Source organism: Setaria viridis, chromosome 7 (assembly GCF_005286985.2).
Source record: "Setaria viridis chromosome 7, Setaria_viridis_v4.0, whole genome shotgun sequence".
Lineage (NCBI taxonomy): Eukaryota > Viridiplantae > Streptophyta > Magnoliopsida > Poales > Poaceae > Setaria > Setaria viridis.
In genome coordinates, this window is record NC_048269.2 from 30321516 (window position 1) to 30446223 (window position 124708).

The following is a 124708-nucleotide window of genomic DNA, read 5'->3' on the forward strand; positions in this document are numbered from 1 at the left end:
TAGACAGAACTGTAGGAAAACTTCCTGGTTGGAAAGGGAAGCTCATGGATAAAGCTGGAAGAATTACACTTGTCCGATCAGTGTTGACAGCAATGCCTTTATACTTCCTCACAATTTTCTCTATAAAGAAATGGGCAGCAAAGAGAATAGATAAAATCAGGAGAAACTTTCTATGGAAAGGATCTGAGGAGGTAAGTAGTGGACACTGCCTGGTGAAATGGAAAAGAGCTGCACTGCCAAAAGAGCTGCGGGACTTGGTATTCTTGAACTACAAACATTCAGTAGAGCACTGCATCTGAGATGGCTGTGGTTTGAATGGACAGAAATTGATAGACCATGGGTGGGAATTTCGCCCCCATGTGATGAAATTGACAAGCAATTATTCAGACAAGCACAACTATAACAATTGGGAATGGAAATAGAGCAAAGTTTTGGCGGTGCTCATGGCTGCAAGGAAGAGCCCAAGAGACATAGCACCACAACTTTACAAGTTAGCCTGGAGGAAGAACAAAATAGTAAGAGAAGACATAACAACATAACAGATCACAACTGGACCAGAGGCCTGTGGAGAATGAGTACAGGAGAGGAAATGGTAGAATTTGTCATGCTCTGGGATTTGGTGCAGAATGTGCAACTCAATGACCAAGATGACAAGATAATCTGAAAATTGATTGGGAATGGTTCCTACACTTCTAAATCAGCATATATGGCACAACTACAAGGAACATACAACTCCTTTGACAGCAAAGCTATTTGGTATGCTCATGCAGAGGAGTGGTGGACAAAGTCCTTGAACAAGGTCATCGAGAAACAAAGAAAATCAGTGGCAGCTTACCTCATGTACACTACATGAAATATATGGAAGGAAAGAAACATAAGAGTTTTTGAAGGCAAAAGTTTACGCCCTGACCAGGGTGGTATGCAGGATCCAGGAAGATATCAATATGAAGAGGATGGCATGTGGTAACCTAGAATTGGGTTAGAGATATCTTTAGTCTTTAATGTCATTAGTCAAGTCATTTTGAGTTTGAGATCATCAATTTACGTAATATCGAACTTATTGTAAACCGCACTTTCTATCTCCTTAAATGAATCAGCAGTGCTCCTTCCTTTCTTCTTCTTCAAAAAAAAAAGAGAAACTCTTATTGATACACAAGCTGACTGTATGATCAAGCTAACAACGTAGATCCACGCTTAATATACACTTCCTCTCTCAAAAAGTGGTGTTAGCAGCTCTTTAGGTGAATCTTGCACATATGAGCTTAGTGCTTTAGGAATAGCAACTAATAAAGTATCTCCTGATATAAAATTACTAGTGCTAGTATATCAACTCATGATATGGTTATGTACACGCTGGCAATTTTAAGAGATAAGTATTTTAAAAAGGCATAAATATTAGAATCTCTCTATATTTAATAATATAATAGTATGATGCATGGTGCGCTGTTGGCTTAGTTTCTAATTAATATGTGAGTTGGGAGATGTTCAGTCCATCGTTCTCACACATTGGAGCTCTGATAGTTCAAAAACCTACAAAAAGGCAGAGTGCTACATTTTTGCACTAGCATCTTTGAAGCTTTGTAACTAATCGTGAAAAGTAACGCGCTACAAAAAATAGGCATTGTGGTAGCGTGTTAAGGGCCTGTTTGGTTCTTTAGTCTAAAGTTTAGATCTTGTCACATCGAATGTTTAGATACTAATTACGAGTTTTAAATATATGTTAATTATAAAACCAATTGCATAGATGGAGGCTAATTCACGATACGAATTTATTAAGACTAATTAGTCCATGATTTGACAATGTGATGCTACAGTAAATGTGTGCTAATCATGTATTAATTAGGCTTAATAGATTCGTCTCGCGAATTAGCCTCCATCTATGCAATTAGTTTTGTAATTAGTCTATATTTAATACTTCTAATTAGTACATAAACATTCGATGTGATACGGACTAAACTTTAGTCCGTGGAACCAAACACCCCCTAAGTTTGTGTGAGGTATGTGCACAAAATCAGTTATAAAATTGGAGTTGATGAGTCGTAGCTAGACTCTGCGAACGGGACTTTGGTTTTTCTCCATTTTTGGCCAGCCTCAGATCAGCAATGGTACGATGGCCAAAGTGGTGTACCCACAGTTTTTTTTTTCTGGTTCCAAAGTTCATTTAGTCCACGTACTGATAGCAGCTTTTCTATTTTATTTTTTACGAATGAAAGAATGCAGCAGATACTGGCCAGCAATGGTATAAATTATAATATAGCAGTGCTAGTACTGCAGCTGATCAGCCTTATTATTACTTGAATAAGAAAAGATGATGCGATTGAGAGCCTAATTGAGGTGCTGTCCAGTCGCTGACCATATGATACACATGCGGGCCGGGGTACCACCGACACGATCCGATTCGATCCGATGCGACAAATGCAACGCACGATCGAAGCACCTCCGATTCTGAATATCCTCCCACACGCGACGTCGCGTGGGCATATTGCTGGTGCGGCAAGCCTGACGTGCTTCGTGACCTTCTCCTTGGCCGTGTATAAATCGGGTACTCGCTGATGGAACGAGCACTCACCAGTCGCCACTAAAACCATCAAGCCAGCCAAGAAGCTTGGAGAGCTCGATCAGAGTCTCAGACCCGGTGCGCGGCGCAACTACTGTGCAATAGCAAGCGCTTAGCGCAACTCCACACAGCTCGCAGAAGCTCCCATGGCCAGCTTCGCCTCGCAGCTCAAGGACATGTTCTTTGGCCTCGTCGAGCGCGTCACGGGCTACGGCGCCTCCCGCGCCGAGGCGGATAGGGTTTCCCGGACTGAGGAACGAGTGCCTGTGGTGCAGCCCCACGAGATCAGGCCAAGAAGCTCCGTCGATCCCCCCGTGTCAGGAGGCTCACAGGTTCCGGTTAATTGATTGATGTCGAGGGCTACCTGGCTGAAACATCGCCTTCGCTACACACGGTTCCCGGGCTGGCGCTGCTGGGAGGATGACGCCTGCCGGCAGGTGCTTTTGCTCCTCGTTGTGTGCGTCCCAGCCGTGTGCAATCCTTTTGATTTGCTTGCATGCATTGTGATCAACTTAGCGTGTTCGTCTTGTAATTGCATTGTATCCCCTCTGAGCGTGTGGGCTTGCTATATCTTCTTGGCGTCTGCCGTGCATGTTTCTCGCTTGGGCTACTTGTAATGATAATAAATGTTCATGGAGTTAGTAATTTGAATATTTGATAGACCCTTTCTCAAGCTTCCAGCAGTGTATCAATGAGGCTGAGCTCTAAGCAGAGGGCGGGCTTCAATCTTCTTATTGTCGGATTTTGTTCAGTCACAAGCAGGTCCGTCATCAGCTTAGTGTCTATGGGCCTTGGACGTTTTTCAGTCAGTGCGTATCTATATATAGTCTCATTTTACAGTGAGTCTGCCTGATGGTTCTTAGTCCAAGTTGGCATCGTGCTAAGTTTTTCTGTAATATCTGTTTCTTGATGAAATATGCCAAGAACTCAACGTAGAAAAAGAAATGAGCTTATGTGGGCCTTTGAAAATTTTGGTTGGTAGTCCCAAGTAAGCATCGTGAGGAAGCACCGTGAGCCCAAAGGGGACGCAACGGAACGAACGGGAGCTAGAAAACTTGCATCTAAATGCAGCTTCTCAGCAGACTGCAGAAACCTCAAATGTACCGGAATCTCCACAAGTTTGAAATCTCCATAAAAAATCTTCACAATATCAAAATAACCCCGTAACAAGACTTTGATGCGGAGTCTATTTGCAGCCTTTTAGGCTACAAACTTGGATGATGCCACTTTTGCTTAAATTTCCATTTCTTTGTAATTAAATGAAAAGTACGTGGAATTATTTGAAACATAAAAGTATTTTCTAGGTATAATTTAAATAACGATAGGTTATAAAATAAATGGAGTGACCACACAAGATGAAACATGCAACCACAAGAACTAGATGGGCAATGGTCTTAGCTGATTAAAGTAGGGTACTCCAGCGGCCTGTACTGTTAGGTTGAACTGATGAGGGGCTTGGTCCACTGGAAAGTTTGGCATGGCTCGATGAGGGGTCTTCGGACCTAGAGCATGGTTAATCGCACGGGAGAACCTATATAAAGGCTTTATAGTGTACCTAGCCCATATACATCTCAGCAATGTATGAAGGGATTTGCAATCCCTGACATTATTAATGGGCAATATGACTCATTGGTAAAATTGTGCAACCTTTGCGTAGTGTTAAAAACTGTTATAACAACGAATCAATGATGCTCATGATCAAGTTGGTGTAGTTATAAGTGGGTTAACCTTAAGTTGATTTTGATTGTGAAGTCTCGCAACAGTAATAATATATTTAATTACTTAATTAAAATAAAATCTTCCTTGTGATTAAGCCGTACATATCATATATAGTTTTCCACACTTATGGAGGTCATCTACGCGTGTTCACTCTTCCTAGGGATATGAAGAAGAAGAAGCCATATCATGAAGATTTGGAATACTAGGCTAGCGTACCCTAATAAGTTGACTGCCTTCCGCTGAAATAGACTACTATGTGTAATCTATTATTTTAGACCTTATGATCGTTTTGTAAATAATTATATGCTTCATAATGGGTATTGTTATGTTATTAACTGAGAAAGTCACTATATGCATGAAAATTTAATCATGGATATGTATATATATGGACATCACTCGGTTTTATCCTTAATAAAAAAGGGACTTGAAAAGGAGTTTTTAGGGCCCTGCCCCCTATGTTGGCGCTTGTTATAGGCACATTTTAAGTGTTGTTTTGGTGATAACTCCGTACTGATACGATCACGTTGTACTGATACGACTTGTTAGATCATTATTAGTCACGTCATCCGTTGCATCATACTGTCATCACACAGAGTGGATGAGTACACACTGGCACTATGGGCAATCACCAACCAACCATGATCAAGAGATTAGCGAGACATACACGATGTTTACAGGGGGAGCGCGCGCAAGAACTTTCGAGTCGGTCCTGGGCCGGAAAGCTAAGTTTTGTTTTTTGAGACCCGGCCGGAAAGCTAAGTGGTAGGTGCTGTGCAGGCACGCGCGCATGGGCCTTGGCGCCTTGCGGCCTCGCCAGACGGTAAAGGCAACGCCAGCAACAATCAGTTAAGCTCGGTAAGAAGTTTAGAGTTCAGACTTCATACCGGTGGCACGTAGTAGTGGCTTCACTCTTCACTGTACGTAGTAGCTGGTGATAACTCGAGCGCTCTTCCATGGCCAGCATTGCCGCGCAGCTGAAGGACATGCTCTTCGTCCTCGTCGAGCGCGTCACGGGCTATGGACGTGACGAAAACCAGAAGGATTGACTTATATGTTGACTATCCTCGTCGAGCGCGTCACAGGTAACGTATACATTGACTATGCATGAGGTGACACCCTGATGAATTTGAGAAAAGGTCTAGCTGAGATCGAAAACAGTAGGTTGAGTTAGCTGTTTGACGTCTCCTCTTTACCTACTGCAGGTGCAAAAGAGGCCACTCGGACTGAAGAAGTGGCTGCGGTAGAGCGCGTTGTGATCAGAGCATGAAGCGTGGATCCCACTGTGTCTGCAGTGTCACAGCCCGGGGTGGTTTAGGTCATTGTCTTTGCAGACTGCAGGGTGGTTCCCTGCCCTTGAGATGACATTGCTCTGTGTCCGTGTGCTTAAGCAATGACATTGCAAATGTGTGTCCCACTTGCTGTAATCCTTTTTATTTCGTTCATTGCAATTCTGACGCTGCTAGCGGTCTAAGTTCATTTCATTCTACCGCTAGCGATCCAAGTTGTGTGTCGTGTATGTTGACCGGACTTGTAATGTTCATAATAAGGCACTTCCAAACTTTCTCCAAGTTTAACCGTATTTCCCCTAGCATGACTCGCATACCTGTCCGCTAACATATGCCGCATGTATAACCGCGAGAGCGGCAGCTAATCATCGGGTGCCCGTTGGCAGACCTCCCCGTTGAGGAAGCTTAATTTTCTAGGACCATGACACCATGTCTAGGGTACTTGAGAATATAGATGGAAATAAGGCACGAGGCTCGTGGGCTAGCCCATGGCCCGAAAATTTGGCCCGGTACCAGCCTGGCCAGGCATGATCTTAGCCGTGCTCGGACTGACCCGGTCCATCCTTAGTGCCTGGCCTGGGCTGTTGCGTCAGCCCGTGGGGCGGGCTGGCCTGGCACAATTAACGGACGGCAGTTGTAATTTGTATATGTGTTTGTATGTGCATTACCTCTGAATATCTATGTTTGTATGTATAATACGTCTAAATTTTTGCCTTCGAAAATTTAATTTGATGAAGGATTTTTTTAGCTAAGCCGGGTTAGGATGGGCACGATGGGCCTTCATGGGCCTGATGGGCCATCAGGCCGGCCCAGCACGGCTAATAGCTCTTAGTGTCGGGCCTGGACCGCTGATTCGGCTGATGGGCCGGCACGGTTATTATCTGGGCGCACCATGGCGGGTCTAAACGGGCCAGGTCAAACCGTGCTCGGCCAGGCCAGGCCGGACCGCCCGTTTGACTATCTATACATGAGGATAGCTGCATGTGTGCATTATGACCACTTTGCTCTTAAAAAAAAAATAGAAAATTTAGCAACAAGTGTTACAAAATAAATTAATTCATATAATGTTTCTAAAAATTATATAGATAAAATTCTCATTTATAAATTATGTTCTGTAACAAGAAAATATATTAATTCCTTTTAGATTGAAGTTATTTAAATATATTTTTTTCAAAAATTTATAGTTATACCATTTTCTAAAAATGTGTATAAATAACAAAAGAGTTATGAAATACTCTCCCGTCCCAGAATATAGCTATGTTTAAACTTTTTCAAACTCAAACCTTTTCAATTTTGACTATACGAATAGTAAAATAATCATAGAAACTAATAACGTAGAAATGATGTTAGTAGACTTATCATGAAACCAACTATGTAACCTCTGCTATTTGAAATAAATTATTTTTAAAAATACTTTTAGTCACAGTTAGAAAGATTTGATTTGAAAAAAACTATACGTAGCTATATTTTTTGAAGGGAGTAAGTAAATTTTACCTTGCCACTTTAGATCACCATGACCAAGTGATGAACACATCATCGATGTGGAGTAACGAGCATGATGCCCTGTTTCGAGGTCGAGGACAGGTAGAGGGACAAATGACTCGATTTCTCATGTGGCGCCCGTGACTTGGTAAAGCAAAACAAATATATTAATGCAATTTGCTGGTTTCTCACTGACCACACTCTGCATCATTCCAGGAATATTTGCTCGATCTGCCAGCCATCGTATCATACCACAGAGATGTCTATTAATATACGCTGAAAAGTGCCAAGCAAGTGGGCAAAGTGCCAAGCAAGTGGATGAAGAATAACCGAGCTGCTCACCAACAATATGATACATGTGAGAATGTGAATGCGTACCGCGCGATCAGAAAACTCCGTCGTGGGTCTGAGAAATGACGCGGTTATTGAACAATGTCTCCTCGCCCGCGTGGGCCTCCAGTGACGCCGCGCCGTGTATAAATGGGGCGCTCGGGGATAGCGAGAGGACTCACCAGTCGCAGCTCAAACAGCAGAGCAGATCGTATAGCTCAGTAGCTCGTAGCATCAGCGGCTGCTACAGAGCGTTAAGCACACAGCTCCGCAACTCCCTCAACCAACTGTTACGATTAGCTAGCTCCCATATGGCCAGCTACTTCGCCGTGCAGCTCAAGGACATGTTCTTCGGGCTCGTCGATCGCGTCACGGGCTATGGCTGGAGCGAAAGCCAGGATGGTGCAGGTAAGTGTTCAAGCATTATTGCTGCTCTGAAAAAGGGTGGTTTTGAAGCAAGTAGTTGATTTCTTCTCACTACATGCAGGTGCACAAGATGAACCCACCAAGTTGGCATCTGCAGAGGTCTCTCCGACTGAAGAGGAGGTGACTGTGGTACAGAACATTCAGATCAGACCAAGGAGCAGCGCGGATCCCTTCGTGTCAGGTGGCACGAAGCCTCAGGTTAACTGACATGATGAAGCTAGGGACCTATAGAGATTAGTCGCAGTCGCAGACTGACTCTATACGGTGTGCTTGCATGCTTACATGGCCTTAGAAGGAGATGTCCGCTGGTGTTTTTAACTTTTCAAGCAAGGATGTGTATCACAGTCCTTTTTCCGTTATGTATTTTGATCAGAGCGTGTTCGACCTCTTAGTTTTTAATCCCTGTATGAGTGTGTGAGCTTGTTATCAACTTGTCATGTTTTGTTGGCTCATGGTCGAGCTTGGTATTAGGTTCTCATTGTCTGTATCATGCATGTTTGTTGATCAAACTTGCAGTGCTCGTTAATAAAGCATGCATTAATCAGTTCGGTCCTTCCTTCAGCTTAAACAGTGTATATTTAAATTTTCACAAAACTCCTGCCTTATTAGTTGTATGTGTTCTATTTACGTGATTAAACAAGCAAACTCATCTGTTCTATTGATACGAGACGCATCCAATCCAATACCCATTATAGTAGGATCACTAACAGAATCCAGAATTGCCTTTGCGGCCAAAAATCGCCAAGTAATATACCAAAACCGCCAAGAAAACAAATAAAAAAAAACTCATCTGTGTTCGATCTATTGAATGAGAACATGTTGTAGTCTATTTGCAAAACAAGTAAAAAAAATGTAGGCTACAGCCCCTTTACCACTCCACAAGAAATGAAAATAGTCACAAAGTTTCCAATAAAATGATTGAATATCATCCTTTCGAGAGAGAAAAATTCAACAACAATGATACAAACTCCAGTCTACCGTGATAACATTCTAATTTTGGGCACGGTATACGCATTGAGAATAGAAAAGATGGTAGTAGTGGAAAAGGATTCCTAAAATGAAAAGGGAAGCATAATAAAATAAAGTGCCACTATTCACTGAGATGTACACATTTTAGTGTCTCCCTAATCTCCATATATGCTGCATTTTAAGTAACTAACCATGCAGCTTCTCGGATGTTTTCAAGAAAATCTGTGTTACTCCTAGAGAAGTGATAGTGTATTAATATTGTAGCACAAGAAAAAGAAATCTGGTGACGTAGACTTTGAGAGTGGATAAGGAGAAATTTGGATTTTTCGCCACTCTAAAAAGCAGTGTCTTTCAGTTTCGACACTAATTTAAAGATTTTCGACTGTTAGGGCGCCTGATCATGCTGCGCCTGCCACTGACAAGCCAACGGAGAAGGTCAAAGCTGGGCCTCGCCGTTCCCTTCGGCCCATCATCCCCAATGTCCGAATCTCGGGTCTAGAGTGGAAAAGGCCCATGTAAGTGCTCGCGTGTGAGTTGCGTGCGTGATGCGCTCAGCTGGAGATAAAACAGCAGCGCGGCGCCGATGTGCGCATGTATGCAAGAACAAGATTAAAACTCATCTAAGCTTCGTCGTTCCTCCTACCTTCTTCTTCTTCCTCATTACCAATCCTTTCCACTACTCGGCTGCTAACATCCTGGTATCAGAGACACGATCCTGGATCCCCTTCCTCCCCACCACCACTTCACGCGTCTGCAGAAACGCGCAGGAGCGATGGATCCCAACACCAAAATCCTCCTCGACGAAATCCACAAGTGCTTCTCCGACGAACTCCACAAGCGTTTTGCGGAGAGCGACCTCAAGTGGGAGCATCGTTTCCTGGAAGCGGAGCGCCTCCATGGTGACCGCATCGTCAAGCTCGAGGCCGCAGCCAAGGTGTTCGAAGAATGGCGCCCCCAGGTCGACGCCGCCGTCGATGCCGTCAAGCTTGAACTCGGCAAGCTGACTCGCCATTGGGACCGTTCCGTACGCGACTCTGCGTCCGCGGAACCCGGTCTCTTCCCCACGCCTCAGTCGGCGTCCGAGCGCCCATCTGCTTCGGACCTCACCGCCGACGGCCCTCATGGGCACCGCGTCGATCACATACACCGGGATGATGGGTATGGGTCAGTATTCACCCATACCTCAATCCCGGTCAAGGGTGCGTCTCCCATCCCCAACCCTACTTTTCCTCGTTCGCATTCGCGTCCTTATGGCAATCATCAGGATGATTTCTATCAGGATAGTGTGCATCTTGGTAAATTACCCAAACTACAATTTCCTGTTTTTGAGGGCGACAATCCTAAATTGTGGCTATCTAGATGTGAGGACTACTTTGAGATGTACCGCGTCGATCCTAAAATTTGGGTTAAGGTTGCTGTCATGCAGTTTGAGGTATCTAGTGCCGCCGCTCGTTGGGCTTTATCAGTGGACAGACAGTTAAAACGGGTTCCCTGGACTGAATTCAGTGTTATGTTAATTGATAGATTCGGGCGAGACCAACAAGAGCTCCTAATCCGACCATTGTTTCACATCAAGCAAACGGGCACTGTTGCCGAATATGTTGCCAAGTTTACTGAATTAATAGATCAGCTCATAGCTTATGGCCACTCTACTGATCAACTGTATTACATCACTCGTTTTATTGATGGCTTACGTGATGATATCCGCTCCACTGTTCTAGTTCAGCGTCCTTCCACTCTCGATACTGCTTGCACTCTTGCTTTGCTGCAGGAAGAAGTGGCGGATCCTTACAAACGACGGGATTGGCGTCGTCCTGAACCAGGATTTCCTCCAAGACCTCCGCCAAGGGGACCATTACCTCTGCCAACCCCTCCCCGTCTTGACCATTACCTCCTTCCTCCCAGAACAGGTCGATGATTCCTTTTGCCGTTACCAATTTCCCAAAAAATGAGAAGAATTGCGACATACACCCAATACCACACTCACATCATGAGGTAGTACGTACGTTCCATCCCTAACGACAACACCACACACCAACAAGCACACGATGCGATCGATCTGTGATGAGGTCCATTTTGAATCATGCGTACTGGTCAGAGAGCGTGGACGTCACGCGTGCATGTCTCCCATGCACTTCTGCCTGTTTTGGGGCCAACTCATGTGTGGACCCGATGACTATAGTAGGACGGCAAACGAGACGATTTTCTCATGTGGCGCCAGAGACTTGGGACAGCAAAACAAGAAGATCATGTCATATTTTAACAAACATAACAGTGCAATTTGCCGGCTCATCTCCCGCTGATCTAAAGGCAGCCATCGCGTCGTAGGACAGTGGATATACTCGGAGCAGTTGATGGAGCTCCCTTTACATACACGAGAATGAAGAAAAAGATTAAAGTGATTAAGAATGCTATCGAAAGCATTATTGAGGTGCTCGCCAAGACGCCAACCATATGATAAACATGCAGGACGACGACGATCCATCCAGAGACTCTGATTACGGTCGCGGACATCCTCGCATGCACGCGCGTGATGAATCATGGTGAGTGGGTGACCCACAGTCCCACACCACACCTCGATCGGCAGTACCCACTAGTAAGGCTCTATTTGACCCTTGAAATTGAATCCATTCTAATAATTATAATTTAGACATAAATTAATTAAGCTAATATAATTGTACGTGAAATATATTTGTATATTATTGTTAGCCATATGAGAGATACTTATGGGCTGCATTTCTGCTACATTGAAGCGAGTCGAAGAGCGTGCTATAAGAATTGAATTCCATTCTAATAATCATAATCTATAGAATTAATTTCCATCTCCCACCCTATGAATTTAACATAGGCTTATATCTAAACTTTGGAAAGTTGTGGAATCCCACATTCCAAGATAAATTAGCCTATTCCATTAAATAGATTCCAATTTCTTCAAAATGAAGGGATCCAAACGGGTCTAAATGGTAAAAATTTGGTCTACCATTACTGACGGATGAGCCCTGTTCAAAATCAAGGAATTGCACAGAAGAAATTTAAAAATTGGATGGTTCAATTTTCCAAGTTTGCAACCCCACGTAGAACTTCAGTCCGTACGGGCCGATGCATAGCTAGCAAAAAACCAAACCCAGCAACTTTTACGGCATGGGCCAAGCTGCAAGGCCGGCCGAGTCTATCAAGTACGGCCCAGTATGGGGGCATTCCTAACTGTGTTTTTGGGCCATGTATCCATTACGGACAACCTCAGCCTAGCCCGTGCTGTATTTAATGCGTCACTTTGCACGCTGGAGTACTAATTAACTTAGGAAAAAGTCCTATTTGGCCCCCTTGAACCATCGGCCAAGTCCTCTTATCCACCCTTAACTTAAAAACCGTCCATTCGGGTACCTTAATCTCACAAAACCGGACACCCGACCTCCCAGGCCCGATTCCAACCCGGTTTTGTCTGAGTTGGATCCATGTCAGCTCCACGACCCTAATCCTACATGGCATGGACCCACCTGTCAATGTCTCTCTTCCTTGTTGACCCACACATCGTCCTTTTCTCCTCCGCGCAGAAGGCAGAACAGCACCTCCGCTGCCGTCTCGCACGAGCGACAAAGGACGCGCGCGATACCCTCACCCACCAGAACGAGCCATGGCCAGGATGGCCTCCATAGCCTCGCCACTGCCAAGTTTCTTCTGGACCACCTCGACTGCTGGACGATTGGAGTTGTGAGCTACGTGCTTGTGTTGGACGGATTGGGGAGAGGACATGTATGAGGCTTCGGTGGATGTAATTTGAAGGGGCTGGTGAATTTCTTGCTCACAGAGATGGACAGAGGAGGGTGTTGGAGATTGGTGTGTTGCTGACTCACTGAAAAGAAATTGGAGCTTGAGATGCTGGCGTGCTTGGCCATGGGAGAGGAGAAAGCAGGCATGGGAGACAGAAGATATGACGAAGCGTCTCGCTCAGGTGCGTGTGCCTCGGCCTTGACCCGAGGAAGATTGGCCAGCCTGGCCATGCCCACGGCGCACGCCTCCAGCTGCCATATCCTCGGATTCGGGTTCTCACCGTTCGTCGCTGGGGTCCACTTTTTTTTAATTGTTGACATGTCAGTGACAATACATAGACATATCGAAACAGCTGCCAGGTCACTGCCACATAGGATAAAACCATGGTGGAATCGGGTCAAGGAGGTAACGTATCCGGTTTTAATAGCACGAGGTGACAGAACGGACGGTTTTCGATTCTAGGGTGAAAACGTGGACTCAGCCTTTTAATCCAGGGAGGTAAATAAGACTTTTTCCATTAACTTACCATCTCACAACACAAGCATATCACATTGTGGATATACGGAGTATTATACAATATGTACTGGCATCACGAGCTACAAAATTGTATATATATCAACTATTTAATTTTCGCGTGTTTTCTTACATGCATATGCATGCTATATAGAAAACACACTAGAATTTTTTTTCATAGATAAAATATAGTTAAAGGGGTGGAATGGAACACAAGGTCGTTACATGTTATCCCAGAGACCCGGACGTGTGCACAGGACCTGTGAAGCTTTGGCTATCACACACACATACTAGCAATATCTACAATATATACGTTTTCTATTATATTTTTTCTCTGTTTGAGATGGGGATGGTTAGCCTCGTACTCTTTCTTCATTCATCCGTCGCCAGGTGTTGTACTGTATTGCTATCAATTATCGTGATAGATACTGAGCTAGCTTTATTCATTTTTTCCACAAAAAAAAAGAGAGTACCATTTGAACACGATCGATCTAGGAGCGTCCCTGATGCGTCAGGTCCCGTTCGTTTTTCTGGACCTGGAGCTCTGAAAGCTCACAAACATCAGAAAAAACGCGTGCTGCGCGCGTTTTGCTGCAGGCTGCAAAAAGGTCGCAAACTCACCGTGAATGCGTGAAGAGCTAGCAGCCTAGCAGGAGAGGCGACTTGGACAGCTTGACAACCAGTTGATGATTTCTGGACAGGAACCACAGCTCCTGTAAAAGCTATAGCTTTGCGGCCTCAAAGTTCCGTCTGGTCTCTGGTGCATCACGAAGCCTCGAAATTGCCCCTTGAACTTGAAGCTATGAACAGTTAATCTAAATAATATCGCGCATCTCGATCCAGAAATTTGCGTACAATCATAGTGATCAAACATGGAACAGTTCCAGATTCTCAGTCATAGTCCACACCTGATCACCAAACACGTATGCCGAATGGCCGCTCTCCCAGTACGCAGGACGAACGGTAGAAAGGTCAGAGGCAAAGCGAAAACCGTCGGATGGGGATCGGACGGCGCAGAAGTGTTCCGTGATCCTGCCGCGCCGATAGCAACGGCTGTGTCCGAGAACGCCGCCACGTTCGCGCGCCCCACCCACGGCCCCACGCCACCGCCTCGGCGAAGGAACGGTGGCGTGGGCCGCTGGAACACACGGGAACGCGACAATCTTGCGGCCGCGCGCGAAGCTGACGGGAGATGATTCCGGGCTCCAGCCTCCAGGGTCCATTCACCGCCAGCCGAGCGCACCGGCGCGACGTGTCGGCGTGCGGGCGTCTCGCCGCGGGCCCTCGGCGGCCTCACGAGGCGGGTGTTCACCTTCACCGGGCGGTGAATGGCCGCGTCGCCCGCCACTCGCTGTCCCAGACGGACATTCAAAAAGGGTGGCCAGTCGCCGATTGGTACTCACAGTCACAGAATCGCGATCGGATTCCAAGAAGCCGAGTGAATCGCAGCTCGTTCAAATCCGCGGTGCCGTCCAGAGAGAGAACGCACACGGACGAAGCCCGCCATGGCGGCTGCGGCGCGCGCGATCGTCTGCGAGATGGCGCCGCAGAAGGTGGCGGCGGCGGCGTCGGTGCCCGCGCCGCCGAAGAAGCGCGACGCCGGGAAGGTGGTGCTCCAGCCCCGGCTCTGCACGCTGCGGTCCTACGGCGCCGGCAGCGGCGTGGTGACGCGGAGGATCCTGGCCGGGGAGGAAGAGGGGAGCGGGGCCGCGGACTCGGCCGGCGGCTCCGGCGCCGCCTCCCCGTTCTTCGCGTCGCTGGCCGACTACATCGAGAGCTCCCGCAAGAGCCAGGACTTCGAGACCATCTCCGGCCGCCTCGCCATGGTGAGTGATGAGACCCCTCTGCTCCTTCCTCCCTTCTCCTTGTTCAGACGTGGCTCTCAGCTTGCACATGTTGGACTTGGATGCATGGTCTGATCCGGTGCTGGTGCTACTGCAGGTGGCGTTCGCGGCGGCGGTGGCGGTGGAGCTGACGACGGGCAGCTCGCTGTTCAAGAAGCTGGACGCGATGGAGATCGAGGAGGCGGCGGGGGTGTGCGTGGCCGTGGTGGCCTGCGCGGCGGCGTTCGCGTGGGCCTCCAGCGCGCGCAACAGGATCGGCCAGATGTTCACGCTGGGGTGCAACGCCTTCGTCGACTCCCTCATCGACAACATCGTGGAGGCGCTCTTCTCCGAGGGCGAGCTCCAGGACTGGTCCGACGACATATGAGTATGCACGTTTATACGCATAAAGACTAGGTAGAGAGTACTGTATATACGTAGAGTATGAGCAAGTATTTACAGATAGACCGAGCTGTTGAGATCCGCATATTTCGCAAGCTTCGTCGTTGCTGCACAACGGCAAGCAAGTTGATCTGAATTTTTGCTCAGATTCAGACATGGATCTGCATCCCAGATTGCCAGACGTGGATCATGTTCCTGTTGTTCTGTGATCAGAAACCTGCAGCCTGCGTAGGAACCCAAGCAGAGTGCCTTTCTGCAGTCAGGCAGTCCTGCAAGGTTGTCAAATATGTAGATCTCTTCAGAGAAATAGTATACCGGGGAGGATCAGCCTTCAGCCCCTTAAGTTAACTGTACCTACTATTAGACATACTGAGATTGTAATTAGTGACTAAAGCATGTAAGCAAGACCATGTGTTTTCTTCAGGAGTCAAATCTGGAGTGTTGACTCTTGAGATTATATTACGATGGAGTGGAGATAAATCTATACGCTGTGTTTCCTATTTGTCCTTCGCTCCATTACTGTGTGGTATGTGCACTGAATCTGAAGAAATATCGTCTGTAATTCTGTATCGACAGAGCTACAAATTGACTTTCATTGCATTTGCTTGGAGCCTTTTATCCATACCATACTATCACTGGTCAAACAAGAGCCTTTTATCTATATACAATATTATCAGTGGTCAAACAATGCACACCCAAACCTACTCTGCCGAACAGAATTGGAGTTTCAGATAAGAGAGCCCATTAGGCGTGTAGTTACAGTACAGAGCAAAAATCACACCAAATCAATAAACTGTTGGCATTAGTACATGGACTTGAAAGGCAACAAGATTGAGGTGCATATGGCTACTGGCTACAATCATGCAACATCACTCAGTCCAACCACTCAAGATCCCCAGCTCTCCCAGGACCAATGGTTAGTAGCTAGGATGCCCGATCTCCTTAATGGCCATGAGGCTTTGCTTGCAACAAGAAGCTGATAATTTGCTACGTCTGCGTCACAGCTACATTTGTCAACCAATCAAGCAAGCCAATAAACATGACCATGAAGCTGTATTGACAAGTGGCCTACAGTGTTGCACTGAAAACACAAAGAAGGCGAAAGTTTGAAAGCCCACATTCTGAGGCTGCTACCTGGAGTAAAACCAATGGCAAGTAGTTCACTACATCTCCATGTTGTGGTCTCAAATTTCCCATGAGGCTTAACAATTCCGTACATCTCATCTTTGAATCTTATCTTCAGAGCCTGCTCTTAGGGGAGAACTACTGATAATAAACCACAGAATGTTCAGAAGCTGTAGACAACTAGCATTCTCCCACGATGTGCAGAATTATTTTGGTTCAATATGGAAGCTCACCAAATTTGGAGATATACCTCTGGACAAACACTCTCTATAAGTTCAGAACCTTGGACTAAAAATAGATGTCAGAGTTGTCCCTCAGCAAACAAGCAGTGACGTTTGCCATTTGGGCCAATCAAAGATCTGAACAAAAGCCTTTATCAGTAGTCGAAATTCAGCAATTACAAGCAGTGGCCGGAATCTGATATGCTATCCCAATTCCGGTGAAATCAAATGGGCTAGAAAGAATTAGATATGAGAAGGCAGAGGTATGCTTCAGATCAAAGTTCAGAGCCACCGACAAGCAACAGCAGCCGCCCTGGCCCCTGGGCGCCGGCCGACTGACGACATGCCCGAGGGGCTGGCGGGGATGTACACCGCGTACAACCCCGCCGCGCACTGGCAGGATGAGTTCCGGTACGACAGCGGGGCGGTGCTGGAGTACGTCCTCGGCGGCGGCGGAGAGGCGGACCAGGGCACGTCGATGTGGAGCCACCAGAGCTTGTACAGCGGGAGCTCGGGCACCGATGCGGCGCCCAGGCCGGCGAGGGCATTGCCGGAGAAAGGCAACGACAGCCTCTGCAGCAGCGGTGGCCACGAGGAGGCGAACAACGTCAAGGGCGACGGCTCCGACATGTCCGGCCTGTTCGGATCGGACTGCCGAGAGCATCTTCGTCTCCTCCCGCACCGCGGAAGACGAAAGGGACACCGAGCCTGACGTTCAGCAGTCCTCCGTGTGGGCTCGTCTGACGTTCACGTTCTTGCCGTTCTCCGAAGAGCACCCACCATCCTGAGCCCACTGTCCACCTCGCCGGCGGCGAAATCGACACCAAACGAATGCGAGCGCGCGGGAACAGCAGATTCTGATATCTGACAGGAGACGTTTATGTCCTTGCTACTCCAAATACAAGCTCGAAATAGCTGAGAATGCTAACAAGGCATAACTCTCGAGAGTCTCGACAATAACCTCATATACTTGTCAGTAAACATCATGTGTCGTATTTTAGAGATTCAGTCGAAGATGCGATGGACAGAGAAGACCGGCCTTTTTCATGTTAGAGCTTGAATTTAACATCTTTTTTAAGTTTTCTTCAATAACCACGAATCCGATCATGTTATGACACTCAGGTCACATTGTAATCAGGAAGCATTCTCTATTGCTTCAATGCAACCCAACAGACTGGCCTTCTGCGACATTGCCGGACATAAACGCTTCATGGGCTACTTTGCTGTTCTTCAGAAGTGATTCGGCAAACAGGACCTGCAATGCCAAAAGAACGCCATGAATGAACAATCGAACATGTAAGTTACGGCATGGTTCTGCTTCTGCTAGTTCAAGGGAGATGAACGGATGACTTACTGCCCATATGGTAAGCTTTTTTTTTTTTGCTGATCTTTGCTAAGTTGAGGCTTAGTTCTCTTTATGAACCTCTATAACTATAAGCAAACAGGAAATTCTTCAGTTTTTTGAAGATATCGCAAAGAGAATGTGACATATGATAAATTCGTAAAGAACCTGGAGGGTCAACTAACCTGAGGAAATTTTGTAGTTGTCAGTAGCTTGCTCATGAGTAGAGATATATCGCTGTAAGGATTGCTGGGCTCTGAACGCATCGAGTTACTGTTTGATACCGTCGGTAACTAATTCATGCGAATCCTTGCGTGTCACTGCTACGTGCTTGCGTCTACTTCACACGGTGCAGACTGCAAAAGAGGTGCTGAGTCACCCACACAGCCGCACGCGGGCCCCACCAGGTGCGTCGGCCGTGTGCGCAGAATATATCGCCCTCTTCTAATCGTTTCCCTCTCCATGTCGGTGCCTCCGTTGCTCTGCTCGCCGCCAGCGGTGCCGCGATGACGGCATCCTATAGCTGCCATCTTGGCCTCACTCTCCGCTCTGGCGCCGTCACCGGGCTCCTCGGACCCCGGGCTCAGGCTCAGCGTCGTGGCCATCCTTCTCCACCAGTCACAAAGAAGGCAGCGGCAGTTCACCTAGTGAGCCAGCTGCACGCCGAAGCTGCCGCGCTTGCAGTGGAGACGGCGATCAGTCGGTGGGGCAGGGTAAAACAGCAGCGATGGAGGCTGAGCGCGTTAGAGCCACTACAATCGTTGTGATCCTCTGGTTCCCCGACTGGGCCGACGACTCCGGAGAGGGCTTCATCGCCGGATCCAGCCCGCGGCGTTCTCCTCTGCCTCCTTGACCACGCCCATCGCCATCTCCGCCGTAACCAACACCGGCGATCGCTAGGTTAAAGCTTCTTCTATCTTTTCTCTCTCCCCTCCTTTCTCCTCGGCACCTCCGCCTCCCTCGCGTCAAGCTCAGAAGCCCGCGGGGCGTGGCTCGATTCACTCACCGCCAGTGAGATTCAAAGCCGTGCAGATGGGGCTCCGGCGCTCCGCGACGGAGTTGGCTGGGCAAGAGATGTGACGCCATGGCCGATCTCTGCCTTCACTGCCGCCGTGCCGCATACCCACGCCGCTGGAGCACCGGCCGCCGTCCTTCTCCTCACCCACTCCTGCGTCGCCAGCACGTCTCCACCTCTCCCTCCCATCGTGGCCCTGATCGGGAGTCGTTGTCTCCAAAACAACAGCGGCCTCGCTGGCCAGGCTCTGCCCACCTCGCCTCCATCTGCGTCTCTGCTTTGGGCCTGTCGGAGCTGCCTGTTCCCCACATCCTGGATGCCTCGATTCACAGAATTATAGTAGGACTAAGTAATGGTTGCCAACTCAAGCATCCTGCCTTCCTTCACTTTCCATTTATTTCTGCTGTCATAGGATCTGCATAGTATAGAAGCTTTTCTTTGACTTGAAATACATATCCTTAACAAAAGCACAAAAGTATCACTATATTGCTGATCAGGGAAGGAAATAGTTCCATGACCATTATTTATCCACACCATCTTCCAAACTGTTGCTAATCGTGATGCGTTCGTGCTATCAGCCATGTGTTTTTGCAGCTATGTTATGAATAGAAGTTTTCAGTTTCCCAATTTTATCTTTGCAGTCACCGTGGTCGAGCACAAATAGTGGACTGCATGTCAGGTAGACAGATAGGTGGTCATGGTGTTGGGGATCGGGAAAAAAAACAGTTACCCTCGAACGTCAGTCACAGTCGTGGGAAACCTTTAACCTTGAACCTTGAGTTGTACGTCAGATGCTAAAAAAACACTCAGATGCTAAAAAAACACGGAATCTTTCTAGTCTCGCGGGTTAACAAAACTCAGCTACCCTCGAATGACGAATGACAGTAGTGGGTTCCAAGTTTAACCTTACACGTCGGTAGCAAGGAAAGTGTAACTCCTTTTTAACCTTCGCATGCTCTAAGAAAGCATCTCGAATGGTAAATCTTGGAATCTCGCTCGAGGGTAATAATTGACACCGGCAAAAACTAACACCAAGTGGGTTAATCCTCGAGTGTTCGGAATCTTACCTGAACACTGAGCTTTCATACTTATATTCCTTACTCAGGGATGAAACTCAGAAGGGAGCCACTCGAGGCTTTCATACTTATATTCCTTACTCAGGGATGAAACTCAGAAGGGAGCCACTCGAGGTTAAGGTCTTTCGACAAGACTCTATGAATCAGAAGCCTCAAGGCTGGGCACTCGGTTTGGGACGCGGGTGAAGACTCGAGGCTAAGCGCTCAGCTCAAAATGAAGATGAAGTCCCGAGGTTAGAGGGCAGAAGGTGTGAGAAGCGTGACCACGTGGAAGAGTTCGATTTGTACACGTTTTCTTCAATGTCCTTTATGTACGGTATATCCTAGAAATGCAGTGGTTGAGTAAGGATATTTTTGAAATGTAAAGTAGGTCACTATAAAAGGGGAGCCCTACCCTGCTGTAGAGGGGATCAATTTTTCCAATTGTGAATATTGTTCCCATTGTAACTTTAAATCTGTTTGGTGTCAAATTCCTTTTTGAGACCAACACATGGCATTCCAAATCTAGAAAAAACATGCCTATTATGATGTTACCTTTGCACCTAATTGTTTCAGTTGCTCAGCAATGTTAAGACTATTGGCATATGTGTTTGATACAGCATCGGAATGAGCTAACCATTTTTTGCATCAGTTTAAATAATATGCTTGGATTGCGCTCAAATTCATACGATTGCAGTTCAATGTTGGTAGATTTGTTTCATGGGTATATTTTTTCAAATAAATGTTATATGATACTAGCTGAAGGGTTAAGATTTTCAGAACTTTGTTTCCTCCAAACTACGAGGGAAACTGAAAAATGATGTGGTTTAAGCGCAATGTTCCTCTTTCCAGCATTGTTTTGTATCCATTCCAATATACAACCATCTCCAAAATGAATGTATGGTGTCATTATTTGCTCAGTTAGGATCGTCGACCTTTTTTACACCCTTTGCATTGACAATAGACAAATATCCATCAATTTCTGCTTAGTTGCAGTTGCGTTGCTTGCGTCTAATGTGCATTTCCAATCACAGATCTTCTGATTATGTGCATGCTAATCTCTGTCATTCGTAGGCAGCTTCAGCCAAGGAAGCAAGCACGCAACTTTGTACTAATGGACTTTGATATGATCACAATAAAGAGGACACAATAATATATCATGGCAGCTTAAGTGCACGCTGCGACTTAAGTTTTTTGCCTGGCTACTTCTTGTCTATCGATTGAATACAAGAGATATCCTTAGAAGATGACATTTCAATGTCCAATCAGGGGTCAATTGCGCCCTCTGCTCCTCTGGAACTGAAGAAGATACAGATCATCTCTTTTTTTACTGCCCTTTCGCACGGGACTGCTGGTCGGACCTTCACATTACATGGACAGGCCAAGAAATTCATTAGAGGATTACCACTGACCGACAGACGCAAAACCACCGCATTTTCATGGAAATATTCATCATTGCAGCTTGGGAGTTATGGAAGATGAGGAATGCCATCATATTCGACGCAGCGCAACCCAACCGCAGGCTTTGGATTGTGAGGTTCAAAGATCAAGCGTCCCTCCAAATGCATATGCTTAGGGAGGATGCAGGCTTATTTTTGTTCAATGGCTAGAGAGACAGTTTTGTAAAGTTAACTTAACCTCCCCCCATCTCTTTCTCTGTAAGTATCTCTTTTTTCTGTGTCCTTTTATATATTTCTGTGTCCTTTTATATATATGAAAATGAAGTGCTGTGGGGAACTCCCCCACAGTTTTTGCCTTAAAAAAAATATATCATGGCAGCTGGCATAAGTTTTACTTAAGTGAACCTTCACTGTGATGTACTTTTACTTCATGCCTATGAGTCTATGCTGCAGTATCGTTTCTGCTGATGTGTATTGTTTTGGATAATTTGAGTTTGCATTCCTCATAGGATATCCATTATTCATGTACAAGAATCTATGGTCTCAAGTCCAAAGAGCAGACAAAACACTAATACATTTGTTCATAGGATACGGAAAATCATGTTTCCTTACAGTTGATTGGTACGGTGATACACGAACTGGTTCGTTAATTGCGTTAATCAATTAGTACATACTGCCAACCTTTGTTTGCAGAGGATCTCAACCTGCAGCGTAGAGCATTACCATCATCCTATACCTATACGGGCGCGGCGAAGCGCGCGGATCGTCCTAGTATTTATATGATCCTGGTGATATTTGTGCAGGTGTGCGGTGCAGTGATCAAATTCACACTGTAGTGTCCAAAGAATATCCCTAGGCCAATCAAATAGGCGACTGAATTTACAGGAAAGCTTGCAATTCAGTAAATTTCAACTGCAGATATAGTCTTCCTGGGACAGGAGAATCACATACCCAAGAAGTGAGCAGTTTCGTGCCTAGCTATTCTCTCCTGGTAGTCAGGAAAGACTGCAGAAAACGCTCCAATTGCTGCTTGCAGAAGACTACACTGATAGTATGCGTGATTAACATGGGTTCGTAATTAAACTGCAACGTTTTGCCGTTTGGGCCAATGAAAGATTTGAACAAAAGCAAACGGTAAACGTCATCAGCGTCGTCAGGGCGGTGCACTGCCCGAAGCGGCGGCGGCGGAGATGGGGCGCGTGCGCGTCCCGTGCTGCGGGAAGGACAACGTGAAGCGCGGGCAGTGAACGCCTACATCACGCAGTACGGCAAGCGCAACAGGCGCCTCATCCCCAAGAACGCCGGGCTGCAGCGGTGCGGCAAGAGCTGCCACCTCCGGTGGACAAACTACCTGCGGCCCGACCTCAAGCACGGCGAGTTCACGGACGCCGAGGAGCAGACCATCATCAAGCTGCACCCCGTCGTCGGCAACAGGTGGTCGGTGATCGCGGCGCAGCTTCCCGGGCGGACGGGCAACGACGTCAAGAACCACTGGAACACCAAGCTCAAGAAGAAGCTCTCCGGGGTGGGCATCGACTCCGTCACGCACAAGTCCTTCTCCCACCGGCCACCTCATGGTCATGGCCGAGATCGCCACCACGCTCGCGCTACCGCAGGTCGCGCACCTCGCCGAGGCCGCTCTAGGTTGCTTCAAGGACGAGATGCTCCACCTCCTTACCAAGAAGCGCCGCACCGACTTCCCCTCGCCCGCCGTGCCACCCGACATGTCCATAGCCGGCGCCGCAGGCCGACGACATCTCGAGCGCATCAAACTGGGCCTGTCCCGCGCCATCATGAGCGAGCCCGGCGCCGCCACCGAAAAGCAACAGCAGCCGCCCTGGGCGCCCGCCGGCCGACATGCCCGAGGGGCTAGCGGGGATGTACGCCGCGTGCAACCCCGCCACCCACGGGCAGGATGAGTTCCGGTACGACAGCGGGGCGGTGCCGGAGTACGTCCTCGGCGGCGGCGGCGAGGCGGACCAGGGCGCGTCGATGTGGAGCCACTAGAGCTTGTACAGCAGGAGCTCGGGCACCGATGCGGCGGCCGGGCCGGCGACGGCATTGCCGGACGGCCGGAGAAAGGCAACGACAGCGTCGGCAGCAGCGGCGGCGACGAGGAGGCGGACAACGTCAAGGACGGCGGGAAAGGCGACGGCTCCGACATGTCCGGCCTGTTCGGATCGGACTGCCGTGAGCATCACCGCGGCCGAATCTCCGGAGGACCCGCATGCGAGAGATGGGGCTGTTAGGAATAAACCCGCCACGGTGTGTTCATGGTGGCGTGCGAGTGTGCCGTGCCATGGTGTGTTCGTGGTGGCGCGTCTGAGTCAGGTCGTGTGCATGCGTGCGTTGCAGTTTGTTTGAGTCTGGTTAGGTCCATAGGTTCAGGTTCAGCTGCATGTCGTGTACATGCGTGTGTGTAGGTAGTTACGTAGCAATCGCTAGTTTGTTAGTGGACGGAGTGGGTCGTGTGCGCGGGTGCCGATCTGCATGAAGATGGCCACGTTGTCCGGGAGAGCGAATGGCTCACGACGACGTTGTGCATGTCATGCGGATCATGGCAGGAAGGCCGGACGTGGAGGAGTGCTCCTGGCAAGTCCGTGGCCTATTTGTAGCCCCTGCGCCCCTCTGTTCATTTTGCCGAGTCCAGTGAAATACAAGTGCCGAGATACCGGAGCTATCGGCTCCACGGCGTTCGTCGCCGGCAGCAAGAAAAGCTAGTGTGCATCCCTTGCATTTTTGTTGCGAGCGTGAGATAGAGAGCTAGTCATCGTTTCGTTCCTGGTGGTGGCCAACAGGGGCAGGGGAGGTGCGCGTATTTCACGGAGGCAAGCGCGGGATGCCTGGCGGCGGGGCTAGCAGAAGTCGCCGGCGGCGGCGGGACCTCCCCGGACGCCCATGTCGCCGAACTGGAATATTTGTGTAAAGACCATATTTACGACCACCCCCTAATTTGGATCGAGATTAACAGTCGCGATCAAAATATTTATAAATAACCCCCTAATTTGGATCGTGATTAATAATTGCGATCCAATATTTTCCATTTAACCCCCTATTTCGGATAGGTAATTTACAAAACTTCCCCCCAGGTGGCCTTCGCGCCGTCCTCGTCGGCTCTTCCGCGGCCCATAGGCCGACGGCCTCCGCCTCCACAGCCGCCAACCTCCCCGCCTTCCGCTTCAGCCGGGAGCGCAAGATTCACCCCATTCATCGCTTTGCTCAGGCACCGCTCTCCACTCCTCTGCTCGCTAAAGGTCTCAATGGCGAGGAAGACGAAAGGGATACCGAGCAGGCGAGCACCGTTCAACAGTCCTCCGTTTGGGATCGCCTGACGTGCTCACCGTTCGCCGAAGAGCACCCACCATCCACCGCCCACTGCCCACCTCGCCGTCGGCGAAGCCGACAACCAAACCAATGCAAGCGCGCGAGAACCACCATTCTGCCTTTGTCTGTATGTCATCGTGTAAATTTCCCTCGCTTTCAAGGACTTGACTTCGTGTGATCTGAGATTCTGATATCCGAAAGGAGACGTTTGTGTTCTTGCTACTTCAAATGCAAGCTCTAGCTAGCTGAGAACGCTAACAAGCCACAACTCTCGAGAGTCTCAACAATACCCTCATATGCTTGTGAGCTTGTCACTAAACATAATATGTCGTATTTCAGAAATTCAGACGAAGATGCAATGGGAAGAAAAAACCTTTTCCTGTTAGAGCATGAATTCAACATCTTTTTAAGTTTTCTTCAACAGTCCCAAATCCGATCATGTTAGGGCACTCAAGTTCATTGCAATCAGGAGGCATTCTCTATTGCTTCAATGCAACCCAACACGCTGGCATTCTGGGACATTGCCGACATAAGTGCTTCATGGGCTGCTTTGTTGTTCTTCAGAAGTGATGCGGCAAACAGGACCTGCAATGCCAAAAGAACGGCATCAATCAACATGTAAGTTATGGCATGGTTTCTGCTTCTGCTAGTTCAAGAGAGGTGAAAAGGATAACTCACTGCCCATCTGGTAAGGTTTTGTTGCTGATCTTTGCTTAGTTGCGGCTTAGTTCTGTTTATGAACCTCTAGAAGCAAACAAACAGGAAATTCTTTAGATGCAGTTTTCTAAAGATATCACAAAGAAAATGTGACAATATGGAACTGGGGAGGATAAAATAAATTCGTAGAGCACCTGGAGGGTGAAAAGGTCTGCTGATTGACCTACAACTTTGTCATATTCTAGACCTTCAGCTGCCAGTCCTGCCATTGAAACTACTGCTAACCTGAGGAAATTCTATAGGTATCAGTAGCTTGATCAGATTTATTTGATCCTGGCGATATGCAGGTGTGCAGTGCAGTTATCAAATTTACACTGTAGTGTCCGAAATAAACAGAACTGCAGAAGTACACAAAATATGAAGTAGATTATAAGTATGGAAAAGTTAAAAGAGTTACCTGTCTAGTTCCTTTCCATCAAGCTGCCCACTGTATATTAGCTTCTGTAACTGCTCATCTATCAAATTAACATGTTCCTTTCCGATGTCCAAAGAATATCCAAGGATAGGGAGGCCAATCAAATAGGCGACTAAATTTCAGAAAAGCTTGCAAGTCAGTAAATTTCTACTGCAGATATTGTCTTACTGGGATAGGAGAATCCCATACCCAAGAAGTGAGCAGCTTCATGCCTAGCAATTCTCTCCTGGTAGTCAGGAAAGACCGTAGAAAACGCTCCAATTGCTGCTTGCAGAAGACTGCAACGACAGTGTGCATAATTAACATGGGTTCATAATTAATCTGCAACATGGAAATTACTATAAAAAAATGAGCACCATTATGCATTGGGGTCCAATTTTGTAATGTTAGTGATATCTTGAATGGTCAATGCATTGAGTTAAATGAACATTTGATGTTCTTGATTTTTTTTCCTTGAGGCAGTAAAAGTTATTTAAGGACACTACTCTTGCCTCTTTCATGTATAAGCACACTTTACTCCAACAGATGATGTCATCACAGAAACTCATGCATTTGAATTGCTAGTCAAAAATTGCAGAAGCGAAGAGAAACGTACCCTGGAGCAACGCTTCCGACAGCCAATACGATCAATGAAATGCTTCCAATCAAATAGGGAACAAAGAAGCCCCAATCCTGTCACAGATAATTTCAGAAGATTTAAACCTTTGCTGTTTTTTCATTTAGACATCAAAACCAAAATCATTTTTGCAGGTACCCATGACTTCAGGTCCTCTATGCTCAATTGCTCATCTTATTTGAAAGTACATAGAGCTGGTGTCATGGAAATAGTAATACCCCAGGGAGCTGGCCTGCAAGGACGGCTAAGAATCCAGTGGTACCGACAACCGTAAATAAAAACGCTGCCTGCATGATGATACCAAAGAAACTGCAGAATCAGACTCTGAAAAGCGAGAGATATTTAGCTCTGAATGATGCTACAGTAGTGCATATGAACTGCTTGTTCCAAAAATTTCACTAAAACATCATGCTTTGCCTCAGCTAACAAGAGAACAGCATTTCAATTCTGAAAGAGTGGGACAACACTTACATCATTTCTAACACTTGGAATTGCCAAATTCTCAGCATTCTTGATTCCAAGGGTAGTGAGTTCCCGCAGAGGTGTCTGTTCCACAGTTCCAGTTCAGAATGCAGGTTCATCAGTTACAAACAATCAGAGCCAGACAGAGACAGTCAAAAGACCCATGCAGCCACAACGATAAAAGACTACAGGATGCTTGCACCAGAATTGCACGAGCAAATGCAAATGCATGGCAGAGTTATGCCCTGCAAACATGTGGTGTCTGATCATCGATGCTTCAGAAGGCACTGCACTGACCGTGCGACGCGACACGTACGGCTGCGAACTCCACCGCTTGGCCCAGCCGAGCTCCCTCAGCTGGTCCAGCGCCTGCTTCACATCATCGCTGCTCTTCTGCAACACTACCCAGCTCAATGCGTCACCTCATCAAATTAATTGATCAGGAGTCAGAAGCCGTTGCGACCGCCGCTCACCTTGTCGATGGCGGCCTGCAGCGCCTTGAGGTCCACCCCGGACGCCGCCGAAGAGGAAGCCGCCGCGGCGCGCCAGCAGCGGCGTGGCGCGGTGGTGGGTGCGACGAGCACGGCCACGATCGCCATGGTTCACCCGCCTTCTTCTTCCCCGCGCGACCGCCAACGGAAGGGGATAACACAGTTCAGAGTTCAGAGCCAGGACACGTTTCGTCGTGATCTTCTGAGGCGTAACTGTTGTGCCACGCCGAACGTGCTGTCGTGTCCCCTTCTACGCCGGAAAATGCTACGCCACAAAAAATCACGCCGTTGTAAACACCACTCCCTTTTGGCGCCTAATCCCCACCCGTTCTCTAGTTTCGTCTTCCTTCCCCGCTCCAACTCCTCTCTCAAATCTCCGATCCAAATTCGAATCCCCAAATCCTTCGCGTCCCCAGAAGTTCCAGATGCTTCTCCTCCATCCCCGCGCGGTCCCTGCGCCCGCTCTGCGAGGGAGGCCGCCGCCACCCCGGCCTCGGCCTCGCCGGCGGCTGGTGCCGCCCCCCCTCGCCGCGGCGTCCGGCTCCATCGCAGTCAGCTCCGATGAGGACGCCTTCACCAGGTGCTCCGGGTACCTGTTCGAGGAGGGCGCGGCCACCGAGTCGCAGCTCCCCACCGCCTACGACCTCCCCGGCATCGCCGCCGTGTACCGCCGCCGGCCGCTCCTCGTGCTCCGGCGCTCGCTGCAGATCGGCACCTCCTTCGGCCGGTGGTTCGCGCTGAGGTACCTCGACCGCGTCAACGAGCGCGCCGACGACATGTTCGAGGTCCGCCACCTCACGCTACGCTTGCTTTTGATCGGTCCTGCGCATGCTTGCTGTTTGATCGAATTCCTGGCCGTGCTTTGGTTCATCGATGATTTGGTGTTGTCGTTGCAGCTTCGGGCGGCTCAGCTCAGGAGGATACTATTGGAACTTGGCCCGGTATGTATCATTTCCCAATGTCTGCTTGTTCATGTGTGCGTCCCGTACGAGATGACCATTAGCGTGTACATGACATGATGCTACTCTTTTAATCGCAGGCATTTGTGAAGATCGCACAAGCAGTTTCGTCACGGCCGGTGAGGTTCACTAGTTGCTACATTTTCATTTGATAACCTGTTGAGATTGCAGGCTTGGATTGCATTAAGTTTAGATGTTTGATCAATTGGCACCTCCCTCGTTTCATTTCCTGCAGGATGTTATTCCGCCTGCATACCTTGATGAGCTCTCACTGCTTCAGGACCGCATAGCACCATTTTCAACCGATGCTGCTTTTAACATTATAGAAAAAGAGCTTGGGCTGCCACTGGATATGATTTTCTCTGAGATATCACCAGAGCCAGTTGCTGCTGCATCTCTTGGGCAGGTCCGATTAGTTTACCATTTTTTTAGTGTCTTTATGGATCGATTGGCCGCTCTTAGCAGCATTTTGTGTTTCTATCTAAGGAAGCAGAGCACAGTTGCATGTGTTCAGGTGCATTTGGGTAGCTGAGTTATCTGACAGTATCCTCCCTACATTGTTGCTGTTTGAACTTCGAACACCAAAAATTGATATGCAACTCAAGTTCAGTTTGCATGTTAATATTTTTTACTGGATGTTTACCTGAAGGAATAAAAAACAAATAATTTCATGCACTTCAAATTTTGGAGCAACTAAAGTACTGTAGGATGGAAATCTGAACCTGTATGAAGTTTCAATCACGTGTTTCCTTAAAGGAACCACAAATAGGTAACTTCATGGACTTGAAATTTAAAGCAACTAAAAGGCACAATAAGATGGAACCCTGCACTTGCATTATAAACACAAATACTTATTGATTCACAATTCTCAATGTCAATAACCATGGAATTTCATCTCTGAGTGACATAGCATTCCATTTTTCTTACTCTTGTAGGTTTACCAGGCTAGGCTTCGATCCAACGGGAAGGTTGTTGCTGTCAAAGTACAAAGACCTGGTGTTCAAGCAGCAATTTCATTGGACATATATATCTTGAGGTTCCTAGCTAGTCTTGCAAGGAAGGCTGCCAAGTTGAACACAGATCTTCCGGTAAGTCTGTGTACTGTTATTTGTCCATGTAATCAACTGAAGAATTGATTCTTTCAAAGGCCAAAAGTTAGAAAATTAACCCAACAAAAAAGGAAAATACTTTTTAAAAAATTTCAACTATATTATTCTCTATCATTTATGTTGTTTCTTCTATTTATTTGGCTTTTAATCACATGTATGTGCTTCTCCCATGTGCAGGCTGTGCTTGACGAATGGGCATCGAGCCTGTTCCGGGTAACTTTTCCATATTTTACGATCTGATATGTCATTTCCATGTCAACCTATATATGTCAGTGTTGTTCATTTACTTTGACTCACGTCAAATGCTAGTCAAAAAATTCACAATTTGGCTATAGTATCTGAAGGCAGCGGCATGATATAATATCTGATAGAAGTATGAAAAGTACATCAACTAGAGGAACAAAATAGTATTCCTGTTCCTTCAAAATGGTTCATTGGGCTATGTGGATAACAACAGTTTGGCAGGAAAAAAAGAGTCTAGGAAAAAAAATTATGGGAGGTCAACTTCCAAAATTTTGGCTATGGGCACAAATTATATTCAAAATATCTTTTGTGCTATTATTCTATTCAAAATTCACTTGGCTCAAGTAATTTGAAGTGTGTATATGAAGTTATAGACACATCTATTATATATCTCCAAGGAAGAACATAAATATTAATCATTTTTCAATGTGACAGTTGTTTAAAACCATTGCATTCATACTCTTTATCATGAGATTCCATAGCTTTTGTGATAGCTCTAGAGCCTGATGAAGAAAGACGTTATTATTCTGGCAAGAATGCCCTCCAGTTACTAGCAGTTTTCTATTTAGGGCTGTTAGGCTCTATCAGACATCTGATTAAAAAAATTAGCTGCATATTCTTAGATATTCACATTGAATACAGGTAAATCACATTTGATGCAGGAGATGGATTATAGAGAAGAAGCAAGAAATGGACTTAAGTTCAGGTTGAATTCTTTATCCACTAGGCAAAGTCCAGTTCAACGCATCTTCTATGATCAATGCACCTTCATTGAGAAATATATGGTGTTTTAGAACTTGACTGGTCAAACACCCTTCACTTTTTTGCTACAGACATGCAAGACTATTTAGATTGAGACCATCAGGTTTATTTGAGAACTACTATCCTAATATAATAGTTGTGCTTTTTCAGTAAAGTATCTATTGTAACATATTACTACGGAAATTGATTATTTGAGACTATCTCATCATTGAATGGTTTCCTGAAACATCTTTTGATTCTGTGACAGAGAATTGTTTGGGAAGTTTAGAGATGTCTCAGTTCCTGAAATGTATCTGGAACAGTCTCGAAGGCGAGTCCTTATCATGGAATGGATAGAGGTACAGTTTCTGATACTGTTAGCAACCGAACATGCATGCAAAAATTGCAGTTTGTAATTCTACTTGCTCTTTGTGGTCTTGTAGGGGGAAAAGTTGTCAGAAGTCAGAGATCAATATTTGGTTGAGGTGACCTTTCAAAGCTCAAAAATTCACATAAAAGTTGGCTTCCCTAAGCACCATTGATCAGATAGATTATCCTGGCATATTTTACTTTACAGGTTGGAGTATATTGTTCGCTTTCCCAGCTATTAGAATATGGATTTTATCATGCAGATCCACACCCTGGAAATCTTTTGCGTACAGTTGATGGGAAATTAGCCTACTTAGGTAATATAGTTGTATTTTACTATCTCTGCACTAAAAATTGCCTGTGTGTAGCCCTGGGTAACTTTTGGGCTCCAAGTTTGATTCTGTACCACGAATTAAATGAAGCTCTCACTGTTTCAACTAGTATAACACATTAATTGTTAATAGATTTTGGGATGATGGGAGAATTCCGACAAGAACTTCGTGATGGATTTATTGAAGCCTGTCTTCATCTTGTTAACCGTGATTTTGATGCTTTAGCAAAAGATTTTATCACTCTTGGGTAAGAAAATTACTCTGAACTGAAACAAGCCAGCTGTATGTTAACTTCCATAGGCTTTCACTCATCAGGTTGGTTGTCAGTTATCAGTATCAGTATGTGATATGTTAGGCTTGTGAAGTGGAATTCATTTATACCAATAACATTTCCTCTCAGGAATCACCATAGGGCATTAAATACAACTCATCTTTACATGTCTTGCAGTTTGCTTCCTCCAACTGCCCAGAAGGGTGAAGTAACAAAGGCACTGACAGGTATTCCGGTTCCAGATTAATTTTGTGAATGTTTAAATGTAACTCAGAATTAGTTGATCTAGATACTGCCGTAGTAATCTCAATTTTTAGATCAGAAATGAGGTCGCAATACTCGTCCAATTGGCACACCACTCAGTAAGTCAGTATCCTAATCTTTTATATCTGCCTCAGGTGTATTTGAGAATGCTGTTAACAGAGGAGTTCAGAATATAAGCTTTGGAGATCTGTCAGGAAATCTTGGACGAACAATGTACTAATCTAGTTTACAGAGAACCATTTCTTCCATGTATGCACTATAAGTTTGTGCTAATAGCGCTAACCGTTGTTTCAGGTATAAATTCAAGTTCCAGATACCTTCTTACTTTTCCCTTGTAATTCGAAGGTAATGAGTTTGTCTGCAAAATTTGAGCAAAGTGCTTCACTAAAAGAGCTTGCATACAGGCAGATGCTCTTGAATATTTGTCTGATAAGAGGCTTGCTGTGATTTTTCAGCCTTGCTGTCTTGGAAGGTATTGCAATAAGTTTTAATCCAAACTATAAAGTGCTGGGCAGTTCATACCCATGGATTGCAAGAAAAGTTCTCACTGACAGTTCACCAAAGCTCCGATCAACTTTGCAGGCTCTTCTTTATAAGGTTATTCTGCATTTGTATTTTCAGAAAACTTTAAATTGTATTAACTGTTGAGGTGTTGATCATGCTAACAAGTTTACAAGACCAATAATGACAGTTTTACTATGAATTACAATATTTTTCAAGTTTCCTGCCTATGTTATGCCCAAGATTTTCTACTGTAAATTATTTAGTTTTGACTACTTTTTTTCTTCAACTAAAATGTGTTACAGGATGGCACTTTCCAAATTGATCGTCTGGAATCTTTGTTAACTGAGGTTGGTTTCTTCTGTTCTATGTCTTAGATGCTGCTTGCCTATCCCAGCCAATGAAGTTTTGTTATGTCTAATATGATATTTGTAATGTGAATAAAGATTTAACTGTTTGAAACTTGGTGAAATTTCCCTTTCTAACATGAGGAAGAAGCTAGCCTATTCCAGCTAATTTGTAATGACTTGCATATGGATTTGGGTTTTGTCATTAAACAAAATTGCTAACGCTGAAGCTCTAATCAATTACACGATGAAACTATCTGCACTGGGAATGTGGTATCTGCTTCTGAGCATATCCCCATTGCATGGTTCTTTTTACAGTCACTTCGTGCCAGAACAGAGCAATCATTGGTCAGAAATCAACAAGAAGATGTTGATAGTACAAGATATGCAATTAAGCAAGTCTTGTCATTCACACTCACTGACCAGGTATGACCAAATCAGGCAAATAATAGTTTGACACCGAACTAACTCTTCACCATAACAAACAAGATTGAACCTGGCAGATAAATATTTGATGCTCTGTGCTCCCTTTGCAGGGTGCCTTTGTGAAGGATTTACTTCTTCAGGAGATTGCTAAGGTAGTAGCCTTTTGAAGGCGAAATTACATATTGAGTTAGCTTGATCATCATAATATTTGGAAAATCCAGAGCATCTTAAGATTCTATATTCTAAATAAATTCCTTGTGGTTCACCTTTCTTGGTCTTTCAATAAATTCGATTAACTTTTAGAAGATAAGGAGTCTTCTTCTGGCATTATTCATGTTTGCTTAAAGTGAATTTGCATTCCTGTTTTGACAGGAATACTTTCTGGCATGTTTTCTCAAGAATTTAGTGTTTGCAGGGAATAGATGCACTTGGTGTAGCCACATTAAGCTCAGCAACATCTGCAGCAGCCTCCAGATTGCCATTTGCTGGTGGTCCATCCCCATTAACCTCACTAGATGACGAGGATGTTAATAACTTGAGAAATCTATATCGCCTGCTCCTACTTTTATCTAAGGTTTCTCGGAAGGAAAATTCATCTCCGGTATGTACAATTATCAATAGACCTCAGCTCTGTTTTCTTTATTCATTTGTGTGGACGGGAAAAAATTTAGGTTAGATATGAATGTGATTGATCAAAAGTTAAGTCATGAACTATCAATATATGTCCCCACTGACATGAGTCAGTGACTTGGTATATCATATTGCAAGATTTACAACTTTTCCTTTGAGCCTTTGTTTGTTTTGTTCACTGTGTATAAGTTTTGCAGAGTCCTGGAAATAACAATGCCATAGAGAATGGTGGTAGCACAGATGAACTTTCTCTTGCTCTGTACGAAATGGCATCTCTTCCAGAATTTTTGCCAGTTCTTTCCATCATTCCTGAGGTAAGTCGGATATATATAAGTTCAGTGAGACTAACATATGTCAAATTCCACATGGCACATTACTCATTTGTGTATACCCTTCTGTATCGAAGCTTCCACCGGAGTCCCAACAGCAGTTGCTTCTTCTGCCAACGGATTTAGCCAATCGTATTTTATCTCGGGCTGTTGCGAGAACTATTAGAAGAATGTTCATGTAAAGCTAAAGGTACAGATTTTTCATCTCTGCTTACTTAAATGTTTTTGTTTAACTATTCTTTTTGAATCACTACTAGAAGACGAGAAGTTTTTTTTCCCATGCGGTAGCATCTAATCTAGAATCCAAAATCACTCTGACATTTTTTTTCTTTGTTATGAATGATTTTGGAAACACTTCTTTACTATGTACATATTTTTCAAACAAAAGGAAGCCCTGTAAAAGGCCCTTTTTGTTAAGTCCATATAGTGTAACTAATGAATTTTTGAGTTAGCTCTTTGTGTGATAAAAAAATAATAATACTGCAGTAATGCAGTTTGACTGAAAAGCATGGATTCATGTTATCTGATTTTGTTTCACAATGTATATGACATAACAAAAAGGCAATAGCATGTAAACCTAATGTGCCCATCAACCATTCATTATAATAAGATAAACAGCAAATGGCAATTATTTTAACTTAACAAAAACTATTTTCTTATTCATTTGCACAAGTACAAACTCAAATGATCCTCTTTCATGTTGCGTGAACAATCTAATAGTACTGTAAAAGGAGTTCATGCAGAGGTATATGTACAATAAAACAAATAAGGGCCGTATGTTGTCAGTGTCCTTTTCCCAGCAACAAAAGGTCAGTTTCTGACCATAGCATTCTCACTAAGAAAATTTTCCATCTTTAGCAATGCCTGGAAGGGTTGAAGCAAAAAAAATCCCCAGTTAGTTTAGTTGTGAAGGCCAATTCAGCTAAGGCATAACAGCAAGAAACAGAATTTCAGGGTACCTCGACAGCGATGGTACTAGGTGTAAGTATAGTGACATCATTATGCCCTTGTTTTAATGCAATATCTGCATCACGAAGAATTTGGTCAATTAATTAAATTTCGTGAAGCATTGTGTTCAGTGAGCTTATTAGTAGTATAAAGCATTAGAAGCACAATCAGGAGTATACATAGTTGACATTGTTATTGGAAATGATAGGAAACCTACGTTCAAGTGAAACTCTGGCATCAGCATTAGCATATGCGTCCATTCTTTGCTCAAAAAGTGATGTAAGTTTTGCATAAGCCTGCATTAGAAAACAATAGATCCTTAGCGCTGTAAGGGTTACCAAAATAGTATATTAGTATTGAGTGGAGCTCAAGAGCTCAAATCTTATATGATAGTAATAAGAGCATCGGTAGCTACCTTTGCATATGGGTCACCAGATTCCTGATGCAAGAGGGGCCGAGATGCGGTTCCCACGGCAGCAATCCTTCTTGCAAGTGCATCCAGTGGAACATCTAACCACACAGTCAGCCCTCTCTTCATGTAACTCCTGCAAATTTCCCAGTGTGAGAATTGGTTTTGAAAATCAACCTCAGGGTAGTTTATCACTTCTAGTACCAATTGATTGGTCGGATCACGGCACCACCTCCAGTTGCAACAACTAACCGATGCATTGACGACAAATCCCTTAGGACCTCACTCTTGACAAGTCGAATGAAACAAGAGGATATCAGAAAAGTTGGTTATCAGGTATAGAGGTACTTGAATAGGAGCCTAATGCTGTCAGCCTCTACCGGATTACAGCATTAAATCTGAGGCGGGGAATTGCCAATTCGATCTTCCTAGAAAGAAAGATGAACGAATGCCTTGCAGACTTGGGAGTCTTTTCCCACACCTTCAACCTTTAATAAGGAAAAATTTAAATAAATATCATTAGAGAAACAGATATATACCTCATTATCTCTGAAGAATGCTTCACTATGGAGCTGAAAGATCTCAGCAACAGATGAGATGCCGACAGCCTTCTCTACCAACTTATCACTGCAATAGGAATAGGCCAGTAACATTACTAAACTGTAAGAAGAAGAAGAAAAGGTTACTTCTATGAAGATTTTTGGCTGACAGTTGGTGAAGTTAGTTATCAGAGAGGAATGCATACCTGTCGAAGAACGAATAACCTAATACTTCGGCTAATATCTTCCCAACAGTAGTTTTGCCTGAACCCATCATTCCTGTATACCGAAGTACATGAATATCATATATGCAAAGCGACATGATGGTTTGTGCTTAGGATTGAGCTGAAGTGTTGCTAGAACTGACTTTTCAAAAAAAAAAAAAGTGTTGCTAGAACTAACCGACTAGATAAACACATCGGCCATCCAAGTAAGGGAGAACATCCTGGGCTTTTTGCTGGAATTAGCATGGATGTCAGTTATATTTATAAAAAAACTATAATTGTTGTTTGATGCTTCTTTCTCCATTCAAGGCAATTATCATTACACTTTTCCTATTCATAAAAGAAAATTTTTCCTGACCTGCAGTATGAGAGCTTCATCAGCAGAGTAGTGGACTTTTTCAGTACCTGCAAGCCATCATCATGCTTATCAGATCTCAACCGTCTGATGTGCTAAATTATGGCTTAAATAACAATCCAGCCAGAGCCCCTAGTCCTCTGATCCGTACTAGCATGCAAATTACATCGTATTATCTCTTCAGAATTTCAAGGAATTAAGCTGCACATTAGTGCTAATAAAGCTTTTATAGCTTGCTGGAGTAGTAAATTACAACATAACAATAGGTCCTAAAAACCACATCAAGTGGTCTAAAAACCAATTGCGAAATTTCTGCCACGAAAGAGTTTTATCTTCCCTTTAAGGAATCCATTTCAGTTTTCATTGTTTTTCTGTACCTAATGGCTGACGTTGGAACGACAATGTCACATGGTACGATCCCAACCCAAAAGCCAATACGAACTGGTTCTGTAGCCAGCGAAACCGTATGGCAACGCCAAACACACGAGTTTCGACACTTGCTGCCCCGTATCTTAGCCGTCACGTGTCACGTGCGTGAAGCGTGTCAGATGACCCATGCGGCCATGCCAGCAGCTGTTGGCACGTTGCAGATGCATATCCAATCCCACAAAAATTTAATATTAGAATAGAACAAATAAAAATTTTGAGCCGCAAGCCTAATCTGATTTAAACATCGCCATGTTCATTGGCATCAAATCACGTCATAGCTACCCCCCATCTCCTGGCCCTGAGTTTATACGGTAATCCCAGTACTTGTTAATGACAACTGCATGAACACCAAGAGAGGCAATTGGACTACTCACCTGCCGATTTCTTGCAGCAAGATGCTTTCAGCTTTGCGGCACGAATCAGTCCAGGATCCGTGCCCCTCCACGGATCGGTTCCCAGAACCAGCCTCTGCGGCAGCTTCTCCGCCGTGAACCTTACGGCCGGGGCTCTGGCGGAGTAAGCGCCGCCATGCGGCTTCTCGACGAGCCCGGCCCAGATACGGGGCCGCGCCCCGATGCCCACGCTCGCCTCCATCTCCTCTCGACCCGACCTGACGAGGAGACGGCCGGGCCTGTGGTTCAGCAGCCGCACTCAGGCGAGGGCGCCTATTCGTGTTAGACCTGATTGGTGGAGCTGGTGTTAGATTGGCCGGCCATCGATCGCCGGGGTAACGGAGAGCGCGCGGGCGGTGGCCGTCGGCGGCGGCGGCAGCGGGCGAGGAGGGCAGCGGAGACGAGGGATGAGAGAAGGGAACTCAAGAGGCTGAAACCGGTGGCTTGAGGCTTTTATACACGAGGCGGTCGTAAGTTTGGTTTCGGAAGTGGTTGGTTGCGGGGCCCGGCACGTGTTCAGTTTTTCCAGAATACGAACCTCCTTGCGATCTTTCAAAAAGAAATCCTCCTTGCGTGATGCTTTAAACACTCCAATTTAGTTTTTAATCTCCTTCACTCATTAATATATGACGAAAAACTCATCGATGATGTTATTAGACTGATCACAGAAAATGCTATCTTAAGAATATACTTGATCTACTTTAAACATTAGTATACAATTATAAACATTGCAAATCAAAATGTGAAACCGCATCGACTACTTGCCTTGTGGAACTTCGAACCAGAGCCCGTCTGAATCTTGGAGCTAACTAGTTTCCCTTTTATTATCGGAAAGTTTCACTAGTTCTTGAGTTTGTTGCACTGTTGTTTGCTTAGTCTAAGCTTCATCTTTTTTTAATATAATCGGCCTCTCCGTTTCAAAAACAAAAAAGTTGCACTGGTCATGGAATACTCCAGAGACCTGCCAGGCGCCAACAGAATTGGCTTTAGCAGTTTCCCGCCTGTCCCGAGGACGAGAAAACTCGCAGCACTTTTACCAACCCAAACAACGATCGAGAGCAAGGAGTCAACCTCCTCATGAGGCACTCAAACATTTTAAAAACATCGTTCGTAATTAACTCGGTGATCGGACGAACCAAGCCACCCTCCACCGAACACAAGACGAGTGCAGGCTGTTCACGAGACGGGAGACGGGAAGGGCGTTCCGGTCAAGTGCGAATCGAAAGGGGGGCCCTCGGGGTTAGTTGGGAGGGAGGGAGGAGGGGCCTCTTGGGCCGGGGGATGTCACCGCGCAGCGCCAGCGCGCAGGGCTCCACCATCCTCCTGCAACTACCACCGCACCCCGTCCCAGACGCCACGTCGGATGCGGGCGAGGGGGTTTGGTGGCCGATGGCGACGACGCGCGCGGGTGCTGAGAGAGACGTCTGAGCTTTCACCTTTCATGCGGCAAGTTGCTTTCTGATGCTGTGTCCTCAGGCGTCGGTCTTGACATAGAGGAGCTGCACTAGATGGGCCATGCATGCACAGTGCAGTGCTTCGTGTTGATTCATGATGAATCTTCATCGCCGGAAAAATATATGTACGTGCAGTGTCGATGTTCTGTTTCTAGGGGTCTAGTTTCACCTGAAGTACTTGGGGCAGAAAATTTGGCGAAATGCATGTGCTGCAGTTCTACATGAAAAGTGAAAAGCGGTAAACAAACAATCGTCATAGGGTTTACGGGGAAGAAAATGAAAGACTCCAACGCAATATTTTGTCTTCCATCGTTTGTAGCTAGCGTCAGGAACTCAGGATTCAACCATGTACGTGTAATCCTTGCGCTGACCGGGATCTTATGCACATATACGTGCTTCCTGAGGCGAAGGTGTGTGTAGTACACTTGGACAGTTGGTGCATCCACATAAGCACGCGCGGGTCGAGCTTATCCATTTGGAGACACATTGATTATTAACGGCACCTAAACACCCGTAGGCCATGGCAACGACAGCGAAGCCATGGTTTCATCACCCGATCTTCGGTTCTGCAGTCATGTGGTTTCTCAACAAAGATCCATTGACCTAGAACCAACCAAGCACTGCGCAAATTCATGGGGGCTCCTATCTATCCGATAGATAGTTGCTTATACATCTTTGATCCGTCACCAGCTGCCCACATGTATGTCTAACCGGCTCATAAAGCCAGTCTCAGTAGATGTCATGGAGAATTTTATGGGTATTAAATCCTATACCACATCAAAAGTTTTGCTAACTTGACATCCTAATTATGAGGAGGGGGGAGTTTCATCCACATGAAACCCACCTGGTACCAAGTCCCATGAAATCTAATAAAACTTGCACTAAGGATGTTACAGTTTCATCGCAAAACACATGTGATCATAACTCCACACAAAAAATAAATGTTGTAGGTTGTTTATCAAACTGTGCAACGAAACTATGCACTGAGAGTGATAGTTTCATTTCATTGAAAAGATGACATAACAGTTTTGGTAACAGTGCGATGAAACCATGCACTAAGGCCTAATGACCCATGAACTTATAAAAAAAATAATGTGTGTGGTGTTGGTTTGTTGCTTTTTCTACCTGCCAGCGTCGTGCTAAGCCGCATGCGGGGAAAGCACATTAGCAAGCAACAAATAGCCCCAATAATTATGCCTTAGCAAATAAATATAGTTTATGACCCTATAAACACGTGTCATGTGCTAGTATTTTTTTCACCCTTACTTTTCTTCTAAAATAGAAAATATGAGTCATATTCAACGTTTTGAGACACTAGATCCAACATTTTTTTCAAATCTAGTTCAACATTTTGAATCAATTAGTTCAATATTTTCTCAAAACTAGTTTCAATATTTTGAATCAACTAGTTTAACATTTCTTCAAATCAGGTTCGACATTTTATATCAACTAGTTCAACATTTTGTTTTCAAATCACGTTCAACATTTTTAAACAACTAGTTCAACATTTTTTCAAATCCGGTTCAACATTTTCAATCAACTAGTTCAACATTTCTTCTAATCAGGTTCAACATTTTAAATCAACTAGTTCAACATTTTTTTTCAAATCTGGCTAGTTCAACATTTTTTTTTCAAAACTGGTTCAATATTTGAATCAACTAGTTCAATATTTTTTCAAATCTGGTTCGATATTTTGAATAAACTAGTTCAATATTTCTTCAAATCAAGTTCAACATTTTTAATCAACTACAACATTTCTTCAAATCTAGTTCAACATTTTGAATCAGCTAGTTCAACATTTATATGCAATGTTGCAATAGTGTACTGAAATTGTTGAAGTAGTATAACAAAAATGTTGAATCAACATATTCAAAATGTTGATATTTTAAAAATAAAAAAATTAAAATAAGATAGTCATGTTGGATCTCATTTTGGAATATCACGGTTCAAACGGAATTGAAATTGGATGCACCATTGCGGAGAAAATCATGTTTAAAATTTGGAAATCAAAAGTTTCTACCACCGGTAATAGCCTGCCAGGCTGACACCTATCCAGACTGACCTCTAGGGTGCAGCGTGCTTGCACGTGCTCTCCAGCCGGCCACGAGCGAGACGGAAACAGACGTCGCTCGCGACTCGCGTGGTTCACCGGCGGGTTATGGCTTCTCGACGGCGTTTCGCGAAAGCTAATCGCTTTCTACGCCGACGTCGTCGCCCGACGTCCTTCGACGGCGACTTCGGATTGGACGATCTGTTTCAAGAACACGCTGAGTCGAAGGAGGAGAAGCAGCATGCCAACCACAAGATAGGCTCCACGATGTGTCGCTACGAGCCCCTGTTTTCTGACGAGGAAGTGGCCGAGGCGGAGGCGGCGGCAAGGCTGAAGCGGGTGGCGGAGAAGAAGGCTCGGGAGGCGGAGAGGTTGAGCGGCTGGCGGAGGAGAAGGCACGGGAGGCGGAGCGGATCGAACGGTGCCGGAAGAAGCATGACGACGGCGTGTGAACCCGGTTCTCCTTTGAGGACTTCTCCAGTTTCGATCTTGACGAGGAGTGTAAGTTCAATTTCCGTGTTCAGTTTACTTGATCGTTTCCAAGCAAATCGCCAAATCAGTCCGTTTGATTGTTTGATCTTCAAGGCAGTGTTCGGCAAGAGTAGTAGGAGAAACATAACTTGGAGAGTTAATTGTTGTTTGGCAGGTTAAGCCGTCAGAACAAAACAAATTCAGCAATTGTGACCTACGATCCGAGTATTGTCATCTAGTACTATGTTGTGCATTGTCACAGTCGTTCTAGTCCCTCTGTCCTTCAACTTTCACCTTTAAGTCATCATCTACCTTAAGTAAACTATCAGTTCCATCAGCTTTTACTTATTTGCTATGTATGCTTACAAGTAATTCTTTTTATGTGCTCAAAATTACTTAACCATGTGGCTGTCTGAATTGGATTGGTTTGCAATTTCAGTCTCCAATGCTAAAAAGCCCTTTGTGCTATTTTCACTGTATACGCGAGATCATGAGTAATCTGTGGCCAACAAAATTGTGTATACTCCTCGCAAAAAAAAATTGTATGCATGAATGTTTTCTATTGAATTTTAACTTCATTATCTCTCCTGCAATAGTTTGAATGATGCTGTTTCCCTTTTCCTGCCACAGCACCTGTTCCTCCGTTGCAACATACTAACGAAACATACCAAACAGAGTGCAGAATGCACTTCTCCGCAAACATCCTTTCAGTCAAGGTAGTGTCCTCGGATATAGGCTTCCCAATACATGTGTATGGCACTGTCATTGCCAGAGACAGCGTCGATAAGAAATGTGTTTATCTCTTCCGCTGCCATAGAAGGGATTCCCAGCTCATCAAGTCAGAGGTACAAAAGTGGGTTTCCTTGTGGCGCCGTGTCATAGCTGTCTGCTTGAACGAGAAGTTGATGTTAACAGTTGATTCTCAAGCTAGCAATGACATACAGATTATTCAGTTTGGTCCATCCCTTAATGGTGCGAGCCAACATTAAGTTGTGCTTGAAGGTAACTTGGTCAGTCATCACAGAATAATGTAATTTAGTGATTGGAGTTCATCGATGTGCAAATTTACCATGGGAAAATCGTGGTCTAGCTTTTACAATCCGTCAATCCCAGATTGTGGAATCCCACAAGCTACATCCCTTTTTAAATCTTGGATCAGGTATGATTCTTTGATAACACAAGAACAATTTGAACACTTTATAAAAGAAGAAATGAACGAACTCTCCTCCCTTCCAGTCAATTACACTTCTCCGAGATCACAATTGCAAATGGACCCTCCAAATGAATCCAATACCCCAAACAAGAGACTACGCTGCCCGTGGATCCAATTCTTTCCCGACGGGAAGCCCTTATTGATGAACCTCCTGAACCAATTCTGATCAAACACTTTCCCTGACCCATACAATTCCATCCCCAATTCCAACTGCATCATTCAAAGGTCGCCGCCCCATTGCTGTTTCCCACTCAAGCTTTAAACCCTCAAGTTGATCGTGTGCTTGAGGTCCCCGACGTGCAGCGTGTGGCTGCCCAGCGCCACCTTCCTGTTGCCGAGCTCGTCGACGACGCTGAGGTCCCTGCACACGTCCACCTTGAACGCCACCACGCCGGCCTGCCCGGGCTCCAGGGACACCTTCTCGAACCCCAGCAGGTGCTTCGCCGGCGCGTTGTGCACCGCCGGCGGCGACGAGAACAGGAACACCGTGTGCCGGCCGGCCACCTCGCCGGCGTTGCGCACCCGGAGGTGCACGTCGAACACCAGTTTGTCGCAGTGCCCGCCCTCGGCCTCCACGGACAAGCAGTGCTCGGTTAGGCACGCGTGGCCCTCCGCGAGCACCACGGCCACGTGCGTCGGCGCCGACACGAGGTGGTGTGCGAAGCTGGTGTAGCTCAGGCCGTCCCCGAAGGCGTACACCGTGTCGCCCGTGTAGAACCGGTACGTCCGGCCGGGGTACCCGGTCGACTTGTCCGGCCGCATCCGCATGTCGGTCATGGGGATCTTGGTGAACGACTCGGGGTACCACGTCACCGGCAACCTTCCACCTGCGATCATCGTCGAAGCATTCAGAACTCATACTTAGAAAAAGTTCAGAAACGGCAGTGCACTTGCCAACGCAGTTCAGAAACGGAAATGCAGTGCGAGGATTACTTGGGTTGTGGTATCCGAAGAGGACGTCGGCGATGGCGGCGCCGCCGGCTTCGCCGGGGTAGCCGACCCAAAGAATCGCGGCGATCTTGTCGCTGGACTTGGCGAACGAGATGTCGAACGGCCCACCGGACATGATGACGAGGATGCAGGGGCCGCTGGACGCGTTGGCGACCGCGGACACGAGCTGCGGCTGCTGGCCCGGCAGGAGCAAGCTCGTCCGGTCGAGGCTCTCGCGCTCGATGGACTGGTCGGCGCCGACGACCAGCACGGTCACGTCGGCGCTGGCCGCGGCCTTCGTGGCGGCGTCGAGCTGGAGGCTGTTCCCGCTGCACGCGACGTTTGTGCAGCCCGGCTGGTACACGGTGGCGACGTTCGCGCCCAGGCCCTGCAGAGGCGTCGTGTACTTGCACGGCGTGCCTGTATGTCATCGGCGACAGGCATCAGTCAGGGATCAAATTCTGTTCTGTAACTGAACTGCAAGAAATTTTGCAGTAATTGTACCCTCGTAGTTGCCGATCATGGTGAAGCTGGCATTGGCGTTGGGGCCAATGATGGCCATGGACTTGATGTTCTTGGCGGAGAGCGGGAGCGCGCCACTGTTCTTGAGGAGCACGATGCCCTGGCGCGCGGCCTCGCGGGCCAGCTCCTGGTTGGAGGACGTGCACACGTCGCTGGGGCCGAGGCTGCCGAACGGGAGCTTCCGCGGGTCGCCGTCGAAGAAGCCCAGGCGCATGAGCGTGATGAAGTTGTTGGTGATGGCCCGGTCGACGTCGGACTCCGAGAGCTTGCCGGCCTGCACGGCCGCCACGGTGTGCTGCGCCAGGAAGTTGCCGCAGTTCAGGTCCAGCCCTGCCGCATTTTGGCCAAGCCAACGTCAGGTAACATTCAACTGAGCTATCGGCATACCTGCTGTTTGCATCGTCAGTTAAGGGAGAAATGAACAGACCTGCTTTGATCGAGATGGCGGCCGCGTCCTCGGGTGTTTTGGTGTAGTGCTGGTTATTGTACAACACATCAACGGAGTCGCAGTCTGACGAAATATATCTACAAAGAACCACATACAGAGATGAATATAAGATCGGCATTTCTGAAGAAACATTTGAGTTTTCCTAAACTTTCAGAGTAGACCAAAACTTGGTAATATGGAAAGATGTTATTTGGTTTAAACACGAGATAATTGCAACTCTGCCAAAGATATGGAAGACTGATCAAGAGGAAACAGGGAGAGATACCCATTCAGCTTCCAGTCTCCTCTGATGACTCCTGACAGGAGATCCTTGTCTGCGCAGGTGGGAATCCCATTGACCTGATTGTAGGAGCACATGACGCTGGCCACATTCCCATCGATCACGCAGCTCTTGAACGGGGGCTGGAACGTGTCGTCCAGGTCCTGCTGCGACACCTGAATCCACATCACAAAACCATGATCAGGATGCTGAAATTTCGGTACATTGACCTTTCCGGTTCATCTTGCTTCAGAACTGTAACCATCAACACTCCACACCAGCAATGCCGGAGCGAGTGATGACTGACGAATAATAATGTTGCTGGGACCTAGGACTGAACCAGGCTCAGCTCCACGATATCCAACGGACATGATTAGGTTAGGTGTGCCATTGTGTCATGTGCATAGCATTCCCAATAAACCAGTATACAAAGGCCAAGATGTTCCTCTCCTGATCTTGTCCTTGGAAACACTAGAATACAACAGTGCTCTACCCTCCACGGCACAGAAAAATGGCACATTTCCAGGACACCAGCGCCTGAACGCTGCCACCGAGGCTCGGAGGCAGGTTTGTTTATGCGTCACGGTGGGTGGAGATGGCCGTGAGATCGTCCATTTCGGGGAACTGCAACCACCGGAATCTGATGGGATTAACAACTTCATAACACAGACATCCCCAGTGATCAGTGCTGAGTGACACATGCTGCAGCTTGTTTTGTTTGTAACCTACTATACTATACGCCTTGGGACATTCCCTAATCAATCATTGTTCTTTCTTAATACGGGGGATCATCCACGTATCTGCCAGTGCTTAGCCTTATCTAATCTAATTCAGTGTGTTTTCTTTAAGATAAGAAATCAAGGTGCCCTGCCCTGCAAGAAGCACTACACGTTACGGCAACAAAAATACTCTACTAATAACAAGCACAGCTTTGCAGCCACGGAACTGGGCGAAACTTGGCGTAAAGGGCTAAAGGCTCAGGACATGTACACGCTGCTGCTGTCGGTGTCGGTTATTTGTGCACGAACTGGATCCGATCTACGGCGTCGCTTGACATTGATCACCCATGATCAGGGCCCGTAGGAAACGGACATGGATCACTTATAAAAAGAATAACGAAAGGGGTAAGGCTGGTGGCTGCCACATGGGTCAATCACCATCTGACCCTGGCCGGACGCGCTTTCTGTGCTGCTGCAGGCTGCAGGTGCAGCCACAGCAGCAGCAGGCAGCTACAGGCACACTCGAACGTATCCGCTACGACCCTACCAGGCAGTCAGGCTGGCTGGGCCAATCCAATCCGTGCAAAACTGCAAGCGACAGCCCGCCGGTGCAGGAAAAGATGGAGCGATCCGGCACGGCGGCGCCGCTGCAGGCCGGACCCATGAGCCGAAGAGAGAGCAGCTTACCACGGCGTTGAAGGTGTAGCGCTCGACGCCCTTCCAGTTGTCGACGTCGTAGGCGGTGTAGTGCTTGCAGCACGCGGCGACCTTGAGGCTGTCGCCGCCGGCGCCGGAGCCGGCGTCCTGCAGGCCCGTGACGTAGCCGACGGCGTACTTGCTGGTGAGGAGCGGGTCCTCGCCGGGGGTCTCCTGCCCGCGTCCCCACCGCGGGTCCCGGAAGATGTTGATGTTGGGGCTCCAGAACGTGAGCCCCGCCAGCCCCACGTTGTGCATCGCCCGCGCCTCGTTCGACACCACCTGTGCAGGCGGGCAGATGAATCTCGTCAGAATTCACGGTCGCAGCGAGCGAATCCATCAGAAAAAAATCAGTACAGTGTGATGTCAATGTGTCAAACATGCAGCAATAGCAATGCAGATACTCCGGTAGGTGCAACCGAAGAAAAGATAAGACGCCACGACCGACAGGAGTCGGCATTGGTCCGTACAGAGCTCAGCTCAGTGGTCAGTCCCTGCTGGATTCTTTTGACAAGCTTATCAGTCGGTTGGTGCTCTGCAAAAAAAAATTTGAAAGATGGTGCGCTACAAACTGAACCACCATTCTAGTAGCAGTAGCTCCCCAGATGCAACCCAAATCCAGGCACGAAACGAGCAACACCCTCTCGAAGCAGAGGCGGCATCGCCGCCGCGACGCGGCCGCCGTCATTTTTCCACACTCGACGGGGACACGAGCTCGACGATGATGGATTTGCGGTTGCCGTTGCGGTTGCGCTTTGGGAGAAAAGCTAAGCACTAACCAGATGCAGATCACACCATGCCACAGCTTTTTTCGCTGGGCGAAAATTCTTGCGTCCCATGACGGACAGTGACGGCGCAGCGGATGGACGGGAGCCAGGAGAAGTGAAGTGGGGGCACCGGGACGGCGAAAAGGCGACGTGCTAGCGTCCAATAAATGCAATCCACGAGACAGTATCGCCTGCCTAAAAGAATCGCTGCTGCGCATGTCGGTATGCACTATGCAGCTCATGCTACGCACGCAACAATGTCACCGATATTTCCAATGTGGCCCTTGCTTGCTTTATGCAATCACGCCCTTCTATGCACTAGCATACTGCATGTTACTCCTAATCCAGTCAACAAATACTGCATGCTACTCCTAATGCGGTCAACAAATACTGCAAGCTAATCGGTGCCCGTTTTAGCATTCTGAGATTTATCTCCAGGTGAATAAACTTGTACTTCTACAGCAGTGAACAGCCCCTGCTCTGATGAGGAGAGCCCCACGTACGGTACGGCTGCTGCAGACCTTACCCGTGACAAGGGCATGCATATCGTATCCGGCCGTGTCCCGTGTGTCAAGGACGGCCGCAGACTAGTTGCATTGCATCCCATTAACACTGCTGTTGGATCAGCCGCGTCCTGCCATGATTATGCTGGGTGCGCACTCTCTAATCAGTGATCAGTCCTTGCCTGAGCCCAGCCCCCCCCCCCCCCCCCCCCCCCCCCCCCCCTAACGGTGAGGAATCCCAATGATGCTTGACGCGTGACATTTCAAAACTAAACAAATCTTTAGACTCAGGATTAGCAACCATTCTCTCTCTCTTTTTTTGTTACTCTTTTCTTGCTAGAATATATCATCTTTTTGTACTCGACCTGTCGCCATTGTTTTGCCGTTTGAACGAGGTTCAATGGCTCTTAACTTTTCGTGCAGTCCACTATGAAGAACCAGAATCGTACTGTACTACGGAGCGCGGCGCATCTCCATCGCCATGACTCTCCACGAGCAAGAAACAAGGCTACAGGCCTACAGTGCAAAACTGCAAATGCATAGCACAGTCCTATGAACTCTCCGATCCATGCTAGCCGCTCTAGGCAAGATTACAAATAGCCACAGCACTTTGTTTTAACCTGATAGCAGCCGCTGCTGATAGGTGTGAGACTGACTGCGTCGCCGGTCGAATGGTCGATCGATCTAAAGACGCCGGCGAAAAGGGTCCAAAACGAAAACCAGTAGAATATATGATCCGGCGGCACGCTTTCGCGGCTTTTCTCGCCGTGCCGCATCGCATGAAGGGAAAGTTGGGAGGGAAAAGCAAGGCACAGCATTCGCGTTCGCAGGGCCTGCACCGGACCGGATCACCCCCCGATCCGGCCGGCGCACCAACCGCCACCGCGAACGCCAGAGCTCGCCGTCAAATCAACCACCCCCACCGAGCCACGCGCGAGCAGGAACGCGGCAATGCAGGTGGGTGCAGAGGAGAAAGAATGCAATGCAGGATTGCAGGTGAAGATAAATGCTACGGAACAGAGCAGAGCGTACGGGGAGGAGGGAAGAAAATGGCAGGGGAGGTGAGGTGGGTGAGTGGGTGGTAGCTGGGGGGCTGACCTCGCCGATGGCGCGGAAGAGCGTGACGTTGAAGGACGCCGCCGTGAGGATGGGCTGCGGGAAGCTGGTGGCGCCGGGCACCAGCGGCGAGAACCGCGTGCCGGGCCCCACGTAGGACACGCCGTGCAGCGCCTCGGACCACCACTCGTACGCCGGGATGCCCAGCCGGGGCAGCGCCGCCTGCTTGTCCACCAGGAACCCAACCTTCTCCGCCAGCTTCAGCCGCGACACCAGGTCGGCGGCGCGCGCGGCGGGCGTCGCCGACCGGTTGCAGAACCCGTACGCCGCCAGCGTCGCGTTCGACGCGTCGCACGCGAACACCGGCGTCTGCGCATTGCAGCCGCTGAAGAAGCAGAGCAGCAGAGCCGCCGCCACCGCGGCCGCCGCCGGAGCCGAGAACGGAGGCGCCGCCGCGGCCATGATAGCTAGCTCTCTAGGTTCCTGGTCACCACCACCCCTCCCGTAGTACAGGCGCTAGCAGCGGCATATATAGAGTGGTAGGAGTGGCGCGCGCGGCAGGGTGGTGGGTGTGAGCTGGTGAGGGCGCGGCCCGTGACGGGGACGGCGGGGGGAGGAGGGGAGGACGCTGGCCGGACCTTATTTTTCTCGTCCTCTTCTTTGCTTGCAGTCTTTGCACTGTGCTTGCGCCTTGTATTCTACCGAGTCCGTGAGGTCGATTCTTGGAGCCATCCTTTCTTTTGGTGCTGATGAGTGTCTGCATGAACTGTATGTATGCTTAATGGGTCCATTTGCAGTTGCTCTGCTCTGCTGTTTGTGGGCTAAAGAACCTAATTAAATTATTTGGGTAGTCTTTATTACTACTTAATAAGGCCATATTCAACTTCAACCATATAGTCCCTTTTTTCTTCGAAGCAACAATATAGCCCCTTGGAAGCATATAAACTAATCAGGCAATATACAGATCATTTAATGGACAACCCTTCCAAAGAACCAGTTATGTCATATGCTGCTCCTAAATGATACAATAGACAACCTTTTCCAAGAATCGGTTATGCCATGTGCTTTTCTAAATGAATACATATCTATGTTTAGTAGGGCAACAGGAGTTTTAACGGATCGTGTGGAAGAACTTCTAGTTTATTTTTATCTCGGTTTACAAAATGGTTTCACATAGTGTCTCGGTTGCGAAACAGGTGAAGTTGAAGCCGGTATAAGCCCTCCTAAATAGGCCTTTTTCAATATGTCCTTGATCCATCATAGAGTAACTAAGGTTTTATTTGGATCAGCTAGAGCTAACAGCCCGCTTTAATAGCCAGTTTATAGTCCAGTTTTTAACTATATAATTACTCAGCTTATAAAAGATATAAACTGACTTCCTACTTATTGCACTTATAAAAAATAGGAGGCTCCAAATAGGACCATAATAGAGCAGTTGGGATATAATAATCCTATCTCATTCATTATCTTTTTTTCATGTATGATAAATTCTAACGTGTATTAGCTTATAACTAGCTTGACTATCTTATCCAAGATGCGTCAACAAAATTATATTGTTGTAGACTGTAGCCAGAAAAGGTTGCCTGAGTCTAGATGCCACCAAGGAACCTGGTGCTGTGTTCCAAGGAAAAAAAAACGAGTTTTAGACTAGTGTTCTATAGAATCTAGCTTAGTCAGTGTAATATTTAGTCGTACAATAAACCGCATCTTTTATACTGATGTGTTAAAATCCATTTTATTTGGATTATCGGTATTGCTGGATAGCTAGTTCAATTGGAGGTTAAAGAAGACTCAAAATATATGTATTTGGGGCGCACTTGTTTCAGATTGGGGGTAAATGTTATTTGGAGCTTAAAAACGTTTGAGTATAGGCGACGCACTTCGTATTAAGACGTATTAGATTTGGACTAGATCGAGATAATGATCTCGTTGTGGAGGTGCCACCACAGGAGGAAGGGCATCGCCGGCGGGCGCGATGAAGTTTTTTTTTTTTGGTTGCTACGACAGCGTGCCCTAAAAGTTCAGATGAGTTTTTTTATATAAAAAAAATGGTGTATTCTTGCTTGTTTTTTTATGCAATTTTTATATGAAGAGAAGCACTACTGCCTTTTCACGATTCATGAAAAGCAAAGAGTACTTAAAAGCTGACAAATTACTTGCCTTGGACGTGGATGTGACCCGGTAACTGGGGTTGTTACCCGAGTGTAAGCAAGGTAAAGAATAATTGCTGGAAATACAGAGTGCATGGCACGGGAAAAACCTGTTGGACGCGAGGCTTGGGGCTTGTCCGGTGTGTGTGACCGACCGAGTGGCTTGGGGCCGGGAGATTCTTCTTCCACGAAAAAGCACGGTGGTTGGCTGGTTGCCATGGCCCATGGAATGGAAAGGCAAAGGCGATCGGACAACGAGCGAGGCCACGGCTGGTTTCCTGTTTTCCAAAAACGCACCATGCGTATGAGATTACCGACACGTTCGGTGGTTGGGCCACCTCGCTTTGGGGATGGATGGATGGAGCTCATCTGCTCCCCCATCCATCCAAAAACGAAGCTAGAGTTCGGCGTCGCGAGCCGCTCCGCGACGCTCCAATCTCTTCGTGATGATCGCGGGACCATCGGTGGTTACGCGTGCTGTTTTCAGCGGCCGTATACGAGAAAGAGATACGAGTGTGCATTTGGACGTATACTTCTCTCCTCTGGATCGATGAACAGGGTTACATGGCATCATATCTCTCACATGAATGAAGCAGAGCATCGGCACGCAGGAACCGTGTATCCTTGCAGGCCACAGAAATCGGTTTCAGATGATCATCGTGTCTGTCGATGCCGTTGCTATGGTTCAGAGATACAGGTCCTGATCTCATCGGATCTTCTCCGTTTCTAAACGGTGGTCGCAAGTTGGATTAGCACGACGGCGATGCACGTCGGGATCACGCGACGGTTTTCGGGCAACTGGTCCTGCACGAAGAGGCAATCCGGCGACCTACCGGGGTCGCACGTCAAGCAGATTTTGCTCACAGTTTTTTCGCAGGATGAAACGGCAACGTCGAGCCCAGATGCCAGGTTCTCTTCAGGTGGGAAAGTTGCATCTGAAAAAAAGCAGGGCAATGTGCCTTGCTTTTGCAAGTCAGAGCTGCAGGCGTGGCAACCGCATGCGATGGAGATATCTTGCGTCGGTAGGAGTACGGAGGCTATACGATTCGGATGACCTCCGTGACGTGAATACGGTAGCTTCTGAACCGTCCCATTTCCATTCCCGCACCATGCCGTAGAGCGTACACAACGAAAGATGTCTGTCAGGTTGTTGCACCTCTCTGCTAGAAAGAAAGAGGAGGCGTCAGAGAGTGCAGGGTTGATGGAAATGCCGATTGCTCTACAGTCAAATGATCCTTTTGGTGTAGCCCTTTTCGCTTCAGAATGGCTGAGAGCATGATTCCCTACCAGTTATAGGATGATGTAGTTGCTTGCAGTTGCAGTGTTGTAAATCAAACACATTTTAGAATGCTTTAGGTTTAGGATAGAATGCTTTAGGTTTAGGATACGAATATCGGCATATGTGCTACAAGAGCCTCTGCGTCATTCTGAAGAAAGGTACCATTAGAACCTTGATGCACCTTTTCCAAAAAGAAAAAAAAAACCCTTGTACACAAACGTGCAATAGCACATGTGATCGGCTGTGGCCTGGCCCTCCACAAGACCACAACTGGTAACACGTGCGTCCGCAAATCCGTAGAAGTGAAACACTTCCCGTGAGGGGTTTGGGCATGAGTGATCCGTGGCACCACGGGCGTTGGCAGCTGGTGCAGATCGAGCAGTGCACGGCGACAAGTGCACAGCGCTGCGGATACACAACACATGCTAACTGGGACGGGACCGTGGTTTCGTGGGACAGGGGCAGGCAGGACCAAGGCACGGGAACCCTGTACGGCGACGCATGATAATTTTCCTTTGTCGGAACCACCAGCTGTAGCAGCTAGCAGCAGCAGCCGGAGGAGGAGGAGCCCGTGTGTGTGGTGCGTGCATGCATCGAAGCTAGCAAGACACCACCGGCCACCGGCCGCGCGGCCGGCCGGCCAAAGGCCAAGCCCGTGTCGCGCGTCCCCACGGCCGGCCGGCGCGGCGCCCGCGCGTAAAACGCCAGGAAACGGGCGTGGATTCCCGTGACTCCCTGCTGCGCACCTGCGGACGCATGCAGCATGACCGGGTACCTCTCTGCCACCACGCGCGGCCACGGCCGCCCGGCCGGTCACGGGCGCGCGCGTAGTGCCGACGACGCGCGCGTCCTTCCGCGGGACCGAAGCCGGAGACGAACCACACACAGCTCCGATCGTGGTCGAGCTGCCGGCTGCGGCGCTTCGACTCGGATCTGGGGGGTGCGCGCGGCACCATCGATGCGTCTAAGGACGTGGTCACCGACCGAATCCGTTGCGAAGCAAGCTACCCAGCGCGTGAGCCGTTGCTGTCAGCCGGTATGATGCGGTGAGGCGTGTGAGGTGTTGGACAAGACAAGCCGTTGGAGCCTTGCAGATGATGGATGGCTCGTTCGTTGCTGGCGGCGTCTGAACAGTCCATCTTCCGTAGATCGTCACGGGGTGATGCTGCGAGCACAGGAGATCAAAAGAGAAAATTACACGTGTAGGCGTGTACTGAAATTGATCCCCAGAGACTGCCATGTTAGCTGGACAAGTTAAACTAGTTCTAGCACCAGCTAAGACTAGCAGCATGCTTTTAAGTTTTATCTTCACCTTTCCATGTGTACTCTAACACCATTTCGATGACTTATCACGCGTTTTTGTGTTCCGAGTGCCACTCTACTTCACATCAAAAGTACGTGCCAATTATTCAGTTGATTTACAAGATGCCATTTCATCATTGGTTCAGTTAGGATAAAGGATATAAATGATGCAGGCACAGACGAGTGGCTGGTGGGTCTCCCTTGCTTGGAATAAACTCAATGCAGGTCTCATATCTGCTCAACTCGATCAAAACGCCGCGCCACAGCAGTGCCAGTGATATTCTACCAACCTCTTCCAGTGTCCCAGCTGCCAGAGTTCAGATCAGCATGGCCTCCAGCACACCATATATCCATATGATCCATCAGCACACAGCTGTCTGGGAAACATCATGCGCGCTGTTCTTGGTAGCGCATCATGATCGAGATGGATATATCTTCTTCTGAATTCTTAATCGGATAATTTGGCTTCACTTGGAACACATATACTGACAAATGCTAGCTGCTGGATACTGCAGCAGCACCCAAAAGTGCAGAGCTTCAGTATCTCAGGCCTAACTCTGAACGTATTAGCTGTCCAGCAGTTGGGAGCTCAGATCCAGCACTGACATTTAACACAAGTGCAACAATAGCTAGGAAGAGCGAATGTATGTGTATCTACAATTCTACATGCCTGTCCTCTGCTCTGATTCATGTGCCTAAAGGCGCCACTCATGTTATCGCCACCAACACGAACATCTTTGCTTAGCTAAGGGAGCCTGAAAGGTTGCGTAGCAGAAAATAGCATGTCTTCCTGGGTTATGGAACATCCTGTCGTCTGGCACTCTTGAAAACAAACTAATAGCAGTAGAGTCACCACATTGATTCTTATGTCACGGATGAGCGTCTGTACATTTTTCATCAAACATGGACACCTCTGTCAGAATCCTGGAGAAAAAAAGCTAGACGTGTCACCGTAAGCTGCATCCCATTGCTCCGCGACAACTCCGGTTGTACCATCCACTGTCAGGTCATGGGACCAAAGTGTCACCGGATGTGCAGTTCCCCAGAGGAGACGATGGCGGCATCTTCAGATCTGGAGGATTGATTCCGGTCTCCCTGTTCGTCGTACGCCGATCTGATGCGTCTCTTTTGGCCTACCTAATCCCAACGAACAATTGTTAATCACGACCAAATGATGCTGATGATTAGAGCTTTCCGAGTGATATATAGTAAGCAAATCAAGACTCTAATGGTGCCACGTAACTAGTACGTACAACGGCACGAGTATAAACAAACTGTACACACGAAAGATGGAGCTGTGCAACCTGCCAAAGGTAGGTGCGGAGGCATCGGACAGAGAGTGCCGGAAGTGCGGCGACGGCGAGCCGACGAGGGCTCCCGGCTGTGCGGGCAGTGAAAGCACGGAGAGAGACGCGGACCTGGTTGAGCTTACTTGTGTTTGATCTTATTTGAGAATTGATTGTCTAAGAATTTAAGATTTACTGAGAACCTGTTGTCGAGAGAATTTGCCAGTCGGATAAGTTGGGAGTTTGGAAACCTGATTATTTGGAGCTAATTATCTACTCCGAGCGTAAAATGACCTGTATGTCTCTGTAGCTAATGATTGAGTACGAGCAGAACATGATTTTATCAATAGTTTTGAAGTTTATAGAATATAGATTTTGATAAAATAATTAGTAATACATTCAAAACCATTAAACTAACCAAGACAATCAGTGGCAGTGTTTTATGCTAGTTCTAACAATACTCATTAGTTCAACAAAAAGTACACTTGAAAAGCTTCAGCATTCAGATTTCATCCATCCAAACGAAAGAGAATGCATATGGCCAGTGTAGCCTGAATGAAGGGTGTCAGATAAACCGCTAAACATGCACAGCTGGGTAAATAACATATCGCTGAGGGCAGACACAGACAGTAAGCAGGTCCATGTCCTGCATCTCTCCTCTGAAAGAAATCTGCAATTCCAGTACGCACATACAGGGCAAGCCAAATTTGCAAGCTCTGCCAGTCTGCCTGCTGCCGAGCCTGCTCTCCCTCCTGCTCTGCCTGCTGCCGTCCCTCCCTCCCTCCTGCTCTGCCTGCTGCTGTCCCTCCCTTCTGCCCACCGCGCCTCCCTGGCCTGCTGCCCTCCGCCCGCCGCGGCCCCTCCCTGGGTGTCGCGCCGCACCGCACCGCGCTCCCAGGTGGCCGCGCCGTGCCTCCCGGCTGGCCGCACCGCCTGCACTGCAGCCTCTATTCTTCGCCGGCGCTGGAGCAGGAGGCACCGGATCTACTGGGGGAGGCAAGCACCGGAGTTGAAGCGACAGGATCCTGGGGAAGCGGCGGCGGCGGCGGCGGCGGCGGGAGGAGGAACGGGAGGAGCAGGGGCTCGGGGGAGGAAGAGGAACGGGAGGTGGAGGGGGTATCGGTGGTAAATGAGTCGATTATTCTCGTACCGCGAGGGGGCACGCGCGTTTTGACTGAAGGCAAGCTGCGGTGGGGGATGGGGCATGGCGGGGCACTACCGCGCGGTCGTCGCGGCCTGTTCGGCGCGATTCTGGCGACGCGCTGCCGCACCGCGCCGCCAACGCGGTTCCAAACAGGGCCGGCGTGAGCAAACGGTGGAAGCAGCAGGGACAAGCAAGCCGGCGTGCCGCCGTGGCGCCGTGCCGGGACTGACAGCGGTACCGTGGTCGCCGGAGTGTGAGGAGATGAGATCATGAGAAGGCTTTTTTCATTCGAAGTACTGCCGCCTGTGGTAAAGTAACATGGGCTGCATCAAGCAATGGGTCTCACTTCCCTTAAGCAGCCCGCCCGACTCGCGCGCTTCTTTTTGAGGCCCATTCAGTTCACAAAAGGACCTCTCTCTCTCTCTCTCTCTCTCTCTCTCTACAGGGCTCCCAGCGGCGGCCCAGCCTTGCTCACACTCCACTCTCCCTCCAGTTCTCGTCTCCCACGCCGTCGCCGCCTAAACCTTCCCCACAGCTCCACGCGCCTCTCCTCTCGCCGCCGGTCGCCGGAGAGTAGCGGGGGACTCGTGCTTCTTGCGTTTTGACGGTTTCTCCTTATCGCTGAGCTTCTATTTACCGGGGAAGAGTAGAGAAGCAGGTACGTTGGTATGGTGGAGGAGGTGCATCTAGGTCTTCCAGGTCCCTGGGCGGCGGACTACCGGGAGAAGGCCGACCACTACACCACTAAGATCGGTGGAGTGCCCGTACGTCCTTCTTAGTCTTGTGTGTAGCTCTCCTGGTTCTTGCTTCTATTTTTGCTTAGAAATTAGAGGCTGAGTTATGCATTTTAATCAGTTGTTCCACCACAATTATCAGTTTTAATTGATGATCCTTTGCGAGTATGGAAGTTTTTTTTTTCCTGAGGGATTATAAGCAATGAAGCTTGCACCAGTAGTTCAACACCAAGCTCCTTTTGATTCATTTGCTCAATTGCAGGATTGGCCAACTGGTGATACGGGCATTAAGCCTGAAATGCTTCAGTGCAGCTTATGTGGAGCCAAGCTTTGTCTTGTTGCTCAGGTGAGTATCGTTGACTTAGCTAGAAATTAGAAGTTGAAGCGTTTTGATGGGTATCCATATGAGAAAATGCTGTATTGTAATGTTTGGACAACAGCTAGTAAGCTGTTATGAACTTGCAATGTTCAGGCATAGCATTTTACAAAACCTGTTTATATGCTGGTCTGTGATGATAGAGAATGCTTATATGTCAAAACTGGTACTTTCGCCTCACTCTGTTTTTGTGGTCCTAAACTCAGGTATATGCCCCTGTGGTGAAGCTAAACATTGAGGAGAGGACAATATATGTGCTTGCTTGTCCGACACCAGAATGTGGGCCTAAGCCTCAGAGGCAAGTTTACGCCAATTTGATTCCGCCTCATTATTAGTTATTCGGATCTGGTACATGATTTTTAAGTTAGTTTGTCTCTTTTACTATTCTTCTTATAGTTGGAAGGTCCTAAGAGTTCAAAAATGCCGTAGTGTTGAGCAAACAGAAGGTGATGGTGATGAATTAGGTCAAGCGACTGGACCTTCTTCTACAAGTATTCCAGAAGAACAGATTGATAAAAATAAGAGTCTTGATATCAACGACGATGATTTCGATCTAGATGCCTTAGCCGAAGCGCTTGAGCAAGCTGCGGCATTGGCATCTAACTCAAAGAAGAAAAATAAACCGAAGCGTGCTAATGCCCCTATAAAACGTCCTGTATTAAAGGAGAAAGCAAGTGATCTGAGCATACCAGGTGATGAAAATTTCTTAAGAACTCGTTACTATGTATACAAACTTCGAGTGGTTTGATCTGATCAAAATTTGCTGCAGTTCTTCCTTGTTTTTACATATACTATGATAAGGAACAATACCAGGGCAAAGGTGCTGTGGGTTCAAGTAGCAACGAATTGGTTCTAGACAAAGAAATAATAGACGCAACAAATGATGAAGAAGAAAAATGGGAAGGAGAAAAATATGAGTATGATAAAGCTATTGGTGCTGACAGAACTTTCTTAAAATTCAAGAAGCGGTTGGATGCCTATCCTGAGCAATGCTTTAGGTAGTTAATATTAACTCATAGTATTTTTAATCTGATGTGAATGTCCACAGACTTTTCTTTGTTGCCTTTCTTGGCTTGTATTACCTGAATCAATTTTGGCACACAATATTTAGGTATTCTTATGGTGGCAAGCTACTGTCAGCGGCAACAAAATTACAAGATGCTGGCACTTGTAGGCTTTGTGGCTCATCACGGCAGTATGAATTGCAATTGATGTCTCCATTATCATACTTTCTCCATCAGGCTGGTGACGGTTCCTCAAATTATGCACCCAGCAGCTGGACTTGGCTGACTCTTATCGTATACACTTGCTCAAAGGTATGGTCTTACTCTTCAATTTCCTGATACTGAATAAACGGTGAAGTTTCAGGAGTCCTTAAGGTTATGCATGCATGTATTATGTCAAATTTGTGTAATGAAGAGATTCCCTTGTCCTGCTTGATGTTCTTTATGTACCTTTTGGAATGGATCAGGAAATAATTAAGATATGTTGAGCAAAACATTTGCCAGGATTTAATCCAGCCTAAACTTTAGACTTCCAACGGATTCTATTTGTAAAATAAAAAAGAACTTTGGATCTGTTACTTATCCTAGATTCCATCTCGAGACATTTTCTGTCATCCATGCTATGGTGAATTGGTGTCTATCATCCTTGAAGATTTAAAAGAATTCTAGGCATATGGAATCTTAGAGGTCAGATGGGAAGCTATGCATTTTTTTAAGCAAATTGGCAGAAGCTTTGCCTTTCATTTAAGGTAGAAAAGGAGTTTACCAATGCAACATCACAAGCCAAAGACATTAGCCTGGATCCTCCCCTTTTAAAGCCACCCGGCAAGGATTAAATAACTGATTGCAAAGGAAACGATTAGCCTAGGAATTAGGTCAGAATGCCATCTGGTTGGCATTGTTTAGTATTTCTTGTTGGTACTGAAATGTGAAAGGTGTGCATTATTTCAATGTCTTCTGTTTTTAGTTTTATGTCGCAGCATTTCCTAAGTTGCACTAATTTACTGCAGAGCTGCTGTCCATCCTCGTGTGGTGGAAAGCCTTGCAGCTGCTGCTGGGGTGTAGCTGAGGAGGACATAGTGATTCAGGAGGATGAAGCCGTCAAGAACCTAATCTGCTGATTCCTGGTAACTGTGTGATGTACGGCTTTATTGACTGTCGGTTTAGAAGCCGTTCAGCTATTGCTGGGAAGTAGACAAATAGTGGGAGGAGATCATGGTCCACGAAGGATGAAGTTCTATCGGGATCTAATTTGCTGGGAAACACCAACCCTGGTTTGAGTGTGTGATATATATACAGTTCTTATTGCCGTTTCCTGTTGTTACAGTTGAAAAGCTATCAGCAATTTTGTGTACCTCCTTCTGTTTTACTAGAGTGTCCTGCAAACTGTCAAAAACAAAATACGATCGTCTTGCATGGACATTAGGCATGTCATGAACATTTTTGCCTGGAGTCTGAAGAACCCCCCCCGGTTAACACCAGCTGGCCGATTGCAAGTCCTAGCAGTATCCTGTCAGGCTGTAGCTTTTGATCAGCGTGACAACATTTCTGCTTCACATGTTAAACCCTAGACGTTGCTGAATTGTCTAAACTCCAATCCCAATCAAGCAAAGGCATGTTAGCACTCGATTATCTGGTGATGCGCTATCCTGTATGTACTACGTTCTCCTGCTGCCCCGTCAGTTCCACCAATCTTTTCTGTCCATGTCCAGAATCTTCTCTCTTTTTTTCCCACTGAAAAGAAAAGAATCTTCTTATTTTTTTAGTTTTTTGGGGGGCTTATAATTGCACGAAAGTGCCGATCTTGATTAAAGTACAGCTAAAAAAGTTGCAGGCGCAGTACGGCAACCTGTAATTATAGTACATGAACTGCATAATTCGTCCGCTGTATTATTCCCGCTGCCAACTCCATCTGCACCGTCGTCCACGCTGCATTTGCAACTTGGTTTCCGAATCGCCGGGGGGGTATGGTGCCAGCCTGCCCATAAACCAGCCACAATATTATACTGGGGGTTTGAGCCATGTTTTCTCCGTTCCAAGAATCTTTCTACTCCCAACTCACCGCCCGCCAATCTTTTCGTAGCTCTGGTGAGTTCATCGCATTGTTTAATTAACCCAAAACTGTTCGCTCGGATTGGAGCCGTGTATAAACTAGGACTAGCATATGCTTATTCCTCCTCTCTTGTGAATTTGTAATCGAGGTCTCCTCTGCTGCAAGTAACCTGTCCGCGTCGCAACGCTTCGAGCCCAAGACGGCACGCCGATCGTCCGACCTAACCTGACCTGATATCTGACCGAGAGAATACGACGATAACCTCGCCCTCACCGCTCGACCGACCAACCAAAATGCGGCGCCTCGCCATTGGGCGGGCCGGGTAAACGCCTCCGCCGGACACGCCACTCCCTGGCCTGCCTCGGGCGTGTCGTGCTCGTGCGTGCCCGGGCGGGGCGCTCGGCCGTGCGGTGATCTGCGATCCTGCGCTGCCGAGAACGACGAGAGGGAGAGGGGGAGGGGGACCTGCGGAGCGCTGCTCGCGCACGTAACCCGGCGTGGTCCACCCGCGTGGACGGACGGCCGTGGCGCGGCGCGGCCCATGCGCGCGCCTTGACTGTTCCCGGCGGTGCTCGACAGCTCGATCGGCCACGGCGGCACACCACCTCGGCCCGCCGGTAAGCCGAGGCCGAGGCGCCGACCCGAGGAGCGCCGGCTCACTCAACTGTCAACTGCCGCCGCCGCTTTCTGCCTCTGGTGTTCCTCTCTCGCCTTGGTCTCTAGCATCATCGAACGCGTAGGCTCGAGCGCGACTCTTCCGTCCAAGCATACCCGAATCGTGCCGAACGCCGCGGCGTAACACTGTTGCATGGAGTGCATGGACTCTTCCTCCCTAGTGCCTTCCCTTTCCAAGGACGAGCGTTAGCCGATCGTTTGTTTTTGGCATGTCGCGAACCGAGAGCAGTGAGCCCCTGTGACCACTTGACCCCTACCGATGGCCACTGTGGGCATCGCTGTCCGTCGGAAAGGTGACTGTGCGGACGCACCGGACGCGACAACGCACGGTCGTATCGTACGTCCCGCGGGTCCATCTGTCCATCTCGCCTCGCGCCGATCGGGTTGCAGATTTCGAAGGGGGTTGGATTTTTAGTCCAAATTAAAATTTATATCACATCGAGTATTTTAAGGATTAAATATGAGCTAATTATAAAACTAATTATACAGACGGAAGCTAATTCGCGAGATGAATCTATTAAACCTAATTAATCCACCATTAGCATATGTTTACTGTAGCATCACATTGTCAAATCATGGACTAATTAGGTTTAATAGATTCGCCTCGCAAATTAGCCTCCATATGTGCAATTGGTTTTGTAATTAGTTTATGTTTAATACACCTAATTAGTATCTAAATATTCTATGTGATAGGAATTTTATCACCCCATGTCCTCTCCCTGCATGATTGGGGCCTCCAACGGATTGGCATCCCAACAAAGTTAACTGCACGGACACAAATCGCAGCCATCGTGTTCAGATGATCAGATCCGTCCGTGCGTGACTCGGTTTTCACTTTTCACAGGTGTGGTCGATCGCCTTGCTTTGCTTGTCCTTCTTCCGTTGGCTGCTGGTAGAGATGATCTTTCAGGCGCAGCTGTGGAGACACTCCGTAGACGCCTCTTGTTGCTCTTCTATGGAGAGAGATAACATGTAGAGCGACGGCTCTTGTTCGACTACTCTGGTCCTCCTCCTATGTGGTGAATGGATCCCGTCAATTTATCTTTTGAAAATTTGACTAAATGGTATCTTTTAAAAGAATTTACTTGAAAACAACGATAATGCTATCGATTGCATTCGTCTCGGAAATCCTTTCAGTATCTCATGATTTTACTAGGATTTTATGAACTCATTCAAAGGTAATAACTACGTAATAGAAAAGGTGTTCTTCGCTAGAAACAGGCATTTCCCCCCTTAAACACAGTTTTTTTATGAAGTTATTGATAATTCTATATAAGTCCAGGGATCGTGGCCAATCGAACGGTGAGGAGGCGCTGACCCACGTGATGCGGGCCTTCCCTGCCTGCCTCTTCTAGTCGTCTAGCTTACGTACGCCGAACAAAAAACAAACCACGAAGCTGTTCGTGGCGTCAGATCGATTGACGGGGGCCACGGCCACGCACCGCACCCGCCGTCACCTCCGCTGCTCGCCCGCCTGCTCCACGATGCCCCCCGCCCCAACGCCGCCCGCGCGCGGGCGTGCAGTGCAGTACAGCCAGCCCCCGCAGCCGGCTCACCGCGTCGCCCCGCGACCGCGCGCCGTGGCTGCGGCTGGGTCCGGCCGGAGCCGAGCGCCAGGCACCGTTCGCCCCCCTCTCCCTCCTAATCGCACGCATGATTAGTTGGTTGATACCAGTAGGACTGGCTGGTGTGGTGGTGCTCCTCCCGAGCTCCCAAAAGCCAAATTCCATTCCCCTATGGCATCGGCATGATGGCATAAAGCTCCCAGCTTTCCCTCCCCACGCCTCTTTTTATCTCCCGTCCCTCCGTTCCCGTCCCCATCGCCTCCTCGCCGGCCTGGTCTCCTCCACCCTTTCGCTTCGCCGCCTCCAGGTTCCCCGCGCCGGTACTGATCTCCGCTTCTCACCTCTCTCGCTCTCGTGCTAGGAAAGCGCAAGCTCCTCGCCTTCTCTCCAGTTTTAATAGTTCTTGGTGGAGAATTGGGCTTCTCTTCGGTTGTTGAGTTCGTCTGGCAGTCCTTTTGGTAGTACTACTTGCTTGCTCTGTGCTTGTGATTATCGTTATTGGAGCTCCTTCGGATGGAGCACGTGTGGCAGTCCTTTTAGTTGTATTACTTGCCTGCTCTGTGCTTGTGATTGTTGAAGGGTATGAAGCTTAAGGTTCTGTGCGTCTTTCTTTATGATCTAAATGAACGAGTTTTAGTGGAAAACTTGGCAAATTGAAGCTTTTGCTGTGACTCCTGCGATTTTTTTTTGGAATTTTGGTAAATTCATATCTTTGTAGAGAAATTACTCTGTAGTTAGAAAAACCCATGCTATATGCTGCAACTTGCTATGTTTATCTTCTCTTGTCAATTTCCGAGGCATATTTCTGCCAGACTTTCAAATTCAAGGAAGTTTGGTTTTCTAACAAGCAATTATCTAAGGCGTAAGGGTACACCGTAACATTTTTTGTCCACAACTGTTTAATGGTTTCTATATTTTGTAACGAATAACATGAGCTCAAGGATTTTTGACAAAACAAAATGAAATCATTACCATTGGGAATTTGCAACTTCTTATTCTACTACATAATTAGAGTACCAGACAAGGATGGTCTGCACCATTGAAGATTTTCCATTGCTTGGAAAGTTCAGAGTCCTTTCCTTCTTCCGTGTTTAATCTTCTTCTTTTATCGCAAGTTTTGAGAATTTGAGGCTTTACTATTAGTGGAGTTCTTGCGGAACTCATTTTATGACTACTGGTTTCTTCTATGCTGTAGTTATTGACTGCAAAGGTTAGATGTTGCCATGATTGAAGTCAGCGAATGGATTTTAGTTGGAAAAGTCAGCATGATTGAAACCTTTGCAGTGAAACTTGTTATTTTAATGGCAATTTGGTAAATTCATTTTTTTTCTTTTAGGCAAGTTCTTAGTTACATGTAGCTAAGTTCTTTTAGGCAATTTGTCCATGCGCGGCATTTTTCTCATATCCGTGCAATAATTTCTAGATTTTGAGCTCCGTAAACCATAAGCTCACAAGTTTCGGACAAACGAAAAAAAAATCATTATAATTAGAAATATGCAGCTTCTTATTCACTGGACAAGCATTGTCTGTAATATATTTCAGCTGTGCAACTCAACTCCAGAAAGTGGATTGTGAAGACATGCCATTAAGTATTGGTTGCAAGGGTTCTAACTTCTAAAGTAACAAGTGCTATTGCAGCCTTTGAAAAGAGGCTGCCATTTCAAATCAATTAAATATTATGTTGACCATCAGATGGCTTCCCCACAGGCATTTTAGATTCTTTAGTAATCATATTATTGCTTCTGAATATTTACCGATGATTTTTTTTCATGTTACTTAACTGTAAAATCAACTGAGTAGCAAAATTTGTATGCATGCTTGTTGAGTCTACTTTCATTAAATTTTGGCACATTCTTCAGGCTGCTGAATCCATTTGTATTTGTATCTCAGGTTCTTGTGGTACCCCTTTGCCTGTTTGCATCCATTGAATTGGCTTGATATTTGTGCCTTTTAGTTTTTCTCTTTCACATTGTTTGCATCATTTTTGAGAAAAAAGGAATATGAACTTCAAACAGCACTAGTCTTGTTATGCTTCAATCTTGTTTGTTAAATTCCACTTATGACCTTACTTGCTTCACTTGCAGATCTTGGAGGATATGAAGTCCGTTTGTGGTTTGGACGTATAAGATAGTGTGCATATGATTTGTCCGTAGTCCTGCAACCTCATCCTTTGCCATTTGGGATCAGTAAGCTCCATGCTCATGGACAGAGCTGATACATCAGGTTTTGTCAGTGGTGGTATACATTACATCAACATCCATGTGTATTTTCATTTCGTGTATACTATGTGCTTCCTCAGTGGTGAAGTTGTAAAGCTGGGATCCTGAGTTCTGTTGGTTGGATTGAAGCATCTGGTCTCTAAACAGCACTTAAATATTTTTCTATCATAATCCTACCGTAATAATATTAAGCAGGATGGACCTCAATATGACAAATCTTTGGTTTCATGGGAAAGAAAGTATAGCTGCTGCTTCATTCTCCCAGGCTCAACCAGCTGCAATAAATTGCAGGAATGAAGAACCACCTGCGTCAGCTATGAACTTGGGTTGTATCGGGAGCTCAGAAATAGCACAAAACTCTAGAAAATCATTTCACCATGGCGATCAAAGTTTGGCTGTTCCTGATGATAGCTGCAGACTGGTCCTTGGACTCGGGCCAACACCAAATCTATATTCTGCTGATAGTCACTCATTTGGTGAGAAGAGAGCTTATGAATCTGGAACTTTGCTCACTCAACATTGTGCCACAACCAATTCTGGTTTAATGTTGGATCTTTCAAGATGCAGCTCAAGAAATTTACAACCTGCAGCAGTGAATGGCAGCAGGAATTTTTCACATGCAAGAAAAACTGGTATCGCCTTCCCAATTATTGATGAGGGATCAACTTCAGCCAAAAGGAAACCAGGTGGTTATATGCTGCCACTTCTGTTTGCACCAAGATCAGGCGATCTTTGTCTTAATGGAACATCTCCAGACATCGATATCCAACAGCATAATGGAATTGAATGTGATACCGACAGTGATCATGATGGATCTCTTAATCATCACGAGGTTCAGCCTAGCCCTGATCTGTCCATAACAACTGATTGTTCTTTTGCTGCAACTTCTGATATGGTAGTCGGTACAACTAGTGGGGAGCAGAGAAGTCATCAGCGCCATCCAAAGAAGTGCAGGTTCAATGGGTGCTCAAAAGGTGCAAGAGGTGCATCAGGACTATGTATTTCCCATGGTGGTGGCCAGAGGTGCCAAAAGCCAGGTTGCAACAAAGGTGCTGAGAGCCGAACAGCATATTGCAAAGCTCACGGAGGAGGGAAACGATGTCAAGAGTTAGGCTGCACCAAAAGTGCCGAGGGTAAGACAGAGTTCTGTATTTCTCATGGTGGTGGGCGCCGGTGTGGGAGTGAGGGATGCTCAAGAGCAGCACGGGGGAAATCAGGATTCTGCATAAAGCATGGTGGAGGGAAGAGGTGCAGGATCGAGGGCTGCACTCGTAGTGCCGAAGGTTACCCTGGGTTGTGTATCTCACATGGAGGCGGTCGCCGTTGCCAGTACCCAAACTGCAGTAAGGGCGCGCAAGGAAGCACCATCTATTGCAAGTCCCATGGTGGAGGCAAGAGGTGCATGTTTGAAGGCTGTACCAGAGGCGCTGAGGGCAGCACGCCCTTCTGCAAAGGGCATGGTGGCGGGAAGAGGTGCCTCTTTGAGGGAGGTGGGGTGTGCCCAAAGAGTGTTCATGGCGGAACTAGCTTCTGTGTTGCGCATGGAGGGGGCAAACGCTGCAATGTTCCTGGGTGCACCAAGAGCGCTCGTGGTCGTTCTGATTGCTGTGTGAAGCACGGTGGTGGGAAGCGTTGCAAGTCTGATGGGTGCAACAAGAGCGCGCAGGGAAGCACAGACTTCTGCAAGGCCCATGGTGGGGGCAAGCGATGCACTTGGAACACCGGCTGCGACAAGTTTGCCAGAGGAAGGAGTGGTCTTTGTGCTGCGCATACGACCCTGATGGCTTCCAAGCTAGAGCATGATCCTGGTCAGGGAAGAAGCATGGCTGGGCCTGGCCTGTTCAGTGGCATTGTCTCTGGTTCATCCGCAGCAGGTAGCAGCATGGACCATGCCATCTCGTCTTCCGGTTACGCCGCGTGGTCGGACTGCGTCGACTCGTCGGGAGACATGCAGGGCGGCGGTAGGCTCCTGATACCGCATCAGGTCCTGGTCCCTGGCTCATTGAAGGCCTCCTCTTCATGCGGCCTGGCCGGCAACGGCCCTCAGGAGGACGGAGGGAGCCGGAGCCAGAACTTCGGGCTCGTCGTGCCCGAAGGAAGGGTGCACGGTGGAGGCCTGATGTCCATGCTCGGAGTTGGAGGCAACCTGCGGAGCAATCCTGATGGTTCGAAAGCCAACAACAATGAGCACGCCACGCAGTGAGCGCAAACAAAGAACTGAGGCTATTTTGTGCGCCTCTGTTATAATTCTTGCTTGTAACGTTTGCATGATTTTGATCTGGCTAGAACTGGATGATCATGTGCCAATTGGCCCTTTGTGTAACACATATACTGGCTATTTACAAGAGTGCTTGCAGCATCTAATCCTCCTTGTGTTGTGTATAGAGGAGCTTCATTGCTTGAAGCTGGGTTCAGAAGTTATACATCAAATTAAAGCTTGTAACGTTGTTTGTCTCTGAATTCTTTGCAAGCCAATTCGCTCTCTCTATCTGGTTATTCTTATTCCTGATGGTTTGTAGCCTGATGCGTTGGTTGATCACTGGGGAGTGTGTGACTGAGCGACTCACTGTGATGGTCGGACGATCTACTCCAATTTGCGGGAACAAAAATGATGCGGAAACCTGAACACATGGGAAGGCTGATCGCGCTTACCTTTTTTTGTCGTTTCGCCCTTTCGACTGGCCGTTGGTTGAGCTCACTTAACTGAAAAGACATCCAGGGCGTTCACTCATCCGTTACTGAAAAACCGTGATCGCGCACAGAAGATCCCACGTCACCTTCCTTGATCCGCGCGAATCAGCGCGTGCTACCGTTGGATGTCCTGCAATTGCACCACGGGCGGCCGATCTTTCTCCGCAGGTAGAATCCGTTACCCACTGAAGGCGGGCCCCGCAGAGCACTTCCGAGAGGTGAGCCCACCTGTCAGAACGCCGGGCATCGGCGACGCCGCACCTCACCATTAAACCCCTCCCCGTCGGCCCGTCCCGAGGCGCTTCTCCCGCAGAGGCACAGAAACCCCTCCCCCCCCCACTCTCGGAAGCATCGACCCCATCGCACGGAGTCGTCACCCCGGCGAGCTAGGGTTCGGCTCCGGCGAGGCCGCCGCGCGCGCCCCCTCAGGGTCGAGTGCGCGTCCGGCCTCCGAAGCTCCCTTTCCCGCCGCCGGGCGCGGCGGGCGCCGGATCCTCGACCTGCAACTCTTCAGTTCTCAGTGGAGTGGAGTGGACATCCATTCGGAGGTACGTGGATCGATCCTCTTCCTTCGTTGGCAGGTAATCCCAGCTTTGATTGGACGGATTCCCTTGTTCTGAGCGCTGGATTTGGTTTTCATTTAGTTGGGGATTAGTTTGCGGCGTGGTGCGGCTGTTAATCCACTGCATTCGTTAGGTGATTCAACTAGGTTCGTCTTCTTCTTCAGCGCGCAATGCTGACACTAGTTGACACCCGCAGAGCTTCCCGCTACCGAGGAGCGAATGCAGCCTATTTTTCATGTATCTTGGGGTTCAACTGAATCCATATGACCCACCCAATCCCCATGTCAAGTCTATCACCTAGTGGTGACTCGTTACTGTGAAATAAGGTTATTCAGCAGTGTAGAGGGGGTTATCGGTTGTGACTTGCTTGTGTGGACGTTTTATGTGTGACACCTGTCCAGTTTCTAACCCATTGATGGCAAGCCAGGGTGTTGATAATCGATAGACTGGCTTGTACTATCATTATTTTCTGCTTTTGTGGCTGTATGCTAGGGTATTGGTCTGATTTGTGCTATCACTTGCTCCTTATGTACTGTGCAACGCTGTATACTGTAAGCTGTATAAATGATTTAACACCATGCTGAGGTTGAGGCAGACAACTTTATGGGAAGATCCTGCATGCATGCAATTGCTCGTGCCATATGTGTTGGTTATTAAGGCGTCGCCCTAAGCGAAAAAAGAAATTGAAAGAGGGAGGGGGGGGGGGGGGGTTACATGCAGGCAGCGGAACTCTCATCTGCACTCCCCATCCTCACTGATTTGGTGGCAGAGGTCCATCTACATGGGAGTGGGTGGAGGTGCAATTCAAGGTCGATGGGGATGTGGAGGGTGGGGCTGCGGCCTGTGGAGGCCTTTGTGCGGCTGGGCTCATGGTTGCTCCCTCTCGCCGTGGTTCATCACGTGTGCGTGTAGCGTCGAGGACCAGGAGGCGGTGTGTGGTACTGGTGGATAAAATCAGGAATTAAGGTATGAGGGGGCAGGGGGAAGGTTATGGCCGTTGGCTTGTATTGGGCCTTAATTGTCCTGTGGGTTGACTGTCTGTTATGGTCGTGTCCCCTGGAAGCTCTTATTTTTCCTTTTCTTGTCTAATATATGTCAGTATGATGTCTGCCTTGCTCGCCTTGCCTTAAGCACCTAGGGGATATAAGAGGGGCTAAGGTCGCCATGCATCACCTTATCGCCTTAAGAACAATGCTCATGAGTGCGTTTTCCATACATCATTAATGATTTCGGTTTCTAGATCTGAACGATGCACTCTATATGACATGCTTTCTGTTGAAATGATTAATTTCTAATTGCTAATTTGGTAAGTTTGCGATACTTGATAGGGTATAAGCTGCCAGTGTTTGTGCAATGGAAGAGCTACAGAAGGACAGCGGGCAATCACCAAACCGCTCTGATTCTGAGCCAGAACTTATGGTACTGGATGATAATCGAGCGGAAATATCCCATAACATGGATGAGGGAAACAATTATTCTCCTATAGATGTCGATGAAGGGCAATCTTCAATGGATGTGGATGTGAAGGGAAAATCATCCCTTGATGATGAATCACTTGATGGTGATGCTAATGGAAAGTCTTCTTCCGAGCCATATTCAAATGTTCCAATTGACATGAGTGTGGAAAGCCTAGAGAAGTTTTGCAAAGAAGCATCAAGGTCTTTCTTTGATGAAATTGGTCTGATTAGCCATCAGATAAATTCCTACAACGAGTTTGTCTCGCATGGGCTCCAGAAGCTTTTTGATTCACTGGGGGATGTGATTGTTGAACCTGGTTATGATCCTTCAAAGAAAGGATCTGGTGGGTGGAAGCATGCCATCATCAAATTTGGGAGAGTGAAGCTTGAAAAGCCTGTATTTTGGTCTGGCAAAGATGAAGTTGATATTGATTTTAAACCGAGACATGCTCGCCTCCAGAATATGACATATGCTTCCAGAATTAAAGTAGAAGTGACTATAAAGGTCCAAAGTATTTTCATTATCTCTATATGTCAATTACCTGTTCTTTCTCCCATGATTTTCCCCTAAAGTGACACACATCTATACAAACTATAGAATCATTGACGAGGAAATTAAATAAATTATAAAATGCTTCGGTAAGGATGGCATGATCCGAATCATACATTGCAGGCAACAAAAAGTTCTGCCCTGTTCTCATAAGTAAACCTATAAACCAATGCCTTGGCTATTATTTTGCTGCTGAGAAATATTTACGTGCAACATTTTGATTGTCAAATTCCCCTGATACCCTAATCAATATATTGAATTATCTGTGATTGAACATTAAATAGAGAAGCCTAGTACTGGATGGATGATTGGTGTTTCAGAACATCATTAGTTTTTTTTTTGCACACTGGATTCCAATTGAAGAATTAGGTCTTTAAATTTTCTTATTCCTTGTGCGCAATGAAGCATGAAGTCATGCCACTGATATTGGTATCACATTGTTACTCAGATTTTCTTACGTATTACAGTCACCTGATTATCTGATCTTGTTTTAATTGCATCAGGTTTATTCTTTGGAGAAAAGTGACAAGTCTAAAACAGGGAATGATGATTTTGTTCAAAAAAGGGACTTTATGAATGAAACTCATTGGATATATATTGGCCGCCTTCCGGTTATGGTGAAATCAAATTTGTGCTTGCTGCATAATCTCAAGGAAAGTGACTGCCTGTTCGATGCAGGCGGATACTTTTTGGTCAAGGGAATGGAAAAGGTATAACTCCTAAAGGGTCTGGTACTCCCCTCTTTTAAAACACAGCCAGGGGGTGCATATCCTCTATGTGATTGTCTTTTTTTGTTAATATATTTTTCAAGATGATTGGGTCACATGTTCAACTTTTAGGTGCCCCTTTTGTTGTTCGAGATGAGACTATAGAGTAACTTTCTTAGAACTGAGGCAGAAAAATCTTATATGTGTATTACTGGTAGCTCTTAGGACGGAAAAAAACATCCACATATATTTTTCGAAAGCACTAGTAGCATAATGACTATATTTGCAGTGTCGTGAATTGTAGTTATATAAACATGGGGTGCTATCAAAAGGAATTAACTGTGGCACAACAGCCACATGACTACATGAGTTGGTCTCCTGCTGGTGCCATATACTGGCTTCTTGTGTTTAAGCTATATATAGGTCTCAATGTGCTGCAATATGTTACTAGGCATATCATGGAGATTCTAATAGCTTTGGGAAATTTTAATGAGGAACATTTATTGGAATAACAAGGCTTGCTGACACGCTGACACCGTTTCATGATTATAGAAGTAGTAGACTTCTTTTAAAATTAAAGCAGGAAGCACTGCTATGTCATTTAAGTAGGAAATAGAAGTAGTAAACTGGAGAGCTGATTATTTGCTAAGTTCATATGGAGTTTCCTTTTGGGGAGTGGCTCTGTCAGAGTAGCAGCCCTTTACTGCAAAGAGAACATTGTACCATATATAGCATATTTCTTCTATCTAACTATGCTTCCATTTTGTGAAACCTCCAGGTATTCATTGCTCAAGAGCAAAGATGCCTGAGCAGGCTTTGGATTTCTGATCGTCCTTGCTGGACTGTCTCTTTTATGTCTGAAATCAAGCGAAGACGCATATATATTAAACTAGTTGAATCTACAAAGAGCGATGATTTCAGTGGGAGCAAAATCATTTCCATTTCCTTTCTGTATGCGACAATGCCAATTTGGTTGATGTTTTTTGCACTAGGAATATCATCAGACAAGGAAGTCTTTGATGTGATAGATATGCAAGATGGTGATGCTTCTGTTATCAACACAATATCTGCAACTATCAAAGAATCTGATGAACTGTGTGAAGGCTTTCGTAAATCAGATAAAGCCCGTCAATATGTTGACGAGTTGGTAAAAAATTCAAGATTTCCTCCAGCGGAGTCCTTTGATGACTATGTTGATAGGTTTCTCTTTCCTGATATTAGTGGACATAGGAACAAAGCACTTTTCTTAGGTTACATGGTGAAATGCCTGCTAATGGCTTTCACTGGAAAGCGCAAATGTGACAATAAGGATGATTTCCGGAATAAGAGGTTGGACCTGGCTGGTGAATTGCTTGCAAGGGAACTTCGGGCACATATTAGGCTTGCAGAGAGACGCATGGTTAAGGCCATCCAGAGAGATTTGAATAGTGACCGCGAATTACAAGACCTTGAACGTTATCTTGATGCATCGATTGTTACTAATGGTCTAAATCGTGCCTTTTCCACCGGTTCTTGGTGCCATCCCTACAAAAAAACTGAACGGTGCTCAGGAATTGTTGCAACTTTAAGGAGAACGAATCCTCTTCAAATGATATCTGACTTGAGGAAAACCCGTCAGCGGGTTGCTTATGCTGGGAAAGCTGGTGATGCTAGATATCCGTAAGTAACATTATTTTCAGTTTTTCACCCACCAACTGTTGCATATCCATCTTGCTCTTTTGTATGCCTTAGTGTAAACTGACTTGAAACTGAAAACCCTTACCTCCAGGAATCCATCCTACTGGGGAAAGCTGTGTTTTATGTCCACTCCTGATGGTGAAAACTGTGGACTTGTTAAAAATCTAGCTGTTACTGCTATTGTTAGCTCTAGGGTGGGGCAGCCTTTGATTGAGAGCTTCATTTCTTGTGGAATGAGTAAGCTGAATGAAATTCCTACTGAGAACATTCAAAGAATGGATAAGATCTTTCTGAATGGCAATTGGGTTGGGTGTTGTACTGATTCAGCTTCATTTGTATTGCGATTAAGGTGCATGAGACGCAGCAGTCTGATCCATCCACAGGTTTCCTCTCTTCCCATGGCTAGACTCTTTCTGCTTTTATTGAGGTGCTTGGTTTGCAGGTTCCATATCCGTATAATGTTTTGTTTTGTAAGAGTTTCTATTTCCTGGTGATGTGTCATAGCTTTTTGCAAAGGCCAATCTTTGTGGATCCATGTAACTTATACAACCTGCCTGTTTGATAATGGTTTGCCTTAGATCATTTTTTGTCTTTGTATTTCTGCTTTGCAATTCTGTTGAGGATCTTGGTGCTGTCTTATATATGTTATCCATTTCTTGAGAATAAGTGTTTTTCACAATTCGGTCAATGAAGTAAACAGTTTAAAATCTTTTCGGGTGAAGTGATCAAGTTGTTATCCTAGTTTGTTCATTATCAATTTCCCAAATTGTGCTTTTGCGTTACTTTTCTGTTCCAGTTAACTGCCAAGCATTTCCTGCCTGCCTCTAGTGCTGTGTGTAATTTTAGGCTGCATCCTTATCTCGGTGCACAAATCTAAAGGATGTCAGCTGCTTTAATTTGTTTACACCTTCTCGGTGGTATATACGATTATTCACGCCAAGATGTTCTTTATAATGTTTCCTGTTTGATCTAATTAGGTCGAAATCAAAAGGGACAAGCACCAAAAGGAGGTTCGTGTGTTTTCTGAAGCAGGGCGAATCCTCAGACCTCTCCTGGTGGTTGAAAATCTAAATAAAATCAGAAAACCAAAGGGCCGCTCATACTCTTTCCAGGAATTAATTCAACAAGAAATAATTGAGTTCATTGGTGTTGAGGAGGAGGAAGATATACAATGTGCCTGGGGAATCAGACATTTGTTTGGGAGTGAAGGAGAGATATCTAGTTATACTCACTGTGAGCTGGATCCTTCTTTTCTGCTGGGATTAAGTTGTGGCATCATTCCTTTTGCAAACCACAATTTTGCTCGGAGGGTACTATACCAATCTGAGAAACACTCACAGCAAGCTATTGGGTACTCCACGACAAACCCACACATCAGAGTTGATACTCTTTCTCATCAACTATATTATCCTCAGAGGCCTCTTTTCAAAACAGTTATAGCTGACTGTCTTGGCAGATCAGATTATACTATTGGAAGAAGAGATGACTTTGCTAGACCAGAATATTTCAATGGCCAAAATGCGATTGTAGCAGTTAATGTTCATCAGGGGTTCAACCAAGAGGATTCCTTGGTTATGAATAGGGCTTCTCTTGAACGAGGTATGTTTAGGACTGAGCACCTCAGGAGCTATAAGGCAGATGTAGAAAACAAGGATGTAACCAAACGACTGAAAATGAAGGAAAAGATAGACTTTGGAAAAATGGAAAGCAAAAGAGGACGTGTCGACAATCTTGATGATGATGGCTTACCTTACATTGGCGCAAGTCTTCAGACCAATGACATTGTTATTGGTAAAGTCTCGGAATCTGGAGAAGACCACAGTATTAAGCTGAAGCATACCGAAAAGGGAATGGTTCAGAAAGTATTGCTTTCAGCAAATGATGAAGGGAAGAATTTCGCTGTTGTTACTCTAAGACAGGTAAATAGTGCTTATCTTAGCAAAATATTAACTGTGTAGCACATTCCTTGAATTTTGACTTCACTAGTGGGTATACTGACCTTATTAGAAAATGAATGCTACAGTTTTCTCTTGATCTCTCTCTATTCCATGGATTGGTGAAAACCAACTCCATTGGCAATGATTCTTAGTTGAGTTTGTTGTCCATTCTGTGAGCCTAACAATATACTATACTTCAGGAGCTACTGAATCGCTGCTTATTTAGCCCAGTAATTATCTTGCTCCTGACTGATTATTGTTGGCTTAATTGACATTTCCTTTTAAAAAACGAACATGGAATTTATCCGCATGTATATTCTTGCCATGCAACTAAGAGGAGATAATGGAAGAAAGACAAGCATCAATGTGCACTCATGGGTACCCCAGAGAGGTCATGGTATTAAAGGATTCTATCATACTTCATCCTTTTATGCCTAAAGTAAAACTTGCTAAAAATTTGTTACCCTTTTGTGGGGTTCAACAGTTTACTTGGTTCCTTCCATTCCTGTGTTTTTCATAACACTTTTAAATTGTGCCCTCCTCTCTTAGAATTTTGAAAAGTGCCTTGTTTTTTTTTCTGCCAATTTTAAGTTTTGCCTTCCTTTAATTTTGGGAGATGGATGGGCCAGATAGGCCGCATGCCTGATTGGGCCAGCAGCTTCACTCTCCTTTTTCCATTTCCCTTAGATTCCTTCCAACACCTGTAATGCTACGTTGTGTAAGCATATTCTTCAGCCCTTTTTGGTATACCTTCACATTCACACATTTTAGTTTTTGTTGGCTGTACAACATTTTTCGGCTGATCTGATTTCAGGTACGAACACCTTGCCTTGGAGATAAGTTTTCTAGCATGCATGGCCAGAAAGGTGTTGTTGGCTTTCTAGAATCTCAGGAGAACTTTCCATTTACTCGCGACGGAATAGTCCCGGATATTGTGATAAATCCACATGCCTTCCCAACACGTCAAACTCCTGGCCAGCTGCTTGAAGCTGCTTTGGGGAAGGGAATAGCCCTCGGAGGTACAATGAGATATGCTACACCATTCACCACGGCATCAGTTGATGTTATCGCAGAGCAGTTGCACAAGTAAGTGTTTCTTTTTCAAATGGATGAATAGCTGCTTGCCTTAATTCAGTAACCAGACTATTGCACACTAAACACATAGATGAAATGCTTTGAAAGGGTTGAGCGTTTTAGTGAGACTCATTTAGACTTTGTAATTAGTAAGCTTATACATCTTATAAGGATCTTGGTACATCATTAATGCACCCTATGCTCTGAACTTGCACATCATCCTTTAACCTTAACTCTCTAAGGTTTACAATTGTTATTTCATACAACATTTCATATGTATATATCTTTTTATAGTTTTTTCTCCAAATGGTGGGAGGGTGCAGCTGTCCTTTTTTTGAACTTATATTATGTATCAGTCGATCCTTATCTTTCTCTTAAACGACACATGCATAGCAGCACTACTAGAAGATACCAAGATTTTAGTGTAGCCATTCACTGACATGTTGGTATCGGTGAGATGATCAAGCGTAATTTGCAGGGAATAGATCTGAAATGATTTTCCAATTTTCTTGGGGTATAGACTTGTTTAGTCAATTTCCAAAAGTTTATGTGTCGTATTGCATTGCAGGGCTGGATTTTCAAAATGGGGAGCCGAGAGCGTTATCAATGGCCGAACTGGTGAAAGGATGCAATCCATGGTTTTCATGGGCCCTACATTTTACCAAAGGCTGATTCACATGTCTGAAGATAAGGTGAAATTCCGCAACACTGGACCAGTGCACCCCCTCACAAGGCAGCCTGTTGCAGACAGGAAAAGGTTTGGTGGAGTTAAGTTTGGAGAAATGGAGCGTGATTGCCTCCTCGCCCATGGGGCAGCTGCCAACCTGCATGAGCGGCTGTTCATGCTTAGTGATTTCTCACAGATGCACATCTGCCAGAAATGCGAGCGGGTGGCAAATGTTATCATGAGGTGCGTCCCAGGAGGTAAAAAGATCAGGGGGCCGTACTGCGGCTTCTGCAAGTCTTCGGAGAACATAGTGAGGATCAATGTACCCTATGGTGCAAAGCTGCTCTACCAGGAACTCTTCAGCATGGGGATCTGCCTCAAGTTCGAGACAGAAGTCTGCTAGAACTCCTGAGCCTGTTTGTTATCCAGTCATGTACATAAACCTCTGTGGTGCTGGCATAGCAAGGATGGGCGAGCCCAATGAGTGAAATGGCACCGCCGGCAGGATATCTCCAGCCGGTGGGGGGATCTATATCTAGTTTGAGAAGAAACCCTGTTAAAACTAAACCTTGTAGCGTTTATGTGCTGTTTCACTCAGCTCATCTGGTAAACTATGTCCAAGTGAATGGACTCTCGTTTCGTGTTTCCTTCCTGAATTTCTCTGTTGCATGCCGCCTCGTTTGAACAAAAATGTGTTGCATGCCGCCTCGTATGAAAAAAAAATGTGTTGCATGCCTTCTTGTTCGAAGATTTCTTTTCTTATGTTGGTGCTCCGTGGGGATTAGGAAATGATGCTATTGGAGCTTTGTGCTTACTGCTGAGCTTATTGGTGCGATGGATCGTAGGTTATGCACCATGATTCATGACTCCGATTATTGAAAGTTCAGAAGCAAATGCCGCTTGACGTTTGAGTCTGCAGACTCCAGTCTGCAAATTGAGCGTTTTGAAACTGTCAACAGATTGTGTTAGAACTGCACCTGTATAGTATAGTGCATTGGAAACGTTGATCTGAGTGCCGTTTTGTTTGGACTACCGAATAATTACTAGGTCGAGTTCATCCTAGTTCTTTGGGGGGAAAATACAGAAAATGTGCAGCTGTTGGCTAGTGAGTCATTCCTTGTTTCGAATCTGCAATCTAAAATGATTGGATCTGCTGCCGGCTACAGAATACATATTCCGTCACCATTTAACCAAAAAGTAGGATCGAAGCTTCTCTTCATTCTCTTAAAAAAAGACGAGCCTCAACTTCTCTTATCAGCATCAAGAAAAAGCTGCATGATAGAAGGTGCACATGCATTTTGCATTTCTGTAGGCGATCCATCACAAGCGCATATATACACAGATCACAGAAGAAGCTTGGACAAAAGAAAAATCAAATGAAAAGATATCAAGAAACAACATAGCTTCGATCGATCGTTACTCATCGACGTTTTATTTGCATTGATTGATACAAATCAAGATACAAAACGCATGAGGATGATCAGAGACTAATCCATGTCCTCCCCATGAGCTCAAACGAGAAAGAAACTAGAACAGAAAACCAGATCCTCTCTACCTGAGGGAACAAACAGCGGGTACCAAGAAGTGAATGGGGGAACTCCATGCGAGGCCTCTCCTCCTACAGGCTACAGCTTGAGGAAGAAGAAGGGTGCTCGATGCATCTTTGCCTATAGCTTTACGATTGATGCCTCTCGATCCAAAGGTACTTATACTACAAATATCCCGCTCTCCATCGCCCCAAAGTCTTTCTGATAGCTGGTGGAACAATTTGGACCTGGCTTTGAAACATGTCGTGAGGGGTTTGAAAGATGCATGTCTCTTGCAGTGACAGGTCAGACAGGGAGAGCGAGGGATCGCGTACATTGAACCTGGACGACCCTCCTTTAGCTTTTGCGTTTGGGGTACATGGTTTCTGGCCTTTTGGGATTTGGGAATACGAGTCATTGATTCTCTGGTGTCGTCCCGTCCCAGCTTTTTCTTTGCCTTTATGCTGCCTGCCCATTCAGTCACGCACAATGCAACTAGCCCACTGGGTTTGGGCGGATTTTATACTAGGAAATTCCTGATTAGGTAATGTGTTCTGCAATTGTTTACTGTATGATTGCTATCATCATCTAGTTAATGTTTGTGAAACCTGCAAAGCCCCACCGACAACCACCATGCAGGACAACAGGGAATACTTCGTGTATCATGCCAAAATGCTGCAAGCCTGCAACTGTATGATATGGTATACTCAATTCAAAACTCACACAGGTCCATCATGTCCATCATGCCCATCAAGAACAGATGCACAAGAAGGTTATCCCGGCACGTTTAGCTTATTGTTCAACATGGATCAATCAGACATCAGTACCACATCTCACAGGACACTGTAGGCCTGTAACTGTAAGGCTAAGCTGTAACAGATGAATTTCTCTTCTGCCTTTATAACTGAATCTAATTACTGCTTCGTCAAGACAAACAGTGCACCAGATATCACTTCAGCTAAATGCCGCAATGCGCCTGCTGCTGATGGGTCACATCTGAATGATTGAAACCAAACATTCACAAGACTACATTAGGCAATCGCACAGTGTCACATGGGTAGCTACCTTTTCCACCTCACATGCATGCTTGCACCCATATTTCAGTGTGGTTAACACAAGGTTTTATAGGATCTCAGGAAACTATAGGCATGTAAGGCTGTAACAGATGAATCTCTCTTCTGCCTTTATAATTGGGTTACATTTGATAACTGCTTCGTCAAGATAAACAATGTACGATATCACTTTCTGCTATATGCCCAAACGAGCCAGTGTGGTTAACACATACTGAAACCAAATTAAACATTCACATGCTTCTACTACCGGATATGTATCTCAGTGTGGTTAACACATACATTTTATAAGATCTACATGGCGTTGAGCTGTAACAAATTTGCGTGGCCAGGAACCGAGCGACGACACATGCACGGCAGCAGCGCAGAGCCCTGCTGGAGATAAGGGAATTTGCAGGCTGGGCGCTTTTGCTCCATGCACGCTTTCTGCGATTCCGAGCTCGATCGCGCGCGGATCGACCAAAGGCCTCATGAGATTATTCCCTTCGTGCCCCGGACGGCTTCTAGTTAACCTAGGCCGTATCACGGCCAGGTGCATTAATTGCCCTCCATCCACTACACCGAAGTCCACGTACAGGCGGCAGCAGCCTACTACTCTTCAGTCGTTGCTCAGTCTAGCTCTGGCTAGCAGCTAAGACTTATAAATAGCAGCCACTCTGAGCTCATCATCAGCGGCGGATTAAACAAGTGGAGTGGTCCACGGGAAATGGAGTAAGTTTGGGTTCTAATTGGTTGGTTGTCACCTGGAGTTCTCCACAAACTACTTCAGTAGCCACACATGTTTCATGGCAATGTTTACATGTTTGTGTGCATGCATGCATCTGGCCGGAGCTGTGTACTTACTGAAGTGTTTGGGGAACTCTGGGTGGCAAGTAGCGGTATGTGTTAGGTCTGCAAGTGCAGCAGGCACTTTTTGCTAAGTGCAGCATGTACTTTTGGAGATTGTACTAGATCGACCAGCATATGATATAAGATAGTGGGAAAGGATTAGGTTTGGTGTCCCTAGGAGTTCTCTGCAAGCACTTCACGAGGCACTCTTTTGAGTGCTTTTGTGAAGTGTTTGGGGGAACTCTCGGTGTCACTAAGCATTTACCAGATATATATTGATCACATACCATGGTGAGATGAGTTAACAACAACAACGTTTGGTGTCACTAGGAGTTCCCTGAAAGCACTTCGCGAGGCATCATCTTTAGATCTCTTGTGAAGTGTTTGGGGGAACTCTTGGTGTCACTGAGCATTTACCACTTATACATTGGTCATATGCCACGGTGTGAGATGAGTTGAGCTACGTTCGGTGTTACTAGGAGTTCCCTGCAAGCACTTCACGAGGCATTGGCTTAAGAGCTCTTGTGAAGTGTTTGGGGGAACTCTTGGTATCACCGAGCATTTACCACTTATACATTGGTCATATTCCAAAAGTGAGATGAGTTGAGCTACGTTCGGTGTTACTAGGAGTTCCCTAAAAGCACTTCGTGAGGCATTGACTTAAGAGCTCTCGTGAAGTGTTTGGGGGAACTCTTGGTGTCACTGCGCATTTACCACATATACATTGGGTCATATGCCATGGTGTGAGATGAGTTGAGCTACGTTCGGTGTTACTGGGAGTTCCCTAAAAGCACTTCGCGAGGTATTGAATTAAGAGCTCTTGTGAAGTGTTTGGAGGAACTCTTGGTGTCACCGAGCATTTACCACTTATACATTGGTCATATTCCAAAAGTGAGATGAGTTGAGCTACGTTCGGTGTTACTGGGAGTTCCCTAAAAGCACTTCGCGAGAAATTGACTTAAGAGCTCTTGTGAAGTGTTTGGGGGAACTCTTGGTGTCACTGAGCATTTACCACTTATACATTTGTCATATGCCACGGTGTGAGATGAGTTGAGCTACGTTCGGTGTTACTAGGAGTTCCCTAAAAGCACTTCAGGAGGCATTGGCTTATTAAGAGCTCTTGTGAAGTGTTTGGGGAACTCTTGGTGTCATCGAGCATTTACCACATATACATTGGTCATATTCCAAAAGTGAGATGAGTTGAGCTACATTCGGTGTTACTAGGAGTTCCTTAAAAGCACTTCGCGAGGCATTGACTTAAGAGCTCTCGTGAAGTGTTTGCGAGAACTCTTGGTGTCACTGCGCATTTACCACATATACATTGGATCATATGCCACGGTGTGAGATGAGTTGAGCTACGTTCGGTGTTACTGGGAGTTCCCTAAAAGCACTTCGCGAGGCATTGACTTAAGAGCTCTTGTGAAGTGTTTGGGGGAACTCTTGGTGTCACTGAGCATTTACTACTTATATATTGGTCATATTCCAAAAGTGAGATGAGTTGAGCTACGTTCGGTGTTACTGGGAGTTCCCCTAAAAGCACTTCGCGAGGAATTGACTTAAGAGCTCTTGTGAAGTGTTTGGGGGAACTCTTGGTGTCACTGAGCATGTACCACTTATACATTGGTCATATGCCACGGTGTGAAACGAGTTGAGCTACGTTCGGTGTTACTGGGAGTTCCCTATAAGCACTTCACGAGGCATTGGCTTATTAAGAGCTCTTGTGAAATGTTTGGGGAACTCTTAGTGTCACCGAGCATTTACCACATATACATTGATCATATTCCAAAAGTGAGATGAGTTGAGTTACGTTCGGTGTTACTAGGAGTTCCCTAAAAGCACTTCGCGAAGCATTGGCTTAAGAGCTCTTATGAAGTGTTTGGGGGAACTCTTGGTGTTAGTGTCACTGAGCATTTAGTATGCAAACATGATGGCCATGTGGATAACATGATATATATGCAACAACGAACGATGTTCCGTGTTACCATGAGTTCCCTTCAAGCACTTCACGTGAAGTGCCATTCATATTACTCTGTTTAGGAGTTTTAGGTGCAATGTGAAGTGTTTGGGGGAACTCTTGGTGATACTCAACATGCATCCATACATGAGAGTCTTGAAATTGGTGATACTCAACGCTCATGTAAGTTTTCAAGATCTCAACTCTTGCATATGGTTCCATACATAGTACATGTGCTATGTGAGCTCTACATGGGTTTATGTTTTCTATTATATATTGGCACTTACTAATATTCCACTAGCTAGAGCCTCACATTCAGTTTGCACTAGGCATTCATGTGCTACAAACATAATGGAATGCCTAATCACGTCTAGAGTCACTAGAACATGTAAGCAGTCGGGTGTTTGTGACCTTGCTTTCCGGTACATGCGCACATCAGATAACATGAGTTATTATTTTTTTCCTATTTATTATAGCAATATAAAATCCCATCAGCCATCACAGCTACTCCCTCATCCCAGAAAGAATGCAATTCTGACTTTGTATCTGGACAAGTGTTAATTCACATATACACGACACATATAGAATTCCATGACTCAGTAGTAGTGTGATCCCTTTTGCTTTGTGTAGCATGTTGATATATTCTATATAGTAAATAACTACATATATCCTCTTCCATATTTCGGACTCACACTAACAGGTAGGAACAAGGTAGTTTATACGTACTACCTCGGTTTGACATGTAGAGCTTATTTCATTTTATTTGGACGATCTTTCAACCAGCAATTATCCTACTAGGACATAATTTTTAAGACAAAATATGATGTTATTGGTATTTTACATCAGTTCGCTTGCAACGCATGCGAAATGAATGGCGCGCACCATCATTTCTACCACGAAGAAGGTTGTGACTTTCCGAGCCTGCTTCTTCGTGGCCTTTCTCCGAGGATGGCCCGCAGCCCACAACCCCGCCAATGAAAAGCCCATCAAAGGTGAGAGCGCGGACAGCCCGCGGGCCGCGGCTACTTGAGAACGCTTCAGTATGATTGCTTTGTGCTGCGAGACAGCAATACGATTTCAGTAGAGCATGACGATCAGAAATGATACCTGCATCGACTTCAAGTCAATAAGAAATTAAGAACGGCAAGTGTTCCTCTTGTATTTTCGTTGGATAATTGCTCGTTCTGTAATTCAGTGCGTGGGTTGCTCGTTGTTCTTGCTGCTGTTTAAGTTTCTCCTGCCTGATTGCAATGCCCTAATGCATTTTGAACTATGTTATATCGGTTCCGACTTCTGAATAAAATGCAGAGCATTCAGGCAATGGCAATCATGTGGGAGATTACCATGCAAACCATTCCCATCCGATAGCCTAAAACAGTCGAGACCAACCCAAAGCAGGGCCCTCCAAGACGAGCAAACCAAGAACTCCTCATGTCCACACGCTGCGCCGGAGACGCCGCACGAGCCCCGTGGCCGCTCATATAAACCTCGACGCGACACCTCGTCCTCCTCCTCTCAGGTACCCTCACCCCCCGAGAGGCTCTACCCCTCCGCGTGGCCGGCGTCGCCCCGCGACAGTGATCAGCAATGGCCAACAAGATCGCCGTCGCGAGCGTCATCGCCGCGGTGGGCATCGTCGCCGTGATCGGCACGATCGCCGCGGTGACCGCCTCCAAGAACGGGGCCGGAAAGGACGGCGCCATGTCAGCCGGCGTGAAGCTCTCCACGGTGTGCGCCTCCACGCTGTACCCGGAGAAGTGCGAGCAGAGCCTCAAGCCCGTGGTGAACGACACCTCCAACCCGGAGGACGTCCTCCGGGCGGCGCTCAACGTGGCGCTGGACGAGGTCGCCGCCGCGTTCGAGCGGTCGGCCCACATCGGCAAGGACGCCAAGGACAACCTCACCAGGAACGCCATGGACGTGTGCAAGAAGCTCCTCGAAGACGCCACCGAGGACCTCAGGGACATGGCGAGGCTCAAGCCCGTCGAGGTGCTCGGCCACGTAAAGGACCTCCGGACCTGGCTCTCCGGCGTCATGACCTACATCTATACCTGCGCCGACGGCTTCGAGAAGCCGGAGCTCAAGGAGGCCATGGACAAGGTGCTGCAGAACTCCACCGAGCTCAGCAGCAACGCCCTCGCCATCATCACCCGCCTCGGCGAGCTCCTACCGGAACAAGACAAGAAGACGAACGCCACCACGGCCGCCGGTCACGGCCGCCGGCTCCTGTCCAGGACGCTCGTGGGGATCAACGAGGTCGCCAGCGAGGCCAAGGGCCAGCTCGAGGCGGTGAAGAAGGCTATGTTCTCCGGCGGTGAACCTGACCTCGCCCACAGGGTGCTGACGACGGACCTCGTTGGCACGTTCGACGAGATCGCTGACGGGCGCAGCGGGCTCAAGTCCAGCGACCTCCCCGAGTGGATGCCGGCCAGCCAGCGGAGGCTGCTGCAGATGTCGGGCCTCCAGAAGCCAAACGCGGTGGTGGCCCAGGACGGGAGCGGCAACTTCAAGACCATCACCGAGGCCATCAACGCCGTGCCCAAGAGCTACGACGGCCGCTACGCCATCTACGTGAAGGCCGGCACGTACAAGGAGTACGTCACCGTCCCCAAGAACATGGCCAACGTCTTCATGTACGGCGACGGGCCGACCCGGACCGTCGTCACCGGCGACAAGAGCAACACCGGCGGCTTCGCCACCATCGCCACCCGCACATTCTGTAAGCTACCTACTACCAAGTACCAACTTTCCCTGACACTGTTGCTACATACATATACATATACATATATAAATATTTCATGATGAACGCGATACATATATGCAGCGGCGGAGGGCAACGGGTTCATCTGCAAGTCGATGGGGTTCGTGAACACGGCGGGGCCGGAGGGGCACCAGGCGGTGGCGATGCACGTGCAGGGGGACATGTCGGTGTTCTTCAACTGCCGGTTCGAGGGGTACCAGGACACGCTGTACGTGCACGCCAACCGGCAGTTCTTCCGGAACTGCGAGGTCCTGGGCACCGTCGACTTCATCTTCGGCAACTCGGCGGCGCTGCTCCAGAACTGCCTCCTCACGGTGCGCAAGCCCGGGGAGAGCCAGTCCAATATGGTGACGGCGCAGGGGCGCACCGACCCCAACATGCCCACGGGGATCGTGCTCCAGAGCTGCCGCATCGTGCCGGAGCAGGAGCTCTTCCCCGTCAGGCTCCAGATCGCCAGCTACCTGGGCCGGCCGTGGAAGGAGTACGCGAGGACGGTGGTCATGGAGAGCACCATCGGCGACCTCATCAAGCCGGAGGGATGGGCGGAGTGGATGGGGGACATCGGGCTCAAGACGCTCTACTACGCCGAGTACGCCAACACCGGCCCGGGCGCCGGCACCAGCAAGAGGGTCAACTGGCCGGGGTACCGCGGCATCATCGGACAGGCCGAGGCCACGCAGTTCACCGCCGGCGTCTTCATCGACGCCATGACCTGGCTCAAGGCCACCGGAACGCCCAACGTCATGGGATTCACCAAATAAAATGATCCAGTCGAACCTGACTAGCTAGCTATTCTGTGCATACATATGACTGGGTTGTTCATTAGTTTCTTTTGCAAGAGTAACCATGTATGTAGCTATATATTATGGAGGGAAAGATGATGATTTGCCACACTACTATGTTTGCCAAATTGCCATTTCAGGATATATCATTCCTAAGCCTGGCTCACACCCCAAAACCAAAGGCTCTTAATATACGAGCTTAATGTCTTCCAAATGGATTCGATTAATATGGTATTGCGATCTAAAAAAAATCACCCTCTGCTTTTTTAATATGCGGAGTTTTTAAATAACCCTCATTTAAAAAACAGAGGGAGAGCCAAACCTATTATAATTGTATTTGAGTTTGTAGTCAAAATCTGACCGAATAAGGAAGTTTTTTTTTTCAAGGACACAGACCAAATAAGAAAGTTGACATTATGAAATTTTGGCAAAGCACATAGAAAATCCAAATCTATCAAATTTGAAAATAAAATCAAACCTGACTAGCTAGCTATTCTGTGCATACACATGATATGACTGGGTTGTTCATTAGTTTCTTTTGCAAGAGCAACCATGTAGCTATACATATCATGGAGGGAAATTAAATTTCATGATTTGCAAACACTGCTATGCTTGCCAATTCATCCTAAGCCTAATAAAGGCAAAAATGCTCTTGGTCTCTGAGCTTAATGTGCTAGCTGATCGATGTGTACTAAAATAAGCATCAGTGAAAAATGGCAATTTCTTGACAACAATGCATTCGAGACTCGTGGTGACTTTGTCAGCCTTAAGATCTACAGGCCCAATTTTTCGGAGATATTCATAGGGTACGATGTATGTTTAATTATTGTGTTCATAGTGGTGAGTATACATGTGTATGTGAGCACTTGTGCCTAAAAAATGGATAGAACAATGTATACAGGATAGTCACATGCCCATGTATTTTCTTAGAAACAAATTATTTATCCAATTTCCAATAGGTACCATCATTTATCAAATACCACAATTTAGCAAAACTAAAAATAACACTTAAATGCCCACGTAGGAAATGGAAATATTACATCTGGTAGTATATATGACATTCAAGTTTGTACATATGGAGTTCATTTCTGAACTTAAAGGCCCTAATTATACGAACAACCTTGTGACTTCTTCCACGTAAATTACATAGTTCTCCATACATTTTTGTTCTAGAAGTAATAAGGAAAAACAAAACTCTATTTGGATTTTACTTACCATATTGATAAAAAGTGGAATTGTGCACGCCTGACCGGAGATATACGTGCTAACAAATCTTATCAAGTCAAACAAAAATGTATTGAGGTTTTCAACAGCACAACTTAACGCAAGTTGACATATGCATATCTATAGAATATCTTTTGAGAGATTGTCTTAATATGCCAGGCTATTCTAAAGGTGATTAACCCCCATAGGCTGCAAGTAATGATAATCATAAAAATAATTTCTGTGAGACTCATTTCCTTTTTATTTCAAAGAAAATAACCGAACATGTATATTAATTTCAATTACAGGTAGAGTTACTCCCTCCGTCCCAAATTGTAGATCGTTTTGGCTTTTCTAGATACGTAACAATATAGCATTTACTATGCATCTAGATATATAGATCATGTCTAAATACATAGCAAACACTATGTATCTAGAAAAAACTAAAATAATCTATAATTTGAAACGGATGGAGTAGTTATTAATGACAAGATTATTAAAAAACCTTTCTTCAATTCGTCAGCTCCATTTATTTCTTTAAACATTTCTAATAAATAAACTAAGTCTTCTTCTTCGTGCCTACCATCATCCGTAACCATCGCCAGCAAGCTATATTCAATACTTAAATAATGCAAAAGGAAAGAAAAGAATCTAAACGAAGGTGTAAAAATTGAAGTCCCAGCCGGCAGCTGGCCTTTCTGTCCTCAACCCCCTATTTTTGTCACTTCCGTTCTTGTTTTCCGCCGTTTCATGGAGACTAATTAAGCTAAGCCAAACTGTTGGATCCATTCCTTCCTTGAAAACCGCATCACCTTCAGGTTTCTGCGCCACCAAGAACTCATTCTTTGCCCCGCCGTTGTCGAGCACCCAGAGCTCTAGATCCTTGGTTGCAGTTGCCGTTGATCGAGACACATCGAGTCGTGCGTGCATGTGCGCGTGAGCACGGACGAAGAAGGCTAGCGCGCGCGTCCTCGCCATCGCGCCGGCGATGGGGTGCGCAACCTCCACCGAGGCGCGGCGCGACATGGTCTGGGTCGGCGCCGACCCCCGCGCGCGCCGGAGCTTCTCGCTGCCCTCCGTCGACCGGCAGCGGCTGCGGTCGAAGGCTGTGTCGATGCTGGGCACCCTCGGCCTCGCCGGCAGCGCCCGCTTCTCCGGCTCGTACAAGTACGCGACCCTCTCGGTTGAGGAGATGATGAAGGGCGACAACGACGACCGCGCCAAGGACGAGGCGCTCCCCGGCGAGGGCGCGGCGGCGAAGCGGGCCGTGAAGCCCCGCACGCCGACGCTGACGCCGCCCAACGAGCCCGAGGTGATCAACGCGTGGGAGCTCATGGCCGGGCTCGAGGACGACGACGCGCCGACGCCGCGCGCCGTGCACCAGAGCTTGTCGTTCGACGAGTCGCTGCACGGGTGCGTCGTGGAGGTGCCGACGACGCAGCCGCAGTGGATGCAGGCTGACATGGACATGCCGCTCGTTGCCTTGGAGTTTGATCCGGAGATACTGTCCGGATTCCGGGAGGCTTTAGAGGACACGCCGCCGTCGCAGCCGACTGTTACCTCATCGTCCGAGGAGGAAACAGAGACACCAAGGCAGAAGGAGAGGAAGAGCACGAAGGACCCGGATGCCAGCTGCGACACGCCAATGTCGCCGGCCACCGGCGACATGCCAGAGCTCTCCGGCATCGTCCGTGCCCGCATCAACGCGTTCCAAGAGAGGATCGAGCGAAGGCGGAGCAAGGGCCGCGACGCCAAGGTGTCGCCGCTGTGGCCGCCGGGAGGCGAGCGGAAGGCGGTGGTGTACTTCACGAGCCTCCGCGGCGTGCGCAAGACGTTCGTGGACTGCTGCGCCGTGCGCAGCATCCTGCGCAGCTACGGCGTGCGCGTCGACGAGCGCGACGTCTCCATGCACGCCGTCTTCAAGGCCGAGCTCGCGGAGCTCCTTGGCGCGGGCTTCACCGGCGGCGCCGCGCTGCCGCGGGTGTTCGTCGACGGGCAGTACATCGGCGGCGCCGAGGATGTGCACTACCTGCACGAGGCGGGCGAGCTCGGGCGCGCCCTGGACGGGTGCGACGCCGCACCCACGCGCAAGCTTGGTTACATGGAGGCGTGCGCGGCCTGCGGCGACGTCCGGTTCGTACCGTGCGAGACGTGCTGCGGCAGTTGCAAGATCTTCGTCGAGGACGACGACGCCGGCGAGTTCCGGCGGTGCCCCGATTGCAACGAGAACGGCCTCGTCAGATGCCCCGTCTGTTGCTGCTGATGCTTGTACCACGTGTCCTGTGGTAGATTAGAGTTGTTTATTTGTCTGTGCTTTTGTAGTTTGTACAGTGTGAAGAGCATTATAATAGAAATTTGGTAGGATTCTTGCAGTTCTTTGTGCATTTTTACTGTTTTCATTCATGTATGAAAAAATAAACGAATTTCAAGAGAAACTTCTCGGTAAGACTGCCGAATCAGAGACGAACCATTCTACTGAGGCTTCAGAACATTAGATTCGTATAATAAAACATTTGTCAAGGGAAGAACAATACTCTACCAGGACAATCCAGTCCTCCGGATTACAGATTTCTCCGGTTGCAGACAACTGAAAATTGCCTTTTGTTCAGAAATGGAACAATGTTCAGTGGTCGCAGGGATTAGCTAAAACGATCTATAATTTATTTGGAACAGAGGGAGTAGTTCAGAGCTGAGGCCCGGGTGCTGGCCATTTACAAGATTAGCTCTTGTCGGTAGAGGATTGCACGCAGCCTCAAGGGTTGACATTTGCAGGATCTCTTATAGTTTATTCTTCACATGAACAGAGAGGCCACGAACAGCTGATAGCTCAAGTCCGACCCGCGCCCTGCCGCTCCTCGCCATCGCCGCTGACATCGAGGCCGACTGCGCCTTGTCCTTGACGGACCCGCCGGTGCTCTACCGCACCGCCCGCGCGCCACCCGGGTCATGTACCTCAAGCTCATCGCGTGCTCCTCTCCTCCCAGACAAAATCACCAAAGTCGATGGGGAAGAGCCGCCATGTGAGGACCAGCAAGATCCAGACAGGAAGAGAAGTGAAAAAACGGGAAATCAAAGGCAAGTTCGGGTAAAGAACTGCAAGGTTCAGAGAAACAGCAGCAGCACTTCGATTGTTTCCTGACACGCCAGAAGAGGGGAAGAGCCGGAGCTAGGGTTTGAAGGGGAAGGATTGGACTGGAACTTGCGCTTCCACTGGACGGGAGCTGCGGCGGACATCGGCGCCGGCGGATCGTCGAAGCGGATGACGAGAATCCGAACTGAGGAGGAAGAGGGCTTTTCTACAAAATATGTATCCAAAGTAGGGGTAGTCGCGATCGAAATAAGGAGGTTTAGTGTAAAATATTGGATCGCGATTAATAGTCGCGATCCAGGGTCTGTGAAAAATAATGGATAGTCGCGATCCAATTCAGTGGTTCACTGCAAAAGATTACCGGCAGGATACACGGCGGCCGACGAGGCCGCGCTGCCGGCGGCGGGCGGCGACCGCCCCCATCGCCGCCTTTCTTTAGAGATCGCGCCCGTCCGCGCCGCCGGCACCGTAGGCACCACGCGCGCCGCTTTCCCGTCAGCACCGAGCCACCGCCTTTCAACCAGAGCTAACCACCCTCAACTTGACTCCGCCATGGATGAGAATTAGGAAGCAACGGGGAGGCGACCATGGCGGCCCTGCTGTTTCCCATCTGACCCATGCCTTCAGTCTGTTCTGCGATTTTGCTTTCAACGACGCCATCGTCAGAAACTCCCTGCTGTTCAGCTCTGATGGGAGCAGAGGCGACCTGAAAGCGAAAGTGGAGGTACATGACCTGCCTTACTGAACTGATTGGAGATACTTGAGCATTGGGTGACCTGCTTCAGAAAATTTTCGCAGATTACGAATTTAGAGCTGAGGCACTGATCTTGAACCTGTTCTGCGGTTTTGCTCTTGCGTCTTCTTGCAACTCAGGAGGCGTTTCTCCTGGTTGGGGACTTGGCCACTTGGGGCTCAAGCTGGCCTTCAACAACGCCATCGCGAATTTTTTTTTTTTTTTTTTTTTTTTGCTGCTGCTCAGTGCAGGAACTGAAAAGGAGTGCAGATACATGAACTGCCTTACTGAACTGAAAGTGGAGATATACGAGCATGCCGCATGGGTGACTTGGTTGAGAAATTTTTCGCAGATTGCAAATTTTGAGTTCAGAGTTGGGATTACTACAAGAGCAGCTCTTGTTGGCAGAGGATTGCACGCAACATCAAAAGAAGACAGGACTTATCAGAAAGAATATGAAATGAGCAGAAAGTCAGAAACATGACTGCACGATCACTTGACTCAATCTGCAACACATAAACTGTTGAGCACAAGTGTTTGTTCTAAACGAAGTGTTCATCTCCTTTTACAGCACTGTTGTCTGTTATGATATACATCAAACAACATTTGAAGCATCGTATTTCGGTGCTTGTCCTCATGTTTCACGTCTGAAAGGATGCATTGGGTGTTTATTTTTCAATTAACTCTGCCTACCATGAGCAGCCAAATCTGCTGCCGCCTTGGCAGCCCTATTAAGAGCGTCAGATACCATCATGGCTCCTGCAGAGAAGTAGCTGCTGGTAACGATGCTGTTCGCCACCTTAGCTGCCGTTCTTCCAGTGGCAGTCGCAACAGTCTTGGTCGTCTCTGATATGCCGTACGTTTCGTCCACTGATCGCATTGCACCAACACCAGCACTGAGTGCACCAACACCAGCATTGACCCTGTCAGTTAAACCAAATCTCTTGCTCAGCTCTGCAGCCTTGGCTGCGGCTGCTGCTGTATACCCACGGGACTCATCGAAGGCTCTAGCCTTAGCCAAAGCATCCTTGCTGAGCACGTATCCCCTTGCTAGCATCGTCTTCACGACATCTTGAGCCACTGTCAAAGCTTCCTGTGGAGTAGTATTGAACTGGCATGATTGGTAGTTCTGTTTATAAAAATAAATGTCAGCCCCTACATTTTGGGAATTCGGATAGTGGATTGCTGTTCAGACATCAAAGAGGATTATTTTGAGAATTTAAACTAGTTTATCTTGAGATGGTCAAGCTGGGGTGATAAATTTTCCTTCTTCTTTTTTCTCTGTTGTTATTACTGTGCATCTCTATAGTGTGAAAAACACATTCCAACTTATTCGTCACATAAATGAAAGATGAGCATAACCAGTCAGTTACATTGCACATATAGCTATATTGACATTTATGCAAGCAGCTTTAAAATCAGCATGATTGGTATGATGCAGATCACGTTTGGTGAGTTAGAGATAAATTGGTCACCTCATGGCACGAATGAGTTGTATCTACAAAATAACATTCCCTTCTCGTACTTGAATACTATTAACTATGGAAAATTTGGTAGAATGAGAGATGGGTACCCTGTATTCAATTTCCTCCTCGACCTCCCAAGTTGGCCTGTCCCAGAAACTAAAAGTCTCTTCAGGTTGTCCCCAATAAGTTATGCATACCGGCTGATCCACAATAGTAGCCCCCTGTCGAAGATAGTGAAGTATTGACAAGGGCACAACAAAAAATAAATTACTTGCTACCAAGAGACATGTCGACAAAGCATTGATAAAAGTGGTCGGCAAAGAAGCATATGGCCATATGGCCAGTTGCCAGGTCACTCAAAAGTGAAGCAGAAACTGGATTATATCAAACTGAAATAATGGGGTTTACTACCCAAAGATTTACACAATCTTGAAATGCTTAGAAGACTGACACTGCACATTTATTTAATTGGTACCCAAAGATTTACACAATCTTGAAATGCTTAGAAGACTGACACTGCACATTTATTTAACTGGTAACATTTTACAGTTTTAAGGACCTCCCCCAACCCTATGAACCCAGGCATGACATTTCTTTTGCAGTTGGTGTCCATTTGAGAATTGAGATAGTTGGATAAAGGTGAATAGGACAGCAAGGTGACATTGTTTGAGTACATCAAGCTTTAGGGATCTTCAGTATAAACAAAATTTTGGAGAAACTTAATCTGAAAGAAAATTTCGTCTGAATGGTGTACACACTAAAGAAAGATTTAAGAACTTTCTTGTGTTATAGGAAAGTCAATTTCTCAGTAAATCAACTGAGACAACACGAAGCGGTCATAGGAAACAGACACAGCAAGATAGGAATCATACATGCCAATAAAATGGTCCATTTAATTTATGTGGAGAACGTTGTTGTCAAAAAAAGACAAAACTTACACTGAGCAATACTGCAGTTTCCAAAGCATAGCGTTCCTTGAATGTCACATAAGCAGTAGCACCATATTCTCCCGATCTGTAACATTTTCAAATTCATCATGAAATAGATGACAAGGATATGTCATAAAACAAAATTTGAATTGTGAGACCAGGGTACAATAAGCATGGTGAATCTCAACAAGTGTTCAATGCATCGATATCAAAATAAGTATCCGCATTGGTTTTTTCAGACCAAATGCTTTTTAACTAGCATGTTTGAATTGATAGAACATGTCGCAGGTACAATTATCCTCTTTTGTTAAGAAAATTAAAGATGCCATTTATCTAGTAAGCAAAACAAGTGAGATAAATCAGATTTGCTTTAACCAAAAAAAGAAAGAGGGTAAAAAAGAACACCTGATAAGTTCTATATGCTCAATAGGACCAGAGAACGAAAAGAACTCATGAAGATCACTTTCAGATACCCTGCCCGACAGGTTAGTGACTTGTACTGTGTACCCTGTTTCACTCATGATTCTGGAAGCCATCAAACATTAAAGAACATTAGTATTTCCTGTTATACACATGTGAAATGGACAGGCGTGGTAGTTTCTGACAAAAGTCAGTAGAGTATGTAACATCAATAGAAGCACTAAGTAGTTTCAGCTTGTGTATCTCATGGGAAAGAACCTTTTGTTTAACCTTATTGTATCTTATCTGTTTGCCCTAAAGAATAATTAAGTGCTAGGTCTCCATCAAAACTAAAATCTAATTGAATATATGTTGCTATCAAGTAGAAGTAGAAAATAGTTACACAACAATCAATAGCAGTCAAAATAAAAGGATATATCATACACCCATCAGCTGGCCCACTCAAAAGTCCATCAGCATCACCAGTACATTGACAACCATACTATACAGTTTAGTGCAAGCAATATACAAGCACAAGGTAACCTGCTGCAGCTTAACAGGGAATACATTATCTTCTTAACAGTGTATGTATTCTCCTCTGTTTTCTTTCAGGCTGGGGATTGAGAAGTTCAAGTGTGAATTTCACTGAAATCACCTTATGCTACATGGCCATTTGACAGAAGGCAAAATCACCCTCATTCTTAACTATTCTATTCCATGAAGCTGAACTTGTTATAAGAGGCTATCTAGGAAAATTCTGATCGCAAGACCAATGCTGAGGCAAGATTGGTGCCCTAAGTAGCTCAAAAACAAGGAAGGCATAAACACTTCCTGCTAACAGGGGAAGCCTCAGTAGAAGAACTTTGTAAGATTGTTTAATCAAACACCACTGCAGAAAAAAGCATGGATCCAGTGAACTTGCAATCATCAAATGAAATAGCATTTCAGTAAACCTACTACACCTACTACTATTAATAACTGATGTTCCCTTCTACTACCACTTGTTTTTTCAGAACTTAACTACTCATCGTATTTTACTCCTCAAAGTCCTTAAGCATTCATTCATCAAGCTGTAGAACCTCAGCAAGTAAAAACTAATGCATCCTAGAAAAACTAGATGAACTAACCTATAATTTCACGCAAGTGTTGGTACCACTAGCACACAGCTGATCCGTACAATATGAAGATTAAATGGAGAAAATGAAGAAAACAGAGAGAACAAAGGTTATAGATTATTCAACGGAAACTAAATTGAACAGGTCTGAAGGAAATTAGGGCACAAGCTAACTCGATACAGAGAGGGAAGATCACAGTATATCACAAACAACCTAGAAAACGATGCAATCGCTACACAATCCCATCAATCTAGGCTCTCCAGTCGCAAGCAGGCACAGAAATCCCGCTTCCTCCGCGGCAAATCACCACAGAGCTAACAAAAAATGAAGCAAACACCACGTGATTAAGGGGGCAAACGAGCTCGAGAGACCTTACCCTGATCGGACACACCCACCGCTTCCCCTCAATTCGGCTAGGTTTGACGACCCTTCTCGCACCAGCAGCCGCACTCCACCCACCGCACAAGCGCAGAGAGGGCGGCGGTAGACGGTAGTGGCCAAGCCGAGCCAGTCCAAAGCGCCGGAGCCCGTCGGGGCGGCCTTTAGTAGCGTGTGGGGCAAGGGGGCGACCTCGATCTCCTACCTAACAGTCCGCCCACGCGCGCGCACACCGGGATTCACGTCGGCGGTTGGGCGGAGAGGTGATGAGGAGGGTGGGGAAGAAAGAACAGTGGTGTTCTCGAGATTAGGGGCAGTGTGGACTGGGCGACTGGCTGGCTGACTGGTGGTTTCATGGGCTGGCCATGGCTCGGACTCACGACGGGTTTGGACTGTGTGTCGTCCGTCGGCGCGTCGCGCGCGGGAGGCGGCGGCGACGCGTGGTCGGCTTCGGTTACATGGGCTCGTCGAAGGAAAATGGCTTTTGTTGGGCCGAGCACGAGTAACACATTCGGCCTTGGGCTAGGTTGCGGATGGGCTTCGACTACATGGGATCATCAGGGGAAAATATCGTGAACATCTGAAAAGACTTCCGAAAAGGGCACGATTAATTTCAATCATGTTCATGCACTATGTTTTGTTTCCTTTGGTCTCCATTCCGAAGGATGAATGCAATTGCAAAAAATATTAAAAGACATCACATATGTCACTTGGATTTTGAGCCCCCTCATAAGTTACAAGCCATTTTTCACAAATGTCAACCCCTATTCCATATGGTTGCAAAAAAAAAACGTGGTGCGTAGATGCTTGACCAAACCTATACAAATAATAAAACACGGTGCGTCAACTTTTAAGCTCTCATTAGCATTTCTTTTGGTGTAATGTAATCCCATAGAATGTCAAGATTATTCTCCTACAATTTAGATAATTGAGGTGTCAAGTCGGTTAAGCATGTGCATATATTGGGTTTCTTTTCTTTGCAAAAGGCACGAGTAGAGAGCGAGCATGATAGAGTCGGAGTGCCCGATCTTTCGGTGAGTGGAGATAAATTTGACTTGGTGGAAGTAGACCCTCACGATCCGACTACGACGAGCGAACCCGAAGCGCCAATGCAATCGCTGAACCAACTTCCTGTGGTTACCAACCTTGCTAGCGCAAGATCAGCTTGATCACGAAGATCGATTCCTGTCCGCAATCGAAGAACGAACAAGAAAAAGAGGCGAGCAATCTAAATATCACTCGAAGGTGGAGTTCTGAATCACACAAGGACAGCGCGTATTTGCACATGTTCGAGAGTAGCTAAAGCTAGATGTAAAACAAAACTCAAGTCGTAAACAAAAGGGACTCCGACTAAATAAAGGGGGCGCAACCCCTGGAGTCCGGAGGAGGGGCCACGGCAGGAGGGGGGGGCGCACGACCAGGGGAAGGGCCGCGGCTCCCAACCCTAGGCGCCCCACCTGGGCTGCCCTTGTTGGGCCATCTTCTTATTCCGCTGGGCCTTCGTTCCTTAACAGCATGATGAAGTTTAATTCTCTCGCACGGGCCCGAGTGATTGGCCCAACTGGATGATCAACTGTAGGCGCCTGAGGAGGAGGAGCAACTGGAGGCGCCTGAGGTGCTGCTGGTGTAGATGTACTCGTGGTGTCCTCATCAGAGCATTTGCAGCAAAATAGCTCATAAGGAATCTCAAACTACAATTGTCATACGAGGTCACTTTTGTAGTTTTTCCAATGTATCTGGAGGAAGGCGCGGTGGCCGGTGGGTGGTATATCCAGCGCGCACATGAGGTCGGACATTGTCATTTTGTCATGAATGTTGGCGTGACCGTTTGATGTTAACATGATCTTTTGTGGCACTCGACGCAAATCAGGTGTCATGTGGGCATTTTCTTCTCAGATCTGTACGCATGTGGCTGCTTAATTACTAGTATTACGTAGTAGTACTTGCATGCATTGTGTGACGTGTGATCATAACACAATTGTTGCAAAATGGAATAGCTTCGTCCTGAAAGAGCGCCTTAATTGCACGGCAACACAACATGCCGTTTTTTCCGATCGAATTGGTTGGTTACAAAGATTATTTACCGGTTGATGGAATCCTTTTCACGACGGTAGTAGAGCCTCGTGTTTCCCCTTTTCATTGGGCACGTAGCTAGCAGCACCCTGCACGAACGTATTGATAACCGATCCGACAACAACGCGCGCCTTCGCGTCTTTTCGATCAGCCATCACGTACTCTTCCGATCCTGCACTCACGAAAGTTGGGCAAGCACTTGATGATCGATCGGAAGAATGCTACGCAGTGGTCACGGAGTTCTTAAAATGAGAGAGACATCGAGACGGGCCACCCGACTGACAGGATCACGGAATGACCGCTGAACTGAATTGAAGGCAAGGCAAGCCATTTATAAAAAGCCTAAATTGTTGCCTGATCATCTGAATTAGTAAGCTTAGCCTGATGATTATTTCGTGGGGGTGGTACACACGCGGGTAGGATGCATGCATGCATGGAGCCAAAAGAGTGGCAGTACAGACGTATGGGGCTGTTTGGGAGCACTTCACTTTAGAAAAATCAACTCCACTCCACCAACTCCACACTTTCCTAGCTCCACTCCAACAACTCCAGAAAAATATGGAGTTGTTGCACGTGTTTGGTTGGAGACAGTGCTCCAGCTCCAAAAACATGAGCACTTCTTGTGAATAGCCTATTTTACCCTTTGTGAACGGACCCACATGTCTGTCTCTCCTCTCTCTCCTCTCCCTTCCTCGCTCGCCGCTTTCCCCAATCAGAGTCCCCAAGCCTCCTCCACCGCCGCCACTACAGGACCTCGCCGGGCCCGAGCACCTCGTCGATCACTCCCCTCCCACGATAGGGAGGCCCCTGACGTGAGCCTCTGCAACATCTACCGCCAGGGCTGCACCTCCGACGCCGCCCGCGTACTCCACGCCGCCGAGAGTCTCGGCTCCCCCGCCGACGGTGGCTCCTGCAGCACAGTCGTTGCAGGGTTCTAACTTCTAACAGCATGGCCACCTCGACCGTCGATTGCAGCCCAGGAAATGTCAGCAGGGTAGCTCTTGCTGTATCTGTAACCCTTGTTAATTTACTGTTTGTTTTAATTCATTCAAATTAAATTTTCCAGGTATGGCACTAAGCTTTCGCAAGATAATAACAATGTTCGCCGTCAAGAATGTTCGAATGTACCACCCAGAGAAAGAGATGGCTAGTCAGGGTAATTTCATTATGGTCAGCATTGAACAGCTCATCTTTGCATTAGAGGAACTAAGGAATATTTTGATTATAACAGTTCCGCTCAAGCAGTTGTAGGTTGGGAAGCATTACTTTGCATAGAGGCAGGCACAAACAGTAAACAAAGAATGAGCTCGGCCTAGAATGCCACTGCCGAACTTCAGAACTGAATGAGCTTCAGAATAACAAGCTTCAACGGCCTAAAATGCCATTACCGAACTGAATGAACTTCACAACTGAATGAGTTTGGGTCAAATTGTAGAATGTAGATTCAGAGAGATTTTGTTTGCACATGGATTAAAATGGATTCGAGCGATCGCTAGTCTGGCCTGCTGAGAGCTGCCAAATCGCGAGGTGAATCATCTAGCAAATTGGTGCGCGAGTCGAGCCTCCTGTGCGCCGGCGACGCTCCGGTCAAGCACCTCCCTGTCGTCGCCGGCGCTACCGGCTCCGCCCTGCGCTCCGGCTATCACCACCACCTCACCTTCAAGGCTATCACCACCACCTCACCTTCAAGACGACACACGATAGCCACGGTTACTCGCGCAATTCAGTTCCCACGCCAAGAACAGAGCAATTCAAGAGACGGAACAGAGCAAGAACAGGGGTCAGGGAATCCTAACCTGCGACGAGGAGTAAGCCGAGGAATCCGAGGAGCAGGGGAGACATGGCCTTGCTTCCCGAATCATGGAAGAAACCCCCGCGAATCGGAAGCACCGGCGACGGGGACGACGGGCCGAGCGGCGCGCAGCCTCCGCATGCGCCCGCTGCTGCTTCTCTCTTCGTCTTGCTCTACTGGCTACTCCTTGCCCTGCAGCTAGCCTTCCGCTTCTCTTCGTGCAAGACACCTTTGGCAGGCGGGCGGCGGCCGGGGCGGCGCGGCAGGCGGGCGGCGCGGCAGGGGCGGGCGGGCGCGGCGGGCGGCGCGGCGGGCGGCGGCCGGGCGGCGCGCGCCAGGGACGGGGCGACGGAGCTCCTGTTCGTCCCCCGTGGACAAGATCGACAGGAAGAAGGGGGCGACGGGATGGAGGAGCGACGGGAGTCTTTTCTTTTCCGTGAATCGAACCGGTACATGTGTAACGAGTGGCAATGGTGGGTAAATACCCACCAACTCCACGAGGAGATCTGTAAAGGGGGTTTTTGGAGCACCTCTTGAGGTACTCCACAAAAAACGTGGATCTACCCCCTGCTCCACCTTTTTTCCTGGAGCCGGAGTTGCTGGAGCCGAACGCGTTTGGCTACGATTTTTTTGAAGTTGGTGGAGTGGAGTGATTTTTGGTGAAGTGAAGTGCTCCCAAACACCCCCTACCCTCGCTAGGCAGCACATATGTGCCAAAGATGATGCTTTTTTGCCGGATAAGTACGTGAGACTAAAATAGTACTCTCCATGAACCAACGAATGAGCCTCGATTGTCTGGAGACCGAGCCCGGCCATGTGTTTTGGTTTGGTAGCCTGTCGCCCGCGTCCTACTGACGGGTCCATGCATGTATAAGTCGACCGCCGCAACTACCGCTCCGGACTAAACACATGCGATGCACGTACGTTTCGTACAACATGTAGCCCCTCACGTATCAGATGTATACCCTCTACAAGCACTAGCGGAGAAATAGAGCTGAACTTGGTCGAAGTTAGAGAGCTGGACTTAGAATAAAACTAAAGCATTTTAAATTTTGAAACGGATTGTATTGGGGGACATTATTTTTACATATACGATAGCTATATGATTTATCGTGCAGCATCTTCTCAAATTAATTAGAGGTTTTTTTTTAGGAAAACGAAAAATACTGCTAGCCAGCTTGTCATTGCTCATGCATCTCCCTGATACAACGAAGTGGCATAACATCTGCAGCCAACAACCTAGTGTACTACGACATATGTAGCACACACGCAAGTCAACCAGCTATCTACGTTATTTCGGGGAAAAAAACAAGATATCTACGTTGAAATGCTGGCCGGCCAACACGAGCTCGTATATCTGGCGTCGGCCGGCGGCCGGCTTGCAGGACGGGCGCGCTCATGCAGTCATGCTCATGGATGGTCGCCGGAACGTGGAAGTCAAACGACGTCCTTCTCCGGCTCGCGGTCTCTTGCGCGATCTGCGCGCGCGCGGGGGGGCGATTTCTTTGCGCCGAGGCCCCCCGGGAGCGGCGGATCGGCGGCCGTCGGCCGGCCAGATTGTGTGGACCGACAAATCCAGGAGAGACAGCGAGATCGACCGGGTTAAGGCCCAGGGGATCTCGTGGCCCAACACGGTACGCATGCTTGTACGGACACGGACTTCGTGTCTGCAGTTTCCTCGTCCATCTAACTTGTCACAAAAAGAGCAAGAGGCTTTTTGACTTTATTTGTAATCATTTTTTTTCAAATCATACGGTACAGACACAGGTGCTCATATAAACGCACGCACCCTCGCGCCTATAAACACACGCACGCAACCCTACCCTATGAGCACCTACTTTCGAAGGACTGAACCGGCAAATCCTTGAGATTGACGAAGTCACCACTAACGAGATTGACGAAGTCACCACTAGCGTCTCGCTGTCGACGGGCACGTCGCCTACCACTGCAAGAATAACGCCGGTTAAATTCTGAAATAAGTATAGAAAAATGCGAACACCAGTGCTGAATCGAGAAAGTGGGTATGTCACCACGAGGAATCTTCCGCTTGTAACCATGCATTATTAGCGTGATGCAACGTGTCTGTCATTCTCTGTAGACCGTGTTTTTTTTAAAAAAAACGATGATGCACATGTAAATGCAACACAAAAACACTCATGAATACGTACACCCACGATCATACAACTAATGAACCACTGAGAGCACTCGTTGTGTGTACTTAATCTGGGGCACTAGGATTTAAAGCCTAGCAGCTAGAGTCATTCCTTCACGCTTCCAATAGGACATTAAGAGGTGGTTCTCACTCCTGTTGCGCTCGTATATTAACAGTTATCGATAGTTAAAACTATAAAACAAGTGTGACTTTAGAACAAACCTTGATGAATTTATATTTGTCATCGGTGGAAGCATCCAACATTACCATGCTACCAGCAGCTAGTGTTGCCTTTTCTCCTTCATGTTTTTTTGCAACCTACAGTTGAGTGCCTTTCTAGATACCGAAAAACCAGTCGCTGTATCCGATACCGCAACACTAACTAGAACGCCTGTGTACAATTTAGAGCTCATCAACAACAACAGTGAATCCCCTATTCTTCTGCAACTTTTGTATGTCTCGATCTAATCAGGCAAACCGGGCTTAATTTGGCCGTGGATTAGGTACTGTTACGTGATTAGTTGCACGGTTGTATTCATGGCCGTACGGGTGTATCTTTGATTTCCTGCCTCCTGTCGCCCCACTTAGATAATATGATTCTATGCATGCATGGTCCATGCATCCACATCTGCATCATTCACGACGTACGTACTATATTGCGTCCAAAACATTTCTCTGTTTGATATTTTTTTAACATTAATGAAATCCAACACCAAGCTCAAATTTGAATGGCCGGCCGGCCACCTTTTTCGGCCAAGAGATTGTTTGTCTGACCCGGCCAGCCGAGGAGGAGCATTGCTTGTCTGAAATAAACTGAAATTAAACCTAATAAATATATCCAAGTGCATACAAAAAATTCAAAATAGTAAATTTTTCTACTGAGCTCTTGTGACTTTATTGTACTACAATAATACAAGAAGTACATAAATGTGGCCAACCTACTATATCTATATTTGATGTTTGCTTATTCTCTTACTCCCTCCGTACAAATACCTATGAACTTAGAAAAGCTAAAATGACCTACAATTTAGGACGGAAGGAGTATTATATATATGGTGGATCGGACTTTCATATAAATTTTGTAATAGGAACCAATAGTGGTAAATAAAAAAGAAAAGAAAAGAAAAGAACATGATTATTTTCAATCTTCATGCACGTATATGCATGCAGGGATCGTACTGAACTGGACGCCGAAAATTGGACTTGATACGAGAGTCGCAATTGTGCATAGTAGTACAATGTTTTGTAGGAAGAAAAAAAGGGCAAAAACATCCATTTACTTGAACAACTTTCATTTTCGCGTATAGTAATTAGTACGTCGTAGTAGCTAAACAAGGACGAGGAGGCACCAATCTCCCCTGTCCCCTGCAACCTCCAACATCAGAAAAACGCAGGGCACAGCAACTACACGCAAACACGTCCAAAGAGTTGCAATAATTTTAGTGTGTGTGGCCCATCAAGAAAACAACCCAGGCATCTTAGAGTCAAGTACTAGCAAACTTAATTAAAGCACCACTGCATTAAACAAAGCCAATTAGCCACCTCAAAGTACATCAACATGAACCTCTAGCCTAGTAGTAAGTAGTAGTAGTATCTTCTATAATTGAAACCTCACGCTTGTTTGTCCATCTCCCATTATTTGCAAAACCTCTCACATCCAACTTGGATTAACAGCCAAACCGATCGAAAGCGAGCGAGGTAGAGATAGACGACGACCACAATGCAAGCTTACATCAAAGTACAAGAACCACACGCTGCGAAGCATGGCTCACTAGCTACTAATGTACTTGAGCAGTAGTTTAGTAGCTAGACAGCGGCAGGGCAGCTAATGATGAGCAGTTGCGAAGGTACGGTAACTAGCTAGGCCATGCCTGCTGAGATCTAGCGGCCGTGCATGCGCTCGCACCGAGCTTTATGTGCCGGAGATCGATCACATGAGGAGGCTCCTGATGATGGCGGCCTGGTCGCTGGTGACATCGGCGGAGGAGAGCAGCTCGGCGAGCGTCTCGCTGAGGTTGTCCACCTCCTGGTGCAGGCTCCTGATGTAGCTGCACGTGTCCTGCAACACCCTCGCCGCCGAGCCCTGCATTCGGTCGACCATTTCCACGAGTATAAGTTTAAGAGCTTGAGAGCTTAATCAGATGGGTTAATATAATTGAGCAAATCTGCATGATCAAAGTGCTTACCCTATGCGCGCCATTGCGAGTTTGAGACTCCGGGAGCAGCGTCTGAAGCTTGGACAGGAGCTCGGAGATCTGGTCCTCCGAGATGGACCTTGACGACGACAGCGAGCTCCCCGCTCGCCGCGTGCGTGACCTCCGGCTGCTGGACATACTCGATCTAGTAATATATATTGGCTAGTAGCAAGCTACTGATGATAAGAGAGTCGTTAGGTTCAGTGTGGAAGCAAGTAGAAGAGCTAGCTAGAGAGCTCGGCGACTAGCTAGAGAGTTGTAGCTGCTTTAAGGCAGGTGAGTGGCGGTTGCAGAGATCAGAGCTATATATAATGAGGGGATGGCCGGCCGGCCGCCCGGCTGCGGCCCGTGATGGAGGATGGGGGGTTAGCAATCGGGAGGAGGGCAGGCCGGAGTGAGAAAGCGAGAGTTAGGAAGGACGTGGTGAGGTATATGGAGGGAAAGTAGTGGAGGATGCATGGAGATATAGCCGGCTGCGTGTGTGTGTGAGAGAGAGAGCATGGAGGAGCAAGCAACCAAGCGTTCTGGCTCCTGTACTTTTATTATTGCGGCCTCTGGATTTGTCAGTACTATGTGTGGGTTTTTTCTATATGATGTGCCGCCTGTCTGTGTGGCTCCATCTCCTGCATCTGCCGAGCATGCACGCAGCAGCAGGGGCAGCGCATCGATCCCTGAATTCAATTCATTATTAGATTATATCAGTCACGATCCGTGCTAGCAGCATCTTGTTCGTTGTTGAGCACAAATATATAGAACAGGAAGAAAAACTGCTTTATTTTAGAAGATTTATTAAGCAACTGCAAGTACTTTACATGTGGTTGCAAAGCTTCTGTGGTGTGGTGCACACGAGAGCAGTACTCTGGTACACTGTTTATGATGACTATTTACAAATGATTTGCTCTGTAAATAGTTGGAACATCTAGGGATGCTGGAAAACTTGTACTCACGGTTGTCTGAAGCTGCGTGGGGGCGATTACAAAATGTTGTCTGCAAGTCCTTGCCTCGCGCGTCGATTCCAGAACTGCCAAATGCTTGAACCCGGCCGGCCGATCGAGATGCGGATTGGTCATACTCATACATGCTGGTGCCATGAACTAACTCCACGTACAGTAGCGTTCTCATGGCTGCTCACCTACATACTGGTGGTCGCCACGACAGAATCGACGATCTCGCAACGTGATCATTCACTCAGAGCCATGGAAACCGATCACCACCTCAACTGTCTGGAAACAGTTGTGCTTATAGAAATCTACCAACCACCACCCTCGGATCCGATCCGTCCACCGCCTCATGATACACATCCAATTATACAAGTTTGACCAGTTTTTATAATTTTCGTTTCGGATGGCGCATCCATGGGCAGCGAGCGGAACACGTGGCTGCGTAGTGATCGGCAGAGACTAGATACCATACCAGATGGTCCTGGAATCATTGGAGTCAACAGGATCATGCTGCATTGTTTCGTGATCTCGAAGGACGAACGGATGGCGCCTGCCTCATCGATCCTAGCTGATGATACTATATGCGCCGTGCAGTGAACCCAGGAAGCAGCGCCTTATGGGTGGTCTTAAACTTTTTCCCCCGGAATGGCGACCTGGAACCATAACAACAGTGACAGGCGATGACACGATGACAAGGATGAGAGCCTGATAGGAGCTCTCGGCATGCAAAAAAGGGGGTCAGTGTGGCGGCCTAGGTGAACTGCATCAGTCGTCAGGGTGTGTGTAAAGTTAAAAGGGCGATCGACCGGTCGGCCTCATTTTGTTTGCGTTGCGGTGGTGCTTGTTGTCTAGGCCTGTCGATCGTCTGAAGTGTGAACTGCATATGGAAACCCCCTGCCTGACAAGTTAACATCAGTTAAAAGAAAGTGATGGTGTGTTGTTGTCGTCTGTGTGTGACTGACCCACACCGTGTTCACATCAGTTAACAGGGTGCGTGCTACTTGGCCCATGTTGCCAAAAGACGGAAGAGTCCACGGGTCCACCCTGCTCGATGGCGAATACCTGAATGCGCCGCTGCCTATCTTGTTGTATGCAGAGAACCATTTCTGAATAACATTGAACAGTGCAGTAACATTTTCTTCACCTGCTGCGAGCCTTTCCGTTTTATACCTTTACGATCGGCTACTTGAGATGAACGATCGGCTTGGCTACTTGAGATGAAATGAGGTACGAGTACGACAAGTCGAGAACAGAGGTTCACAGTACCAGGCTACCAGTAGTAAGAAAAGGCATTATTGGGTAATGAGTATGCTTCCTGGATTCTCGTGTGGCGACGACGGTTGAACGGCAATCATGGCGCCATGATTTGTTTGGGACTGCACGAGGGCTCACGCACCTCTCGAGCAAGCGACGAAACTAAACAAAGCGGGAGCCCGGTCAGGGGCACCCAATGCAACATGGCACAAGACGCTTTGTCCCCAGCTCGGTCAAGACAAAGACCAACGAACCAGAACGGCGGGCCTGCTGCCGTGCTGCAGGACCACGCTGGCTGCTGCTGCAGACAGAAACGCGCTCCGCCTCCTGATTGGGGCCGATGGCATCTGGCGATCCGATCCCGATCCCAATCCCTGGTCCCTGGATCGAGCAAAGTAAGGCATCGTCGGCACCCTGTCTTACAACGCATGCACGCGGATCACCAGCAAGCTGCAAGCACATGTCTGCGCTTCGGTTTCGATCGTTTGTTCTGCTGGCAACGAACTCGGCACACGGCTCGCAAGATCTAGCGCGGCGGCGTCGGTGGTGGTGGTGGTGGGGTGGACCTCGGTGCGCGCGCTGGGCGAATGCCGGCCACGGCATGCAGCGCGCCGACCATGTGTGTCGTAGCACCTACCAATGAGGCCAATTCGAGTGGAATCGAGCCCATCTCGTTTATTAATCGCTCGCCTGCGGGGCACAGCAGGGTGTTCTACTCGTCACAGGCTCACATGGCGCAAGTAAACAGCGCCTAGACGACTGGAGTAACTTCCGAGGCCATATCCTGGGCAGTTCGTATCCATGCACGGATCGAGGGAGATTGGCTCTGATGGGTTCTGGTCTGAGTTAACTGCGGCGGCGGCCGAACGACAGCTCCAACCGGCGCTAGTCGTTCCCTTCCAGCTACCTCTGTTTCTCCCTCTCATTTCTTCCGTGAAACCAGCGATGGAGCAAACCAGAGAGCCGCCCACCGGACATAGCTACTCCTCCCTATGCAAAGGACAAATCCGGCCTGGAGGAGTTTGCTAGAGGCCTGATCTAGTGCCAAAGCACCTGGATCGAGCTACCCGTCGATGCTGGGTTAGGCCTGCAGATCAAGCGCGAGCACCGCTTGCTCATCCAGCATGCAGATCCAGCGCGGCCACCGCTTGCTTGTCCAGTGCGGGCACGCGGTGACCGGGCACCGTAGGCTGAGGTCGGCGCACACCTCAGGTGAGCAACGTCCCAAGCAGCAAGGGGTAAGCCAACCGCAACCTTTGGAGGACTAGTCTGTCCCGTTTCTGGAAAATCCCTGTGGGGTAGCTCGAGGCTCCTTGGGCATTCCTCTCTAGGAGTTCACAGACTAGGCTGACGTTGGTTGGCACTATGTTGTGGCTTCCGTTGTGCTCGATGCAAGCGGATCCACCGGTGCTCCTTACTGTGCATTGCTTGAGCCTGGGACTGGGTTGGGGTGGCGCATGGTGGCGGTGGCCGGTGAGGCTACTGTCTACATATGTGCGCCAGTGGTGTGAGTCACCGGTGAAAGTCTAGTTTCCTACCTCCAACAACGACGACGCCTGCAGGCGCCGTTCTCCTCCATGGAGGCGTTGTCTTGTGACTCCTATACCATCTCCACCGCCGGTGCCGTTCACAGATGTGGCGGAGGCTGTTGTGCAGCGAAAGCTTCACGCCCGGAGCGCGAGGGTGTCTCACATTTGCACAATCAGTTGTGGTCCTCGGCTGCTTGATGCCTCCTATCTTCTTCATCTCTTCATTGTCGGTATACTTCATGCACTTGTTGACATTGGTTGTTGGCTATCGTCGTGGTTCAGCGAGTGTCCCCCATTTGGCGCCTCTACTCCATCGGCACTCTTCTTGTTGATGGTGCTATCAAATTTTATGCCGGGTGGTGTTTCCACCTCTTCCACCATTCCCCTTCGAGGCTTCCTCCCCTCGAATAGCGTTGGAAGATGGTATTTGGAGCTCGGATGTCCTTCTAAAGGTGTTACCGTTAGCTTCAAGGAAGATCGTCGTGTCCGGTAGTCTCTGTTTTGCGCACCTCTCCACCTTTAGCCCCCCTTCATTGATGGTCCCTCAGATGGAGGGCAACAACGAAGCGGCACAGCTACGAGGGGTGGTGTGGTCGTACAATGGTCATGGCGTATTGGCGAGTATGTTGTTCAATGGTGGTTCTAATCGGCGAACGGTGGCTGTTTTTCGACTTGTGTCATAACTTGTGTGTGAATTGTATACGTGTTGTATTTCTCTTTCTTTGTGTGTCTAGTTGTACTCTTATTTTGTTGCTTAAGATCTTATACTATTTTGATCCACTCAAGACAGTATTCTCTCCCCCGGTGACCGTAAAAAAAATTGCAGTTCGTGCAGGTACAGCGACTTTTCTGTCTGCTTAACTGGTTCTACTGTTTGAATTTATCGACTGATAGAAGCATTTCTAACAAACCCCGACACATTTAAGTCAATTTATATTTTCACCAACCAATCAAACGCTGACCATCTTAAATGTTGCCAATCAAAAAGTTGGCCATGTAGCTTTGATCGTGGGGGCAGGAAGGTCTGATTTCGTCCTTCTTAGTTTGTCCTAAAAATCCTGAAAGCACTTGCGTTTATAGACGGGGAGAATAGTACAGTCCATTTACCGTTTTTTAATCAAATTCTTCGCCTTTGACATAAGGCCATTCGTAATTATGTCCAAACTTTGATCTCTAACTGTCCGTGTGTCCTCATATTTTTCAAGTTTGCACCATTACCCCTTATTTGACTAAGTCAATGTATATTCGCCCCTGGTTTTGCCATCAAGATAGGCAAAATCATCAGCAACGCTGCATTGACAGAGTTGAAGATCAAATTGAGGTCCAAGCAGCGATAGTTGTTCAGAGCCTAATCACTACATAGCATCTACACAGAGTGATGTTGTGCATGCAGCGTTATCCGATCCACAGCAACGTACTAACTCGATGCCTTCTTGATTAGTAAGTACGGAGTATCATGTTAAGATGAGCTGAGAAACGGCTAACACTTCACAGTCGGAGCCCGGCATACATGGATCTGGATGAGACCATGGGAACCAGTGCTCGATCTCCTGCATGGGTTTGGCTGGTGACGAGGCCGCCACGAGGCGCCGCACGTGGGGCGCGGGATGCGCGGCCTCGTCATGCATCTCGGAGCATCTGCCCTGCGCCGCTGCGCGGATCAGGATCCACCGCGCGTCGGCCGCGCCCGCGCTGGTCGGCTTTGGCCGCGCGCACGGCCTCCGGCTGGTCGGATTCGCCTGGCCCGGCACGTACCCCGTCACGGGTCGCTCGCCGTACCGCCCAAGGGTACCTTTTTGCTAGTCACCAGCCCGCCACGTCGTACCGCGCAGCACCGTACCCCCGATCACGTCGGTTGTTGGAAGGCCGCGAGCGCCGGTCTCGGCTGGGGCCTGCGGACGGATCGACCTCCATGTGCAGGCCTTCCAACCGGTGGATTATGGCTGGTTCCCTCGCACCGCACCGATCACGTACGTTCATGCACGTACCCATATTGCCACAATGCCACCAACACTAGGGTCTTATGATGTGAGACCTGGTTCTTCAAAAAAAAAATGATGTGAGACCTGAGAAAGTGAGAATTAAGGGTGCATGTGGCGATCGCGATCACTGGGAAAAGTCGAAACAGCCGGGTCGATCGATCGAGCTGAGCAGCAGAGACATCGAGCGGGCTGGCGGCTTCCAGGCCACGGGACAACAACAACTTGTTACAGGCATGCTGGCGCATTGATTCGCCACACTGTGCACGGGCTCCGACCGTGCGCCGGGGTTACAGTGCTCTCTTGCGGCAGACACGCGTGGCTCGATTCGGATCCGGAGGCGATATATCGAGGCCTCCCTCGCCGAGGCGTGCCCGTGTTCACCGATGGGGAGACGGGCCGAAAGCTCCCGCCGGCGGCGTTGCAGTACGTCCGGGCGCGCAGCTGGACGGAGCAAAGCATGAAAGCGCGTCGGCGAAGATTTATTAACGTACAGGTGCCGCATTGCAGCCGGTCGAGCGATCAATCGCTAGCTGTATGGCGCACGTACGGGGGCGCTCTAGTCACCATTGAATTGATCTCAAGAGATTTTCGTATCGTCCCTGCTATTCGTAGTAAGTGTCACGAGGGAAATCTTTAAGATCTGTACAGTATGTATTTGCAGTCAGATATGGCTTTCAGGACTGTAGAGATACGGATCGCGATGCTTGCAAGGCTTTTTTTTTTTTTGGTATGTCCGTGTAGTCAGCTTACTGCACGCTGTGCTGCCTGGTCAGGTCAGCCAGACAGAACGTACAAACCGGTGCCCCGTCGAGTTACCCGATGTACGAGACCACTCATCGACGTTAAGCATCTCTCGTACAAAGCGCGATTCACTCGCCGCACACGCCCTGACCAGCTCGGAATTCAACATGCACGCACGCACGCCGCACGCGCGCGCGCGTACTGGCAAGCACGACGACACAGTGCCGTAGCCTGTAGCAGGGCGCGAGTCCACCACCCCACCCGTGTCAACCACCGCCGGGGAGCGGGACCCGATGGTCCAGCACCTGCGCCACGCGCCTGCGCGCCGTTGGGAAAGCAAGGCCTCCCCGTCCCCATCCACGTCCAGCAGCGAGCGGCCGCGGTCGCCGACCTGGGCGCAACAGTGCGGCGGATACCGCGCGGATCGGCCCAAACAGTCGCCGCTCTAGCAACCCGCCGCCAACCGGCCAGCCACAGCCAAGGGAAACACCGGCAAGCCGGCCGGTCAAGCGGCCGCCGGAGGCCCATCAACGCGCCGCGCCCCCCATGCATCTCATGTGTATGGCCGGCAGCGGCTTGCAAGTACGCCGAGCAACAGGGAAACCAAATCTATGGTCGCTACGGTGAGCGGCGTCGTCTTGCGGCGACGGAGGCCCATGCACAGTGTGCGTGCTGGGTTACGCGCCACCAACCGGAGGCCGGAGGAACCAGGTGTACCGGCAGGGTTCGTGTGTATGGGGGCGTATCGCGACTGTACAGGGTACTGGGGCGAGCGTACGGCTACTTCCGCGCCCCTGCAGCCGGAGGAGCTCGACGTGCCAGCGACCGAAGATGCCTAGTTTGGCTGGCACGCAAAGTGCAGCAGGGTCACCTCGGCTCCATTAATTGCGGGCCTAATTATATCGTGCTCTATGCTTATGATGAGACAGTACAGTTATCAATGGGAAATTAAGATTATACTCTTACATACCAAATTATCATTCGTTTTAAATTTTTCTATATACATAATTTTTATACGCATTTAGACGTACATACATTTAGATCCATATCAAAAGTTTTGTATCTAGAAAAATTAAAAAAAATAGTAATTCGGAACGGAGGGAGTAGATTCGTACGAGGACATCAGGTAGGCACCATAGGTATTGCGGTATTTCTACCATGTGACGGTGTACAGAGAGAGACAGGAAGGAAATGGTGGTCAACGTGGACCCTACATTAAGCCCAAAGGCTATTATAGGCCTAAGAAACAACACCGTTGGGGGCCGAAGAAAATACAAAGTATGGGCCGAACTTAAGACAGTTCCAGGGCCCGCGAAGTCGATAGCCCGATGCTCTCTTGCTGCCTGCTCCATCTCCGGCGGCGCCCAACGCCGCCGCGCCATGCCCGCCGAGACGCTGATGTGGGCTCGCCTCCGGAATCCGATTGCGACAGCCAGCTCTGCTCGAGGATCACACAACGTACGGCCTCCGCGCAGGTGAGAACTTTTTTTTTTTACGAGGGCGCAGGTGAGAACAGGGATTAACCAACGTTGCATCCATGGGACCATACAATGTGAGTATGTGACCCGCCGCTCGGGGCATTTTCATTAGTCCCTTCAAAAATCACATAATAATACTAGAGAAGATGCGAACAGATGGAGAAAAGTCAACAAAAAGATCTAAAGAAGAGTTGCATCATACATTCCGGGGGAAGATACAGATCAGATGTTCCAAGTTCAAGCTTGCGATCCACAGCATTAAGAACATACACGGTTGCCCTAGTATCTACATCCGCACGACCACCACCAACCGAAAAAAAAAATCCGGCCATCCCAGTCTCCAAAACGAAGGTGTCATCATCTTGTATTAATCAGAGGATGCACTTGCACAACGCCGTCAGACACGGTGGTGCTGCAACTGCAGCAGCCGTGAGTAGGCGCCCTCCGGCCGGGTCAGGAGCTCGTTGTGGCTGCCGTGCTCCACGATCCGCCCGTCCTGCACCACGGCGATGCGGTCCACCCCTCGGATCGTCGAGAGGCGGTGGGCCACCAGGACGGTGGTCCGCCCCTTCATCAGCCGCTCCAGCGCCTCCTGCAGCACGCACTCGGACTCCGCGTCCAGGGCGCTCGTCGCCTCGTCCAGCAGCAGGATGGCCGGGTCCTTAAGCACCGCCCTGGCGATGGCGATCCGCTGCTTCTGCCCGCCTGACAGCTGCACGCCACGCTCGCCGACTGCCGTCTTGTAGCCGTCGGGAAGCTGGCTGACGAAGCCGTGAACGTTTGCTGTCTTTGCTGCCTCGATCACCTCCTCCTCGGTCGCACCATCCTTGCCATACGCAATGTTTTCTAGGATGCTCGCAGCGAAGAGGACCGGCTCCTGCTGCACAAGGCCGATCTTGAGCCGCAAGGACTTCAAGTTCAGCCTCCTGATGTCCTTGCCATCAATACTGACTTTGCCCCCAGTCGGATCGTAGAAACGCTCGATGAGAGCAATGACAGTGCTCTTCCCTGAACCGCTGGCTCCGACTAGAGCTTGGCTACGCCCAGCATGGATCTTCAGGTTGAAATCCTTGAAGATTTGAATGTCTGGGCGTGCTGGATAGGCAAAGTCCACATGCCGCAACTCAATGTCCCCTCGGATGGTGGTGACACGCTCTGACTCAGGATCATCAGGCTCAATTCTTGTTGCCCTGTTGAGGATGCCAAAGATGGATCGGATGGATTCACCTCCACGGACGATCTCTGGGGCTAGGCTCACAGTCTCAGCTACAGAGTTGGCAGTCACCACAAGGACAACAAACACCTTGATGACCTTGGAGAAGGTGGATCCATGTGATCGGACGAGATGAGAACCATACCAGAGAATGAGCGCCTCCGAGGAGTACAGGCATAGCTGTGAAAGTCCAAACAGAAGACCTGATGTCTGGCTACGACGAAGGATTTGCTGCTCTGGTATGCGCAGTTCATGGCTGAAGAGTGACAAGATCTTGCTTTGAGCGTTGAATGCAGCCACGGTGCGAATATTGCTCACTCCTTCACCAGCAACCATACTGCTCTTGGCATGTGCCTTTGCTGTGTCACCAGCAAAGCCCTTCATTGAAATTTGCTGAAAGCATAAAAACAAACAACATTCCCGTTTTAGAGGCATGAAGCTGCTACACAGGCAGAGTAAAACTAAGACTTGTTCTCATTTAGATACATTGCCCTAAATTAGCTAATATATGCCTTTGACAAACTGCACTAAGAATTGTTCTTATAAATGGACTTGGTATAAGTTTTAACGGTGAAATGGCGACATGGATCACTGAAGAGTAGGCCAAGAAATTACCTGGGCAAAGTTGGCAAGCACAAGAAGAGGGAAAGTGGCCAGGATAAGGAGTGCCACTCTCCATTCAATGATAAAACCAACAACAAAAGAAGTCATAAGGGACGTCATGTTCTGCAGGATGACTGATATTCTCTCAGCTATAGCTGACTTCACATCTGCTGCATCGACTGCTAGACGAGCAGCCACAAGACTTGAGTTGTTTTCTTCTTCGTCAAACCAACCCACTTCATTCCTAAGTATTGCTGCAGTAAACAGAGTAGATATTCATACTATATTCAAGATGGCACCACAAAAAACCGATTGTGGAATGGAGATGATACATACCGGATAACATCATCCTCCTAACCCTGGTTGTAAGATTTTCTCCCATGATGCTGAAGAAGTAATGCTGCACAAGATAAGCAACAACAGCATATATGCCTGTGCCGATGTAGATGAACACATATAGCTTTGTTTTCTTCTCCATTTCATTGGGGTCCCTGTAGTAGAACACATCCAGCATTTCACCCATAACAATGGCAAATGTTGGACCAATAAATCCCGAGAGGACGGAACCAATGGCGCCCAATACAGCATAAGGCCATTCAGGTGCATTCAATTTCAGGAGCTTCAGGAAGTAACCACGTGGTGCTGGGTATTTGCGGTCATTATCTGCATTCGAGATCATCTCTATGCGTCCATCTGCTCCAGTACTGTACTGGTAGCTCAAGTTCCTTAGACTTCCAGACCTGAGGCTGAGAGATTTGGTGGAAAGTGAGCTTGTCAAGTGCATTGACCGTGATCTGCGGGTAGATGCACCTCCAAGATCCCTATTCCGTGCTGATTCCTGAAAACGAACCAGGGAGGCATATGCTCCAGTGCTTCCTTTTGCTAGGAGTTCATCGTGTGTCCCAGTCTCAACAACTTGGCCTTGTTGAATCACAGCAATCATGTTCACGTTTCTTATAGTGGACAGACGATGGGCAACAACTACCGTCGTCCTCCCAACCATCAAACGGTCAAGAGCTTCTTGCACGATGCTTTCTGAGTCTGCATCTAAAGCGCTGGTAGCTTCATCAAGGAGTAGAATCTTCGGGTTCTTCAGCATAGCACGAGCTATTGCTATACGTTGCTTCTGACCACCAGACAGCTGGGTGCCTCGCTCACCAACCTGTGAACAATAATATGATAAAGTTAATATTTGGTCGTTTAGGCTAAATTACATGTACGGAGGGAAAGTAGAGACGCACCGTTGTGTTGTAGCCATTTGGAAGAAGAGATATAAAACTATGAGCATTGGATGCAGTCGCCGCAGCCTCAACTTCTGCAACAGTGGCATCTGGCTTTCCATACAGTATATTCTCAAGGATAGTGGTTGCAAAAAGAGCAGGTTCTTGGTTTACTAAACCAATCTGGTCTCTCAACCACCTCAGTTGGAGTGTCTTTATGTCAACATTGTCGAGCAAAACCTGGCCTGAAATGCAGTTAAAAGTTTAAGACAATAGTTTGGAAGGATCTCTACATATTCACAAAATGTAAATCAACAGTCCCCTTAGGCAATGCATTTGTTATTACCTTCATTAGGATCATAGAACCTTTCTATCAAAGCCACAACAGTGCTCTTTCCAGAACCACTGCCTCCAACGACCGCGACAGTTTTACCAGCAGGGAAGAAGAGAGAGAAATCCCTAAAGATCATAACATCAGGCCTTGACGGATAACTGAAAGTAACTTCCTTAAATTCTATGTTTCCATGGACCTCAGCCAACCACTTTCCATCCTTATGATCATTGACTATGGAGGGTTTCTGGCGGATGATCTCCAGCAATTTGTAACCAGCAATCTTCCCTTTGCTGAAGGCTCCAAGGTTTGAGAAAGCCTGCCCAAGGCTCCTGTAGAACAAAATAAGCAGTTATTACACACAAGAGAAACAAGGAAAATAGTTTCACGGACAGGAGAAAACAAATGAAACAGGATTATCATAAAACCAACATCTTTTTACTTACATGCCACCGACGATTGCAGAAAAAATTGCAGTAAAAGCCTTGCCACCGTCACTCTGTCCATTCCTGATGAAAACACCAGCATACCAGAATACCAGTGCCCAAGACATGCATGCTATTCCGTAAGTACATCCGATCCCAAGCCCTTTGGCCATACCAGCTTTGTAACCAAGCTTCAGTGTGTTCTGAATTGCCTCAGAATAGGAATTAAGTGCTTTGCTCTCTCCGACAAAAGAGTACACTGTTCTTACTTGGGCAATTGCCTGTACAAGGATGTTTCTCGATCAGCATATAAGCAGATACAAGCAATTAAATTCTTATATATTGCAAGATGGTGATTAACAGACAGTGTCAACCAAAATAATTTGAACAATAAACAAATCAAATAAAATGCTATCCCACCTATTGCTGGTAGCAACATAGTAGAGCACTTCATACTAAAATTACTGAAATTGCACAAATCATTAGGCAATTGGGCACATGGACATATATGCGGTTTTGTTCTAAGAAAACTATATATGTGATTTCCATATCGAAAGAAACAAAAGCATTCACCAGTTTTGTAGTATCAACAGTTGATCACCTGCATCATATGGCTAAAAATCATCAACTCAACTCCCATATTCCTCTAGCATCACATACTACATGTTTTCCAGTGATGGAATGTTACCCACAAAAGAATCAAAAGGTATTATCCCAACAAAGTAACATGACTAAACTTTCTTTGTACGGGGCACCACAATTGATAGCTTATAAAAGAGATACTGCAGTTCAAACTATGCGCAGAGCCATTACGCATAATTTTTTAACAATCTACTAATAGTCTAATACTAATTAGTAGGTCAACAGTGTATTCTTCACACAACTACTTAATGTCCTTTTGTTAGGCATAGCCTGCCAAACCTAGTTGCTTAGTAATAAAGTAGTCAGGGAAGTCTTTTTACTACTTTCACTGAGGCATCAGCCTAGTGCAAATAGGAAACTCTTGAAGTAATCCATATAGAGAGTTTTAGAAAATGGAAAGGGCACAGAACCACTACACCAAAAGTTGAGCACGCAAACCCTGTGGAAAGCTGAAAGCCGCAAGCACTGCCCCCACCAAGTTATGGAATGGCTCATAGGATTCCCAAAGCATAAAAAGTTGAAAAAAGAATAAATCGCATGTTGGTCAGTCGTCTTGCAGCATTAAAAACAAGATTTTTGGCTCCTAATCAGCAGACAGCACCAAGAATGACTACCTACCCACCAGCCCAATTCCCTCACAAGTCCAAGCGCGCACTACGGAAATGCATAGATTAATCGAACACGAATCCTAATCCTAATCCAAGAGAAATATATCTGACGACACTATGCAACAGTGGACAGAACAGCAACAGCCTAGTTCCCCACGGGAAACACGACAGGAGGCAAGCGTCTTTTACCTGCTCCGCGACGACGCCTGCATTTGCATAGGACTCCCGGCTCTTGGAAGTGAGCCCGGTGAGCGTGTACGCGTACAGGCCTCCGGCGAAGGCGATGGCGGGGATGACGGCCACGCTGAGGAGCGCAAGCCGCCACGCTGATACGAACCCGACCACCAACCCGGCCAGGAAGGTGGCGATGTAGTGGATAAAGTTGCCGACCTTCTCGCCGATGGCGTCCTGCACGAGCAGCGTGTCGGTGGAGACGCCGAACACGATGTCGCCCGTGCGCGCGTCCGTGTCGAAGAACCCCACGTCCTGACGCAGCACGGCGTCCAGGTAGGCCTTCCGAAGCGCGATCACCTGCCGCTCCCCGGTGTACATCCAGCACGCGATCTCTGGGGAACGAAAGAGTGCAGCTTCAGCCAGTGTGCTAGAATCAAGAATATGTTGAGCCCACAAGGTTGCAACTTGAATGTGGAACTTTGCATCAGGCACGCCGCCGGCATGGACGCCGGTGAGCTCGCTTGCCGGATTCGTCGACACGAAAACGAGACAAACTGGTATAGTTGTAAAACTTTTCCCCGTTTGGTGTGATGGCGACGGGACTTGTGCAAGTGAGTGGGCTGGTCTTCGAGATGCCCCACCGGCCATGACCAGATCCTATTTCGCAAACAGGCCCCTGTACTCCATTACTATGCTCGAAAAGAGGCTTGGTGCGTCGGAGAAGACAGCAAGTGATGGGGAGTCGTACGGAACTCGAGGGGGCGAGGAACAGGGGATGGATAGAGAAGAGAAGGTCACCTGCGTAGGAGGAGACGCAGACCACCAGCCCCAGGTAGACGAAGTAGAGCGCATACTGCACGAGGAGAGGATGAATCGCTCTGTTAGCACCATAAACACTGGCGAGTTGCGACGATAAGCGGCGATCTCGGCGAGGTTGTTTGAGTGAGCAAGGGAGGAAGAAAGAACGGACCTTGGCGACCTCGTCGGTCATGGTGCGGAGGTCTGTCTGGTTCTTGCCGAAGCCGTTGATGAGGTCCCCGAAGAGGAGGAAGAAGAGCGGCATGGCGGCGCCGTGCGCGAGCGCGCCCAGGCTGCCCGCCGCCATGAGCATGAGGTCCCACTTGTCGGCGAACGAGAACAGCTCGTGGAACGCCACGGCCTGGTCGGCCCTCTTCTTCCCCTCCCCCGCCGCATCGCCCCCTCCTCCACTGGCCGCCTTCTCCGCCTTCCCGTCCGCCAAAGCCGACTCCGCCATCGCAATGCGTTCCCCCGCCCGACCTCGACAGTCGACAGAGCGGCTCGCACTCTCAGGCCGCCGCCGCGGCGCCCTGCGGCATTGGAGACGGCGTCGCCGCTTTCGCTTCTTTCTTGGCCTGCGGTGGGGCAGCAAGCAGAGCGAGACGGGGGAAGTGCCTGCCGGCCTGGGCTGCGCCTCGGTATCGGTGACGTGCAGGCGAGGTTTGTGGGGGTGGGGGTGGCGGTAGTGGTGAGCTTTTGTGCTCCGCGCTGCGGTGGTCAGGTCAGAAGCTAGCGCGGCGTCGGGGCGAGTGATAAAGAGGAGGAGGGCAGTGCAGTGTGGGGCGCGGGGTCAGGAGGCAGAGGCGGAGCACAGCTGCGCTCACTTGCGGTGAGCTTTACCGCTCGCACTCCTTTTTCAGCTCAGCAGGATTGCAATGTGCAGAATTTTAACAGGGTGGTTTGTTCAGAGTGTCGTTTTATTTTTTTAAAAATTTATAGATATTATTACGCATACACTATACACTGTATCTAGATATATAATAATATGTATGAATCTTAAAAAGCTAAAATAACGTACAATTTTGAACGGTGAGAGTACTCATCATGTAGTAGGTGTCGCGTAACGGTAAATAGAAAAGAATGCCATACAATCACATTAGAGCAAGGAGATGCATCAGTCACGAAGCAGACATGCAGCACTCGGAGTGAGGTAGCATGAGATGATCTCGCATTTGTGAATTTTCTCTTTACTAACTTGTTCAGTGTAAATGTTGGTAGCAACCTTTTACTCCTCAAACCTTGTTTGGATAAACAAGTGGCCTTTCCAATTCATATGGATTGAGGCCCTCTTAATCCCTCCTATACGTATCCGAAAACAAAGTCTCGAGGATGTGGATATTTGTTGTCATGTGTCATGACACCGAACTCTATTCGCATCTTTGGGCTGGATAGCATCTTCAAGATAAAAAGCGTATATTCCTCCAAGAAATACGTCACAACATACCATCTAACCAAAAATAGTTCGTATATTTCATAAAAAATAAGTATGTATCTTAATAATTTTCTTTTTTTTGAAATAAAATCTTTGTAAAATTCTATACTGATAGTTTGATCGAGCACCGGACAAGGGTCGTACTCTACTGTAACGTTCGTATAGCTATGTAGCTAGCCGTAGGTGAGTGAACGGTGCCAAGAACAATTGGACGAAACAAGACCTCGTTGATCGGCCCCGGCCGGTAGACGTTGACCGGCATCCTCTGCTCTTCTCCCAGGCCGGCGAGCGAGCGGCGCCTTGGGTTCACTGGCGGTGACGGCACCCGAGGGGCGCAGTGCAGCGCATGGGGAGGAGTGAAGTAAAATAAAGAGGGGAGAGAGCGGGTGGACCAGCCGCGCGGAGCAGAGCACAGGCAGGAGTCGTGATTCCTGAGACTAGCTACCACTGCAGTCTGCAGAGGCAGCAGGCAAAGGTCGCTGCCTCCGCCTGCTGCTCAGGTCACGGCGCTCCGCCCATGTGCCCCGGCCTCCGCTCCGGCGCTCCGCGCTCCCCTTCCCCTCAGGTCCTCCCTGCCGTTTGGCCTATGGCAACTTGGCAAGCCCCGGCTGAAGTGGGCGCCTCTGCTGCCCAGCGCTACCGCTGCGGCCTCGCCTGACGGCTGGCCGGGCAGCGCTCGAAAATCTGCTCGGCGTTGAAGGCGGGCCGGGCCAGCCAGCGGCCGTGTGCCCGTGTGGCTTGGGCAGGTTGGAGCGGGAGGCCATAGGCTGGCGCACGGGGTACGCGCCGAGTACCCCTGGCCGCCGCATGTGCCGCGGCCGCACAGGCCCCTGGTCCTGGTCCTGGAGAGCGGCTTCCCCTGCTATGGTCGTGTCGACTCAGATCGTAGGGCCGTAGTACCGTAGGCCTAGAGAGAGCCGGCCGGCTCACTGTGGACGATAAATCCCGCTCGTCCTATCAAATCACGCACGGTGGAGGGCTGGAGGTACACGCTGCACGCCACGCTCGTGCACCGCCGTCGTCCGTCGCGAGCCTCGCCGTCGGCCGTCGCCGCGGAGCACGGGAGCAGCTCGAGACTGTCGTCGATCAATCATGCGCCGGCCGGTTACCGACGCAACAAAACACGTACGGCCGCACAAGTTGCGAGCGCCGAGCCGACACGGCCGGTGATCATTGACGGCACCCGACGCGATCGACCCACAGGCGCACTGCGTCATCGGATCGAGGTGACCAACGCACAGTATTTGTTACTGACATGATCTTCTCCGTTGTCACTCACAGACGTGCACAGGTGTTTTAACTTCGATTGGTTCATATAACGCAAATGAAGGTGCTGTTAGGACAAAGTGAGCTTGGTAGAGAACTAGTAGAGCTGATGATGGCGGCTCGGAGAAAGCGTGCCCTCCACCTGTTTGCACGCGACCTAAAAATAATGGTGGCACCACGTGGGCGTAAGCGTACTTTACACTAGACTAATCGCCAAATTCCCAATCACAAATGTGAACCCAAGCTTTGACAGATGCTGAAAGGTAACTGACGCCGTAGAAACCATGGCCACGGTAGCCCTAAAATTTAATACTCAAACTTTCAAAGAAGAACGGTTTGTTTTTTTTTTTAAAAAAAGGAAAAACAAGCATTGGCACGATAAAAAGCATAGCGAATGTGCGTTCTGCAGCAGGGGCGACAGAGATGACCGAACAGCCGCTATCCATCCTCACCCCCGGGGAGGATCTTTGAACCGGGCGAAAGAAAAATTTGACACAACACTTAGCGTGGCTGCTACTTACTGATGGAGACCCTTTTTGACCGTCCGTGGTGGCATGCGTGTGTGCATCTTTAATTCCCGGCGGATCGATCGGGCGTAGTCACGCTCCGGATTTGGTTTGTCGATCCGGACGTTGGCGGTTACGCTAGCATTTTGCAGCCGGGCGCGTATTATTCCTCGTGGTGACAGCGATTCTGCCCTGTCCACAACACCAACCGTGTGATGACTTGTGCTTTCAGCTAAAGCCTCTCTCTGAATTTTTGACTGCATGCTATCACTCTAGTATTGTACAGCTGCTTGGTAGTACTAGGATTGAGAAGAGTGTGCCTTCATCGGAAGCAATATCTGACTATACTCATTCCACGTACTAAAGTTTAATCGCTGTCATATCGAATGTTTAGATACTAATTAGGAGTATTAAATATAGATTAATTATAAAATCAATTGCATGGATGGAGGCTAATTCGCGAGACGAATTTATTAAAACTAATTAATCCATGATTTGACAGTAAATATGTGCTAATCATGAATGAATTAGGTTTAATAGATTTATCTCACGAATTAGCCTCCATTTATGTAATTAATTTATAATTAGCTCATATTTAGTTTTTTTAATTAGCATTCGAAGGTTACATGTGATAAGCACAAACTTAACCTCAAGCATCAAACACCCGAAGACAAAAGGGCGGTGAAATAAACAATAACCGCCTCTGCTGTGCAGGGTAGCTGTTGCAGAAAGAATGGCCAGATTGCAGAAATGATTGGAGCAGCCGGCAGCACCAAATGATAGGTTTTTACGAAATTTCCAACTCACAATGACAGTGTACACGTATAATATAATAATAAACTGAAACTGCTGCTACACAGTGGCATCTTGTTGGGGTCTTTCAGATCGTCACTTCGTCAGTGCCCCGCATGTTTCCGAGTCCGAGCTGCTCATCGGCGACACTTTACAGGGAAAACCAGATACGCTGATAGATAAAGCCGTCGCGTTTTCCTCTCTCTTTCTTTCTTTCTTTCAGCTCATCAAAGTGTGGCGATGACGATTGATGAGTAGTGAACAAAAGCCTGTGGCGCTTCGCGTGCGTCCTGGACGACACACGACACCCTGTCTGTGCTGCTGCTGCTGCCATCAAAAGCGAGCAGCCGATGCGATAGTTGTCGTGCCAGGACTGCTCCAATTCCTTTTCCAAAGGATTCAGACGCCGCCTCTCTGCCCTGAACGGACCGCATGTCCCGTGCAATTTCTCAGGACGTTCCCTGTATCGGCTATCGTCGTCGTCAGGCTCAGGCTGGCTCGGATAGGATACTTCTTGGAACCCAACCCGCTCTCATCGTGTGCATCTGCTTGGAAGGTAGCAGCAGCAAAAGCATACGGCCATACACTAGCAGAATAATACAGTAACACGGTGGAAAAAGGAGGCGCGTTTTGCAATAAGAAATGCGCCGGGCATGCGGATGACAGCTTCGGCCGGGCGATCCTGCACATTAGCAGAATGTTTTAGGTCACCCCATCGATCTGTCCAGCCTCACTGCACGCTTCCTTTCCTCACTGTCCGAGAGCCTCACTCAAGGGCAGGAGGATAGCCAGCCTTGCTTTTGTACGGTAGCTTTAAGGTAAACCCCGTGCATGATTAGGGTTTGTGGGAGGCATGATCCCTTGGCCGGAATATGATGTTCGTGGCTGCTGGTCCCCTGCGATGTCGAGGATTAAGCTGGATACCGGGCTTGATTAGCACAAGCGTCTCGATCGCGAACGTACCTGGCTTCCATGCAGCAACACCCCAACCGCTGCTAATCGCATATGCTTGCCCGGCAGAAAAGGTCAGGGAAAAGCGAACAAAGCTCCGAGCTGTGTGTGACACCGCCCGCCGAGCGCGCACGCTTCCCCACCGCGAGGCTATGGGTGTAGCTGATGGTAGCATCGCCATTAACTAATCGGCTAATCGCTGCTACTAACCCAAAGGATAGACAGCATCATGGCGCTGTCTGACCGTCTTCGTCAGCCTTACGCAGGCTGGCTGCTTAAGATAGGGTGAGAACCGAGAAGAGTCTGGTCTGGAGGAGCAAGAGCCCTAGATCAGGGGTAAATGCTCAGAGATGAGATCTCGCGGGAATCATCAGGGAGGCTGCATCCAGCTTTTGCACGGTAACCGAGCGTTTACAAACACTCATGGCCACGGGATTTCTGGGCATCAGAGGCCGTCTTTTTTTTAGTCTTTTTTTTAAAGATTCTCGCAACTACGTTGCTGGCGGAACAATTTCAAAACTTACACGTCTCGACGCCAGCCATCCTGACGCCAAGATTCATACGCAGTTGCTGATGCGGATACCGATATGGTAGGGGCTTGGCACCATCCATGATGACGTCAAGCCTTGGCGTCGTGGATCTTGGCGCCAAGCTTAGCATCGTAGGTCTTGGCGCCGAGCAATTTACTCCATACCTCTTGGCATTTCGAACGAAACAAGTATAAGAAGCCCACGTTCTAACTAGTGGAACCACAACGTAGTTTGTTGCACACTCCTCGAAATAATTATACTTGTTTCGTTCGAAACGCCAAGAGGTATGGGGTAAATTGCTCGACGTTAAGGCCTACAGCGCCAAGATCCATGGCGCCAAGCCCCGCCACGTCTCTGGGATAAGAAGCTCACGTCCTAACCAGTTTGTTACACACCTCTCGGAATAATTATACTTGTTTCGTTCGAAACGTCAAGAGGCATGGGGTAAATTGCTCGACACCAAGGCCTATGGTGCCAAGCATGGCGTCAAGATCCATGGCCCGCCATATCGACATCCGCGTCAGCAGCTGCGCGTGGACCTTGGCATCAGGATGACTGGCGCCGAGATGTGTAAGTTTGGCGTCAGTGTGGATGACGCCAAGCTAAGGGTCCAGATTTTGAAATGGTTCCGAAAGAAGCGTATTTGTGAGAATCTTTTAAAAAGCTTAAAAAAACAAAAAATACGGCATCAGAGGCATGGTCTGCCGATCGATTGGTTCCTAGCGGTAGCAGTAGACGTTGGCCTGCAGCTTGCAGGCCATCACTGTGCTCTAGACAGTTCAGATGAGGCGGATGCAGTGCGTGCGTCCAATTTGTTGGGGGAGGGAAGGGCTGGCTGCTCATGCTCAGTGCTCTGTTCTGTTCCGTGCTCGCGAGAGGCTGCATGCAGCACGGTGCGGCGCGGGCCCAGGTATAGCGTACGCCTTCTGTTCTCCGTGGACGATGAGACGAGAGGGCAGGGGAACCGAACCATCAGCGAGCGAGCGAAGTGATCGATGGAGTGGAGAGAGCGCCCTGCTTGACGGCAACATGTCACTCCGGCGCTTGTCCGGACTCGCCGTCCTCGGATTCATCCATCCACTCATGATCTCCGATCAGGTAGGCGCAGGATCCTCTTCATCATGTTGAGCGCCGCGCGCGCGACGAGCAGCCTTTTGGGATTCGTTCGGGGACGCGCCGATTGCGATGCCGATGCGACTGGCTCGCTAGTCTCTACTGCATGCCTCGTCGGCGAGACACGGTAAAAAGCCGTCGCCTTTTTTTCTCTACAGGTGATACCAGATCGAAGGCTCGCTGATCCTGCGACCCATGTACCCGTTGCAGTGCCGGATACGTATTCTGTTGGAATTGTTCGCACGTGTGCGTCGCAGTAGTCTGCAGGAGCACTGCACCATAGCGTGCCGAACAGCCAAAGGCGAAACACAGGGCGTTCCCTGAGGATCGCGTCTGAAACTCTGAACAGCACAACAGAACACCGAAGGGTGTGATTGCGTTAGTCGGAGGAAAAGCAAACGTGAGAGCAATCGAAACTGCTACTGAAACACCGATCGAGTATTGGCATCAGCCATCATGATCCATGATAAGTAATCAGTGGACCTTGTATAAGAGGCATGAGAGTTGTATGGAAGAGACGCATCACGCAGGAAGATGAATGGAAGTAGTGTGAACAGTCGTTTGCCGAGGCAGGCGTGGCATGTGTACACTGTGTCCTGTGGTCTCGTCAGGCTGAATCCTTCGTGTAACAGTGGCACCAGGGGGTGTTTTGATGGACTAAGGCCCTGTTTAGTTTCTCCTAAATTTCCAACTTTGACACTATACAAAAAGAAGATTCCTCATAACATCAAACTTGCGGTACATGCACGGAGTACTAAATGTAGACGAAATCAAAAACTAATTGCACAGTTTTGTTGTACTTTGCGAGACGAATCTTTTAAGCCTAATTAGTCAATGTTTGGATAATAATTCACAAATACAAACGAAATGCTACAGTTGCGTATTTATGGTAAAATGCAAACTTTGCCACTCCCAATTCGGGAACTAAACAAGGCCTAAAATTCATGTCACATCAAATATTCGGAAGCTAATTAGGAGGATTAAATATGAGATAATTATAAAACTAATTACCCAGGAGGCTAATTCGCGAGACGAATCTATTAAGCCTAATTAATCCATCATTAGCACAAGTTTAAGCATCATATTATCAAATCATGGAGTAATTAGGCTCAATAGATTCGTCTCGCAAATTAGCATCCATCTATTAGTTTTATAATTAATCTATATTTAATACTTTTAATTAGTAGTTAAATATTCGATGGGATAGTAACAGGGATTTGAGGAGGTTCAAATCACCAAACACCCCTAGGTGCAGCGGTAACCTGTCCGTGTCTGTCGCCTCTGTACATGTTGACTGACAGTTGCTGATCGAAACATTTCGAAAGTTTCAGAGACCAATCCACTTTACACAGCACACAGCAGCAGTGTTGTTCGTAGCAAACCGAACCCCACGAATATTCGCAAAAAACACGATGAGACACAGGCCCAGTACTCCATTCTTCAATCTTCCCCACCCAGACTGTACACAGTCCACTTCCAAGTGGGGGGCCCCGGCGGCCCTCTCTACTCCTTGATCAACCAGGCTCGAGGCCGGCCCAGTAATATTAATGCGAGCCCATGAACGGCCTCCTCGACCACCACATAAATGACCACGCACCGCAATCGGGCCCCCAGGAGGCAGCTCAGGCCCACCCGTCGTTGACCCGACGTCACTGGTAGCGGACCGGTGCTGCAACAAAGTGGGATCCAGCGATTCAGAGCCGGACCCATTCGACAGTGGGGGAGGACTCCGTGTCGACTCGTGCGCGCACGAGACGGGACGGGAGCCAGTAAAGGCGGCCGGGCCCACGCCGCCATTTCGAATTTCGGGGTCCCGTCACCGCCGCACCACCCCAACAACCCCCCAACGTTCCTCGCTCCAGAGCGTTTCAACTTTCAAACCGGCCGCCGCAGCGCCGCCGCCAACGGATCCGCGGTGAGGTTACTTAAGGTGCGGTGACCGGAGGCGAGCGCAGAGAGAGAGAGAGAGAGAGAGAGCGAGAGAGAGAGAGCGAGAGAGAGAGAGAGCACACGCGAACGCCCAGCTCCGCCGTTTCGCGTGGAGGCGTTTCGAAAAGTTGTATCGCAGCTCGCGACCGAGGGGAGAAAGGTGGGGTAGGAGGCGATGGCGGCGGCGGTGCCGAGCATCGGAATCATGGACGGCGCCTACTTCGTGGGTAGGGGCGAGATCCTGCACTGGATCAATGCGACCCTCCAGCTCTCGCTCGCCAAGGTCGAGGAGGTCAGGCCCTTTCTCGTCCCCACTGTTTCTGGCCACGC

The 124708-nt window shown here is 47.8% G+C and overlaps 17 protein-coding genes and 1 pseudogene across 26 annotated transcripts in view; 12 read left to right on the top strand and 6 right to left on the bottom strand.

Annotated features, from left to right (window-relative positions):
• Positions 1 to 7444: 7444 nt before the first annotated feature.
• Positions 7445 to 8344, top strand: LOC117864500 (uncharacterized). The gene is made up of 2 exons (XM_034748627.2): positions 7445 to 7782; positions 7862 to 8344. The coding sequence occupies exons 1-2, from the start codon at positions 7458 to 7460 to the stop codon at positions 8005 to 8007; spliced, it is 471 nt and encodes a 156-aa protein (XP_034604518.1). The 5' UTR covers positions 7445 to 7457; the 3' UTR covers positions 8008 to 8344.
• Positions 8345 to 9016: 672 nt separating this feature from the next.
• On the top strand, positions 9017 to 10777 carry LOC140223369 (uncharacterized). Its single transcript, XM_072295137.1, has one exon. It carries the CDS (start codon positions 9542 to 9544, stop codon positions 10685 to 10687), a length of 1146 nt encoding a protein of 381 aa, XP_072151238.1. The 5' UTR covers positions 9017 to 9541; the 3' UTR covers positions 10688 to 10777.
• Positions 10778 to 14422: 3645 nt separating this feature from the next.
• LOC117862757 (stress enhanced protein 2, chloroplastic) lies at positions 14423 to 15778 on the top strand. The gene is made up of 2 exons (XM_034746269.2): positions 14423 to 14879; positions 14995 to 15778. Exons 1-2 carry the CDS (start codon positions 14559 to 14561, stop codon positions 15262 to 15264), a joined length of 591 nt encoding a protein of 196 aa, XP_034602160.1. The 5' UTR covers positions 14423 to 14558; the 3' UTR covers positions 15265 to 15778.
• A 1189-nt stretch (positions 15779 to 16967) lies between these two features.
• LOC140223514 (transcription factor MYB80-like) lies at positions 16968 to 17336 on the top strand. The gene has a single exon (XM_072295361.1). It carries the CDS (start codon positions 16968 to 16970, stop codon positions 17334 to 17336), a length of 369 nt encoding a protein of 122 aa, XP_072151462.1.
• Positions 17337 to 22626: 5290 nt separating this feature from the next.
• LOC117864865 (transcription factor MYB80-like) lies at positions 22627 to 23838 on the top strand (annotated as a pseudogene).
• A 1281-nt stretch (positions 23839 to 25119) lies between these two features.
• Positions 25120 to 27656, bottom strand: LOC117865305 (uncharacterized). Its single transcript, XM_034749469.2, has 10 exons — positions 27444 to 27656; positions 27268 to 27363; positions 26980 to 27054; positions 26727 to 26795; positions 26488 to 26564; positions 26082 to 26170; positions 25875 to 26004; positions 25612 to 25702; positions 25439 to 25504; positions 25120 to 25345 (listed from the first exon to the last, which is right to left on the bottom strand). The coding sequence occupies exons 1-10, from the start codon at positions 27567 to 27569 to the stop codon at positions 25226 to 25228; spliced, it is 939 nt and encodes a 312-aa protein (XP_034605360.1). The 5' UTR covers positions 27570 to 27656; the 3' UTR covers positions 25120 to 25225.
• Positions 27657 to 27804: 148 nt separating this feature from the next.
• LOC117865304 (uncharacterized aarF domain-containing protein kinase At1g71810, chloroplastic) lies at positions 27805 to 42205 on the top strand. Of its 8 annotated transcripts, none has more exons than XR_004642504.2 (23): positions 27805 to 28246; positions 28358 to 28402; positions 28501 to 28539; positions 28656 to 28826; positions 29356 to 29508; positions 29707 to 29742; positions 30435 to 30478; positions 30782 to 30872; positions 30957 to 30998; positions 31091 to 31199; positions 31347 to 31461; positions 31663 to 31712; positions 31884 to 31962; positions 32044 to 32094; positions 32205 to 32346; positions 32556 to 32600; positions 32916 to 33023; positions 33134 to 33175; positions 33439 to 33624; positions 33851 to 33967; positions 34060 to 34172; positions 40789 to 41283; positions 41884 to 42205. XR_004642504.2 is itself a non-coding variant. In XM_034749463.2 (22 exons), the coding sequence occupies exons 1-21, from the start codon at positions 27887 to 27889 to the stop codon at positions 34162 to 34164; spliced, it is 2130 nt and encodes a 709-aa protein (XP_034605354.1). In that variant the 5' UTR covers positions 27805 to 27886; the 3' UTR covers positions 34165 to 34172; positions 41884 to 42205. The 8 variants fall into 8 exon arrangements, 5 of the variants coding, with proteins under 5 accessions (XP_034605354.1, XP_034605355.1, XP_034605356.1 ...); XR_004642507.2 differs by lacking the exon at positions 40789 to 41283 and adding an exon at positions 41693 to 41795; XR_004642506.2 differs by lacking the exon at positions 41884 to 42205 and adding an exon at positions 41429 to 41601.
• On the bottom strand, positions 34555 to 37480 carry LOC117865306 (shikimate kinase 3, chloroplastic). The gene is made up of 10 exons (XM_034749470.2): positions 37261 to 37480; positions 36461 to 36507; positions 36281 to 36335; positions 36085 to 36157; positions 35879 to 35966; positions 35544 to 35626; positions 35346 to 35475; positions 35148 to 35226; positions 34942 to 35006; positions 34555 to 34846 (listed from the first exon to the last, which is right to left on the bottom strand). Exons 1-10 carry the CDS (start codon positions 37478 to 37480, stop codon positions 34793 to 34795), a joined length of 894 nt encoding a protein of 297 aa, XP_034605361.1. The 3' UTR covers positions 34555 to 34792.
• A 260-nt stretch (positions 42206 to 42465) lies between the features above and the next one.
• Positions 42466 to 49042, bottom strand: LOC117865303 (beta-D-xylosidase 4). Its single transcript, XM_034749461.2, has 7 exons — positions 48409 to 49042; positions 46032 to 46322; positions 44632 to 44801; positions 44346 to 44443; positions 43901 to 44248; positions 43400 to 43816; positions 42466 to 43293 (listed from the first exon to the last, which is right to left on the bottom strand). The coding sequence occupies exons 1-7, from the start codon at positions 48826 to 48828 to the stop codon at positions 42725 to 42727; spliced, it is 2313 nt and encodes a 770-aa protein (XP_034605352.1). The 5' UTR covers positions 48829 to 49042; the 3' UTR covers positions 42466 to 42724.
• A 5937-nt stretch (positions 49043 to 54979) lies between these two features.
• On the top strand, positions 54980 to 58995 carry LOC117865683 (uncharacterized). Its single transcript, XM_034749911.2, has 7 exons — positions 54980 to 56291; positions 56524 to 56607; positions 56844 to 56935; positions 57034 to 57329; positions 57407 to 57635; positions 57749 to 57953; positions 58652 to 58995. The coding sequence occupies exons 1-7, from the start codon at positions 56196 to 56198 to the stop codon at positions 58760 to 58762; spliced, it is 1113 nt and encodes a 370-aa protein (XP_034605802.1). The 5' UTR covers positions 54980 to 56195; the 3' UTR covers positions 58763 to 58995.
• A 5204-nt stretch (positions 58996 to 64199) lies between these two features.
• On the top strand, positions 64200 to 66517 carry LOC117863787 (uncharacterized). The gene has a single exon (XM_034747631.2). It carries the CDS (start codon positions 64350 to 64352, stop codon positions 66354 to 66356), a length of 2007 nt encoding a protein of 668 aa, XP_034603522.1. The 5' UTR covers positions 64200 to 64349; the 3' UTR covers positions 66357 to 66517.
• A 623-nt stretch (positions 66518 to 67140) lies between these two features.
• On the top strand, positions 67141 to 76123 carry LOC117863786 (DNA-directed RNA polymerases IV and V subunit 2). The gene is made up of 8 exons (XM_034747630.2): positions 67141 to 67392; positions 68736 to 69369; positions 69918 to 70124; positions 70900 to 71780; positions 71890 to 72181; positions 72776 to 73717; positions 74550 to 74821; positions 75378 to 76123. Exons 2-8 carry the CDS (start codon positions 68761 to 68763, stop codon positions 75877 to 75879), a joined length of 3705 nt encoding a protein of 1234 aa, XP_034603521.1. The 5' UTR covers positions 67141 to 67392; positions 68736 to 68760; the 3' UTR covers positions 75880 to 76123.
• Positions 76124 to 82404: 6281 nt separating this feature from the next.
• On the top strand, positions 82405 to 84499 carry LOC117863315 (pectinesterase). Its single transcript, XM_034746974.2, has 2 exons — positions 82405 to 83573; positions 83679 to 84499. The coding sequence occupies exons 1-2, from the start codon at positions 82442 to 82444 to the stop codon at positions 84374 to 84376; spliced, it is 1830 nt and encodes a 609-aa protein (XP_034602865.1). The 5' UTR covers positions 82405 to 82441; the 3' UTR covers positions 84377 to 84499.
• A 1798-nt stretch (positions 84500 to 86297) lies between these two features.
• On the top strand, positions 86298 to 88030 carry LOC117864495 (uncharacterized protein At3g28850). Its single transcript, XM_034748620.2, has one exon. It carries the CDS (start codon positions 86589 to 86591, stop codon positions 87861 to 87863), a length of 1275 nt encoding a protein of 424 aa, XP_034604511.1. The 5' UTR covers positions 86298 to 86588; the 3' UTR covers positions 87864 to 88030.
• Positions 88031 to 89882: 1852 nt separating this feature from the next.
• Positions 89883 to 94039, bottom strand: LOC117864496 (binding partner of ACD11 1). Of its 3 annotated transcripts, none has more exons than XM_034748624.2 (5): positions 93707 to 94039; positions 92222 to 92341; positions 91826 to 91901; positions 90995 to 91108; positions 89883 to 90514 (listed from the first exon to the last, which is right to left on the bottom strand). In XM_034748624.2, the coding sequence occupies exons 2-5, from the start codon at positions 92335 to 92337 to the stop codon at positions 90101 to 90103; spliced, it is 720 nt and encodes a 239-aa protein (XP_034604515.1). In that variant the 5' UTR covers positions 92338 to 92341; positions 93707 to 94039; the 3' UTR covers positions 89883 to 90100. The 3 variants fall into 3 exon arrangements, with proteins under 3 accessions (XP_034604515.1, XP_034604512.1, XP_034604514.1); XM_034748621.2 differs by having other exon boundaries at positions 89883 to 90550; positions 93707 to 94037; XM_034748623.2 differs by lacking the exon at positions 93707 to 94039 and adding an exon at positions 93544 to 93697 and having other exon boundaries at positions 89883 to 90550.
• Positions 94040 to 101225: 7186 nt separating this feature from the next.
• LOC117864978 (transcription factor ILI1) lies at positions 101226 to 102402 on the bottom strand. The gene is made up of 2 exons (XM_034749038.2): positions 101912 to 102402; positions 101226 to 101808 (listed from the first exon to the last, which is right to left on the bottom strand). The coding sequence occupies exons 1-2, from the start codon at positions 102056 to 102058 to the stop codon at positions 101656 to 101658; spliced, it is 300 nt and encodes a 99-aa protein (XP_034604929.1). The 5' UTR covers positions 102059 to 102402; the 3' UTR covers positions 101226 to 101655.
• A 7624-nt stretch (positions 102403 to 110026) lies between these two features.
• LOC117863860 (ABC transporter B family member 19) lies at positions 110027 to 116605 on the bottom strand. The gene is made up of 9 exons (XM_034747731.2): positions 116032 to 116605; positions 115860 to 115914; positions 115077 to 115453; positions 113659 to 113918; positions 113228 to 113544; positions 112903 to 113126; positions 111998 to 112823; positions 111674 to 111915; positions 110027 to 111451 (listed from the first exon to the last, which is right to left on the bottom strand). Exons 1-9 carry the CDS (start codon positions 116314 to 116316, stop codon positions 110243 to 110245), a joined length of 3795 nt encoding a protein of 1264 aa, XP_034603622.1. The 5' UTR covers positions 116317 to 116605; the 3' UTR covers positions 110027 to 110242.
• A 7711-nt stretch (positions 116606 to 124316) lies between these two features.
• LOC117862576 (microtubule-associated protein RP/EB family member 1A) overlaps positions 124317 to 124708 on the top strand; it is a 4528-nt gene continuing 4136 nt past the window's right edge. The window contains exon 1 of the mRNA XM_034746069.2: positions 124317 to 124670. Coding sequence (XP_034601960.1) covers positions 124554 to 124670 — 117 coding nt within the window. The 5' untranslated portion in view covers positions 124317 to 124553. The remainder of the gene's footprint in view (positions 124671 to 124708) is intronic.

Coding starts and splice junctions, on each gene's coding strand:
- LOC117863860 (XM_034747731.2), bottom strand. CDS start 116,316: ATGGCGGAGTCGGCTTTGGCGGACGGGAAGGCGGAGAAGGCGGCCAGT. Junction 113,545..113,658: donor TCTGCAATCGTCGGTGGCAT/GTAAGTAAAAAG, acceptor TTTGTTCTACAG/GAGCCTTGGGCAGGCTTTCT. Junction 111,452..111,673: donor TGCTTGCCAACTTTGCCCAG/GTAATTTCTTGG, acceptor TTATGCTTTCAG/CAAATTTCAATGAAGGGCTT.
- LOC117863786 (XM_034747630.2), top strand. CDS start 68,761: ATGGAAGAGCTACAGAAGGACAGCGGGCAATCACCAAACCGCTCTGAT. Junction 69,370..69,917: donor AAGTAGAAGTGACTATAAAG/GTCCAAAGTATT, acceptor TAATTGCATCAG/GTTTATTCTTTGGAGAAAAG. Junction 73,718..74,549: donor CTGTTGTTACTCTAAGACAG/GTAAATAGTGCT, acceptor ATCTGATTTCAG/GTACGAACACCTTGCCTTGG.
- LOC117864500 (XM_034748627.2), top strand. CDS start 7,458: ATGACGCGGTTATTGAACAATGTCTCCTCGCCCGCGTGGGCCTCCAGT. Junction 7,783..7,861: donor CGAAAGCCAGGATGGTGCAG/GTAAGTGTTCAA, acceptor CACTACATGCAG/GTGCACAAGATGAACCCACC.
- LOC117864495 (XM_034748620.2), top strand. CDS start 86,589: ATGGGGTGCGCAACCTCCACCGAGGCGCGGCGCGACATGGTCTGGGTC.
- LOC117864496 (XM_034748621.2), bottom strand. CDS start 92,337: ATGAGTGAAACAGGGTACACAGTACAAGTCACTAACCTGTCGGGCAGG. Junction 91,902..92,221: donor GAGCATATAGAACTTATCAG/GTGTTCTTTTTT, acceptor AAAATGTTACAG/ATCGGGAGAATATGGTGCTA. Junction 90,551..90,994: donor AGGAGGAAATTGAATACAGG/GTACCCATCTCT, acceptor TTTTATAAACAG/AACTACCAATCATGCCAGTT.
- LOC117862757 (XM_034746269.2), top strand. CDS start 14,559: ATGGCGGCTGCGGCGCGCGCGATCGTCTGCGAGATGGCGCCGCAGAAG. Junction 14,880..14,994: donor TCTCCGGCCGCCTCGCCATG/GTGAGTGATGAG, acceptor GTGCTACTGCAG/GTGGCGTTCGCGGCGGCGGT.
- LOC117865683 (XM_034749911.2), top strand. CDS start 56,196: ATGGTGGAGGAGGTGCATCTAGGTCTTCCAGGTCCCTGGGCGGCGGAC. Junction 56,608..56,843: donor AGCTTTGTCTTGTTGCTCAG/GTGAGTATCGTT, acceptor TCCTAAACTCAG/GTATATGCCCCTGTGGTGAA. Junction 56,936..57,033: donor TGTGGGCCTAAGCCTCAGAG/GCAAGTTTACGC, acceptor TTCTTCTTATAG/TTGGAAGGTCCTAAGAGTTC.
- LOC117865304 (XM_034749463.2), top strand. CDS start 27,887: ATGCTTCTCCTCCATCCCCGCGCGGTCCCTGCGCCCGCTCTGCGAGGG. Junction 28,540..28,655: donor AAGCAGTTTCGTCACGGCCG/GTGAGGTTCACT, acceptor CATTTCCTGCAG/GATGTTATTCCGCCTGCATA. Junction 32,347..32,555: donor TGCAGGCTCTTCTTTATAAG/GTTATTCTGCAT, acceptor AATGTGTTACAG/GATGGCACTTTCCAAATTGA.
- LOC117863315 (XM_034746974.2), top strand. CDS start 82,442: ATGGCCAACAAGATCGCCGTCGCGAGCGTCATCGCCGCGGTGGGCATC. Junction 83,574..83,678: donor CATCGCCACCCGCACATTCT/GTAAGCTACCTA, acceptor ACATATATGCAG/CGGCGGAGGGCAACGGGTTC.
- LOC117864978 (XM_034749038.2), bottom strand. CDS start 102,058: ATGTCCAGCAGCCGGAGGTCACGCACGCGGCGAGCGGGGAGCTCGCTG. Junction 101,809..101,911: donor CTCGCAATGGCGCGCATAGG/GTAAGCACTTTG, acceptor GACCGAATGCAG/GGCTCGGCGGCGAGGGTGTT.
- LOC140223514 (XM_072295361.1), top strand. CDS start 16,968: ATGCCCGAGGGGCTGGCGGGGATGTACACCGCGTACAACCCCGCCGCG.
- LOC117865305 (XM_034749469.2), bottom strand. CDS start 27,569: ATGGCGATCGTGGCCGTGCTCGTCGCACCCACCACCGCGCCACGCCGC. Junction 26,565..26,726: donor TTGCAGGCCAGCTCCCTGGG/GTATTACTATTT, acceptor TATCTGTGACAG/GATTGGGGCTTCTTTGTTCC. Junction 25,346..25,438: donor AAAACCTTACCAGATGGGCA/GTGAGTTATCCT, acceptor TTGGCATTGCAG/GTCCTGTTTGCCGCATCACT.
- LOC140223369 (XM_072295137.1), top strand. CDS start 9,542: ATGGATCCCAACACCAAAATCCTCCTCGACGAAATCCACAAGTGCTTC.
- LOC117865303 (XM_034749461.2), bottom strand. CDS start 48,828: ATGGCCGCGGCGGCGCCTCCGTTCTCGGCTCCGGCGGCGGCCGCGGTG. Junction 44,802..46,031: donor GCTACACCTTCAACGCCGTG/GTAAGCTGCTCT, acceptor ATGTGGATTCAG/GTGTCGCAGCAGGACCTGGA. Junction 43,817..43,900: donor CATGATCGGCAACTACGAGG/GTACAATTACTG, acceptor GATGACATACAG/GCACGCCGTGCAAGTACACG.
- LOC117865306 (XM_034749470.2), bottom strand. CDS start 37,480: ATGGAGGCGAGCGTGGGCATCGGGGCGCGGCCCCGTATCTGGGCCGGG. Junction 36,508..37,260: donor TTGCTGCAAGAAATCGGCAG/GTGAGTAGTCCA, acceptor GATGGCTTGCAG/GTACTGAAAAAGTCCACTAC. Junction 35,627..35,878: donor CATTCTTCAGAGATAATGAG/GTATATATCTGT, acceptor CGACTTGTCAAG/AGTGAGGTCCTAAGGGATTT.
- LOC117863787 (XM_034747631.2), top strand. CDS start 64,350: ATGGACCTCAATATGACAAATCTTTGGTTTCATGGGAAAGAAAGTATA.